Source organism: Sesamum indicum, linkage group LG5 (assembly GCF_026168435.1).
Source record: "Sesamum indicum cultivar Baizhima isolate 11 linkage group LG5, ASM2616843v1, whole genome shotgun sequence".
In the NCBI taxonomy this organism is placed as follows: Eukaryota; Viridiplantae; Streptophyta; class Magnoliopsida; order Lamiales; family Pedaliaceae; genus Sesamum; species Sesamum indicum.
This window is the reverse complement of record NC_142661.1, coordinates 17,735,144-17,878,335: the sequence shown is the minus strand read 5'-3', so window position 1 is coordinate 17,878,335 and position 143,192 is coordinate 17,735,144. Positions and strand designations below refer to the sequence as shown.

Genomic DNA, 143,192 nt, shown 5'->3' with positions numbered 1-143,192 from the left:
AAATAAATATTTTATATTAAATAATATAAAGTAATAATTAAAATTTTACTTATTAATTAGTTCGATATTAAATTTTTTACGTTGCTATTAACTAATTTTGTATGTATATATGTGCAATGGATTTGATGGCGGGGACAAGCTGTGGACAACTTTGTTCCGCCGAAATTATTGAGTGCTAGTGACAATCTTAGAGCCACTCATGCAATCAGCAAACAGATGTTCTTGTCCTAATAATTTATTTTCTTTAAATTATTTTAAGGGTAAATTACATTTTGTAATATGAACTATGATTTTGTTTTTACACTTTGGTATATAATTATTTTTTATGTATCAACTCAATTACCATCCTAACTTTACGAAATTTTAAACTTTGTACTTTGCTATTTGTATTTATTTTTTAACCAAATTTTCTATAGAAAAAATCATTCAGTGCACATGTGAAATTTCTCAACATGGACCCGGCAAGTCAATCTTGGCTGCAACCTACTCCCTACCTCTTCATGCAAAACTTGGAGAGAAATGTAGGGCAAAAATACTATGATCAAAACTCAATCAAATTTGATCCGAACTAGAAACTTTTATTGTTTGACGTTGAATTGATGAGTGGTGTGTTACACTAGAAATAGAAATTATGTGAGGTCAACTTTCCAAATTAGGCACCACTTTCCAAAATCGAATTTTTTCTTCTTCCATTTCTATTTTTATTTTTTTCAAAAAGACCAAATTCCGATTCTCAATTGACATTGGGAACATGTGAAACTGGCCATTTGCGGACAACCCAGTTGCTCATATGCCTTACTTTTGCTGCTTTTTAATTAATATATAAAAAAAAAAGTGAAATGGTTATAATATATTTCCATTTTTTTTATTGGATCATTGGATTTTCTTTAATTTTGTTTTCACTTTCAATTTTCAGTCAGAAACGACATGTTTTCAAACTTAATTTATATATATTTTTATGTAAAAATAAAAATATATAATTGAATTAATTGATAATATTTTGATGATATATATATATATATATATATACATAGTTGAATGATGAAGTAGTGGGAATAGAATATATGAATAGGTGAGAGTGAGAGACTGAGAAGGGAGGTGGAATGGAATGGTCAAAGCATGAAAATGATGGGAGAGAGTGTTTGTGTGTGTGTGTGTGTTTTTCTTTTATTATTATTATTTGTTTCTTTGGAATTATATAGCAAGAATGATTGGCCTCTGGGGAGTTGAGAAGCCAAAAAATGCATGGTTCTATTAATACTGCCCTTTGTCCCATAAATTTTCTTCAAAATTATACTGCCGTTCGTTTCGAGAATTCTCTATTTATAATTATTTATTTTATTAGAATATGGATAAAAAATATCTTAGCAAAATATATATACATATAAACTTCTAATTTTATGCTTCGATTCAAATTTTATATAAATTATTGATTATACCACTAGTTTTTTCATTCGTCAAAGGCTATCTTTTATCCCGTATGACAATAACTCAGAAATAATATTTTATTGCAGTTACACCATTTTAACTTTATATATTACGTTAACCTCCTTATATGTATAAATATTATAAGGATATCTTTATCAATAAATTACACAAAATACTGAATTCTCGTAGGGTGTGTTAGTATCCCGTTCACACTCTAACGAAATGGGTTCAATTTTATTGGAGAATTTTCACAAAAAATACAAGTATAATTCTATTTTTTTTTAAATAAAAATAAAATTTTATATTTTTAAAAAGAACCCGTCTATAATTAATCCATTTATCAATATATACATGAGTTACTGTTGTTCATTTTCACATTTTATGGTGGTGATAAACTTGGATTCAATTATTCTTTAAATATTTGTACAAATATTTTGGGTGGTACCCGATTGAACAAGTTATGCCTGTTTAGGAGTAAGGGATAGTTATATTTACATTTCATATCTGTGTTCTACTTATATAAATTATTCATATTTTTTGAATAATTATAAATATATTCATTAAAAATATCAACATCATTTATATAAATTATACCTATTTTTTTAAAAAATTATACATACGCCCCTAAAAAATATCAATATAATTACACAAATTATTCCTACCTTTTAACTGTAAGGGGTGATTTATATAATTAGGCAAAAGTAGAGATAATTTGTATAAACAAACTATAAATTAGGAATTGATGGAGGGAGGTAAATTACATCATTTTTCAAAACACAAGAGGTTTTCTTGCAGTTTATTTTTTCACGGGGGGTAAATTATATTTAACCTGGAATGTAAATGTAATTAATTCTTTTTTTTATTTTTAAGCAAGAGTGATGAACTATCTGATCAATAATATTGACACTTACTATTATAATAGACACAACTCACCTATTATTTAATAGACACAATATCCCATGCATAAGGTGGGATTTGAACACATGACCTTAGCAGCTTCGCCAATTAAACTAAGCGTCATTCGCATAAATGAAATTATTTCATGTATTGACCTATTTCTCTACCGGTCCATCTTGTTATGGGCTTAAATTTTTAGTTTAATTCGTACTAAAAAGGGTTCGAATTTTCAAATTAAGAGGGTGTGTGGCTAAATTCTTTTACAACATTTTAGGAGCTCCTATATATTATAAGATATTTTAGGATCTTACAAGTGTTGTATCTTATTTTAAAAATAAACTTTTAAAGTGTTTGGATAAAATAAGATGTTAAAGCTTATAAGATGTTAGAGTGGTTGGCATAATAAGGTCTTTTATTGGTAAAATAACTGAAATATACATAATATCATTAGAATCAAATAAGTTGTTATTTCTTGATATATTTTGTTCTAAAAAAATGCTTTTATAAATAGTACACATTAGTTTAATTTTTTTTTACAATAAAAAAAATGAACTATTACCTAAATTTTTTAATAAAAATAATATATATATCATTAATGTTAGTCGAATATTAATATAAATATATAATTGATATTTTCTTTATTAATGCAGTATTATTTCTAGTCGTATAATTTATAATAACTTGAATAAATTTTTCAGTATATATAATATTGATGCGTGCGATTTTAGTACGGGTTCAATGTTCTTGGATCTTGATAATGGATTTGGACTGATTGAGCAAAAGAACTTGAGAATTAAAACATGCAAAATAATACATTAGCACTCCTACGTTCAAGTTAGTTTCAATTTAAAAATAAATAAATGTAGAAATAAATCGTAATGAGAAATTGAGATATAAATAACAATTGCATAGGCAAAATAGGGTTTGGAGCACGATTTGAGAGCTGCAGCAAAATAGCAAGACAATTTCCAGATTCTTGGAGGTGTCCCTGTTGAGGATGCTGCTTATATTTATAGAGAAGGTGTCGCTCTTTGTGGGGACTTTGTACATTACCTGTATCTCCAAGAAAATGGGTGAGAAAAATGTGAATAAGACACAATTTCATCTTATCTCTAACTTGATCAGCACGTTTTTTGTTGGAAGATAGACTCCTATTCTGCAAGGAATCCTTTTAGGTCAAGGAGTCCAGAATCTCGGGAACACCTACCTTTTTTTGGACTAGGCTTGGAAGGCAGGCCTGTGGTGTAAGCTATGTACTGGGCCCATTGAGGTGGAAACTAAACATTTGCTAGAGAGATAGCTGTCCACACATTGATAAGGGATGTATGGATTATAGAGAAGAGAGGAGCCGTGGTGGTCCCCCCTCGGACTGCCCGAATCCCACAAGTGAATCGAAAGTTGGATCTACATTGGATCTCACACGAATCGTCCCATCTATCCTCCTGAGGAGAGGTTTGGTTTTAAACCCCGGTTCGAACAGGAGGAGTACACCATTGATCTCTGGATTGATCAGAAAATCCTTTCAGTTGGCTAGAATCCCTCTTTTTTACTATTCAGTTCCTCCACCACCGCAAATCCCAATTAGATTCAGGCATGCTACACTTTTTAGTTATTGGGAGAACCCAAGTACTCTAGGCTTTCCTCTTGGGCCGAGCTTGGAAATCTTTCGGCGTGCCGTCCTCATCATGGGATGGTGGGCTTAATTTGGATTGTAAGTCTCTTCTTTGGCCATACACATTAAATATCAATACCAATTTTATTTTTATTTAACTATATAATTTGTTATTAAATATTGAAGGATTTTTTTTTCGAATATTATAAAAATTAAATAATATTTTTAAAATTTTAGATAGAGACAATGTGTGTCTGTGAGAGTGTGTGTGTATGTGAGAGAGAGAGAGAGAGAGAGAGAGAGAGAGAGAGAGAGAGAGTATGAATGGGGATATTATTGTTTTATAACATATTAATCTTATATAATTTATAAGATGTTATAGAAAAACTTATAAGATCTTAAATAATATACGATGCTTTGAATTTTATAAGATCTTTGAAAAAATTAAAGTTTTCATAACTTTTTTATAACATCTTATACGCTATATGTAATTAATAACTCATAAGACAAAAATGACCTTATTAATTTGCTATATTCAAATTCTGCCCTTGACATAATTCACACTTTTTTTAACAACAAAAGATTCTCTCTCTCTATCTCTATATGTTATATGTAACTATACATAATTCACGTTTATGTAATTAATAATTAATTTTTAATTATTAATAATGACAATCTTGTAATCAATATAATAAAAAATTGAATGAATTTGTTAAAATCTTTAAAATAAATTGCGAATTCACTTTTTTTTTTTTTTTTGTAGAAGGATAAGCTCCTAATATTTATTTTTTGATTTTATAAGCTCATTATCGAAAAATTTTGCCAAACATATTTATAAAATTTGAAAGACTCAAATATTTTATAAGATATTTTTAGAAGGTCATAAACTCACTCAAAAACCCACTTATCTTAAAAATCTTAATAAGTTAGTTCAATTTCTCTAAATTAATGATAAATTTTTAAACTAATTATAATTAATTTATGATTATTAACATATTAAAAGCTCCATTTCAATAGCATCTTGAAATAAGATTTTAGACTACATTTAGATTTGATGTTAATTATATAGGGATTTTAAATTGAGTTTTGTTTGGATAATTCTAAATTTAAAAGATTTTAGATCCTACAGTTTTCATTATGCGCTATAAAACATTCATAAATTTCATATATTTTGATAGGGAAAAGTATTATTTTAGTCCGCTAAGTATGTCTAATTTTAATTTTAGTCCGATAACTATGTCCATTTTTGTTTAGGTTCAGTAACTTATAAAATTGTTTTTTTTAGTTCTCTGGCAGATTTTCGGACAATTTTACCCCTACGAGTGCATATGGACTAAAACTGCCTTTCAAAAGTTGCATATGGGTAAAATTATCCAAAAATCTGCCAGAGGACTAAAAGAAGCAATTTCGTAAGTTACTGGACCTAAATAAAAATGGACATAGTTATCAGACTAAAATTAAAATTAAGCATACACTTCGTGGACTAAAATAATACTTTTCCCTATTTTGATATGAAGGTCATTTAAAATCTTTTTTTCAAATTCGTCCTTCAAATCTGATTGTAGCTTAACATCTTTTAAAATCTTATAAATAAACTTAGCAAAACACCTTCTAAGTCGTCAGGAAACATCAACTTGAAATCGATCTTAGTGCATTGAGTCGATGACTCGTCTTCGTAATATCGAACAGCCTCTAACGACAATGATGGAGAAGTTCTAATAGAGTGTGGCATGAGAAGAAGAGAGGAGATGATAGCCAAAAATAACTTGCCTCGCTAGCTTGCGGGTGATATGGATGTGCATGGACTGATGATGTTGATGGTATGCAGTATGCAGGCAAGTCATTCTTGGCTGCTATCCACACTCTCCACCCCTTCATGCAAACCTCTAATTAGACCTACACTGATTGATGTGCAGATTAGTTGTGATAATTAATGGCATGAATCCCGTGTCATATATATATATATAAATGTATAATTAATGATGATGCAGTTGAGAATATATGCAGCCCTATCCCACATTCAAAAGTAGCTATCAACTTGGCATTTCAAATGGTTTTGTCTCTTAATTAATTCATTAATTAGGGGTTAATTGATGATGTTCTTGATATAATTAATCTCGTTGATCGAGGTGTACTTAAACCTATCAACCCGTTCAAATCATGTTGGTTTCAACCATATTGCCACTACTAATTTTGGGTTTAAATGTATTTTTTTGTCCCGTAATTTAGGTCGTTTAACATTTTTATTTTTTTAAATTTTTAGGGTAGTGTTTTGGTCCTACATCATTTTAATTTTGCAATTTTGATCATTTTTTTTTCCACTGGATTTCAGCTTTCTTGCTAAAAAAATGCATGTGTTTCTCACGTGATCTTTACAAATTAGGGCTATTATTCCTGTTGACTCATTTTTGCTAGCACTTTTGCTCTTTATCTTTTTAGAGTAGTATTTTGACTCTACATCTTTTTTTTTTTTTTTGCGATTTCAGACTCTTTTTATTTTTTGCTAGAGTTACCCTTCTCGCTAGTACAAGTGAACCTCATGCAGAAAAGGACTAAAATTGCAAAAAAATTAAAAAAAAAATACAGGAGTAAAACACTACCCTAAAAAATTAAAGGATAAAAACATCAAATAACACAAATTAGGGGATAAAAAATGTATTAATCCACTAATCTCATATACCATTAAGATACCTATAACTAAACTATTTTTATCAAGAATTGTCAACACAAGTTTAGCTCACCAAATGCTTAAATTAACTTGAGACCCCACAATATTCTGCGTATAACAATATTCTACTTCAATTATTAGAATCCAACGAGTGGTGGTGCACGAGACTTCAGCCTCTTTATGTCTTCCCAGCAATTCAAAAATCAAATTCGAGTTGAAATTCAACTCGAGTTTTGCAAGAATCTGTCACATAACGATCATTGGGTGCCATCATGAAGCATGAAAACATGCTAAATATGGAAAGGACCAGACGTGTCAAGTAGAGAAACTACATTATAAGTTTGGAAGCTCAAACAATGTTCTAAAGGGTTGAAATCTGAGGAGACGTAATGGGAATCGAATATGTGAAGAAAATGTCGGAATATAACAATGGATTTTGGTTGAAATTAATGTTGATGTAATGGTTGGGACTTTTCAGGAGTTGAAAAGGGACATTAATATTCTGTCCCCATGCGCTTCTTCCCTTCCCCGTCTCTGTGTGCATCACCTTCCCCTTGCTTTTATTCTGTGCTTTTTCAATTGCTTTGTTCTCCCTACGCCACAATTTGCATCAAAGTAGTTAATTTACTTTAATTTTTTTTAGTTCGTATTCTACATAATTTCATGTCGAATCAATACTATCTATCACGATTAAATAAAATATGTCACAAAAACACTTAAGTTTTGACGATAATTAATCAATAATTGTCGTGTTTGGTTATAGCTAATGTTTTGACCTCGCTTTCAAAAAATAATGACTAATAGTTGTTGAGTCACCAAGATTAATTAGTATAGTCATGATTTTTTATTTTTAAATATAGTAATTAACCGTAATAAATTAAAAGTCATATTTCTTTTATTTAAAGATATAAATTTCGTCACTGGCATGTATGGATATATTATGGATTAGCAATTGCTAACAATTGGTTTATTGTATAAAACTTAATTTTTCGTATGCTTGTCATGAGGTACAACGATGAAATTAGGTAATATTTGGATGAGTTCGGGGGAGGGGGCAAATATATTTTGTGATGCCTAAATTTCTTTAATTGGGATATATATCCACAATGGTTACAATCTAAATTAATTTTTTATTCATAAAAAAATGTTGGGTCAAGGCCATTGTCCAAAATTTATTTGAAGTTAAAAGATAAATAGATATCGAATCAAATCATAACATGACAAACATGTTATACTTGTTATATGATTGATAATTTTTTTTGAATTGTATACTAATTATATATATACTTATCATATAATTGATTTTGGTCTAGCCAAATCTAATTTGAGTTATAATTTCCCGTAATATGAGTTTGTACCGTAGCCAAGTTCTATACCCAACCACACATTATTACTTTACTTTTGCTGATTCTTTTTATAAAATAAAAAGAGTATTTAAAAAATATATAAAATTTCTTGAGGGTTGGCAAAATAAATAATCCATAGGAAATACTAGTCCATAAAAATATTTTAAATTTTTTTTATATAATTTATAATTTAAAATGATTTTTCAGTTCACAATAAAAATTGGACGAAAACCTAACAAGACTAACAGAATGGACTTGTTGTGAGATGAACATTGAATTCAAAGAGGTATTTATAATTTTCAAATCATAAAAAAGTATTTTTTATTATGTCGACTCAGGAGAGACTGTAATTTACCCTAAATTATGAGTTAATTGTATTTTAGCCTATGTAAGAATAACACTTAAAAGGGTGATTTCTGGCAAGTTCTTGTGTTGCACTCTTTTGTATTAAAGAAAAGAAAAGAAGATTGATCCATACATTACAATTTGTTGATGAATCAAGTCCTGAATTTCCAATCTTGATGCTCCTCTTTTCATCATCCTCCTTACATTAAAAACTTGTTTGTAATATATACGAAGTCTAAGTCCTCAATCATTGTTTGTAATACATACACTTAAATAAGCACTAGCTAGTCTATGACATATTTTGATAAACCTCCTCTGAAAGTAGTTCCAAAGTGCCCATTTCTGATGCAGCATTCCCTTCTGAAGCTTTCGCAGCATCCGACGTGCATTTTCTTGGAGGCTACACAAGCCTTATGGACAGCTTTGCATTCTTCACTGTTCTTACAGCCTAACATGTTAGCGACACAACTTCTTTGTTTACCGTATTCAGAGGCATGCTCTCCACATCCTGACCGACCTTCTTGTTTTCTTGGAGTGTGGCTGCAACACTTCCCCTCCCGTTTGCCTGATGTCATTCGGCTGAGATCATGATTGTTAGACGTAGGCTGCTCATTGGACACTGTTGATTGTGGAGAATTATTGCAGCTTGTACTATGGTTATGATCCTCACATTGTTCTGTTTCGTGCCTTAGAACTGATCTTTCACAATCATTGTTCTCACTGCAGCTTACATTTTCAGAGCATCCGTGGACGTGCACTTGCTGTGATTCAAGGTCCTGATGGACTTTGTGACAGCACTGATGATCCTTGTCAGTTATCTTGTTGCGTGAATGAGAATGTGCATTGTGACAGTGCTCTTTGGCAGAGCTCGAGTGTTTCTCATCCCCACAAGGCCCTGAGCTTGAATCAGAAGAACCACATTTGGAGCCACAATTTTTGGACGAGCATGATTGAAGCTCGCACTTGTTTGGAGATTCAGCACTAGAACAAGCTGATTTCTGTTTGTGGATATGTGAGTGAGCTGTAGACAGGCAACAACCTTTTCCCCGTCCACTCGTTCCTTTCAGGAGCAGCATGCTGTTTAAGATCACTAATAAGCATGTTCCAACGTCAGCGAGCAGTGCAGCCCAGACAAGCGGATGACCAGATACGGCTAATACTAAAATTGCAGTCTTGGTTGAAATAGACACCATCACATTTTGAATAATTTTCCACCTAACTTCCTTTGCAATACGGAGAGCTTTTGGTATTCTCTGCATGTCGTTTGACATGAGAACGATGTCCCCGGATTCTGTTGCAAGTGCTGAACCTGATACACCCATGGAGATCCCAATGTCTGCTGTGGCTAATGCAGGAGCATCGTTGAGGCCATCACCAATCATGGCAGTACGTCCCTCTTTCTGGAGCTCTTTAATGATGCTTGCTTTGTCTTCTGGTAGAAGCTCGGCATGAACAACCTCCAAAGCTCCTCCTAACTGATGGAAAGGATAAGCTCCATTAAGACATGGTAAATTCTGAAGCTAGTTTTCTATTATACTATACTAGTAGATGGCAGTCCAGTTTACATTGGAAGGAACGGATTTGAAAGCCTAGATCGGTATTTTAACCTGTTCTTGTGCACGCTTGGCAGCTCCATGACAATCTCCAGTTAGCATTACGGTTTTGATGCCTACTGACTTCAGCTCTTCAATTGCTTCCTTTGCTCCTGTTCGGCACATATCAGAGAGATAAAAGATGCCGGCAGGAGATGACCCCAAGAAAACGTAGCCGACAGACTTTCCTTCTGTGTCATAACCTTCTAAGTTGGGAACTGGATGTCAAAACGGAGGTGTCATTGCTAAAGAAGTCGAAGAAGGGGAAAAGAATTAAAAACAAAGAGCTGAGCGATTCTGTAACGTTTGAGGGTAGAGGTTGAACCTGCAGTAGACCCTGCTCTTGAAGCGATTTTCCTGTTTCCGATGTATATTTCGTTATCTTCAATCTTCCCACAAATCCCTTCACCAGGAAAATTTTGAAACTTCTCAACTCTGTCAGGCTTCGGCGCCACTGCATGTGCTCTAGCAAACTCAACTAGAGCAGCCGCCATTGGATGACTTGACTTGCATTCTACACTCGAAATCCTGGAAATGTATACGTGGAGATAATCAACTTCACATTCTGGAAACAAGATACTGTTGTTTCAGCACAGAAAGGGTAAACTGAAATGAGGACTAGTACCAATAGAGCAGCGTATTCAAGCTGATATCATCACGGAGAGATTTGAAATCCACCACCAGGAATTCTCCCCTTGTTATCGTCCCCGTTTTGTCAAAGGCCATGATCTTTATCTGAGCAAGATTTTCAAGATGCTCGGCTCCTTTAAACAGAACACCTAGCGTAGCTGCTTTTGTTAGTGCACAGAACATGGCAACCGGTGTGGAAAGCAGAAGTGCACAAGGGCATCCACTCACTAAAACGACAAGAGCCAAGTGGTACCATTCCTTCTTATTTCGAACATGGACTGCCAGAGGGACGATGGCCAGCGCAGCAGATATCGCCACTATGGCTGCAAGAAGTTCAAAGAATAAGCATATAGTTTCCTTATGGTCTTCATTTGTAACTTAATTACCAACAAGGTTACCTTTCTAGCAAATTAACACTAAAATTCTATGATCCATAGTTCCGTACATAGCTATCCTTGTAATTTTTCAGGCAAAAAGTTGAAAATTTTAAGAACCTGGTGTGTAGTACTTGGCGCACTTGTCCATAAACCTTTGAGTTCTGGACTTTTTGTTTTGAGCCTCTTCGACAATCTTTGCCATTCTAGCCACCACACAGTCCTCCGCCACAGCCGTGGTTTTAATGCTTATGTAGCCTAAATACGGTCCGATCAAAACAAACTTCAACTGTATATATTCTACTACTAAAAAAAGCACAAGGATCAAAGTTCTACCATTGAGATTGATTGTGCTAGCCCAAACAGTGGAGTCTTTCTGCTTTGCCACAGGAAACGATTCTCCGGTCATAGTTTTCTCATCCACTTCGCACGTCCCTTCTACAACTACTCCATCTATAGGTATAACTTCACCGGCCTTCACAGCTAGAACAGTATTCAACTTGACTTCATCTGCATCAACCTCTTCCCCGGTGTCAGCTAGAACGGCTCTTTGGGGTACTACACTAACTAACGATGACATAACAGCAGTGGCCTGCATGATCATGACAAATCCATTATTAGAATGTGCTGATCACTAGACCATATACATAACTTTAAATGCAAACTTTACATAGATGAGCACTGCTTTTGTAGTTGGAATAGCTACAACGAATTTAACCCGACCTAATAAAAAAATGAGTGCTACACTAAGTTCATTTGCTTTGGGGGGGGGGGGGGTTCGAAGACATCGCCATTAGCCATGACCTTATGACTTGCCCTTGACTCGAGCCACTCTGATATCGTAAACAAGAACACGATAGTGCCAGCTTCCCAGTAGTCACGCAGGGCGATTGATCCGGCAACTGCACAACGTTATATGATTTGTTAGAACAACTTAGAAACTATGAAAGTTTTCAATCCAAGGTGACAATATTCTGAGATTGGCCATAATTCTGTATGTTAAGATAGTACTAAGATGTTTTTGGTCCTTTGACAATGTTGTGTCATCCTGAACTTGCAAGAAGATAATGAGTTTACACAAACAATCATATAGCAAGAAAAAAGTTGTGTATTAAATCACGCTGGATAATTAGTCTTAACATATGAACAAGCCAACCTCAAAAACCATAATTACCACTTCATTTGTATTGTTAATACGGATGCATTATTAATTATCATAAGCACAAAATTTTTGTACTAATAACGAAAAATCAAAAAATATTGTTACATTCAATACATAATATCTTGAGTGATAATAACTTATCACTATTTTTTTTTTTTTAGTATATTTACACAGTTACTATTTTCCTACTTAATTAAGATCATCAACAGAAATAAACAAGATTTATCAATCGATTCACATTGCAATGGTACTAACACACTCTATTAGGTAGGAAAACTTGGGATAGACCAAACCATGACATATATCTTGTCTTATTTATTTATTATTATTTTTATTTAAATTGACTACAATTTTATTATGATATCAATCACTTGACAAAAATCAATACATACTAATCATAAATATAAAATATTAATACTACTATTAAAATAGAAAGATAATCACTAGTAAAGTAGAAGAATAACACACACGTAAGTGAATATCTTATAGTCGTGGCACCTCAATTTCGCCAATTAATTTAAATTTTACTATTATGTATTATAAATTTATAATATATTTGATAGAATCTTAAGTATCTTAATAATATATGTTACGATTTGATTAATCATTTTTCCTTTTTTTTTTTAAGGGAAAAAACGCTTGGGACGGACCAAACCGTAGCATTGAGACCACCATGACTAATAATTCAGACAAAGTGCGACCCCGCCACAGATATATTATGTGATCTTGGCGTCCCTATCAAAAGCTAAAATACGTACCAATTAAGGCTTTTTGAAAAGGAATGTCAGAAAGTAAACAATTCGAACCCGTAATCAGGACGAGGATGTTGATGTCCAGCCTGAAGTTGCGAACCGCCGCAACAGCCTTTAGTACAACCGGAGGGATCCCGACAGCGATTGCTCCGACGGCCAGCCACCGCATCGGGCTGTACACATACTTGAGAAACGACAGCAATAGCAATGTACCACTGGCAACTGCGTAGGGGCTCGGCCATTTGTTCTTGTAGCTTTCCCCGCCGCCGTATACTGACCTAACATTTGCCTCCAGCCTCGCCTGATTCAGTGCCTTTACTGCAATAAAAACAACTTTTATCGAGAGATCGAGAGAGATCGAGAGAGAGAGAGAGAGGATTAACCTATTTGAAGCTGGGAAATGAGGAGAGAATCATGGACAACAATGAGGGTCTTGGTAGGGAGTACAACTGAGAAATCTTTGATTCCGTCAAGTGATGCAAGAATTTTTTCAATTATCGGAATTTCAGAAGAACAGCAAAGGCCCAATACATCGAAGTAGCTCTTCTGGAATTTTTGCCGCACAATCTTGTCATCAATGCTTTCCATTTCTGCTTTTCTTGATTGATTTCCTCTGCCAAAACCAACCAACTGCAAAGAATCAGACTTCAACCAGCACTCTTCCAACTATATATCTATATACACACACACACAGAGTAATTAAAGCTAAGTAGTTGTCAAATTACATATATTCCCTATTAAGACAGCAACCAAGAAAACATTAACCCATTATCTGTAATAACTAGGTTTTCATAACCATAGGCCTAAACAATTAATACATAACTTCAAACACACACACAGCCCAACACATACATATATGTGCATGCAGCATATACATATATCTCTTAATTTGCATGTGATGTTAGTGTGTACATGATGAATTCTTGAAGGGTGTTGATGCAAAAACGGAGAAAGTGTGACGAGACAGATAAACAAGCAAGGAGGAGGTGAGATGGGCGCATTCACAAAAAGGAGAACGCAGAGGGAACGCAACCTATTTGTCTGCTAATGAAAGAAACGATATTCCTCCACGCTTCTGTCCTCAGACTCAGACATATATAGTTATGTAAGAATCGGTTGCAAAGAAAGAAGAAAAAAAAAAAGAGTTGGAATCCACATGTAAAATGCACTATCTCTCATCACCACCACTACCACCAGCTTCAGCTTGTTTTTATATATAATTAAGTACACATATATGTATATATATATATATATATATTTGTCGGAATTGGATTTTCTCTAGCAAATCCGACATATTTCACCTTCTACTCTATTCAATATATACATTATATATAAAAAAATTTTTTAAATAAAATACATAATATCATCTTTATAACGTGTGTATATTAAATAGAGTAGAATATAAAATACAGCTTGCAATCGAAAATTCAATTCATTTTATGTGTGTGTGTGTGTGCATGCTTTGTTGTATAAGAGAGGGTGAGGGTCTGGCATGAGATTTGTGCTGCTACAATCTCAACTTATTAGGCTAATAAAGCAATGTTTCTTGCTTTGGTTAATGCGCAAAACTCCATTTGATTTGCGGGTGTTAGATGGATTCCACCAAATCCCCTCATGATATGATTCATTTCTTACAATATTAATATTAATGCTCTAATTAATTAAGGTTAATTAATCCTAGGTTTTTATATATAACATTAATAGCGGTGCTGAAATATAATTAAAATGTTATTGTTAAAGAATCGTATCCGGGGACGTGTTTATCTGTATTAGAATCTTGGATTCCCCACCTCCCATATAATGTTGTACGTTTTTTTTTATATGTTTCATCTTTTATTTTAATAATGTATCAATCATAAAAGATTAAGTGTCTAATATATATATATATGTATTTAAGTAAAATGAAATGATATATATATATATATATATGTATGTATTCTCTTCGTTCACCAGATTCATTATTGCATGTAGGTCCACGAGTTCTTCTTGATTTAAATAATTAGCCCATTATAATAATCAAGGTGTAAATGCATATTCAAGAAAATTTCATTTATGCAATATATTCTCGGCTGTGTGCAAATTAACAAAATATATCCTTGCATAAAATAGATAGCCTAAATTTCATAACACACATAATATATATATATATATATATATATATGAGTGTGTTAAATCAAGTATGAATCTAGAACTGAAATTATACTTATGTATTGAGTTTCACATAGTCATATTTTTCAGGAGGCATTAAATTAATTAAAGGGTCAATATATATATAAAAAAATAAAATTTATGTATAATTAATCTTCAAAAAATTACAAACACCCCCAACCTCACTATTCGTCACTGGGTTAAATGAGATCTATAAAATATAATAAAATTTAAAATAAAAAATTCAATTTGCAACAATAGTGGCCTTACTAATAAATAAATTATTTAATTAAAAATTTTCATCTCAATGTAGTGCCAGATATTAGCAATATTACTGGGGCCTTATTCAGGATTAATCCCACCACAAAATATAGTATAACATTATATTTTAATTCATCAAACTTTAAATATTACATTTAAATCCTTTTAAAAGAAATGCTCCGTTTCATAAACTCAACTCAACTAGTGAAGAAATTCTTATTTTACTCTTGATTTTAAATACTAGATAATAAATTAATCTTATACAATATACTACAAAAAAAAAAAAAAATGACTCCAAGTTATAAAAACAATTTTGATGCTAAAATCAACGTAGAATTAATTAGCAAGAATTTTTGTTGCTAATTTTACATGATTTGATTCAAAAAAATTTCTAATTACTAATGGATTTAATAAATTCATTAGCAAGTAAATTTCTTATATTAAATATAAAATGCAAGTTAGTAACGAATTTAATAAAAAAAAATTATCTATTAGCTCGACGTTAAATTTAACATTAAAATTTTTATACCTATTGAATCATTGTTTTGTAGTGATAGTCATAGAAATTAATTAAGCTGTCCATAATTAATATATAATTTGCCGTATATGGGCACGTTTGATCCCTGCCTAGCTGATTACGTCGTTATCCAATTAAAGCAAAATAAAAAATAAAAAAAAGAATCGGAAGATTACATAAAATAATATTGCTTTATGTGCAGTGTGGAAGTTTTGTCAATCAAATCTTCTAATTAGAAAAAGAGATATGCTAGAATTTGTTTATATGTATGCGCATATGGTTAAATCTTAGTTCAAATATTTCTATTTAAATATAAAGGTAAATTATATTGACATTTCCTCGTATTAGGTCTAAATACATAAATACCTTTTAGCTTTTGTAAAATTATGACCAGTGTTAATATAATATACCTCAGGAAGCGCTTGCATCAACTTTTGCTACTGAATGGGGAGTATATTTGTATGGAAAAAATACAAGCAACCCCCTTGTGATATCTCAAATGAGCAAATTATCCCCTTATGAAAAAAACAAATAGTGATTTACTTTTCTGTATTTTTTAAAATACAACAATTTACCCCATATGTTTTTTAAAATAAAGCAATTTAACTCCCTGTGTAAGGAGGTAAATTGCTTCATTTCAAAAAATACAGGGGGTTAAATACTATATTTTTTTTTTCATATAGGGGTAATGTGCTCATTTTCAATATCACATAGGGATAAATTGTTATTCACGCATATTTGTAAATACACACCTATAGTTTTAAGGAGTGTAAATATAATTTTATAAAAAAAAATAGAATTAATTTGTGTATTTAGATGGTGTAAATATATAATTTACTCTAAATATAATTATAACTTTGTGCATAAACGATAACAAAGCCATCCATCTACCAAGGAATATAATTAATTAGTGCTTTTACTGATTCCTCATCTGTGGTTCTGACCCGGACGCAACCTATTCCTTTCCTGCTTTTTGTGCAGTTACACTTGCTTTTCGGGCATGCTTCTCTTTTTTAATATTGTCGGGGTTGGATTCCGCATTGTAAGAAACAGTCGACGAAGATGTCGTTGAATCTCTTTTGACATGAAATATTTGTAGTGTTCAGATTGATTAGGTAAAGTAGATCCCGTAGTTTAATTAAAAAGATTAGTTATATTAGTTAACGTGCGAAGAAAATTGTATTTTTTTCAAAAAGATCGACAGGCGAACGCTTAATATGTCGTTGAATCTCTTTAGAAATGAAATATTGAGTCTGCACAACCATTTTTTGCTATGTCAAGTTACATCGATTGTGTGATAAGAAAAATCGCATTATTTAAGGGGTTACAAGATAATAAATTTCAACAATGACTACGCAAATAAACAAAAAATTACAGGTTATGGCTTCCAACATGTGAAAAGTAGAAGAATATGTAGTGTCTAGGACAAGATTGTAGTACCTCAAAACACATAACCAAGTCTCTATTGGATACTAATTAATCAGCACATTATGTGTCAATCATGGTTTGGTAGATGAGATACGTTTGTTTCTGGGATTAATGTGGTAAGAACAATGCTATGTTTTTATTGTAATAGAGTAATTATTGTCGTCAAAACAGGCCATTGTTGTAATGAAATTCGTGGATCTGGCTCTGACATAATTATTTATATTTGATCATAAAGGTCTATTATTAATATATAATAAAATTATTATTTACACAGTTTAATTCTTTTTTAAATATCAAATATAATTGATTCTTCTCCACTTTATAAAATTACAAGGCCTAGTGCATGAGAAAGTGGAAATCAAGAACCATCAACAATTCTTTTTAATAAAAATATTAAATACATAATTATTTTAAGGAACAATTGTATTTAGTATAATTACACATAAATCTCATCTGATTTAAAAAATTATATTTAGTATATTTTTCGTTCGTTTTTCTCTAACAAATATATCATTTTATTACTTAAAATTCACTAAATTTACTGATATTAAAAAGAATGAATAAAAATTTATATCTATCCCCGACTAACTTATTACAGATCAAGTAAATTTTTTTTTCTGATCAAAATATCTTTATACATTTTTACATACTAATACATGTGCGGAATGATATTATTTTTCTCAAAAGAATAGATAAGTTGAAAAAAAATCTAAAAGAATAAAGAAACTCTTCCCATGCACCAAATCTTAAACCTTTTTTATGTGGTGGTGGTGGTGATGGCTGTCCTACTACGGAACCATTGGTGCCATGCTGATTCAGTTTCCAATCTGTCCAATCTTAGGACTTTTTTTTTTTTTTTTCAAAAACCTCGTTTTTTTTTTATTTAAAGTTACATGAGGATGTATCCAACGTTTATTGGCTCAATTGTTAATAATAAATTAATTGCTCCCCATTATAAGATTATGAGTTTTTCTCTTTTAATTAGTACGAAAACTACATCGATAGATAATTTATAAAAATATTTATAAACGACTTACCCATGATTCTAAAAACCCGTGATCGATGATAACTAGATTTGAAATTTATGATTTTAAACGGATAGTCATTGCAATATTAAAAATAATTCCTAATTTGAACTGTTTAAATTAATTTGATTAAATTAACTTCAATTTCTGTAGTCTTTTAATAAAATTATAAATATTAATTATTTTTTCAAACACTTCAACTCCAAAAATCCAATTTATTTTCGTTTTTATTATTTGTTTTTAAATATTTTTAATTTTTACTACTGCTTAACATATAATTTTTTCGACAACTTATGTTCCCCCAAAAAAAAAAAACTATTACAAACGCAGGGTTTAAATCACATTTTGACCGAGGTACATCCAAGACGAGGCAGACTATTAGTCAAAGTACTATTCCTTCTGTGTCCCGGTACGGTACAGTGGTGGATGGTAAGAAGAGACTGAAAAAGAAGCGAGAGCACGAAGATTTGGGCATCCGAATGGGCCCTTCCGAAGGCCCACTCTACGGCCCGTTTACGTGATTGCGTACGCCACAACTACAACATACATTACTGACACAAAATATACGTATTTTCAGACAATCGTCAAATACTTCAGTACCATTTTGCTTTTCAAAAATCTGAAACCAAATTCCTTTTTATTTTTTATTTCTTCTTTCCATTTTTTGGTTTTAAAAAAGTATTTTCACGACGACTTCTGTAATTATAGTACACTTTCCATGTCAAATTGTATTACTTTTTAGGATTAATTATATTGACACTCTTCGTATTAAGTCTAATTATTAAAACACTCGTTATCATTATTTTTTTAATGTAATTTTCTCTCTATGATATTGTAATGAGCATATTACCCCTGCAAAAAGCAATAGCAATTTACCCCAATGTGTTAATTAAAATGGAATGCTTCTGTTTAGATAGATAAATTACTTCATTTTAAAAAATATTGTGAAATAAATTAAAAAATATAAAGAAGTAAATTGCTAATTCTTTTTATATTAGTATAGATTTATTTTTTACTTGACTTTAAATTATAAAATTATCATTTAAATTATTGCATGATCATAAAACTTATTATGACCCGAATAATGCTTCTTGAATCAACAGTTTCGGAAGGGGGCGAAGTTGCTTTATATACGATGGACTTGCGAGAATTATGTAAGTAAATATATATATATATATATATATATACTAATAAAAAAAATGAAATATGAGTAATTAGTTTAACGTTTAAATTTTTAATGGGTTTACCACTAATAAAAAAATGGATCACAAATAGAAAGTAGTTAAAAAAGAAAAAATCCACTTTCTTTTTCCGTATATTCCAATTCCAAGGGCATTTTTGTTATTGTGAGGTTACTTCAGGGACAATCTTGCTAATACCAGTTGCCGATGCAAGTCGGGTGGACTTTACGTGGGTCCGGGTTAACCCTTTTTGCTTTATGGCCGACTTTCTTTTCTTTTTTTTTTTTCCTCTCTCTTTAGGAATACACCTCCATTAAGCTATTCTCTCCTATTCTTAATTAAATTCTCCATCTTTCGTTTTCAAAATTTTAATTCCATTTAATACCAATTTAAATCAAAATTCAAAGAATTATTATATTGTCAAATTCTAAAAACTTTGCAATCCATATATTTTATATATATATATATATATGTGTGTTTTAAATGTAATAGAATAATCTCTAAAAATATAGTTTCTCCTTTTCTAAAATATACTTATTTATAAATAATTATTTAAGTAATAAGACCTTATTCAAATAGTAAGGTAATATGTTGCAGTTAAAATATTATTTATTCGAATCCTATGTGGATACATGTCTATCTTATTATTATTATTATAGTGGTGGATGATGAAGAAAGACTTGCTCGAACTAAGACCTCTCTTTTACTAAGAAAAAAAAAGAGGTGTCAATTCAATCATATAATTGTTGATAGTGTATGTCTGTATTGATAGTAGTTTGTTAATTTATTTATAATTTTTTTAAATAAAATTTACTATTGGAATTAGAATTATCTATATTGAATTATATTTATAAAAATTGATTAGCCCAAAAAGGCCGAGAGGCTTAAAAGAAAGAAAAAAATCACAAGAACTCCAAGAAAATCCAAGGTCCAAGAGGCCTTAGAAGGGTCGGGGTCCGGGAAGCCAGTTCAAGTCAAGCAAAGAGTGTCTCTAAGGAGTCAAGCAAAATGTGCCCTCGAGGGGGGGGGGGGGGCAAGTGGCGAATCCACGTATGATTAATCATACCACGTCACCTAGAGATTTAATGGATCAGATAAGTTCCAACTCCCAAAATTAGGACATATGACAATAGGATGGGACATCCTTGTCCCTAAGGTAATCGTTTGCCTACAAGTAAATGAGCCCTTTGCAACTAGGGGTGGCAGGCGAGTCGAGCCGGCTCGACTTTGAGCTCGACTCGAGCTCGAAAAATTCGAGCTTGAGCTGGGTTTCTGTTGTTCACCAGCTCGCGAGCTGGCTCGCGAGCTGTGAATATATATATATTTTTTTTATTTTTTTTTGAATTTTTTATATATTTAGTTTTATATTTTATATTTGATCAATTTTATAATATAAATTGACCATATATTATAATTATTAATCAAGATCATACATTTTATTTTGGATAATAATAAATTATGGCACTTTTATTTATACATTTAATCTTTATACAAAAATAAATTTAATCAACAACTTAGTATATTATAATATCTTTTATAATTAAAATTATTATTTAATATGATATATAGAACTTTAGTCTTTATGTTTTATTAATATATATTTGTATTACGTTAATATCTTTTAAATTGACAAGTAATTCACTTATAATTTTTTATTTTTTATAAATTTATGTCAAAATTTAGTAATTCCTATGAATTAATCTTATCTAAAAATTATAATAATAATAATAATAATAATAATAATAATAATAATAATAATAATAATGATGATGATGGTTGAAAAATTTTAATTATTATTTTATTATATAAATAATGAGATTAAAAAGTTTAATCAATAATTACGATATCTTAAAATTTGGGCACCTGATTCATACGAAATTTAAAAATATACAAGATTGTGCACATTAGATCATATCAGACGGTATGATTTAAAATCACATGGCCTGATTGAACGATACACCGTATTGAATGATTACTCTTATGTTTCGAGTACGATATCTCGACATCCGTATATCCAATAAGTCTAAAACTTTACCAAACGTATTTTTTTATAAGTTTTATCATATCTAACGGTCTGATCTGAATTTTGATGGTTCGATTAACCTATTTTGTTCAATAATGTAACATGATAGTTACATCAATGTCATATTAACATTTATAAATATATAAATTTTGCAGATTGTGAACATATATTAATTTCAATTATATCTATGTAAAAATTTTATGATACGATCTTATGATTTAAAATAATAATAATAATAATAGTAGTAGTAGTAATAATAATAATAATAATAAATGTAAATAATTTACTTTTATTTAAATGGTTTATTGACAAATTTAATCTTTATATATTGTGGTTTCTATTTGGTATTATGAATTTGGTTGGCTTGTTTGTTTTTTTAAATGATTAGTCGATTAAAAGTAAATTATTCTGCAAATGTGTTCAAACTCATAATTCAACAGGATAAATCAAGATCGAGCTCGAGCTGGGGAGCACGAGTTGAAATCTGCTCGAGCTCGAGCTCGAGAAACCGAGCTCGAGTTTGAGCTTGAGCTCGAGCTCGAGAATTCATTGGCAAGCTCGAGCTCGAAGTTCCAGAGTCGAGCTCGACAAAAATGGTCGAGCTCGACTCATTGACAGCCCTATTTGCAACCAACTGAATCCCAAAAGATGGGGGTTTCTGCTATCATGTGGACTGAATATACGGATAAGTTATAACTGCCAAACGCAAGACATGTGGTGGCAGGAGGACACGAGTTGCAATGTGTCACTATAAGTCACGAATTTTGGATATAGATTAAAGTTAATTAAAAGATGACTATTCCAATTGACCATGAGAATATTGATTAATAAACAAAAAAAAAAAAGAAAAAAATATTGATGCATGTATAAGAATCAAATTCTTTAAATATTTGTACTAATTATAATATCTAAAAGTAGAGTGCCGGCCATGAGCATTGTGTTTTTAATTATCCATGATTCTTTGATTTATTAATAATTTGGGAAATAATATACTGTAAATGTGCACTAATTAAATTATATCGATTGATAATATATGAAACTCAGTTGAAATAAATAAAAAGTGTTCTATTTTTCTTCACAAGATCGATTAATATTTTTACCTAATTTATTTTTATTGAAAATATCTTAAAATTCTTGATATGTTCACATTGACAAATAATAGGAGCATAATTGGTAACAAAAAGAGAAAAATATAATCATGTGCTTATTAATGCATGACTAGTAAAAAGGTGCACAATGAATACGAACGTGTGAGGGCATATCCGAAATATAGTAGAAGAACAAGGGCAATATCCTGGTTACGTCGTGTTATGCTTTTCCTTTATTTCGCTTTATTTCTTTGTTTTTTTCCTTTCTTTTTCTCCCTTTAAACATATTTTTTGACCGTTGCTTTTCTTCTCGACCAACGTCTCTCTCTCTCTCTCTCTCTCTCTCTCTCTCTCTTCCCGCACACAACTGCGAAGTCTGTGATCAAGCAGCCAACAACAACTTGTGCACTGAGGTACGAATGTCCGCTCATTCCATTCTCATTTCAGAGATTTTCGCTCCTGCTTCTCTCTGTTCAGTTTGTTAGTTACGCGTAAAGGTTTTATATGTGTGTCGGAATTGAGGGAGTTTTTGGACACTTGTCATTTCTTGAAAGGTTTTGTTTCATGGTTGTCCTGCTCCTTACTGCATTCATAATTCTGTTTTCTTGGTGATTTGCGTGATTGAGTTGTGAAACGTACATGGGTTTTTGTTATTTTGTTAGAAGCTAATGCGTTTTTGATGAATTTCACGCATTTCCGTGGCTGAATTCTTGGAATTTTTTCTTTCTCAAGAGGGTTTTCTGTTTATGTTAAGATCTTTATTGCATTTAGAGTGTTTCATTAGTTCTTGTGTCTGTTTCTTGAACTGGAATTCAGTGTTTTTCATATGGTTTTTCTCCGTCTGGTTCTCAAATTTAGTGAAACATTGATGTTGATCCTTTGTTCTTCGTGTTGATTGGCGACTCGGCTCAGGAAATCCAGACATTAATTTTTGTTTCTTTGTATTGTACTTTCTTATTTTTAAGGGTGTTTGGATCCCATGTTTGAGTCACTTTCTGCACAGTCAAGGTGATGTCTGAGGAAGGAGTTCTGCTTTTAAAACATTTTCTCTGATAAATTTCGTTTTCGACTTTTACTCAGTTCAGGTGGGCATCAATGTCTGGTTTTTGATGGATTTAAAGAGCATGTCTTTAGGACTTTATTCAGCTTTCTGATAAAGATTGTCACCTGGAGATTGGCAATTCCATGTGCTTTTGTAGTTCCATTCAGTATTCCCTCTTTTTATGAGCCACTTGTCTTTCACTTTACTTTGCTTTCCATCCTATCAAGGTAACTAAAACTTGATTAGTTTTCCAGACTTGTCCCTCTAGTCTTGGTAGGTTCCAGCTTCTAATGTTTGCACTATTGAAAATCTTGGGACTACTTCGAAATAACTAATCCGAGCACATTGACGATATATTCTCACACAAATTATGTTTGCTGTAGTCGAAGGTTTGAGATTTCGTGTCTTTGGATGATGAAAATTGGTGTTTTCTTTATTGCTTTTAAGCTGTGTTCGAGCATTTTTTTGTATCTTCAGATCGAAGTAAAGAACTTTGTCATGTCATCCAATGTTATTTGCATTCTTTGCCGTTTCTGCATCTTTTAGTTTGTCTCTAACTTGACTTGCTTCTTAGACTTCTGCTGATTATTTTCTTCTTTGCAGAGAGAGGGTTTCCTTATGAATCTGGTGGGGACAACAAGAGAACTGCTTCTTTGTGATTTCCATTTCGATTCAAGCCTGAAAAATTCTTAGAGGTCAAAAGTTTGCCATAGGAAAAAGTTGAAGAAAAAGATGGGATGTTCTACATCGAAGTTGGATGATGAAGAAGCTGTCCAGCTTTGTAAAGATAGGAAGAAGTTCATTAGACAAGCTGTTGAGCATAGAGCGAAGTTCGCCTCCGGTCATATTGCTTATATACAAGCCATGAAAAGAGTTTCTTCTGCGCTTCGAGAATATATTGATGGAGACGAGCCCCGGGAGTTTCTGTTAGATTCGTTTACGACACCGGCGTTCACCCCTATAAAGAAAACAAGCCCTGGTTTCATCTCAATATCACCTGACTCCTTCTCAGTAACACCATTTAAATCTGAAACCAACTCATCTTACAAGATAAATTACTTCAAGTCTGGTGGAAATTCTTCTGTTTCTGTTGAGGAGAGACTGCCTCAGTCACCAGAAACTTACAGAGTCCAAGCTTACTCTCCCATCCGTCATTTCGGTATGGACAGCATGTTCGCAATGCAATCATCTCCAATGAACGCTTCATTCTTCCAGTACTCTCCCAATAATAGACCAAATTATCCTCCACCTTCTCCTCAAACATCTCAATGGGATTTCTTCTGGAACCCTTTTTCTTCGTTAGATTACTATGGCTATCCCACCAGAAGCAGCGTTGATCAAGGGATGCTGGACGATGAGAATGCTGAGCTACAACAAGTTCGAGAAGAGGAAGGCATACCCGAGTTAGAAGAGGAAACGGAACATGAAGATATTGATGATAGGATGACTAATAAAGAGGAGAGTGGTAAATTTAACGTGAACATTGAGAGAGAGGAAGTTGTCGTGGAAGATGTTGACGACAGCGATGACAGTGACAGCGATTGTGAAACAGATGGAGGACATGAACTGGAGAAACATGTCCAAGAATTACCGTCCCAGGAAAAAGAAAGCATAGAAGTAGCAAAAGCTCAAAATGTAGGTCAAATAAGTAAAAAAGAAACAGCAGTTGCTGATTGTGAATCAAAAGAGGAAACACCTGGCTTCACCGTTTATGTAAACAGAAGGCCAACAAGTATGGCAGAAGTTATTAAGGATCTTGAAGATCAATTCGTGGCTGCTTGTAATGCGGCTGGTGAGATGTCCTCCATCTTGGAGGCCAGCAGGGCACGGTACTCGTCATCTTCAAATGATCTATCAGGTCCGACAACGATCTTTGATTACATTTTAATGTTCCATTAAATGCTATATTTTCTTGCCATTTGTATATGAATGCTATTTCTGGAAGCATAATTAAAACAAAATAATACATGTTGAATTTAAAATCCATTAAAATGTTGAATTTGATTTTGGAAAATGAGGCTAACATCCATAGAAGATTAGGTTCAGCAATTTCATTGTGGAAAGAATTTCTATGTAAAGATTATATCCTTTTATATAATCTTTCATATCCTTCTTTGTTTTGAATGCTTAAATCCTTCATGATTGCATCTTTTTTTTTTCAACCGAGGATAGGGAAGAAGTCGGTTTCAGTTGAAAAAGTACCCGAAATGGTTAGTGATGCAGGTTGCACAATCGGGGTCGGGTCGTGGGACCTGGATACCCTGAGGTCGGTTCGCATAACCATCTTCGAACTTCCTGACAATGGATCCTGAGAACAGAACACACGTTAGGCTTGCTGGGTGGCCCCCAGCTAAGGCCCTCCGATGCTTAAGTTAGAAAGAGTGGGGTCGAATTATATCTCAGTAGAGCTTGTAAGACTGAGAATATAATAAATGCACTTATAAACGTTCATATTTACCGGTATTTCTAGTGTACGGGACTGTATGAGAAGGCTCCACGTGGCATCATCTGTGTGTGTCAGATGATCAAACGACTGACAATCCGGGTCTTCTCATATGGATCGGGTCAGGCGGGTCGGGTCGGGGCGAGTTTACACGTGGGTCCACTTCTTTTGTGTAAATCTCATAAGAATTTAGGGGCAATCTGGTCCTTTTTACCTTGCTGATGTAATTAATTACCCTCATCAGTTAGCTTAAATGCTTGTTGTCTGCTGTGTTAATTTCTCATGGTCTCATGGTTTCAGCAATGAAGATGTTGAATCCAGTAGCATTATTTAGGTCGGCTTCATCTCGATCATCATCAGCAAGATTTTTGGTCACTGCTTCAACTTCAAGAGAGGAAAGCTATGAAAGCAGCAGCGATTTATCCGAGGAGTCCTGCATATGGAGTCACCAATCGACATTGGACAGATTATATGCTTGGGAAAAGAAACTTTACCAGGAAGTTAGGGTATGCCTCTGAACCTAATTACAGTCGGATCTATAGTTACACGTCATAGGCAGCTTTAAAAACTAGTTTAGTTACTTAAACAGCTCCAAGAACCTTAGTAGGATACAAGAATACACATTAAATGCAGCATGAAGCAAGTATTAGACTTGTAGCATAGAAACAACGCTGCATGTTGGTAAATTATCTTTGTCCTTTTAACAGGCTGGTGAGCGTGTTCGGATACAATATGAAAAGAAATGTGCACAACTTAGAAATCAAGATGTGAAAGGCGACGACCCTTCTTTTGTCGATAAAACAAGGGCTGCCATGAGAGACCTGGATACTCAGATAAAAGTTTCTATACACTCTGTTGAAGCTATCTCAAAGAGGATTGAAACTTTACGGGATGAAGAATTGGAGCCGCAGCTCCTAGAATTGGTGCATGGGTATGTTTTAAACCCCTTTTCTTGTTCCTAAGCTCATCTAGCAAACAGTACCTCCTGTATCATCATATCTATGGATGTATTACTTTCTGTTCAATTATCCTCAGGTTATCAAGAATGTGGAAGGTGATGGCAGAGTGCCATCAAATGCAAAAGCGTACTCTAGATGAAGCCAAGATTTTGCTTGCTGGAACACCTTCAAAACTTTCTGGAACAAAGAAATACACAATAATGTCGCCATCCGAGCCACACAGGCTCGCTCGTTCAGCTTCTAACCTGGAGACAGAGCTTAGGAACTGGAGAGCCTGCTTTGATACCTGGATTGTTTCTCAACGATCCTACATCCATGCACTTAGTGGATGGCTCTTGCGTTGTGTTCGTCCAGATCCCAGCACAAAGTTACCATACTCTCCTCGCCGGTCCTTAGGCGCCCCACCAATATTTAACATTTGCATTCAATGGTCAAGGTTCTTGGACGCCATCCAAGAAGCCCCAGTACTCGACGGGATGGACTTTTTCGTGGCAGGTGTCGGCTCATTGTATGCACAACAATTACGGGAAGATTCTCGCCGGCAATCAGGTGGTTCAAAGAGGTTCGGACCGGAAATTGCCGGGAACATGGAGGTGGTGGAGGCGGGCCGATTTGAAGATGAAGTCATGACCGCAGAAAAAATGGCTGAGGTCGCCATAAGAGTGTTGTGCGCTGGAATGTCGGTTGCTGTCAGTGCGCTTACCGAGTTCGCTGTTAGTTCAGCGGATGGATACGCGGATTTGATCAAGCAATTGGAGAATGGGAAGCAAAGTTTACATGGAACAGAGAAGTAGGTTGTGTTTCCTGTGGGTAGTATAGCTGGAAATCAGTGTAAATTAGAACAAATTTAACTTATTTTGTAGCAAATACGTAAGTAGTTGGTTGCTCTGTGCCTCTTCCATTCAATTCAAATTTGATTCTGTTCTAGAGATGACAAAAGAGAAGTAAAAATATAAGAGAACAGTGGGTGCATGGTCTTTTGTAATTGACCAAGAGGGCTGTAAAGTTTAAAGATATGCATGGGCATAATTCAATGTAGCAACTTTTTCATGCTTAACTAACTTCGTTTCACAAAAATTGTAAAATTTATTACTTTATATGAGCGTATTATCAGTTGACAGTGGTCGGTCTATGATGTTCGATCCAATAGAGATATCTCCTAATTTATCGTATGTTTACAAAATCATCTCAATCTTTTGCATAATTATAGAAATCATTCCTGACAGTAGAAAAATAGGGACAGTTTGTGTAATAATGTTGATGTTCTTGGGGGTATATGTTTAATTTTTTAAAAAATAGAGGTGGTTTTTTGTCTAAATAGTGTTGACGGTTTTGTTGATTGTATATGTAATTTAATAAAAAGCAAGGTGATTTGTGTAAATAAACCATAGATTAGGAGTGTAGATGTAATTATCCGTAATTTAATTAATGCATTGGTGGAAATGCAACGACCAAGTTTAACACCACCTCAGATAATTTTTAGTGAAAATAACATGTTGGGGCAGTACAAGATTTAACTTTGATTTAATATTTGATATGTAATAAGTGAATAAATAAACTTATGTCCCTCTCAAAGCAAGTTCCACGAAATTTCCCATATATGACTCAACTTTGTGTTAAGTATTCTGCACTAAGATTCCTATGAAAGAATATAAGAGTCAGCTTTAAAGCTAGTACATAACTGGTGCAGGCCAAAATTTGTGTTGTAAATGTTTTCTGAATTCAAAAATTTTCCTTTCAACTATTTTAGTATGTTATAATATCAAAGTTATGAAACTATATGCAAGTATAAGTACGTATTAATATAATTAATTTATCCGATTTCATTATAAAATGCGCAAATGTAGGAAGTACAACCAAAAATTGAAAATTCTTGCCCAAATCAGGTTTGACCAAATCGAACCAATCATGAAGCAAGTGTGTCGTACTTGTTATGCGATTGGTCACTTTCCTAAACTGTACACCAATCACATGATAAGTGTATTACACTTGCCATATAATTGGTTTAAATCTAACCGAATCGAGTCCAGACTAAAATTTTCAAAATAATTTGTGGGTAAATTTTCACCAATTTTCTGATATTCAATACAATTTGGGGTTTATAAGTCGAAAACTTGTTAGCTTATACAAGTGTTGTATTAATTATACGCGATTAACAAAATAAATACAGTACAACAATAATATTGTAAGTATCGTAGTGTACATAGTAGTCTTCCATTGCATCAGATTTAAATCCAACCAATTGTTTAAGTAGAGATTGAATGTTTACTATTTTTACTTAAAGCCAAAACAATTTACAGAAAGTTGAATAAATAAGAAGGAAAGATATTGTTTGTTAATAATTTTCTTAATAGATATTCAATTGTTGAAAACGAACAACATCATATTACTGTAATATTTTGAAAAAAATATTATTGCAATATGATGCTCAACTTCTTATATGTAATTCTGAAAATGTTTAAATTTATCGAATAGGTTACATCAATTTCAATAAATGGAGCTTTAAATATAGTTGCGTGCATAATTGGATTCAAGTTCTCATAATGCATACGAATGAACCATCAAATTCTCCGAATAAGTTAATGTTTAATTGTAGTGAAAATAAAAAAAAGGTATTAGGCTCACTGAAGCACGAAAAATGGACAATGTTTCACTGAATTTGGCATATAAAGACGAAGTGATAGAATGAGAATTGCTAACAGAAATCCTGATTTTCCATATGGTATAGAAAAAGCTATGTCTTAATTCATTTAAACACAAACTCGTCGCCAACACAATTAATGTTCTAGGACACTTATTGATTGAAAACCATCGTGGTTATGAACATTGTTACATTGCAGATGTATTGCTTATTCATTTTATTAAATATTTTTTTCTTTTAACAAGTCAAGTCAAATATTTATTTTATACAATCCTTTTGCTTTATTTGTAAGTTCTGGCTATCTTTCAAGTAATTGTTCAAAATTAATTGGATATTTTGTTTTTAAGGGAGCTCCAATTTACTTTTATATATTATCACTGCAATATGGTAACTTTGACTCTACAATTACAAAATTTAATATGTTAAATTTAGTCAAATTTTGACTCAATATATTACATGAATTTTGGTATATGGTTAGTATGAGAATATTCAAAATTTGCTTGAGTGACGTAAGCTTATTAGTGCCTAATACTTGTAATCGATGACCAAAATTCTTTGGATAAGTTCGAATGATCTTCTTGATATTTAGGCATGTTGACCAATATTCATAATTTTTTTGAACCGATTTTTTGAAAGATTATGAAAATGTTGTTCATCAAATATGTACCTTTTAGTTTGTAGATCTCTATGATTAACTTTGTATTATCATAGGCAAGCAAGACATCTCACAGGGGATAGGAACAATATGTAACATGAATTGCCGTGATATTATTAGTATTCATTATTTGATTTTAGAATAAGGGATTTCTCCTATCCAATATACATTGTCGGATGCCACGAATATAAAAAATTGCCCACTATAATATGTAATAAAATTCCCATATGAAGGCATTTCATTTATAGAAGCTAAGATATATTTCCTTCCATATTCGAATATTAATCGCACATGATTAGCATGAATCATCCACAAAATTTCAAGTATTCACTGAAAAAATGTTAAGTTGCGCAATGACGAAATTATATTTTCAAGTTAAATGGAAAGTCAATTTGATTTTCAAAAATTAAATGGTTTGTTTCTCAATGTATTTAGGAGATCATAATGCGATTACGACATTCGATTTTGCAATATATTTTAATTCGCATAATTTGATTCTACAATAAAGTGATTTTCTCTATCTATTACTCGTTGACGCTTCTTCTCACTTGTATAAATACGTGCCCATTGTAGCGTACCAGAGCCGCAGAACATTTCCGCATCTTCTTTTCGTCTTCTGTAAGACAGTTCTTCAAAGAATTAGGCTCATTCATAGAATAGCACAAAGAAGACTAAAGGTTAGCTAGTGACACCGACAACATTTGGCGATATTCCTAGAACCCTAGTAATATCTTGCCCTTCTAACACGGTCCTGATAAATAATTAGTCATCACGACCAATTTGTTATTGCATGGGCGTGGCCATTCCAGAAGACGAAAACAGTGGTGGAGGAGGAAGAGGTAATAATTGCACTTGTTGTTGCTCATTGTTAAGCTCATTATCCCTCTTTTTTCGGAGGCTTTTGAGCATTCTATCTATATTTGAATCTAAACAATTCAATTGGTACAAATAGAGTTGATTGAGATGCTTATCTTGTTGCAACTCACCCAATAACTGTTGAAACTCTTTCGCTTCAGTTCTCTTTATAGATTTCAAGAATACTCTGTATCCATACTTATCATTTCCTACAGATATTTCTCATGTACCACCATCTTTTTTGCTCTTTCCAAATTTGAAAAATTTCCAAAAATTTATGCAGCTTTTGCCCAAAGATTTCAGGGGATGGCCACAAGATTGCATTGTTTTCTCCTCCTTATGTGTGGTTTACTATGCCAATGTCAACTCCACAAAGGATTGAGAGCTCATTTGCTTTCTTGAGCAAACTTTCTGCCTTCCTCTCAAATATGATACTTCTAAAATTCTCGTTGGATATTTTCTCATGTTTGATTCCTTTTCTTGTCATTTTGTTTGATGGTTATTCTGAGTCGTTTACTTTTATATGTAATTTGCATTTTGTTGGGTGTATTTATACAAGAGAAATACTATAAGTTTTTTAGTAAGAGTTTTATATTATTTAACGTGGTCAAGAATTGACTATTAATTTCAAAAATTTCAAGGTGATAGCATAAACCTTTTTATGTTTTAAACGTGTGATTTATTTATTTTGATAAGGTTATTTCTTTAGGTAAAATGAAAAATATATCATCATACCGGACCAAATCAACCAATAATGATAGTTAACAATTTACATATGGTGTTAATTATTTCATTCTATGGTATTGAGATAGGGATTTACGTAATAATTGAAAAAAAGAATTAAATTTTTAGGTATGTATTAAATATGTCTAATTTGTTCCCCAATTTTTTGGTATTTAGTATATATAGTTGCACTTTTATAAGTTAAGAGTTTTTATGAGATAACTCTCACTTATAAAAGTGCAGCTATATATACTAAATACCAAAACATTGGTGAATCAATTAGATATGTTTAATACATACCCAAAAATTTATAATTTTTTTCGTTATTGACTTGGATCCCCATCTCAATTTCATAAAATAAAGATAAACGCCATAAGCAAATTGTTAATTATCGTGTTGGTTGATTTTTTTTGGTATAATGATATATTTCACCATCTCGCCTAAAAAAAATAATCCTACCAAAATTGACGGTAAATTGTTAGTCACATGTTTAAAGTATAGAAAGATTTACGCTATCACCTTGAAATTCGTGAAATTAATAGTTAATTCTTGACTGCATTAAACACTATAAAAACTCTTACTAAGAAAAATAGTATTTCACTTGTATAAATACACCCAATAAAATACAAAAATACATATGAAAGTAAACAATTCAAAATAACTATCAAACAAGATGCCAAGAAAAAAAAATCAAACATGAGCAAATATCCAATGAGAGCACTAGAAATGTCATATTTGGGAGAAGGGCAAAAGATTTGCTCAAGAAAGAAAATGAGCTTTGGATCCTCTGTGAAATTGACATTGGCATAGTAATCCACAAACAATGAGAAAACAATACAATCTTGTGGTTGTCCCCTAAAATTTTTGGGTAGAGGCTGCATAAATTTTTGGAATTTTCAAATACGGAAAGAGTCAAAAAGATGGGCGTACATGAGAAATATTTGGAGTAAATGATAAGTAGGGGTATAGCGCATTTCTTGAAATCCACAAAAGAGTACTGAAGCGAAAGATTCTCAACAGTTATTGAGTTGAGTTGCTACAAGGTAAACATCTCAATTGACTTGATTTGTACCAATTAAATTGCTTAGACTCAACAAAAGATAGAATGCTCAAAATCCTCCAGAAGAGGAATAATGAGCTAATAACGAGCAACAACAAGCATAATTGTTGCCTCTTACTCCTCCACCTCTATTTCCTTGTTCTGGAATGGCTGAGCCCATGCAACAACAGATTGGTGGTAATGACAGTTATTCATGGGGACCATGTCAGAAGAGTACGGTATTACTATGATTAAGGAGTATCGTCAAATGCTGGCGATGTCACTAATTTTGTTGGTGGAGAGAACGATGGAGGTGTTCAAAAACTAATGCTCAAGCCCTGGAACAATCATTCAAGTTGAACCCAAGACGTTTTCTACTGTACATATTCTTAATTTGTCGATGTAATGTATATATATTTTGTTGGAATTTTCATTGGATTTTCATATTAAATTATCTTTAAGTAATGTATATATATTTTGTTGGAATTTTCATTGGATTTTCATATTAAATTATTTTTAAGATTTAATTATATTTAGACCCCATCTAAAATACAAAATTATAATTTTCCTAAAGACATTTGTGAAATTATACTTATACCCCTTTTGAAAATTATTTGTTGACACCTAGCCCTTTCTGTTAGGATTTGAATGAAAAATAGTGATGTTAGCAAAAAAAAAAAATACAGAAATTTTTAATTTTGATCCTTATTCAACATTTCTATGTATATTTCTGTACCTATAAAGGGATAAACATATTATAAATATATAGGTGAAGTTAACATCATTATAAGTACAAAATTATTATATAAGAATATTAAATGAGGGGTAAAACTAAAAAATTTTATAATTATTTTGCTACTGTCAGCATTTTTTGTCCGAACCCTGATGAAATAGGATCATCTATAAATAATGAATTTTTAAAGGGGGTGTAAGTGTAATTAACCCTTTTTTTTTTCTTTTAAAGAAAAACTTAGACGATTGTATACTCTGTGAAAGGTCTTGTTTGCCTATGATAATAGAAGTGAGATCATTACACATAGATTCTACAAACTAAAAGATACATATATATATATATATGTATAATGAACAATCTCTTCATAATCTTCGAAAATCGATTAAATACAGTTATGAATATTGGTCAACATGCAAAAAAATCAAGAAGATCATTTAAATTTTACATAAGGAATTTGGTTATCTATTTACAAGTATTAGGTACTAATAAGTTTACTCCACTCATATATATTGAATATTGTTTTCATACTAACAATATACCAAAATTCATGCCATATATTGATTTAAAATTTGACTAAATTCAACATATAAATTCGTAATGTAGAGTCAAAGTCAAACTTGAATCCAATTACAATATTAACGAAAAGTATAGTCTTGATTATATGTCTTTCATATCAATAAATTGTAGGTACCATAAAGTATATTGAAAATAATTTTCATATTTCTAATAAATAAAAATTAATACAATCTATTTGGTGAATTTCTAACAATTTTAAGAACACATATATAAAGCTGAAAATCATATTGCAGCTATGTTGACAGCTCCATTTACTGAAATTGATATGACCTATTCCATAAATTCAACAAGTTGAGAATAATATTCCAATAATATTTTTCAATTAATATGGCAATAACATCTTGTTGTTCATTTTCAAAAATTGAATATCTATTAAGAAAATTATTAACAAAAAATATTTTTGCTTCTTATTTATTCGACTTTCTGGAAATTATTATGGCTTTAAGTAAGAAGTGGCAAGTGAGACCTGAAGTTGTATTAAATAATGAATTAGACATGTTTAAAATTTACACACAAATTAGTTGTTTTTTTATTAATTAATTATAAAAAATCTCAATATGAATTCAATAAAACAAATATTAACACCATAAATAAATTGTAAATTTTCGTTATTCATTGATTATTTTTGTATGGCGATGCATTTTATCATTTTAGATAAAGAAATAGGATATTATTTAAAATACACATGTTGAAAAGAGAGGATTACACAATCCCCTTTAAATTGTTGAAATATTTAACAGTCAATTCTTGACCATAGTACAGAATACGAAACCTCTTACTAAAAAATAACTGTGTGTCTCTTGTATAAATACACCCAACAATGTAAAATTATATGTAAAGTAAATAATTGAAAAGTCAAACGACATGGCAAAAAGAAGAATCAAACACGAGCAAATAGCCAACGCGAGCAAGAGAAATGCCATTTTTGGGAGAAGGGCGAACAGCTTGCTCAAGAAAGCAAACGAGCTCTCGTTGCTTTGTGGAGTCGACATTGGGGTAATAATCCACAAACAAGGAGCAGAGAATGATTCAATCTTGTGGCCGTCCCCTGACGCCTTTGAGCAGAGACTATATAAATTTTTGGACTTTTCTAATTTCGAAAGAGCCAAAAAGATGGTCTTACACGAGCAATATTTAGAGAAAATGATAAGTATGGAGTCGGAATATTTCCTGAAATCCATGAAGAGGACTGAATTCAAAGAGTCCCAACAATTACTGAGTGAGGTGCAACAAGGTAAGCATCTCTGTCAACTTGATTTGTACCAGCTCAATTGTTTAAACTCAACTATAGATGAAATGCTCAAAAACCTTCAAAAGAAGGATAATGAGCTCAACAATGAGCAGCAGCAACAACAAGCACAGTTGTTCTCCCTTCCTCCTCCGCCGCTACTGCTTCCTTCTCCTGGAATGGCAGCGGCCATGCAACAAGAGATTGGTGGTAATGACCAATTGTTCACGGGGCCGATGTCCGAAGAGTGAGATATTACCACGTTTCTAGGAGTGCGCCAAATGTTGGTGAATGTTAATCATGATCTCGCTTCTTAAATTGTGATCATACCATCTAAATTTATTTTCTTGTATTCTTTTATTTTCTTATATCGAATAATGTCAACTTTCGAATTATTCTTCTTTTATTATGTTTCCAGTGAAAAAAACTACAACAAAAATGTCATATGTTTTAACTATGAAAAGTTTCATTACTTGTCTGAAAACAATCTACACAAACTCAATCACAAGAGAGAAACACAAAAATAGAAATAAAAACAAATCAAAATAAGGCAAAATAATAAAAAACAAAACAATCAAAAAAACATGCAGAAATTTGTATTTGTTCTACATTAAGCATTTTGATTTTTCCTAAGAGTAGTATTAGACTGACCTTTCGTCTTAATTCATGCTATTCTAATTCAAGATTTTTAAGCCTATTATGAATTAAATGAATTCATTACAGAACCATAAGAAGCACAGAAGACTAAAATAAATGGCGGAATTGTTCCGCAGTTTGATTGGTACGTCAGAATGACCACGTATTTATAAAAGTGAAAAGAAGCGTCAATGAGTATTAAATTGAAAAAAACGCTTTATTGTAAATTGTATTATGACCTTCTAAATACATTAAGACACAAACCATTTAATTTCTAAAAACCAAATTAACTTTCCAAGGCATAATTGATTCATTTCTGAACAAATATTTGTGGATGAGTCATGCTAATCATGTTCTATAAATATTTGAATAAGAAAAGAAATATATTTTAGCTTCCAAAAAATAAATATTTTCATGCGATGATTTTATTTCATATTACGGTGAGTACTTAATAACAATGTATTCATCATGCATTTGATCAATAATATTGGATAGGTGAAATCACTTATTGCAAAAGCAATAAATCTCATATATTGTCCTTATCCTTGTGATTTATATCAAAATAATCCAACTTACTTTATTCTTCCCATACAATTAACATAGCATGTGAATCCAATTATTTGGGCAAACACATAACTAAAAATTAAGAAAATGTTATCATAAAAAGTGGAAATAATATCGATGAAACGAGAAAAATATTCTTTATTTACCTGTGATATGAGAAATAAATAACCAACCCCTTGTGGAAAATAAAATACCAATCTAACCCCTCAATGTTTAAAAAAGGTGCAAAGCATCCCCTCCACTCGAGTATGGTGTTGTGAACGCGTGAATTTTCCGCTTGTTTTTTATGTTTGTATTTTTATCTGTATTTCACAACCGTTAAATCTGATCTAATATAAAATTGATGGTTCATATTTTTATCTTTAGTTCTACAGTCGAGATCAAATGTTACTTAAATTTATAGTCGATACTTTCTTTCTAAATCAATGATTAAAATTAATTTTTACATATATAATTTATATATAAATTTATAAAATATAAAATATAAAATGCACCATCATGCCCTATTCTTCTCCCCCACCTCTGTCGCTTCCCCCTTTCATATTATTCTTCTTTTAGTATATTTTGTTGAAAAATAGTGAATGATAAATTAAAAAATAAATTTATTTCACGGTCATCCCCCTAGCACCGCTGGAGGCGCCAGTTCTGCGCCACCGTGGCCTAGAATCAGTCACCCAGTTGTGCGTTGGGGACTCCCACTGCCGGGGCGGAGAGGCTGGAAGGGAGTTTGGAAGGGTGGAGGATTTTTTTTATATTAATTATATAATAATTTTATTTTATAATTATGTATGTTTACATGCATTAAGCTATGTCGGAATCCTAGTATACAAAAATGCCACAAACGCACCCATGATTAGCGTTGACGACCACTTAAGCAATTAAGTGACACATCAAGAATTTTCCTTCATTTTATCTCAAAAATTGCTCCAAAACCCTAAATTGATTTTATCTCAAAAACTGCTCCAAAACCCTAAATTGATTTTATCTCAAAAACTGCTCCAAAACCCTAAACTGGATGAAATTGACGTATTTTTGCAATATATTGTATAAAATTGACAACAATCATAATTAGTGGATTAAAATTGGACGGCCAAAGTTAATAGACTAAAAAAGAGTTCCCTATTTGATTGATATGATTTATTTTTGGTGTTTCTGTATAGTAACCTTAGTAATTACTTAACCTTAATTTACTCCCTTTATGTTCTCCACATTATGCTTATACCTCCACTCCACCTATATGCCGTTATCAACAAATAGATAGGCAAATCAATGGCAAAAAGAGTTGTTTTACTACTTAAAAACATATAGAACTAATAAGTATCAACTCCAGATTCAAAGCAACAGTCAGTTTATTCATTAATCCTTTGCTGATGAGCAAAATTGCTGTAGCCCATCCATTGCTGCTCACAGCTGATAAAACAATTTCAGCTAAAATGTGACAAGAACTCTCCCAGTTGGTCCAAAAATGGCTCGCGTACTTCACTCGTGTTGTCAGTCAGTTCAGAGGGAAAAACAATGACTTGTATACATGCAGATTTTCCAAACCCCAGATGAGTGAAACTAGATAAGATCACAAAGTAATCGTTAAGCCTGGACATCGATGTGGGTGGGTAATTCTAGTCATAATTTAAACCATCGTCATCATCTCCAAGCTCCACTTCAGCGTCACTAGATCCGCCAAGGAGGGAGAGGAAAATCAAAATGGCAACAAGTTGAGTAGCTAGAAAGTATTTAGCTCTTCTTCTGAACTTCTTCTCTTCCTCCGTCTTCTCCCTCTTAGCTTTGCTTCTTGGTTTTGAACCTAAATTTGTTGGAAAATGACACTGATTTTACAATACCATGTAAATGAAACACCAATACTGGAAACATGAGGCAATAAAATCGGATTCAACAGGAAGGAGCGGAGTCACAATGATGGAAGCAGGAGCACAAGCAAGTGTAAATGTTAACTATAAATTAAACTTAAGTACTGTATGGTATTATTTAGCTCTTCTTCTGAACTTTATGATAATTTCATGAGGAACAGCCCAAGGTGGTATTATTCACATGACAACCCCAAATTAAATTGGTTTAGTTGATTGGACAAATAATAAAAGCTGTTGCCTACCAAAACAAACTCCTACTGTATCAGTTAGCAGCGAACTCTTTGTTTTCAGGGACGAAGTTCCAGTATAACAAAATGGCTCCCTTATTTTGTCATGTTTAGCGATTCATTCTTCATCAGAACTGAGCAATTCTGTAAATGCTTCTCTGGTTATGAGCCTATGTGGATCCTTCTTTTTTTTGTGTGTGTGTGAGTGTGCAAGCTCCATTACAGTAAAACCAATTTCCATTTAAACATGTAACCAGCAAAAATATGGTTAAGCCAATGAATGCAAGACTAGATAACATGAAAACTGAAAATAAAGCAAGTGTTGCACTGCAGACACTACTCCATTACCTAGGTGTTTGGTTAAGGTATTAATGGTGATACTTTCGTCATTGACATGATCAAAACTCTTCACTGATATGGTCAAACCTAAAACAGTTTATTGACATCTTAAAAATAAGTTACAAACTCTCCTTTTTCTTTAGAGTAGCTTATAAGATCTAACATCTTATTTTTAGAGATTACAAGCATTTCTACTCAAATTAAAACTTTCAAACATCTTACAAAATTAAGAAGCTCATAAACTCACCCACACCATTCCTTTCAGTCACTAGCTTTAATGTGACAGAAATGCTCCGATTTCCATGAATAATTAACGAAAATCACTCTGGGTGAGTTACAAATTACCAAGTCTTGAGGTGCAATGGCTAAAGAAGAAAACTTGAATTGCCAACCTCCTGTGGGTTTGCCACCTGACCAAATTTCAATTGATTTAAGGCCAGATCTTTATTTGTCTAAACACATTTCCTATTTCACTACACAGGTTTTTGTTGAATGTTATTCTTCATTTGGTTAGGAATGTTCTACATATCCTTAAGAAGTTCTCCACAAGTGAACTGGTGCTTCATTTAGTTGTTTGCAAAGTAGAGCCAATGAAGCAAGTAGAAATGATTTAGCAACAAGTATAGGTTCATCAACAGAGCCATAATTGGTAAACACCATATGAATAGCAATATAGCCAGAAGTGACTCACTCCAATGTGAAGGGCCTCGCTTTGAAGCCGATGAAGAGGGATCAGACTGGGGGACTGATGAAGACGACAAATTGGCATCTACATACTCCATTTTGAGATTTTCAGCATAACTTACAAGATTAGAATGACTCAGGAGCTTGCTTCTCAGAACCGATGTCTCCTATTAGATAAGAACAGGTAAAAGATATACCACATTGAGCTCTTCACAAATATAAGATATTTAATGAAAAGTTAAACTTGATGATTCAGTCCTGTAATGCATTAACTATGCAACAAATACCAAGTTGACTGAAAATGGATATACCAATTAAGCACTCATAAATAGTAAAGAAGCATGGAATTCCAAACACCAGTTCGTCCGGTCGAAGCATGTCATATATCTCGAAAATTCTCTTTATCTGTCTGGATGTGTGTATGGGGGTTGCGGTTGGCGGAGTCATAAGTCATAACAAAAATCATTGAAGTTGTTTTCTCTGAATTGCCAATCCATTTTTTAAGAAAAAATAAGAGACTTAATAATCAAACATGATTAGTTGAACTGATGAAAAGAAATCACCATTATGCCTTCATGAATGGCAAGACAAATTATGACCATAGGTCCATAGCTATGGTTTATTAATGCCTCTAATGCACCATGTACCTGATCCTCCACCTCAGTTTGTTCTTTCTTAGTGAGCATATAGGGGGTTGTAAGTCTTGTGACTGGGGGTGGTCATAACAAAAATCATGCAGTTGTTTCTCAGAATTACCCAACCCATTTTTCAAGAAAAATTAACAGACTTAAAAGGTCAGATATAATTAGTTCAACTGATGAAAATAAGTCACTGATCTGTTCATGTATGGCAAGACAAATTATTAACCATATCTATGGTTTATCAGCGCCTATTATGCACCGTGGTACCTAAAACGGTTAATGATATGATAAAAGCAAGCAATTGTGACAGTGGAAGATGACTCAGCGGTTTTTAGCTTCTTAAAAGTGTGACGCAAAATATCCATATTAACTGCACCCAACGAACTTCCATTTTTCTAACTGTATGACTATCAAGTTTATACTCCCATGACCTAGAAATAGCCTAGGTCCATCATTCTGTAATTTGTAAGTCCATCCTTCCATATTTTAATTTTCATAGTCATAAAAACCAAAATGTTGTCTAATATTTCAGTGCACAATCAACATGCTTCTAGATGAATTAAAAGGCTGCGTCTGTAAATTCGCATAACCTTGAACAAACAGACAGAATCAGTTGGGTAAACTTAAACACACAAGTTGAACAGGCCTTGGTCGACATATAGATTATGCTTGTAAACCACAAGAGTCAAGCCAAAAATTACACCTTATTTGAAATTTCTTAAATTTTCATTTTACTTTATACTCCTAACTTTTTTTCTTTTGGAAGAAATAGGAAATTGGGAAGATCTTATTGATCCAACCAATTACATATCCTGCCAACCAACTGAGAAAAGTTGCAAGCAAATGTCTAATGTTTGGATTATGAGAAGTTATGCACATGACATGTCCACAATATAGAGTTCTAGAGTCAGATAGAGTAGTAAACCTCACCTCGGATAAAATGCCAATTACATCAATAAATGGAAAAACCATTAGAAGTACTCACAGGTAAAGCATGAAGGACAAACAGAACATGCCCAAGAAAAGCTGCATCCAAACTTGTCGGCCTACATTGAACACAATGCTTTATGCAGTGTGTTACAAAATGCAAAACAAGAAAATTTTCTCTGAAGATGGCAATTGTTCAAGTGTATGTAGGGAAGCACCTGTTGTCAAAGAAAAAGGACTGCTCCCCTAACCTAGATGACAAAGCACCATAAGCCAAGGCCGCTCTACTGTATATCTGTGGAAAACCAACATCACAATCTTAACTTCACATTTTTGGCAGCAAATGTATAGCAAACTACACAGACATATATGTGTATGTGTAAACATTGATTTAATCCTGGGTTGTCATCTAGCAATATGTACATGACCATGTGATGTAGCAAAAATAAAAATAAAAATAATAAGTAATGCACGTCAGGTGGGAGAGTGATCTTAAATCAATTATCTTTTGACCAGACAAATAAGAAACCTAAGCTGGTGAGAAACAAATGTAAACAGAAGTTACCTCTTCTTCTCTTCTTTCTGCGTTGTCCGACGTTATCCCAAGTAGTTGTTTCACAACAAGAACTTGCTTGAAGTACAAAATTTTTCCTATTGGCCAAGGGAGATCAGAGTAATAAATCTTCTGCGCTGACTTACCATCACACCCCACCCAAAGTTCATACATGACTGCATCAGCAAGCCAGGACTCGACCATCGCCTTTATTGATACCCACTCGGGTATACCACTGACCTCCGAGTCCAAATCAACAATGCCGTCCTCCTTCAAGTTCGGAATGACTCCACCCTTCTCATTATTATAGGCCACATAATCACCAGATTCAACAAAAGGTATTTGATCTGGAAGAAATATAATGAGTTTCCACCTAATCAAATTTCAGATATTAAAACTACTTAATCAGGTAATCTGAGGAAACATTATAACACTATTATAGTTTTAACGCATCAATAGACAAACCAAATATCACGTGTGATACTAGCAATAGCAGGGTTGAGAGCCTAAAAGGAAAGTCACTGGCACCATGAAAGAAAAGAAGCCCTTTGACCAAAAGAAGGTTTAAGAAGAATGGGAGTTCATCACTTTTCTATTATCTCCCCTGGTCTAGGATGAGGAAACAAATGATAGAAGAATGAAGCACTCTAACTGAACAAGTTAAAGCTTGAGTAGTCTCCAAATAGGTATCACATATCAAAGGAAGGAAAACACTTGAGGTGTAAGTTTAGCATCACAGACCACACAACTTAAGTTTAACCTGCAAGGTAGCAAAATCAGATACCTAGATATGCACTTTGCCTAAGAGGGATCTAAATATACATTATTGAACCACCTAAAACCAATTGGAAATTCTACAAAAGCAGGACAAACCCAAATAGTAACTCTCACCATTCAGCCACAAGACCAGACCAATTCTCTAGTTACTATTGACATTAAAACTAAAAAATATTTTCTTATGCCACCATATTTGAAATTTTGATCAAACATTGTAATGTGAATTGCAGGGATAAAGACCATAAAAATCCAGTATGTCACCTACAAGAACCCAATACGGAACAGAAAGTCTAACACTGAATTTCCATTCGTCCAAAATTCAAGAGACTTACCATTTTCTAAATGTTTTAATAATAAGCAAGAAAATTGCCTCAAGGATAAAAAGTTATATATAATCTCAAGGAACTTCAAAACAACCAATAGCATTATGTCAATCAAACAAAGTGGAAGGAAGATCCTGAAAATGTCATCAGTTTGGTGCTCAAAAGATTATGTTAACTCCAATGGTAGTTCATCGGTTAGGTCATCGAAATGATCATACTAAACTATATCACTCTCGATAAACCGTAATGAACAACTATTGCTTAGTTAATCAGTAACAATGAACCCACTCAGGTAATAAACCACATTCATATACAAATAACAAAAACTCAAAGTTTTAGCAAATCCTTTTACGAGGATTTTCCAAAATAAGATGGAATTAAAGACTTGAAATTTTAATGGCGTCAAGGACTAATTACCGATATCTTTTCAAATGCTCTGAACAGACCTGGCCATGTATGGACTATACGTACAAGCACTTTTATGATATCATAACCCATAACAACAGGAGTAGAAGCCTTTTGGCCATAAGTTTTAATCTCACTGAATCACCAACTTATATGATTTTATCTATTACGTCATATCCCGTGAGCCCAACAATCTTTTCATCTAAAACAGATATTCTATAGCACTACAAAGGACAACCTTTACACGCATGCTACATGTTCCTGGTCTACGGATCCTGACTGTTGCTTCATGGGAGTAGCAACATTAGCAGGCACAAGTTTTTAATCACTCAGTGTGAAGATTCAAAATCAGGTAATATATTTGACCAAGTGATTACTCAGGTAACATATTTGAACCAAAGATTACGAATTGCAGCATATTCTAACAATTGAAAATGCAATAGCATAAGTCCATAAATTCATATAATCCCAAAGTAACCATGAGCAGATGCCCAGCATCTTGTACCAATTTTTATCTACTCTACATAACCAAAGACATATACCAGAATCCCGTAACAAAAACCCAGTTACTAATTAAGAGTTTTTCCCAGGAGAAATTAAAACCTTGGAGCCTCTAATAATTCTTATTCCCTACAAGAATAGAAAGCCCAGTTGCTTCAAAGAAAACGTCAAGCATTCGGAGAGCGCTCAAGTTTACACTTTGCAGCATTAGTAGAAATCACAAATTAATTTAAACATATAAAGAAGAATCACAATATAATGACACCAGAGAGCATCACAACCAAATAAACATAATTACTTAACAACTAAAAAAAGTCGGCAAGAAAATACACAGCGAAAATTAAAAAGGAAAAAACAAAAATGGCAGTATGCAAAGTACCAGAATCAGGGTGGATGAGATTGAATTCCAAACTAAATGGAATCTTGGAAAATCTAAGATAAATGTAAACGGGCAGAGATTTAGGGCAAGCGGTAGGCAGCCCGAAACAAGGCTTTCTTGCCACAAGTGTCAGCCTTTCTCTTTCCCCTCCGCCATCTTCCATAGCTTCCCACAGGCTGTACTGTATAAAGAAGAGGAATTTATCAGAAAGTTAATTTACTTGTGGAGTCCGATTGAATTTTGTTGAATAGAGAAAGGGTGAATTTGAGGGTTAAACCCTAATCAGGTTTTGGGTTTTCCCAGTTTCGCTGTCCTTGTTTTTATTTTATTTTAGGGAGAATTACACACATAATTTCCTTATATATTTTAAAAAATTATGTCTACTATTTAAGAGGTTTGATTCAGTCCAATAAACAAATTCTTTCATTAGTTCAAATTTACTTAATTAGTTGATATCAATAAAATAATTGAAATAAAAATGATATTTACACCGATTTACTTATAACTATACACATCCTCACATGTATTAATATGTAAAAATGTATAAAAATAATTTGATTATAAAAAAATTTATTTGACATGCACTAACTTAATAGTAAATCAATTAAGGGTAAATATTATTTTATTCAATTTTTTTGTTAATACTGTCAAATTCAATAAATTTTGACTAATTGAGTAATTTATTTGTTAGATAAAAACAAATCTCAAAAGCATGAGACGTAATTTTTCTAACTATAAGAAGTTTAGATGTAATTACATTAAATTTTGAAATATGGGAGTGTAATTATTCCTTTATTTTAATATTATCTTATGGTATTTTCGATAAGTTTGTGTCATTTTTTAAATACTAGTAACATGGAATACCCGCTACAGTTTATGAATATGCATATTTTTTTAATATATAAAATCAAATATTGAATCAATTATTTTATAATAGTAACATTTTTATTTTATGAGTGTATTTTAATTTATAATAAATTGCAAAGTAATTATTACTTAAAAATAAAATATAAAAAAACAAGTAAAGGGAAAATGCAAACTGAAACAGTATAATATAAACTATAGGAAGAATAAAATAGTGGGATTAACAAGAATGATGGTTGACGGACAAAGGTCTTTTTGGTAATTTGGCTCTCAACCATCTCGTTCATTGAAAAGAGAGTACCTTCTATGTCAGCACTGTACACTTGTCTATTCTTCCCATTTACGGCAGCATTGGTCCTCAATCCCAGACAACACTTGTACGCTACAGTTGCTCATAATTCTTTCTACACATGTACACAGTCGGTCCGTCTGCCTCAATCCACACCCACTGGAGGTAGCACTTTTTGGCTTTCTATAGCAAAAACCTGAATTTGTTCTGTCTGCTACCTGCCTTAAACTAGTCAAGAACAAGCCCCACATCGCCTTATTCTTATAAAATAACCTACACCACCTCCCCACCCCACCAAGCATCTAACACTTTTTTTCTTTATGTTGTCCACTGCTTGTGAAAGAGAATCAGGACTGCTATGTAGCAACTAGCAGAGGAGTATCTGTGTAAGATTGTTTTTGGAATTTCTTTGACTGTTGGTGGTGATAAAATGAACAAGACATGTTGTTTGTTCTCCATTTTTCTTGTTATTTTGATCTGATGTTTTGAATACATGTAGTATTTGTTTTCTGTTGCTGAGAATTGCACGAAAGGTTGAAGCTTTTTGGAGGTTTGCCCTGTTGTTTGCTGCTGGTTTAGAACTAGTCAACAGTTGACTTTGTTTACAGTGTTCTTTTATCAATTCCTTGTTGGTTAGTTGCGTAGTTTTAGTGGTTTTTTGCCTCTGTTGAAGTGGGGTTGTTTGCTGCAAGTTTCTAATTGAGAGGGATTTGATATTAGTTTTGTGTGTTTGATGATTAATTGAAATTTTTGGAGATGAATGTAGTAAGTGTAAAGATGGATTTATTTCCACTTGGGTGGGCGGAGTTATTTTCTTTATACATTATCTGCATTGAAAGATGAATAATGAATTGGTCTTCTTTTGCTACTAAGTGACTAATAGATGGACGGAGACGTGTCGAAAGATATGAGATTTAGTTGTGGATTTCAAATTATGCAGGGTGGTTATCTTGTTATTAGTGGTGTGGGCAGGAGCGAACACTTTCTGGGGAACGGGTCCATACATAATCTTTTCGGATGTACCTTGTTATGTCTACCTTAGGTTAATAATGCTTATGTGATTGAAAATTGGGCTTATAAGAGCCTTAACAAGATCCAGGCTTCAATTGAAAACTTATGCATATTACTCAATTATATCGAGAATTGCTTGCTGAGTTCTCTTTTCTCTAAGTGCTCCTGGATTCAAGTGTGCTTGTGTGTTCATTGAGGGGATGGTCTTTATTACACTAGAACACGGCATGATAGGAGGCATTGCAATCTTTGACTTTCTTAATATATTTGATGCTCTTCCAATGGTATTTACTCCATATGGAAGTTTTTGTACATAGCTGTTGATTAAAGGAGAGCTAAGTCTTGGGAATTGCCTAAGGTATTAAGGGTGAAGCAAAAGACCAAATGAGTTTTTGATGCATATGTGTTTTTGTTACTGTTAGCAGTCTGCTTTGATAACATTTAGACTTAATTAAGAGACAGAAAAGTGCTTCCCTCGACCTGATAAGCTGTGAATTTATGAACTTATGCATACATTAGAAAGTGGTTTCTCAGCTACGCCAGAAATCAATTCATTGGAGATACCTCATTGAGAAGAAATTTTTTGTAGATTTTCATTAACATTTGGATACTCAGCCTGAACAAATACCATTTACAGCATCCTATAAATAATTTAAGAAAATGTAATCTGAGCCTCCCAACAATTTCCCATTTTGATTTCACTTAATAACCAAATAAATATACTTTCAGCTCATTTTATTTTTCATGAACATTATTTAAACACCCATTTTTCTTGACTCATTAGTTAAATATGGATGAAACTTATTACTCCATGGTTCTCAGGAGAATACTTGTGTGCTTGTGAGCATAAAAAGAGGTAAGAATCTAAACTATGATGGCAACAGAAAGCCCCATTAGGATATTGGAAGGGACAGAAAAATGGTCGCACCTTAAGCAGTCTACAACATATGGGCCATCGTCTTCCAAGATCAGCTTTGAAGATCTGGGTTTGTTTGTCAAAGATCAAAGGTTGGAAAGCCTTGAGAAGGATGTGATGCCAAGCCGGAGTGGAAGTGCACCCCCAAGCATGGAAGGTTCTGTCGAAGCAGTTGACCACATAGTTTCCCAGAGGAAATCCACTTTGAGTCCTAGCTTGCTATATCCAAACATCTCTGCTAGTAATCGTGAGACTGAGCTGCAATTTCTTGCTGATCCATCATCATCGTCATACCATGGATCCAATATATTTTCGGACCGAAGGCTTGGTGGGCCTCACAAATCAATGGAGAATTTGCCTCTATTTCTGCCTAGTGGTAGTACTGGCAGTGATTGGAAAATAACTCCTTATGCTAAATTTGTGGATGCCACTGTGCAATTGCCTTGGAATAGTCTTCCAGCTCATGAGGAAGAGTCTGAGGAGGATGGATCATCTGAACAGAGTGCGTCTTTGTCTTTTGATAAAGCTGCTTTGCCGGTTTACTATGGTGGTTTATTGGACTCAATGCAGGTAAAATATGTGTGCTGTAAAGAAGGTAACTTGTTTTACATATGAGTTTAGTTTCATTTTTATAGTAATATATTCCTGCATGTGTTGACATCCTCTCTATTGGAAGGATGTCAAGTCAGTGTCCAGCCTTTTCCTTCAGTATTTCTACCATAGGTTAAAATAACCTAGCTCCGGCCTGTTCTTGCTTCTCTGAAGATTTAAGTTGGATTCTTCCAAGATTTTATAATTTTTTGATGTGCCGCCGCTAGTGTTTGCTGTATTTTGATTCCCTAACAGCATATCAAAACTATATGTTTGTTACGCAATATTTGCTGTAAACTAAAAGCATTATGTTGCAGGAAACTTCCCAACTTGCTTCATCACCTACATATGATCGGAGTCACTCCTTGGGCTATAAACCTGGGGAAGAGACAGTAGTTTCTGATGTTGAACCTCATAGCCTGGATAATATCTCTATTAGCATATCAACTGCTCGTACTAATGCTCCCACCTCAGATTGTATTAAGAAAGCCTCAGCACTTGATGGCCCCAGGGATACAGTAGTTAGGTCAGCTGTACACGAAAGAGACTTCAATGCTATAAATGCCAATGCGCAGGATAATATCCCGACTGCAGGATCCCATGTTGAAGCTGGAAGGAGTGTTAATGGAACTCGTCCTTCTAATTCCAATACTAATAAATTTCACAAGAAAGAGCAACTTTCCCCTCAAAATAACATGCCGCAACAGCAAACACCTCGACATGAAAGCAACCCTTATCGAGTTCAGGTCTCTTACTCACAAACGATAAATCCAGAACTGAGTCATTTGTACAGTAGCTCGAACCAATTTCCTTATAGATCTTTAAGTGTTTCAAGGGCAGAGGTTCAACCAATTCTCCAGTCATCTGGATTCTCACCTCCACTTTATGCCACAGAATCTGCTTTTGTGACTTCACCGTCTCCATTTTATCCATATCTGCAGCCACCGGGCTTCTTCGCTCCACAATATAGCATGGATGGATATGCATACAACTCTGCGTTTCTGCCTTCCTATCTGCCTGGGTTTCCCTCTCAAGGTGCTGGTGCTATGGCATTTGACAGTGCCTCCTTTCCCATTTCTGGAGTTTCAGATGGAGGAAATCTACATGCATATAATATGCAAAATCTACAGAAATTTTGTGGTCAAGTGGGAGTCCCTGTGCAACCTTCATTCTCCGATTTATTGCATATGCAGTTTTTCCGGCCAGCTGTACAAGATCTTTATGGTACCTGTGGTCATTTTAGTCATCAGATACGAGGAGATGGTGCTGTTTTGAACCAAGTGAATTCTCACGCCTCACAGAAAGGGGCAAACCTCGTTGGTCTGTCGAATGACCATAAACCTCAACATTCAGCTGCTGCAGGTTGCAACACTTATGATCCCCAAACAGGTAATATATCAAGTCACTATTCTTTTGGAAGCCCAACCAGTGTTGGTCCTTCAGTGCAATTTCCTCCTGCATCTGCTGCTAATCGAATAGTGCAAGCAAAACCTGTGGGGGGAACCAATTCTCCCAGAGGGAGATATAATATCGGTCATTCTCACTCTAGTGGTAACCCTAGCAAAGCTTATAGACACCAAAGTCAGAACTGGAGTAATATGAATCCGTATTCTTTTCTTGAAGAGTTGAAATTGGGTAAAGGTCAAAGATTAGAGCTATCCGATATAGCCGGACATATTTGTGAATTCAGGCAAGTTTGTTGACCCTTTCTCTTTTCTTTCTTCAATATTATTCCATGGGAACAGTGATTATTTTCTAAATTCGACTTCAGCGCGGACCAACATGGAAGTAGATTCATTCAGCAGAAGTTGGAAACTTGTAGCGTCGAAGAGAAAGCTTCTGTTTTTAAGGAAGTTATTCCGAATGCTTCCAAACTAATGACTGATGTTTTTGGTAACTATGTCATTCAGAAGGTGCTCTCAAATTTTTTTTCCTTTTAGTTAATGCTTCTTGTTTACCAATTCACCAATTTATATAATTTCATATTTTTCTTTATTTCATGTCATGAATATGGCTCAGCTTTTTGAGTATGGTAGCTCAGAGGAACGGGAGGAGCTTGCAAATCAACTGGAAGGTCAAATTTTGCCATTGAGTTTGCAGATGTACGGGTGCCGTGTAGTCCAAAAGGTCAATATCTAGCCTTGAGTGTAATTGCTCTCCATTATGTAGTTGCAATTGTATGTGTTGAGAGCTTCAAAGCATTGTTGCTTTCATATTTCCAGTATCGGTGCTTCATTCTCATATTCTATTTTTCTGGCATTCTTTTGTCTAACTCTCTTCCCCTTGATCACGTTGTAGTGCTGCTAACCCACACAGGTTTTTTTTTTCTTGCTTTTCTTTTTTGTCCCTGGTGGGGGTTGGTGGGTTTCCAGGGGTTCTTGGAGCTCCAAAGTAATGAACCTGCATATGTTGGTACAAGGATGAAAACTATTCATGGAAATAGGATCCAAAATTTATATTGGCTTCATGCTTCATGTAGTGAGTAGACCTTCGGCTCCATCCTTTTTGAAGCAGTAACTCTGAATTTCAAATGTTTGATTAGTTATTATTGCTATGATGAGCTAAGTTCTACACTGGCCATGCTTCCTGTAGAGAACATGCGTATAAAGTCTTCAAATTGCAGTGTGACATAGGACTGGGGAGAGGTCACAGACCCCTTCATACATATAATAATAAGATTGAGGAAGGAGACAGATTTCGCCCTCTGATCCCTTGCATGAACAAACCCCATTTGGAGAAACAAAAAAAGGAAACTTTCTCATGCTCATGTGGTTGTATCAGCGTCCAGGTTAAGAAAAGTACTCTATGATTAGAAACTTCCAGTGAACAAGAGTTGGAAATATTCATGCCATGCTATGATCTGCATATATGATGAAAAATGGCTGGCTCTTGTTAACAAGAAAAAGAAAATGAAAGGGGAAAAAAAGAGCTGGCTGGAGTCCATTGTAAAATCAAAACAAATCAAAAATTGAGTGGGTTAGAAAGGGGTTTTTGTCATTTCAGGCCAATTCTCCCCCAACACAAAAGTTTCGTCAACACTCCCAATGCTTGATGCTGAGTGAAGCCTTAGGATATTCTATTATAAGTAGATTCTTTCTCTATGTTATTTCTCCTTTCTTGTAATTTGCCCCACATAATCTTTCTTTTGCTATATACCAACACGAAAAAAGTATTTCTTACCTCTCATTTTTTTAAATTTCTTCTATAGGCTGTTGAAGTTATTGATATAGAACAAAAAGCAAGGCTTGTCAGGGAGCTGGACGGACATGTAATGAGATGTGTCCGTGATCAAAATGGAAATCACGTTATACAAAAATGCATTGAGAGTATCCCCACAGACAAAATTCATTTCATAATTTCTTCTTTTCGTGGTCAAGTAGCAACACTTTCAACGCATCCTTATGGTTGTCGTGTCATACAGGTATTCACGTCTAAAGTAGGAGATAAGATCTTTATTTTTCCATGATTTGGTTTCAGTTCCTTTGTTTCTGTTATGCTTGAAATATTCTTTTGTTTGGGGTGTCTTGAAGAGGGCCCTGGAGCATTGCAAAGATAAATCACAGACGCAGTTCATAGTGGATGAGATTTTGGATTCAGTTTACTCCCTTTCTCAGGACCAGTATGGTAACTATGTCGCACAGGTAAGTTTCTTTTTTCTTCTTTTAGTTTTTGTTTTATGCTGTCTCTCCATTTCCATTTTCGGCTTCATCCTTTCTTTCTTTATCCAACCCTTTTATACTATTGGTTCTTTATTTCTTATTATCTACTATAAGGACTGATTTTAACTATGTAGCGGTACATGGAGAAGCAAAAGTGCTTTAAATGTGTGGTTGTTGCAAGGTAATTCTTGGATGCTAATCCTCATTTCGACAATTGGCAGCATGTATTAGAGATGGGTAAGCCCGGCGAAAGGAGTGAAATCATTGAGAAATTATCTGGATCTATAGCAGAACTGTGCTTGCACAAGTTTGCATCAAATGTTGTCGAAAGGTGTCTGGAGTATAGTGATTCTACTTCAAGAACCATACTGATAAAGGAGATTATCGGTCATGGTGATAACGATGATAATTTATTGGTACGTCCCCTGAAGTTCAAAACTATTCATTAATATCTTAAGTGGGTGTTTATTTGCTACTTTTACTCTATTCATCTGATATCTCTCTGCTGATGTTCACTTTAGATTATGATGAAAGACCAATACGCCAATTATGTCATACAGAAGATTTTACAAGTATGTAGCAGCGATCAGCAGGACATGTTGCTTGGTCTAATAAGAAACCATCTTACTGTGTTAAAGAAGTACACATACGGGAAGCACATCGTTGCTCGATTCGAAGAGCTATACGGTGAAGGTCAGCTCTTGTTTTTCATACATGTTTAAGATTTTTCTTTTCCCCCTCCCCAACAAAGTTATATGCAGTTCTTGGATACGATTCCTCTTCTTCATGAAGCCATTTCAATGCTGTCCAGAAATTCAAACGTCAGAATCGTAGGGCCGGGATGTCGACAGTGAAGCAGCTGGTATTGCTGTGACTTCACAAAAGGGCATTGAATTCCTGAAAGCTATTCAGCAAAAGTATTTAATACCAAACGATTGGGGCCCAATTTATATGATCAGAATTCGACTTCCAGAACTTCTATTGTAGATTACTTGCGCATGTAAAGCTTAGGCAATGTACTAGGTAGAACGTTCTTCTGTACCATCTGTACATATAAGGCTGTCGGATCCACCTGGACGTTGTTGACGCTTCTATGCATACACTTCTTTGCTTTGGTTTTACTATTATTCACTCAGCATGGGGCTAAGGTTGCGTTGGAACGATGATTCGAATTTGTCTAAGGATTTGAAATGAATAGACTCCATATTTATTTGATTTTAAATCCACACATTGGAAATTTTTTATTTGGATTTATAAGGGTATCGTTCAAGAATTTCAAATTCATTTGGCTGACATTCTTGAGTGGAGTTTAATTCTAATTATGGATTTTAAGTGCATCATAATTAGACTTAAAATCTAATGAATTTGACGAAGAATTTAAAATTTATTAATTTATTTATAACTCAAACGAATCCCTAATTTTAAAAAGGTCGAAACTCAAAATATTATGTTTGTCCGAAGAATCCAACGCTAGTAACTCTCAAAGAGCTGATGACACCGCGATTGGATTGTGTAGAACAAAAATGGTGTCTGAAATTAAATCATAAAATAAATGTAGTAATCTTGGTACGCGATTGATCATTTTTTTTAATGATATGCAAATTATATAATAAATATATTATTTTTATTATATAATAAAATTAGAACGGATCAGATTTAATTTGAATTAGAATTTACAGTTAAATCAGGAGTAAAATTTTTGTTTACAAAATCCAACATGTACTACTCTCTGACAACGAGAAAGAATATGATTGGCTAATGAAAGGGTGAAGGACATCAAGAGCCGCATCTCTTGGGGGGCCTTCTCCACCTGTCTGAAAATGAAATTGTCAGACTTTTTGTTCCTGTAGTTGTCGACATTTAAAACGTGGTAATATTTGTGTTCATATTTGCTCAGGATAGAAAGACAAAAGGAAAAAAGAAAGCATAAAACTGGACCATTCTATATGAGTTGGATTAGACATTCTCAGTCTCTACGTATATTCAGCTACTTTTATGTCTGGTGCCCTTTAATTTGGTACGTTCTCCTACCCTAAGTCACAGAGATGTCGTCTCAATAATGGTCTTTACATCCATCCAATATTTTAAGACTCAAACCATTATCTAATCGAAAAATTAATTGAATTATGGGTTATTGATTTGACTGTTGGGTCAATTTTGATCGGATCAATAATGTCATATTTAATATTTTAAAAATAATATTAAATAATATTAATATACTTTAAGAATTTTTTTTAATAAAAAATCACTATTTTTTTTTATTACTAGTTCAATAGGATATAGAATATAATAAAACAAATTTTAAAAAACTTATAAAAGATCAAGTACGAGAAATAATACTATATATTTTTAAATTTAACAAAAAATCACATACAATAAATTATCAGAAATAATCTAACAGAAATAGCAAAATTGGACTGAGAAGATAAATCAGGATTTATACTTGGAAATAATATAAAATTATTAAATTTAACAGAAATTATCCCAATTTTAATAGAAATAATGCACATTTTAAAAAATAATCTATTATCCTTCAAAAAAATAACATAAAATTAAGGTACTTAATAATACAAATTCTAAAAGAGAACTTAAAGATTTTATCATGTATCTACACTTAATTGTTAATGCGATTGGTTTAATAAACCCAATATCGGGTTACACGGTTCACTGATTAAACCACTGGATCAAACAATTTTCATAAAAAAACAAAAGTTTTTTATATCCTTCAATATTTGTATTTCAATCGACCCGTTTTGTGGCCTAATTGACAATTCGAAAAGTCCGATCATCCAAGCCGAGTTGGGTTTTAAAATCTTGCATTCACGAAACTTGAACTAGACGAGGACGCGAAACTAATTTCTAGCTTACCAGCTTTATATGATATGTGAAGGACATTTTGATGCACATGAATTATAAAAAGTAGAAGTCGGTAATTAATACGAAGGCTTAGATCCTTAAGGAAAATTTTTGTTCGAACCAGGTTTGGTATGACCAAATCAATCTTATTATGTGATTTATTATTTTTTTAAACTATATATCAATCACAAGATAAATATATATATTTCACTTGCTATATTATTGTTTAAGTTCGATCGAATCACGTCTGAACTAAAATTTCCCCAAATGTAAATCTAAAGTCTGGACCATTATCAATAGGGTGCAATTCACGTGATAATTGAATTTCTACCATAAATCAATATCTTATCTTATATACTCATTCGAGATGTATAAAATCACACGTGTAACCACAGAAATTGCTCTCGCTGTAAATAAAACACGCCACCAGGCCCTGAAATGTTATTAGATCATTTCATTTTGAGAACTTGGTTTGCAGTTCTTGAACACTTAGTATAAAGATATATATGCACATCAGCATCCAGCACCTGAAGAATGATCCTTCTTCTGCTGGCAGCAGTAATCTTGCCTGTGGCAATTCTCTTCTTCTCCAACAGGCTTAGAAGACATCAAAAATCTCCATATCCGCCAGGCCCTCCAGCTCTCCCCTTCATTGGAAACCTGCACCAGTTCGACACTTCAACTCCTCATATATATCTATGGCGACTGTCAAAGAAATACGGCCCCGTCATGTTCATGAAGATTGGCTCAAAGCCGGTGCTCGTCGTTTCTTCACCAAGAATCGCCAAAGAAGCACTGAAAACTCACGACCTCATGTTTAGCAGCAGGCCGAGGGTTCTTGGGCTGTACACGTTATCATACAACTCCTCCGATGTTGCCTTCGCGCCTTACAGCGACTCCTGGAGGGAACTGAGAAAGATATGTGTTCTTCACCTCCTGAGCAGCAAACAGGTCCAGTCGTTCCGGCCTGTCCGTGAAGATGAAGTGATTCGCATGATCAGGAACCTGTCTGTCAGAGCGAGTTCAGGTGAAGTTGCTAATTTGAGTTTGATAGTGGTGACTCTGACAAGCACCTTGATCTGTAGAACTGCTTTTGGCAAGACGCGTGATGAAGGATCGGGATCAGAACGGAGGTTTGATGAGCTTATGATTGAGGCTCAGGCCATGCAGGGCGGATTCTTTCTGTCTGATTACATACCGTCACTTGGTTGGGTGGATAAACTGACAGGAATGATTTCCAGGCTCGAAAAGACTTATAAAGACTTGGATGAATTCTACCAAGAACTCATCGACGAGCACCTGGATTCGAACAGGCCAAAACCAGCGAATCCAGATATCCTGGATTTGTTAATCCGGCTAAAAGAAGAAAACTTGTGTTCCATCGAGCTCACCTGGAATCATATAAAAGCAATACTCATGGTCAGTAATCATCTTCAGTCTTTCATATCAGCACTGCTATCAGCATAATTTCTAACTCGTATCATCGGTTCTTGATTTTTTCCGTTTTTCGTGTTCTTTTAAGTACAGAATATATTCATTGCCGGAACAGACACTGGAGCAGCAGCGATAATCTGGGCCATGACGGCTCTAATCAAGAATCCGACAACAATGAAGAAGGTGCAAAGAGAAATCAGAGAAGCGATCGGGGAAAAAGGTAAAGTAACCGAAGACGATTTGCCTAAACTTTCATATCTAAATGCAGTGATCAAGGAGACATTGAGACTGTACCCGCCAACTCCACTCCTCCTGCCTAGAGAAACACTGGAGAAGTGCAACATAGAGGGTTACATCATCCCACCTAAAACTTTAGTCTACATAAATGCATGGGCTATTGCAAGAGACCCCGAGTACTGGGACTGTCCGGACGAGTTTGTGCCTGAGAGGTTCTTGAATACCAAAGTTGACATCATAGGACAAGATTTTCAGGTGATTCCATTCGGAGCTGGCCGGAGGGGTTGCCCTGGAATCTGGATGGGGCTTGCAACGGTGGAGCTAGCGCTCGCCAATCTTCTCTACACATTCGACTGGGAGTTGCCTGCTGGGATGAAGAGGGAGGATATTGATACTGCAGTGTTGCCTGGACTCACCATGCACAAGAAAAATCCACTTTGCCTTGTGCCTAAGCAGATTAAAGGCACAAGTACATAATTGTCAAAGTTACAGGACCGAATGTATTTTTTATCACATATACTGCGTTTGACTGCGTCTGATATGTGTATTGTAATAGAATGGACTTGTTTTAGGGGCTGGAGTTACTGGTGTTTGAGTTCGTGTTTGGCATCTTGTGGTACATGAATCAAATCCGATGTCATTAGTTGAAGAATTTCATCCAGTCAGGTACTAGATTAAGTGATTATATTGATACGTATTGAATTTATTTGCTTGAATAATTCTACAATTATTGTAATAAAAACTTGAATTGTGAAAGTACATATTCATAGTAACAAGCCCGAACAGAGTAAATAATTTCAAATACTACTTTTTCTTATTTCAGTTTTTAAATATTCAGATTTGGAAAAAGACATAAAAGTAAGAAGGGTAATTATCTTATAGTATTACATTTTCTTTTTCTATTTTATTTTGATTAGGCTAATCAAATAATATAAGGTCTAGAAAATATGAAAAACGATAAATGATCTATAAAAGGAAAAGAAAGACAACACAGTTCATTTTCATGCTTAATGCAGCTGTTCAGTAGCTAAGCAAACGAAGAATGTGTCCAAGAATTTTGAGGTTGGTTTTTGGAGTATGCTCGTAGAGTTGTTATCTGTATTTTCTCGATGTTTTCGTTCAATTGGTAAATGTTGTTTAAGGCATGGAATTAAGACTTTATCTGATCAAATTTTAAATCAAGTAACTATAATTAGGGCAGAGTACTAGTAAATTATAAACAAATAACCTAGAGTTTTGAACCAGCATTGCAGCGAAGTACAATAACCTGGATTGCAAGTGCAGCTTCAAATGCTAATACAATTCAAATTTCACTAGAATTCTCACATGAAAGCAACATTCGAATTGATAAGCACTCAAGTTAATGTTTTCAACACTCAAACATTAATTATATATCTAAACCTTGGAACTGCACCTGCTGCTCACAAGAACAATACAAGGTTTCACTAATCAATTGAGTTACAAGCACCATCCCAGTAAGTGTCCAAGCTCATAAGGGACGCACAAGCAAGTATAGCATTATGATTGTCAGGAAAACTCGAGCAATAGAGATTGTCAGACCCCATTACCAAATGAATAGTATACAAGCTTAACCTCAAATAATGCACATTTCTTGAGCTGTTGCTCAAGGTTTGGTTTTTAAACTAAAAACTAGAGTGCCCCACTCGTACAAATTACAGTGCATCACTATTAGCAATGGTATTATCATATCTAACTGACCCAAATTATATATCAATTCATACAAGAACTTATCCATGTTATAGATATTGCAATTCTGATCCTAAAAATCTCAATCAAACCTACAGTAGTCACAAATACTACTTTTTGTATCCTATTGTAACATAATCCAAAGTAGACGCTCCCAGTTATATGTCCAACTCCACAAACATGGAGTCGCAGTTCTCATAAGAGCAAGCCTAACTCCAGAAAAAGATCAAAAGCCCATGTGAATTTTGAACATCAATATTGCAGTCATTATGCAGCACACTCGGAGGCAATTCATGGGAACTGTAAACTCAAAACCCGAACTTCAATAATATCAAAACTTTAGTTTTACCAACGTATCAACATTGGGAGCCGAACAACAATAATAGTATATAACTCGTAAATGATGAACCTAATCAAAGAGTGAGAATCCCATGTCATCATCACTCTCCTCCTTCTCTTCCTTCTTCTCCTCAGCTGGAGGTGCTTCCGCAGCTGCACCACCACCAGAAGCCGCAGGTGCAGCGGCTCCACCTCCAACAAAAGCACCACCACCGCCACCACCACCAATAATCACCTGCATTGGTTCACAATTAAAAAGTTAATAATGAAACTACACCACTACAGCTGAATATAAGAAAATCTTCAACCTATTCCCGCACCATACAGTATTAGAATGACAAAAACAAATAATCAATCACGAAAACATATACTAACTCAAACGCAACATTGTCCCCTTTTCCTCACACAAGCTAAAATAGAATATTTAAACATTTTCACGTAACTACAGAAGGAAAACATACAAACAAAATCACAAATCGCAGACATTAATGAGACCTATAACAACCAATTCATGAAATTCACCAAAACTTTACAACAAAGAAAAAAACATAGTGAAAAATAAATTTCAACAACAACATAGATCAAACTAAATAAAGTCCAAATAAGGAAAACAAAAAACCTGAAAAACCGCAGATGAAGGAGTGACATAGGCGAAGGAAGACTGAACGGCGCCAGAGGAGTCGGCTGAGAGAGCAGCTTGAACGAGCTTGCGCTGGAGTTCGAAAGTGGAGTCGGCTGAAGCCTCTAGATCTCCGTTTAGCTGCTTGGCTGACCAGTCGTCGCCGGATCCTCTACACACAAACGTAAATACTCCCATTTCGATTGGTTGGCGTTAATCACTTGAGAGGGAGGGAGCTGCTCTGGAGAAATACAAGGGCCAGAACCAAGCCCTAGGATTTAGGGTTTTTACACTATGCACCGGAGGCCCCAAAAGACATGTCTGCCCTTATAATTTCCATGCATTTATAATTGAGGGATAATTACACTTTTCTTCCTGATTTAGTGTAATTACATATAAACTTCTATAATTTAAAAAATTATATCTAGTATTTTTAATACTTACTACTGTCTAATAAATAGGTCCATTCGTTAGTTAATATTCACTAAATTTGGTAATATTAATAAAAAAATTGAATAAAAATTGATATTTAGTCTCGATTGACTTATTACTGACTTATTGCAGATCAAATAATTTTTTTCAACTAAATTACCCTTAATCCCTCAAATTCATTAATGCATGAAGACTTATGAGGGTAATTTGGTCATAAAAAATTTATTTGACTTGCAATAAATTAGTACTAAGTCAATCAGAGATAAATAAAAAAAATTCTAATTTTTTTTATTAATATTAATAAATTCAGTAAATTTCAACTAATAAAAGAACTTATTTATTAGACGAAAGCAAACATCAACAATGTTAGATATAACATTTCAAATTATAAAAATTTATGTGTAATTGCATAAAATCTAAGAAGAGGGATTAATTATTCCAAAAATTTATTTGGAGTTGTTATAAAAAAGTATAACTCGGATTGATTCAATTTTATCATATTAAATTGATTAATGTTACAACTATTAATATATATATATATATATATATATATACTTATTATGCTATTGACTTTTTCTTTTTTCTTTTTTTGTATAAAATGTAAATTAATTGATGGCCATTATAATTGATACCCCTAAAAACCAAATGGTCCAGGAAAAAGATGGAGAAGGCGCGACCCAAGACTCCTAACAATATTTGGGGTCCAAGTACGGTTGGGCCCAAGTTCATAAGCCTCAAGAGGTGATCAGGCGACACCCATACCAGGCCCAACTCAGAATATTCTTATCCAAACTCAAACCACATTACTCATAAAATAAGAATAATACACTTGTCATGTGATTGGTCATTTTTTTGTAAACAGTACACCATTTACATTATAAATGTATCTCACTTGGTGTATAATTAGTTTAAGTCCAACCAAATTTGATTTAGATTAGAATTTCTGAACTAACCTTGGGGTAAAATTTTTGTTCACTAAATCCAATATGTACTGCTATAGCATATGTTGAACTGATAATGACTGGACACTCCAATAATTTGAGGTCCAATCATTGACAGTGCGCGTGAGTGGGTGAAAAGAAAAAAGAAAACGAAGAAGAGGTGAAAAATGAAAAGGAAAAGTCATTTTCAAGTACGAGATGATTAGCAAATGAAGAGTCGGTGGTGACATTTGTACATGTTTTTTTTTTCTTTTTTCATGTGCAGATGTTTGAAAATGAAATTGTCAGAACTTTTGTTTAATAGGAAGTAATATTTGTGATTCATATTTGTTCAGGACAGAAAGATAGAAAGAAAAAAGAAAGCATCAAACTGAGTCATTCTATATGAGTTAGATTAGACATTCTCAGGCTCTACGCATATTCAGCTACTCGTACAAAAACAGTACAAATGTAGGATGCATTTTAAATATTTTGGCCAGCCTCGCAAATACCACGACCAACGACTGTTGCATTGTCATGATCAATCACTATTTGATACGACTATTTTGTTTGTAATTATAGCAATTAATTATGGTTAAATTGTATTTTTTATATAGTGATGGGATGCATTACAAATGATATTTGAATTTTCTACCATAAATCAATATCTTATCTGATATAACGCTTGAGATGTACAAATCACGTGTAACTACAGAAATTGCTCTCACTAGTCACTATAAATAAAACACACCACCAGCACCAGGCCCTCAAATGTTATTATAACCTTTCATCCTGTGAATTTTGTTTCCAGTTCTTTGAAACCTAGCATAAGCATATGCACATCAGCATCCACCACCTCAACAACACAAGAATGATCCTTCTACTCCTGGCAGTAGTAATCTTGCCTGTGGCAATTCTCTTCTTCTCCAACAGGCGAAGAAGACTGCGAAAATCTCCATATCCGCCAGGCCCTCCACCTCTCCCCTTCATTGGGAACCTGCACCAGTTCGACATTTCAACTCCTCATATATATCTATGGCGACTGTCAAAGAGATATGGCCCCATCATGTCCATGAAGATCGGCTCTAAGCCAGTACTCGTCGTTTCTTCACCAAGAATCGCCAAAGAAGTACTGAAAACTCACGACCTAGTGTTTAGCAGCAGGCCGAGGGTTCTCGGGCAGTACACGTTATCATACAACTGCTCCGATGTTGCCTTCGCGCCTTACAGCGACTCCTGGAGGGAACTGAGAAAGATATGTGTTCTTCACCTCCTGAGCAGCAAACAGGTCCAGTCGTTCCGGCCTGTCCGTGAAGATGAAGTGTTTCGCATGATCAGGAACCTGTCTGTCAGGGCGAGTTCAGGTGAAGTTGCTAATTTGAGTTTGATAATGGTGACTCTGACAAGCACCTTGATCTGTAGGACTGCTTTTGGCAAGACAAGGGATGAAGGATCGGGATCACAACGGAGGTTTGATGAGCTTATGATTGAGTCTCAGGCCATGCAGGGCGGATTCTTTCTATCTGATTACATACCGTCACTCGGTTGGGTGGATAAACTGAGAGGAATGATTTCCAGGCTCGAAAAGATTTACAAAGACTTGGATGAATTCTACCAAGAACTCATCGACGAGCACCTAAACCCGAACAGGCCAAAACCAGCGAATCCAGATATACTGGATTTGTTAATCCAACTAAAAGAAGAGAACTTGTGTTCGATCAAGCTCACCTGGAATCATATAAAAGCAATACTCATGGTCAGTAATCATCTTCAATCTTTCATATCAGCACTGCTATCAGCATAATTTCTTAACTTGTATCATCGATTCTTGATTTTATTCATTTTTCGTGTTCGTTTAAGTACAGGATATATTCGTTGCTGGAACAGACACTGGCGCAGCAGCGATAATCTGGGCCATGACAGCCCTAATCAAGAATCCGACAACAATGAAGAAGCTGCAAAGAGAAATCAGAGAAGCGATCGGGGAAAAAGGTAAAGTAACCGAAGACGATCTGCCTAAACTTTCATATCTAAACGCAGTGATCAAGGAGACATTGAGACTGTACCCTCCAGCCCCACTCCTCCTGCCTAGAGAAACACTGGAGAAGTGCAACCTAGAGGGGTACATCATCCCACCTAAAACTGTAGTCTACATAAATGCATGGGCTATTGCAAGAGACCCCGAGTACTGGGATCGTCCGGACGAGTTTGTGCCTGAGAGGTTCTTGAATACCAAAGTTGACATCATAGGACAAGATTTTCAGGTGATTCCATTCGGAGCTGGCCGGAGGGGGTGCCCTGGGATCTCTATGGGGCTTGCAACGGTGGAGCTAGCGCTCGCCAATCTTCTCTACACGTTCGACTGGGAGTTGCCTGCCGGGATGAAGAGGGAGGATATTGATACTGCAGTGTTGCCTGGAATTACCATGCACAAGAAAAATCCACTTTGCCTTGTCCCTAAGCAGATTATACGTATTTGATCACGTATACTGCTTTTGACTCCATCCCATTTGTGTAATAAAATGGACTTGTTTTAGGGTCCCAAGTTACTGATGTTTTAGCCAGTTTCTGGCATCTTATGTTAGATGAATCAAATTTGATCTATCATTGGTTCCTTGTTGTCTGTTCAAGAATTTTCACCTAGTCTGGTACTAAATTAAGTGGTTATACCGATACGGATTAAATCTTCTATTTCAAATTGCGTTTCATCTTTTATTTTAACTAATATGTACACATCACACATCTACAGAAAATACGTTATTTATTTTATTAAGAAAAATTATGTATACGTTAAATAAAATAAAAAATATAATAAAATTTAAAATAAAAGAATTCAATTCAAAAATGATGACTGTGTACAAAGATATTTCTTGAGAGCTCAAAATGACAGACTGGGCTGTGAATGTTCAATGATGTTATTGTGAGTTTATATCAAATCTTGTCAATGAACAGTGTCTTGATAAAAATAGATGTTAATTTGTGGTATTTATAGAGGGTTGATAGTATCAGTGTATGGTGAAGTATATGTATTCATAATGGAATTTGACTTTTATATCCTTGTGAGTATTTTAATATTACTGTTATATGCATCCTTCATTAATTAATATTTCAATTAATAATAGTGGTGATTTTTGTGATTAGTGTCCCCACTGAAAAAGCAAACTCAGACAAGTATGTTTGGCAGTTTCTTGGTGCAAAGGAGTGGTCGACACTCCACTCTTACATTAGATAGTAACTCTTTGGATCCAAATCAATCTCCCTTTTGGAGTGAAAAATCAGAATGGATCTAAAAATGTAGATTTACTTGAGATTTTCTTATGGCAATTATTAGTTTCTTATCCAGGACGTCATTTCTAATCAACTGTGTTACATGTACTGCTGAGAGAGTGTTTGCAACGGTCTAAAGCGACAGATTTAATATATATATATATAGAGAGTGATTTAATATTATTATACTTTTTATGAGTATAAAATAATTATATAAAAATATTGAATAATGGGTAAATTTTAAAAATGTATGTTTTTTTTTTTTTTCTGCTCATTTTTCGTCTAAATCATCACTAAGGGGTAAGTGTAATCAACGAATTTTTTTAAAGATGTAAGTGTAATTTCAAAACTTATTTGAAGAAAAGTATAATTTCACATTTTCAGATGGGACTAAAATTTCAAGGGAGATAAGTACAAATAAATAACTTATAAGTTGTAATTTTCAAAAAATAGATATATTCGTTATTAAGAGACTGAGACATTTGTTATTCGTAAATTTCAACCCATCCCTCATTGTCATAGTAATAGTTATAAAATTTATTATATCATTATATGTATTTAATTTGCAACAATTGTCATAGTAATTTAAATTTTTTATGAATTTAAATATTTTTATTTATCAAATTAATTAATTAGTTTTGATAAGGGTAAGTTAAGTTGGTGGCTTCGCCACTATTGACGTGGCACTTGTGCAGGGACATACAGTTTTCAAGCGCGGCATCGTCTGGACTCTTCCTTTGATTTTGCGGAAGACGCGTGGATATCTCTATCCCCAGCCAATCCAAAAGCGGTCTTTATCCTTCGCAGGCCTCCCCTTGTAGAAAGCCGTCTCACTCCCAGAGAAGACTTGCATACAAGCAATTTGAGCACTCAGTCTCGGAGCGCTAATCATCTTTTTTGTAAATATCCATTCTAAAATTTGCATAATCGAGGCCCAAAATTCTCGAGCTGGACCTTATGAAATGGGTACGAACTAAAATTTATTTTTTTTAAAGAAAATTAATTGCCTTCTCTTATTGTGATGGGCTGGATTCAAAAGTAAATTGGCCCGGATACAATTGAGACACCAATATGAATTGGTGAGAAATTGGACCATTACAAGATTAGATGGGAAATAAAGAACACATTTGTACATGGCCCTCTTTTGTTTCCCCCCTTCTTTAAGCTATTTTCTGGACTAAATGTTGTTGGTGTCACATGAAACAAGAAATCAGTTTTGAATTTTTAAAAATGTATTTTTTTTTAAATTATGTTTTAGTGAATATAAGTCTAAAGTTTAAAGACTAACAAACATGAAAATGTTGTACATAATATCACGAATTTAAAAAGGTGTACATATAATTAGAATAATACTGAAGAAAAGGGGAGGCTGAAATTGTTCCTGAAAAAGGCAAGTGGCAGTTTGATGGTCAAAAAGTGTAATTGTGAAGTCAAGTTTGGGTATCAAATGGGATCAAAATCACCAAATCCAAAGGGAATAAACAAAGGGTGAAGAGAGTCCAAGTCCAGGTCCAGCCACATATGCCCATATATTATTTGGCTATATCCACTTCAAAAGTCAGAATTCAACTTCATTCCTTCCTTCTCTTTATACATAATAATATGGATTCTATTCCCATTATAGACAACTTCACCATTCTTTGGAACCAATCACAAATCTCTTTTATGTAATAATGCAGTCATGCTGATGCTACTACACCCGATCCGGGTTGGATGGATGGCTAACATATAAATTAATTTTTAAAATTAACGTATATGTGTTATTCATTCATACACTTAATACACAAAGCACTGAATGTAGCATACATTTAATTGTAACCACTAATACAAAAATTAAATAGAGAACATTTTACATCAATAGTTGGACCTATATTATAATAATAAACAAAATCTCTATTATTTGACATTTTTATATCCAATTCATGTAAGGACAATCCACGTGTGCATGGGAATGCCATGGGCGTGCCCTTCCTCTCAATCGAGTATGAACGGGAGCTCTCTTTCTTTCTTTTTCTCTCTTTTGGTGCAAGAATGCAAGATCTATACATGATTTCTTTTGTATTGAAATATCACCGAATTCAATCATTATACTTCATGTTATTTTAAGCTATATATGTGTGTGTGTGTGTGTGTGTGTTTGTCTATTGTTCTTCACCAATTTTTTCTTTATCCCTCTGTCAGTATAAAATCCTATTTGTCCACACTATATTTTTCTTGTAGTTTGTCCTCCACTCTGCCCTCATTTGGATTAATAACATTATAGGAATGGAAAAAGAAATAGCATCAACTTTCAATAGGTAACGCATACCTCAATCTGGAATCAAGCAACTGAGTAAGAGAGAATGACATAAGAGATAGATTCAAAAACACCCACAAATGTGAAACAGAATTTCCTTTTGTTCACGTGATGAAACAGAGAATATCTTCTCAACTCGCATACATTACCCTCAGTCCCCACCATTGTAGTTGCAAACTTTTGAAACCTAATTTTCTGTAATTGTCCCTTTCTTTAACTATTCTTCGCAGCTCTATATATGTAGTCCTGGTGTAACTTGCACAATCATTCACAAGAAAATGCTCATGTTTAATCATGTGAGAGTCTTTGCATGAAGAGGCAGAGAGTGGAATGTAGCCAGGGATGATTTGCCGGCAAGGGTGTCAAAAACCTTGCATTATCACATATTGCTTTCGGCAAATCATCCTTGGCTATATTTGACTCGCTCCTTCGCATGCAAGGCCCTGTAGATACATGTATTACTACACTAGAGGTGAGATGAACTTAGAACTGCTTCATACTCTTAAGATTGAAACTAAAAGGGTTCTGGAGGCAACACTTCAAGATCAAGCAGAGAAAGTATCTGTACAATGACTCCATGTAGTTTCTTCTTTTGGTGTTCTGTTGGCTGTTTTTTAGTATTTCCATGAGCACTAACCTATTAATTGAATGGCTAACGAATACCCATATACTCTAATCACAATCAATGTCTATAGTCACTTTAAAGGAAAGAAATAGATATCATTAGCAGCTACAAATTTAAGATCTTTTAGCATTACATATAAACAAGGTATGTAAATTTTACTTTTGGACAACGAAAAGGAATTATATCTAGAGGAATATCGCAGATATGGTATCATCACTAATAACCAGGCAAACTAAAGTGAATTCTACTACTCCATAATGAAAGTTGAAGACTGACACAATTGTATTGGACTAACATTTGAACTATTAACTTAAATAAGCTGTGTATATGTGATTCTTACAGATTCCCTGTAACAACTTAAATTTGTAAGGAATATATGCTTCTTTAGCAAAATATTTCTAAACAAGTTAGAAGCCGCACCTCAATATTGTACATATTTTCCAAGTTGAAAGTTCAAGTCTGCTAAGAAGTTATAAGGAAACACCTTTCTGGAACACTCCAGAAGGGAGGGAAATAAGCTCAGATTAAGTCTTTCGGGATTCTGTTGGTGAGATGTAAGCCAGGGATTCTGAAACTCGTTCCATTTTCCCTTGAATCATAGTTGTGGTACATAAGATCTCCAAGCTAAGGTTGACATGCAGCTTTTCACATTGATATGTAGTTGATTCCCTTCTAGTGCTACGCTCCGTCAACTTATGCAGCTTGGAAAAGTTTCTAAGCAAAGACAAAGACACCTTTCTCTGAGTCCACCATCCTTTTGGCAGCAGTCGAACCAACTATTCTTTCAAGCTACATATCAGAAAACAAGACTTGGTTAATACTAGGTTCGTTGAATTAAGTCATGAAAATCACCCAAGACAGAGACTTTGAATTAGAAAAGCATGCAATAGCATGGCAGAACCAAAAGAAAAAGGTAGGAAAAATGTTGATCTAAAGGCAAGTTGAAAAAGATATCTAGGGCCTCAAATATCTTAATTTGGTGATGTAGTAATCCTAACATCCAACTGCATTGTGCTCTGCCGAAATTTATGCAAGAGTCGCTTACATTGCAATATGACAAATCTCAGTTACGGCTATTCTAACACAAGCACTTCGTCATTAACACAACTAGTTGGTTGCAATATCTAAATTTTCGGCAATACTACCACAGTTTTCCGATGTAAAATGAGCATTTGCCTATCACCCTCACAATTGTGACTGGATCATCCCATGCGTCATTTACTGGCATTTCTAGGTAAATTTTGAATATAGAAATGATGAACAGGTTGTGGCAATATGGATCTTACAGATGGTCTTCTCACCTTTCTAAACTGAAGCAAAGGTTTGATAAACCGGAAAGAATCTAAATATAGAAAGAACAAGGAAGATATCGCTCTGTCTCTAAAACTTGTTGATTTCAAAGATTATTGGTCTGCCACACATGTTTATAAGTATTGAGAGGGAGGCTGATACCCGAAGATGATCCAAACGAGAAAATAAGACCGTGCAATTCATGCTGCCAGACTCTTCTAGCAAGTTAACAATCTGCATAATAAGTAAAAGAAAAAGAAGACAGCTATTAATTGTTAGAGAAAAAATGAAATAAATAAATAATCTATAAAAGATGCTTTACCTCTGGATAAAATTCTTTTCTCTCTGGCAGGGAATAGATTATTAAATTCTTTACACCACGAATCTATTCGAAAAGGGGAGAAAAGGAGTAAGAAAACAAATCAAGTATGAAGACGAGAAAAGATTTTAGGTCAGTACATTCACTTTCTCAAAGACCTAGTCAGTGTTTGATGGATGGACATTTAGTAAAACGCTATCTAAAAAACATATATTATCCTAATGCACATATATTAACATCTCAAACCAAGTAATCAACCTGATTAATAGTCTGAATTGTAATAACTGAATATCCAAATACATGGATGCTCATCTGAAGGCTCAATAGTAGTTTCAATATTTAACTATGACAACAAAAAAAGAATCAATGTCTCAGGGCAAACTACTAAATAAAATCCATGCATCTTAAATTAAGCAAAGTCCCACGGTCAGAGCCAAATCTGTCCAAAAAGACTGAATCCTTACTAGTTTCCAGAATATTATATGTGCAAATTTACAATTTGAACTAAATATACTGATTTGAGGTAAAAACACTTCAACTGTTTTCTTTTCAAAACATCAATAACCATGAACTCAAGAAAAAGGGCGAGAGATCCAGTGTCATGCAAGAAATTGCTTAGTGTGAATAGATTGTGATGCGCAGAGTATGAAGCTTCCAGAAAGATATGATGATAACCAGACCCCTCAAAACTAACACTTTTATACAGGTTTTCTCTTCTCTCATTAGCCGTAGCCTCACAAGATCATAGGATATGATATGGTTGCTAAAGAGGCTTCTCAGAAGGATTTTATATAAATGTGCAGCACAGCTGGAAATTGTCCACCATTCATTTAAATTCACAAACTTTAACGCATGTACAGAAAAACTTGTGAAATCTTTAAATATGAGGAAAAAATGAGTGATGAAAGTAATACAGAAACCTACTAATAAAAAAGTTAAGAGTAAACAGGAAAATGAGAACCTTGTATCTGTAGTAGAAATGGGCTCGCTCAGTGTAAAGCATAATTTTCTTTTCTCCTCTGAAAAACTGACCCCGCACATGAGATATATCATTTCGCTTTATATACCTAATTCAAAGATAAAAAATGAATAATTTTTCAAGAATGCCAGCAGATAATAATCGAAACACTGATTGGAGAAAAAACACAAAACAATTTAGCAAAAGCTGCAAAAGAAATAAAAAATAGAAATGATATTTCTTACTCTCCAAACAAGCAGAAGGAGGCAGCTTGTGACTTCAAATAGTTCCTAACTCGTACAAACTCAAAGTAAGAACTAATAAATATCATTACCCCATTCTGCGCAGGAAAGAGTAACATAGAAAGAGTCACTGCATTGTGGATGATTAATTGCAGCACAAGAAAATTTATGCATTCAGCCCCATATTACCTGGATGGAATCTTTTATCTTGGGGAATACCTGCAAAATAATATCTTATCAAAATTTGGCCATCCATTAAAATGATGTTGAGTAAGAGGATGTACAGCACAAAATATACGCAGCAACTGAAGTTGCTACACCATACTACTTATCCTAGTTTGAAGATTCTCAAGCATAATCATGAAACCTTAAGTTGATGAACACAACAAAAGCCTTTATTAAATAAATGAACCACGAAAAATCTCAGAATCAACAACCACTTCTGTCCATGTGTTACGAAGTCAACTAAATATCAAAATAACCAAAAAAAAAACCCCTATGAGTTGAAATGTTGGACTCTATTCCTGAAATAGTGAGCCTTCTAACTTTAGCTATATACAGATAATTATGAGAGTGCTTTGCCACTCTTTCAGAAAATGTTTGGTTCAAGTGTTTCTGCTCTTCGTTTATCCTCCATTTTGCTATTTGTAACTGCAGTTTCCTGCCTATTCTTACCTGATATCAATCAAGATTTACTTCATTTTCTCCTCTTTAACAATGCTAATAATATTCATTTCTCTCGACAAGTCAACAAAATTGATCAAAAAGATAATAATCCATTTAGCAGTAATATTGACAAATATCACAAAAAGCCAACAGTATGCCTCGGTTTCACTTCTTTTGATTGATATAATCAGAACATCATACCAACGTGTTCGCTCATTCAAGCACAAGCATCTTACTGTTTGATTATCACTTAAATTGTTCAGGTAATACTATTCTTTGAAAATAAAGCCACAAAAGAAACTAATTTTATCAATTCCAAAACATACTAAAATCATTTAGGTCAATTGCCCAAAACACTAGTGCTGAAAGTCATCAGACTTGGTTCCATTAATTTATCAGGAATATCTTTTATATTCAACAGTACATGACTGAACCATAAAATTAATATCTTGACAAACCTTTTTGCAAAAGTAATTAAGACGAGCATCATCAGCTTCTGCTATTGATTCCGTATCAAAGCGCTCATAAATCTGCAGGTTAATAATGTGAACTGTAAGAACAGGAATTAATTAACTGGAAGGCCTTGTTTTACCATTTTAAAGTTAAGAGATTTCTAGTAATATTATGTATGCACATGCACATAAACACACATAGGCATGCATACATGCATATATGTAATCTCAGATAATGTCAATTTGAAAGGACATAAATAGAACTTGCAAGCTCAGCCCGACACAAACAGTAAACTTAATCAAAGATAATCATGATTTTTGTCTGGTAATCTGAAGAAAAGAAACTATGAATATTAATCTTCGCTCACATGAAATCCGGTCAAGAAACTTAAATAGTGAATACAAGAAATTCCTGATTGATATACGTGAACCCAGAGATGAGGTCATTTGCCTCGGAGATTTCACTTATTGCAAGATCCCAACTTCTTACAGTATCTAATAGCAATGGCCATGGACTACACTCACCTGTCTTGCTTGAATTAATATTTTTGGAAGAACACCTTTATACTTGCACTCCAATTTGACCTGCAAAACAGAACTTCGTGATAATGGATTCTATTATCAAACAAAGAGATGGAAAGAGTTTGTAATAATTGCTTCTATTACCAAAACCTTGTTCGCACAAGGGTAAGTATTGTCAATATAACAAACTCCATTTACATGCGGAACAAGTTTCTGTTGACGCCAGAAATTTAACTCTAGAGTTCCAACTAGTAGAAAAATACCTAGAAAAATCCCGTGTAGGCAAATCAAGCAATAAGCCTCGCATACACCCAAGGGAAACCCACACCCCAACTTTGGCCTTCAAAGGTTCCTTGAGAGGGTTTCCATTTCACATTGAAACTAATAACCAGTAAGCTAAACTCCCAATGTGGTCAACCAAATATGGGTATCACAGGAGGGATACTGGATATCCAATCCAAAGATAATCCAACCCCAGCAAGGGGAACAAAGAGCATATAAACAATGTTCAGACAAATTTAGGAGCATGCAGCATGCTTTGAACTAGTATATCCAGGACATGACAAACCTTTCCACGATAATTGAGGCAATGCTGATTAAACAAGGCATTGATTTCTGCAAAACCGGAAAGTGGATGTTAACAAAGATGCCAGACCTGACATTACATCATGTAAAAGGAGCAAATCAAAGAGGCATATCGACAGAGCTACCACTCATGTTAAAATTAAAATATGCCCAAGGCTAACTGTTCAAAGAGGAATGACGGGAAAAGTAGATGAGAAAAAGAAAGATAACAGCAAGATACAAATCAGAATGCTACTGGTTATTATTGAATTAAGAAACCAGCTGGGCTAAACAATCATGCTTCTATCTTCCTATGCCATTTAACTCACAGTTGCACCCATCTTTGTAACATCACTACTTGCAAAGAATAAAATAAGTACTCTAAATTTTATTACCTGGACTTATATGAGAACCTAAAATTATTGTTTGCCGATAGAAACGCGCTTGTCCATCTAGGTACCTGAAAATGAAGATGTTTAATTTTTGCAAAAATTCTAATTATTGCCACCGAAGGAAGAATCAAACAACTTGACATGCTAAACAACTTATCGTAATTCATCTTTTATCACCTCTAGTTTTGGCAAGATATCATTGCATCAAATGCATTAAAGTGGGTCTAATCAATTAATGCGTTAGATAACACAGGGTACTAATGATATTTGAATTCAGTAAAGAATGATGGAGGATACCCAAAATTATACTTCTCTTCTAAGATATGTTGTTTGAAACATGAAGAAATTGCAGCCACGGAAAAACATATGACCAGAGGAGCAGCACAGAAACATACCATGGCCTGATGCGCATAATATCAGTTCCATGTTGCTTAGATGGTAATCTATTCAACTGCTCAACAACAGTATTCACATGGGACCAATTCTGGAGGATTTCACAGGAAGAAATAGAGCAAATATAGAATTATCAGTGATACAAAAACAATATGATTAAAGACCTCACTCGCACAGAAACTTACAAACCTGCATTAGCATGATATCGGCGTGGTCAATGATTAAGACCTGTTACACAAATTTTTCTAGCTAATTAGTATATGATAAGATCGAAATTATTAACAACATCATACTAGCATCCGGGATAACTCAAATTGATATGCTCACTTCTATGGAAGAAAGATAATCAACATCTTTTTCTTTTTCAACTTCCGCCTCCCCAATTTTCTGCAGTGGAATATTAGAGAAGCTCAGATCAATCATGCCTATTGCTGCTATATTGCAGGAAAAAATATTCAATAAAGAAATGCAGAAAGACAAGTAAAAAGCAGTATATAATTAATGTACGAAACAAGAAGATATGAGATAATTTTCGCCAACTTCTCACAGAAACAAACATGATTAAGCATCTACAACATATAACATGCATGAACTATTTTGCAACAAAATCTAAAGCACAGCTCTAAATGAATTTAAAAAGTAACCATCTACAGTGAAAAGTTCATGGTAGAGAAAGGTTTACAGTGATCAAGCCCAGAGGAGAAGCAACAATCATGTCCGACGTATAGAAATCCCCGTACAACTTTATACCCCTGCAAAGAGATAAGAAATTCAGAGGTAATAGATACTACCTCAGCTCCTAAATATCCACTTACTGTTGTTAAAAGTCAATTGTATTAACTTCTCAATGCAGTAGTGAACAATTTAGTCAGATTATTGAAAATGTATTTCAGTAGTATTAAACAAAAGACGAAACATAAAGATTTAAAAGTCATACAATATCAAAATTGTCAAAGAATCAGTGTAATAGGTCAAAGATTAGTTTGGGTACTACAGTATCAATTATCCATTCATTTGTTGACTGAGGAACAACATATGCAATAAAATATGACAATAGGAATTGATGCAGGGCACATCAACAACTCACTTTCAGTAAACAGCAGTCCATTCCCAAATATTACCTTTATGAGATAGAAACCCAGTTTGTGGATAGTAACAAGAGTAGACATAGATGTATACCACTTCAAGTTGCTCAAAGCACCGAAATCATGTTTGGATTGAAAATTTTGAACATAAAGAAAGTATTTGAAGTTAAAATCTTCATATTACTCCAACATTGAATGGATTTTGCTCCCCTAATAATGATTAGAAAAAGAGCTGAAAGTAGCTACCAAAGGATTTGACCTAGCAGACATGTGCACATTATTTGTTACCATAAACATCAGTTGAAGGGCACAAATAATTTCAGTGCTGTTATTCAAAACTTTCTGCAGATTATGTAATTCAAGAAAGACTGCAAATTACACAGTGCCTTCTCACAATAAATATTAGTAAATGGATGACCATCTCATTCAAAAGCTTACGCTAATAGAGAGTAAAAACATTTATTAACTAATGTCATCAACAAGTGCCCTCATGTACTGGTAAAGTCTTATTTGCTCCAAGAAAAGCCCATGGAACTTTCTTAAGAGATGGTCACAGTCGAACCATGTCTATCGGGTCAACCTGGCTCACATACATATTCAATGCCAACATTACCTAAAAGCTTTACCTATTAGAGACAAAAAAATCTTTGACATTTTTCTTCCAACAGAAGTAGTGAAGCTTTACCACGCAATAAACTTAAGATATTTATCATCACATGGAGCATGTATGTTAAGCTTCTGCAATGACCAACCATGTACGATGCTAAATTCCTTAGGCTTCCAAGGAAAGAAGTATATGAATCTTTGTCTGTGAGGATCATTGCAGACTTCTATAACTACAGGCCAGGGCGTATTATGATATAAAGAATCAACTAAAAGACACTACAAGAAAGTTCATTTCATTGAGCTATATTAATGCCAGGTGTCTTACTTATTGGTGAACTTTACGCCTATCACAAAGTGATCATTATCATTATCCCTACCAAGCAATGCTTGGAAATCGGGAGGTTTTGCAGACTTCTTGGGTTTAGGGATTTCTGAGTCATCGTCTTCATCTCTGCTCTCAGTTCTTCCAGAACCAAACTCTTCATAGAAGCGCTCCAAATTTTCCACATTAGCCTGTTTAAAACAAAGAGATATCTATAAGGAGGAAAAATTATACTATCATCCAGCGCATTACAGTCAAACAGATATATTTGCAAGAAAAGAGCAAAAGTAATCCTCAAGCAATAAAGTCTTATAGAGTGAAAAGTGAGCACATTCTCGTGCACCATAATTTGAGTATAATAGCGTGACAGACTGTATATTTGAGGAAGAAGAAATTATGGGGGTAAACAGACAAGAAAATGCAGGTGCAGAAAGGCCATCTTATAAAGAGGAGTGCATAATTTGAATCAGAAATACCGTTAAATATAATTACATTATGTATCATCACCATACGAATTCCAACATTACTTTTGACTCCTAGTGCTCTGAGTCTTATAAACACATTAAGTAATCAAAGAAGCCTAAATTGTTTAACAGTAGCTTCAACTAAGTCCCATTATGTTCTATAGGATACGCAATACTGTACAATATAATAAGGCAAAAAAAGGCTCAAGATTTAAAACTTCTCAGTCACCAAATATCTCAAATTCGATGTGTGTTCAGATAAATACCCACAAAACATTTTTCTGGTCCAAGTATAAGCTGAACATCATATTAATGGTTTTACAGCTGATTATATATCATTCCTAGCTTTTGGACACAAACCTACTATTTTTTTTTTAATTTTCTTCACTTGATTTCTAGCAAAAAAGATCTTTCACATGAAAGTTTAAGGTTAGCGGGAGAGTTCTGTGGCATTTTATGCCTCCTTAGCTACTCAAAGCATAATATAAGAGAATTATAGTTACCTTATGCTTGGAAGGAGTCAACTGGATTAATCTCTTGACAACCCTACGTGCAATGCCTGCTAGTGGCAAAAGGATCAGAACCTGAACAAAAGCAAGAAATCAGCAAGGTGAATCCAATGCCACAATGATACCGGACATGCACATGTCACATAGAGAAGAGTATCGGGAAGACCACAAAAGTAATGGAATGGATGGGAGACATGGCCAGACAAGCAGCAGATAGGCATGAGCACACATCACAGGGTTGGCCATGTGCAACACATTGTAAAAGGATGTATGTACGATATCCAATAGGTCTTTGTTTTTTCCCGCTTTTAGTTGATATTTGTGTTTATGTATTGTGTCTAGATGATGTACGCATTAACTATTCTTCTACCTGTCATTCAAGCAGTATCAGTCTGAATGACGCAAAATGCGGCTTAAAACTTTAGAGAAGGTTAGTACTCTCCATTTGTATCACGTGTTTTGGAGAACTCATCAAAAGTCCAGCATTAGAGGAATGTTCCAAAAAGATCAGCAAAGTTGATTATTCAGAACTTATATGCAACAATTCTTTTTATTTCTGACAAGATCCCTAAAGTAATCATAGTCATCCATACTTCTAAACAAATTTATCTCATAAGCTATTACCTGTGTTAATAGAAGGCCTATACCTTAACATCTCCCGGTGGAAATGCGTTACTGGTAATAAAAATGGTTATAATAATATAATAGAATTTTATCCTCATCATATACAACTCAACTAAACTTTTTCTTACCAAGTACACATAAAGAAACTCATCATCTCTTATTCCTAGTCCCTCCCCCCCCCCCCCCCAACCCTAAAAAGACAAACAAACAAACAAACACATATTGTGGCAACATACAAGCAAGCAAAATATCGCCACTGGAGACCAATGAGAGCTCCATAGTATCTGAAACACCATTATTAAACCAAGTTATTGACATCTATTTCCATGTATAAAGATGTATATCGTGAGAAAGATGTATAAAGACTTTATCACAAGAAACAATTCAACAAATCCGGTATACAGTTAAAGGATTGTTACATATTATCTTTTTCAACATGCAAAATTGCATCAACTTAGAAGAGCTGCTGCTATAGACCAAGCCCAAACACATTACAACAAAGTCGATGAGAAATTTTATCTCCCAAGTAAATCATTTTCTACAAGTAATCATGCAGCGAAACCCCCAAATAAGCTTTCTGCCATGACATCACAGTGATCCATAAATACAACAAAATCAAATAGAGCATGTCGATTCGAGAATGATGTATGCAAACTGTTTATATCTTCCGTAGAGCAAAGGCAGAGGGACCCAATTCCTATAATGATCAAGCAAGAGGAAAATCACCTAGCAATTAGGCTCTGCATTTTCAGGATACCAATTAGTTAATGACTGGTCTGCTCAGTCATAGACAGCAGATCAAAGTAGAATTATAAAAAAATGTAATAAAGCTGATTTACACAGCTATTCAAAGGATACTTATATTTTATAACTACACCGTTAAAGCCAGTGAAAGAACAAGAACGTACCTTGGGACGGGTGAATCCACGATCAAGATAGGCATCACCTTCAACACTTATTCCCTCCACACTCTCTTGATCTTTAGCCAATTTCCTTTCATTTTTTCCAATAAGATCTCTACTTCTGAAGATATGATTTAACTGCAGAAAATAATCACCTCATTTAATTCATACAAGCTGATGGCAGCTCAGAAATTTATAGCTACAAGGCGAACTAAACAATGCCCATTAGGTGATGATTATATATCTGCTGGTTGAAAACTTGCACATACTCATAAAAACTAAAGGGTCATGTACATACGGAATGCATGAGGTAAGAATCCATGATACTTGAATCTTCTTCCGTTCCTTTGAGGTAAAACGGCTTCTTGTTATGGTGCATTACATCATAATAGCTGTTGCCTAAAAAGGTAAACCACGAATCAGTTTGGCATTAAAATCCATCCACAGTTACCACATAAATCAATATTCCTAAGAACAGAAAGTAAACAATCAAATACAAGTATATATGCAAGGATCGTCAAAGGAATTTTTCAGCCTCTCAAAGCTACTCTCTTCCTGCCCAAACCCAGTAACAAATAAAACAATGGTTAAAAAGATGAAAAGCAACAATGCGAGAAATATTCAGACCAACAGTACATCTTCAGAAACAATAAAGCAGTACTGCTGTGTGGTAATCTGAAACACAAAAAGCAAATCAACACATCAGGTGACAACTTCTCACATTAAAATGGAAGACTTTTCATAAGACATTTCAGAACATCAAATATATCTGGGACTAAATATTTACAAAATACAGCTCCATAACTACTGGTAGTGCTTTATTCAAGCACCAAAACAGACATTGAGATAGCTTATAAATTTGACTGGGGAGTTATGCTCTTTTTTTCTTTTCCTTTACTTTCTCCAAATATTAGAAGGATTCACCATCTAAACATTCTACTGGAATGTAAAGTAAAGGAGGGGCAGATGTGGTACAATTTGGCACTTAAGTTCTCAGCCAATTGCAATGGTGCTAAACCTGTTCTGGGCTAAATGGCATAATCAACCCAGTTAAAGAGTGCTTGTAATCTGAAACTTATGCACGTCTTTCAAGCAGCTCAAGATGACCACAATGGAAACAGTAAACTCCTGACACAGGGCATATGTAATATACCATACAGTTCAGTGAATCAGTAACCACTACTAGTTCTCCATAAGTATCGTGTGCCATAGCAAGCAGAAGACATCTTCAATACAAGACATGAAAGTTATGTAGGAAGACATATGTCTGCTCAATGACAGCTTATTTAATTTACTTACAAATAGAGAAAAACAATCTCTGTGTAGATTGATGAAATTCACTGCCTGCAGTAGCCTTGTAGCTTTCCAACCAATGCTTGTATAACCTTGGCTTTAGGCCATAATTAGAATCCATGTCTGAATCCTACATGTAAAAACTCTTTGTTATGGCAGGTATACAGTGGCTTTAAAGACAATACAAGATGGGGCATATAATTCAATCCCAAACTTAGTGCCTCAGATCCTCTAAAATTTCGACAAAAACAATCAACAATATTATGAAGTCGTGGAAAATGAGAAAAATGAGTGCTACGATCAAATTTCAGGTGGCTGATAAACATCAATGCCCAAGAAACAAGCTACAGATGGGAATTCTGTCTGAAGTCACTACTTCATTAGAGATTACTTAAACAATTTAACCAAGGTTGTGCAATGTATAAAGGCAACGGAAGCTGATGGGGTCATTGAGCTCCTCCACCAGCCTTGTCAACATATCTTTTGTCATTCTCATAACTTCCCGGCCCTGCACCCAGCTTCTACCAACAGGTATGTAATCATCTGCAAGAGGGCTACCCATGTAATACCTCATCAAAATATTATGTTTAATCAACTATTTTTAATTCCTCTTCAGATCCCTGTTTAATAAGAGTTAGGTGGTGATCATTACCCATATATGAGCTCATTCACCCCCCAAATGATAAACTTTAGAGAAGATATCTGAGACCTTGTGCATGATTTTTATGACACTGAAACTGACAACTCAACTGAATATGATTTTCTTTCTCTTTGCAACTAATCCATCTAACAGAACTTACACTTGTCGCTTGGATTCAAAATTTCATGTCTTTCAAGTTGTAACCCCTTTCAAATAATTCAACAATATGTTGTAGATACAATTTCATTAATACTAACTTAGGAGAGGAATTTGATACACGATATCTTAATATTTTGACCGAACAATATTAGCTAAATAAGTTGATTATAAATAGGGTTAATTACACTTAGATCCCCTCTCAAAATGCAAAATTATACTTTCCAAAAGTTCTGAAGTTACACTTAGGCCCCCTCCAAAAATTCACCAATTCACTATTTACACCTCAACCCCAGTCAGTCATTAAGGTTGGATGAAAAATACTAATGTTAGTAAAAAAAAGAATTCTTAAAATTTCAAGTTTACCCTCATTAAACATTCTCATGTAATAATGTTATACTTATAAGGGAAAAATTGTAATGTTGTTATCATCACTCCACATATATATATATATTACATTTATCCCTTTATAAGTACAAAAATATACATGAAAATCTTAAATGAGAGGCAAAATTAATTTCTGTAATTTTTTTTGTTAGCGCTAGCATATTTCATCCATACCCTAGTGGCAGGGTGTCAGGGGTAAAGGAAGAATTTGCGGAGGGGCGTAAATGCAATTTCAAAACTTATGTGGGGGAAAGTGTAATTTCGCATTTTCAAAGGGGGCCTAAGTGTAATTAACCCTAACATATACAACAAGAAAAGCTAGTACTGCAACAAGAACATCCACGGAACAGCATCAACAACCATTTGAATGGCACTTTTTCATTGCTGATTCCAGCAAAAGAAAGGCGTACGAGTTCAATGTGCAACTTTAGTGGTAGCCTACAGACACAGCATAGAACAGTTGATGCCTCAATGGTATCGAAATAAATAACTATGATGATAAAATTTCAATCAAACAACTATAGAATTGAGAATGTGCAATTACAGATGATTAAATGATCACATGAGAAAGCAAGGTGAAAAGAAAGTGAACATGAGAAGAAACCTTGATAAAGCATGCTCCTGTTCCTCTCCAACTGCAATTCGACTTGAGAGCAGGCATCTTCCATGTGTACTTACATTTCCTTTTCATAATATCGTCAACCTCTTCAGATGCTAGTTTGTGACTCAAATGATTGTGAAAGGTACTGCAACGAAGAAACCCACAAGTAAAGTTTTTCATCAGTTGAAACAAAGGAATGATACCGATTAAATCAGTATATATTCGTTTCAATAAGTTACTCAGGCCAACCAAGCACACTTAGAAGACTAGTGAACTTCCTTTGCATAGACTACACTTAACACTAAAAATGTATAAATTAACACTCATAATACTGATCTATAACAAAACAAGGCCCTGTACTTCGCCAATCACCCCATAGACCTTATAAGGCAACTCTATACACTACTTATTAGGAGGGTTCATTAAACCTGGACATCCTCTGAAGTAGTGTAATTACACTTTACCCCCTCAAACTTCAAAAATTACGCCTGGATTGGATCCTTTTCAAAAATGCTCCATTTACAATTATATTCTTGTCAATAGAACTCACATGGATAATGTTGGCATCAACTTTCAATTTTGTCCTCACCCAAGGGTCCCTATAAATTACTAAATAAAATACCGTTCAGTATTTGAAAACTTGTAAAATTGTAAACGTGATGTATTATAATTAGAAGGCACAAAATACTATTATGGAATTATAGGAATTAGAGATGAAAAACATAGCCGTTTGTGTGGTTTTTTATCATTCTATAGATATAGAGTAAGGTTATAACCATTTTTGCACTACGACATAAAACTATTTAGGTCAAGCACTTCTTCTAATGTTGTAAAATAGAAATATAAAAAAGAAAAGTATCTAAAGAAAACAATATGGAAAAAGAAAACAATTGTGATCGTTCTAGGACAACAAAGAATCCCAAAAATTGGTTTTTACAACTGTTGTATAAATTATTGGTATAAACCTAATAATTTTGGTAACTTTCATGCTATTTCTGACCTGTGAGATTGTTTTCCAAGTAATGTACTTAATATGGCGATCAAAACAAGAACTAATTCTTGGTTACCTCATAACTTTTTATATAAAAAATGTTACACATTTTTTAAATATATAAATATTACAAAGCTGTCACCATTTTGAAATATCAACACACCCTATATTAACTTTACAAAGACACTTCTTAGCATTACATAGGCAAATCACATTATAATTAATGTAACATACACCAACAAGAACATATCTATACTAATATATATATATATATAAAGGCTCTGTATACTCACAAACGGCGGTCAGTGACACACTGCACCAATTTTTAAATATGACAATTATACCCCTAAAACAAATATGACAAGCCGGTTACTATTTTTTGTTTGCTTCTTTTTCGTGATTTGTTAGTTTATATATTTTATTCTTATTTATAGTATATTTTAATACATGAAAGATTATTTAATATATGCAAGATGGCATCCAACCAACAGTTAGTATAATAATTATGTGAATGCTAATAACATGAACATAATCAAAGAAAGAAAAGACATAGCTTCTTAAAAATGTAGAGTTTTTCCTAATTAGTCCACCAAGTTTTGTCTCAAAACATTGAAGAACCCACCAAAAAACAATTCTCACCTTCAACTATATAAACATAAGTATTCCTCCCAATTACAAACATTATAAATACATCCACGGGTAGAATGGTCATTTAATTTTTAATAAAATAGGCTATATTTCCAAGTAAATACTTATTAGTTACCAAATTTCCAAGTGCTAGTTCATGCAACCTTTTCCAAGAGAAACCTTTCGCACCATCTAATAATATATATTCAATCTTCCACAGAATGGCATATCACAAACAAAGTATGAACTACTAACAAGTCAACATGAGAAGACCTTATGATGACAGATGGCTGACCATTCACTCTCGGGTCACTTTCTTCATCTGTGTCAGACAGTTCTTCATCATCATCTGATTCAACATGTTCACTCTGTTCCGCACCAGTTTTTGGGCCATTTCCAACAGCGTAACTGCTAGGAGACAGACTTACATTTCCTAAATTCAGGGAAAAAGCAATGAACATTAGAACAATAAAATTATCCTCATCCTCGACTTAAAAATATATGGATCTAAAGAGCAGCTAAGGTAATTTCAACTTCAGAGTTCCAAGACTTTTAAACAGAAAAGAAATGAGTATTGTTCTCTTCACAAGTGTGATGATTGAAGCAATTCATGAGATAGCATCTTAGAGTACTGGATGGCATACGATAACACATTAGTACTTCCTAAAGACTAGTTACAAACTCTTTCACGATATGTTCAGACTATTCTTAGTCATTGCTTCGGCATGGCCTTGTCTGATAGGCTATTGAGGAGACGGTGTACATTTGTGGTTAATTAAACTATTGTACAAATTCTGTCATGCGTATACTCATTGACAACTTCATAACTTCTCTTGAACATCCTTTACTTAGGCGTATACAACAACTAGTGACTTACCAAACGTAGCCTTTCTACTAAATACCGATTTAACAATGGGTGATTTACATGCCTAGTCTCTTCCAATTGCAAACTCAGAAAATGTCTGCCATGATGCAACATGTAGCAACCTAGCCAAATCCGCATATTGTCCATAAGTACATTATGGCTGGTACTATGAAGATGCCAGTCGTGGAAGTCCCAGAAGTGAATGTGTATGAAACATATAAAACCTAAGCAATTTCAATTCAAGTTCAGTATCCAGATTCATGATGCTAACAAAAAGTTGGGACTCCTCTGGGCAGCAAGAGCGAGAGAGAGAATGAAGAAGCTTGGCTCACCAAATCACTATTCCACTATATACTGTTAATAGTTTTCCACACATGAGTACATTATTTGATCTTTTAGATACCGTCTATGGGATGACTATTTATTTTCCACCTTAAAATTGGAAATCCTTTAAAGCTAATGCAATAATTGTAGATTGAAGTGAACTTTGCATTCTAGAATGGCGCAACTTTTAAATTCAACCTGACAAGATCATATTGCCAAATTCCTCATAGTCAATGCAATCAAGAATCATCACTTTTAACCCAAAGAGCATCTAAGAACAAGCCACTGTATTTACAGGGTGAAGTCATCAACTAGGATTTTTTCAAGTTATAGTCATAGACTGCTCTAGTTCTGTTTACCATAGACATGGATATAGTCAGATTAATGTCTCTTCTAGATTAATAAAAAACCTCAAATTTTTTAGCTCCAAACCCAGAGCATAACAAGGAGTTTGGCTTGTGCGTGCATTATAATAGAGAAGTCTGAAGTTTTTGGTCTATTATTACCATTCTCACCGTCATCCTCTTCCTCCGACTCACTAAGAGATTCTGCATCACTATCTTCATCTTCATCTTCATCTGAGTCGCTTTCCCCTTGTTCTTCTCTTTGCCTACTCAGAACAGAATCATCAAATAAAAATATATAATAACTAAAAGGATCCAAAATATTTACTAAATGAAGAAAAACGAAATTTCATGTCATAACACCATTAGTTACTTAAAAATTCTAATGTGACTCATTTTTCATTGGACTCCAGTATCATTACAAAGGCATTATTGCTTTTGGTCTGTTTGTTTTCAAAAGAATTTTGAGGAGCATAAACTTCATAATACAATAATGAGAGAAATAATTAGAAAACAGTGAAATTAGTTTTCCAAAAAAACCCTTCTCTTTGCCCAAACAACAGCAGTGACATACAAAAACAGATGTTAGAACATAAACACCGAAACCCAAATTCCAGCATGTAGTCCTCATCACAAGTTCCTAACCAATTTAATTCAAATAGATAGCGACTGAAATAAGAAAACCTTCAACCAGAGAGTTGAGTTTTACCTTCTCCTCAAAGCATTTGCAACAGATACATTGCGCGACCCCAGCTTCTTCAACAAATCATCATACATTGTAGGCTCTCTATATGAAAGTTTTCCCGCTTCTTCCAACTCAGAATCTCCATCCACCTGCTCCTCAGACAACTCCTCTGTATCCATAAAGAGTAACCGTCACAGTTCAATGGAAACAACAACAAAATACTACATCAATTAAAAAAAAAGAAAAAAATTACTCTCCACTTAAAAAACACTTGAACTCTCAACTTGCCTGAGTCGTCAATCTCCGCCGGAAAGTCCTCCTCATATCTGACAGGCTTCTTTTCTGCACTTTTCCTTGCTTTACTCGGTCTACTATACCCTACTCCATAAATTCAGAAACCAAACAGTTTATAGACAACAACAAACGCAAAGGGGAGAAAAGTAGCTAAAAAAAAAAGCTTCAACATTATGCAATACACATGGTGTCTATACACACCGCCTCTCTTTATCTTCCTCAACTTTGCGCGTGGGATATCCTCCTTGGACCTCCGAGAACTGTGTCGCTTTAGGGTTCTCATGGTGTGAAAGAAGAATGGCGACGGAGCAGGAGTTGGGTTTGGCGGCAACCAGTGCAAAAGGTTTTAAAAGCCGGCCGGTGGTCTTGGTTAGACCGGTTGAGAAGGGAACCGGCTCTTAAACCCCACGCCGTCCGCTGAGAATCTTGTTCAATGCTCAATTGCTGACAGAGCGCAAAAGTAAATTAGGGCTGAAATTAATTAATAATTTTTTTACTTTATGTCAAATTTAAATTGACCAAATTCATCTAATTCTAATATAATATAAAGCGATTATTTGAATTTAATCGAAATAAAGAAAATATCTTTTAGTAGCTGATATTGATGTATTGATAATTTCTTGTCAAATAAATGTATTATTGAAAGTCAACGAATATACAATTCATTATGCAAAATATTATTACGTCTCCTAATATCAAAATGTTTTTCATAATGTACCGCATTTCTCTATATTTTCATCCACACATACCGATTGCATTGAATGCTCTGATACAGTGCCTTTCCAACTAAATTCAATCCATCTATCTCTCTCCCTCCTCTATTACAAAGTGGCTGAGTTGATGTTTTGTTTTTCTCCATTGCCAAAATTGTCAAAATGCATTGTAATCCTTCATACCAAAATTGCTTGTAAACATGTTACCATAGAAATAACTAAAGATCTTGAAAATTGTAAGTAAACATGTTACTGCGAATCAATTCCCAATTAATTGAGACAATTGACTGGTTAGATATTACTTTTCTCTCCGCACCATCTTTAAGAACTTGACGAGCAAGATAATTTAACACGAAATTACAAAAATATGGTCCGTTGGCTGGTGCCATTCTGATTTTATTTTTTTTTATTGGGGGGGGGGGGGGAGATTGAATTATTAACTATAGAATTGTAGATTCAAACGTACTCCCTTGACTTATTTTCATAAATTATGGAAGTCACCCTTTTGCTCATCCTTTATTGACATTCCAGATAAAGGATTTCAAGTTGAATGGAGACCAGACCTTTATGAGGCCTCACTTCAGTGCCTGCGCTTCTTAGTTATCACTGGAGCGCTAATGCCAATCCAACAAGAAGTAAATGACAGTTTGTGTGATTCTGATCTTCCACAAGGATCTTCACCTATATTGTAAACACATTATAAAAGCACCGAGCTTAATTAGAAGGAAAAGCAGAAGGGAACCAACTAACAGTAAATTGCGAGGCCCTCAAATAGGGGTACAAGTGACACCAAATCCTTATCAGGAAATGCTTATGACAAAATTCACGATTTACGTGGAGTGATACCCCCTTCGCAAAGTTTCCATTAGAGTTTCTACAAAAATTCTGAATGCCATTTGCGTCAAAAGAAGGAACCAGGAAACATGGATCAGACTGAATGCACCACTCCTAAAACTTGAGCCCAGAATGGATAGCTACTACTCCTCCCACAAGGTTTTCATACTCAACCTTCTGAAACCCTGCCTCCGCAATCATTGCAGCAAATTTCTCCTGCAGTTCCAGATGAACTCATAAAACATAAAAGTGAAAGGCAAAAGTACTCAAACTCACAAGGCTTTTTCTACTAAATAATCAAGTCGCGGAGGTTCAAAGGCTAGTTACACAATGATATGAGGAGCTGCGGCTTTATTATATCATAAGAATGACAAACTATCGAAGCACGGTATTCACATTGAAGTACTCACCAAAGTTATATAAGAAGCTCTGAACCAGTCAAATGAGTAAATGCTAAATGCTTAAAGCAGAACAAAACAACCACCCTCCTATCCTAGAGACCAACCTAAGTTAAAGCAATACAGTTTTGCTAAGCCAAGCACAATAAGCTATATTGATTTTGTGGAGACAGACCAAAGGTATAATGAGATAGAAGGGGAAACACAGAAAGAACCACACTGTTCCCAACTCACAGTACCGACAACTCAAGTTTCAAGAACAATATGGCATACTGCTACAAGACACAAATGTTACAAATCACCAAACATATACAATCTAAAGAGGGGACATGTACAAAAATATTTCAAATCCATGATTTAACAAATGATTTCCAACTAGACTTTCTGGATAATTCATGATATCACACAATCATTATTTCTTATTAATCCATTAATATTCGAGACAACAATTTATGCAATGAGAAAGTTTCATCAAGCAGAGAATTTCAATTCCTCAAATGAATTTCCAACCTGACTTTCTGGATAATTCGTGATATCTTTGCATCATTATTTCTTATTAATCCATTAATATTCGGGAAAACAATTTATGCAATGAGAAAGTTTCATCAAGCAAAGAATTTCAGTTCCTTATGATCGAGATGGCTGCAATACAAATGCCTGTTAGAATACTCCCTTGGAATGCAAAGACGTTTCTAGCAAGATATAGCACATATCAAGCATGTAGTTATAACACAAGAAATGAACTGCTTCACCTTGCTAATTAATGTTATCAGTTGTATTGGAGTACAACCCTTCTAACAAACACCCACTTGAGAAACATGAATTGACACCAAAATAAGTGCGTGCAAAGAAAATCTCAATAGATGATTTATGCATTTCATTCATTTTCTCCAAAAAGTAGGCAAACTTGCAGGACAGTCGAACTGCCAGAGGATATTCAAAATTCTTTTCATAAATCTGAACAAAAATTATGGCCAAGATGCACTGTACCTGTGAGGGAAAACGGCGAATACTCTCAACCAGATACTGGTAAGATTCACGATCACCAGCAACCAGCTCCCCTAATGCTGGAATGATCGAGAATGAGTAGTAATCATACCTGAACAATGAAATTGACATATTACAGATATCAAAGGATAATAAAAGATGCACCAAAACCAGAGAACAATGGAATATCTGGGGCCACAACATAAAAAAAATAGTGAAACAGCAATACCAACATATCTTATATGTCATTCATTCTTCAGTCTCTTCCTACCTCTCTCCACTAGTAAATGCAGAAGTAAAGGCAACAGAAAATGAAATTGGCATAACGTAATAAATATAATTGACCAGAAGACAATCTGTCTACATAATCAACCAATGTAAATCTAGCTTTAACAATACTGATATCAGCAATGATTCCCTTAACCATCAAACTCTTGCAGAAACATGACAATAGATAAGATTGAGCATTCAAGTCAACTAACTGCAACCTGGACAACATGGAATATGTCCATGGATAAGACTCTATACTCTTGCCCCACATAAAAACGTAATCATGAATGACAAGCCAAAATGCTGGATGAATTTAAATGTTGAATTATGTACTCATTAAGTATAAATTTGCAACTGCGGAAATTTTCAGGATAACTGCCCACTTATGACGATATAAGATAACATGCTAAAATGGTGTCTTTAGCTATGGAAGAATCTTATGATAATGTATTTTGGCAATACTTACAACTGTTTAAAGATTGGATTTTCCACATGGCTCAGTTCAAGGCAAAGAAATCTTCCTCCCCGTTTAAGTACCCTTCCAAATACAACGGAGAAAGGTTAGATTACAATGGCATCATTCCCCACAGAGAGAGAGAGAGAGAGGAGAAGCCACAGGATGTAAGAGGGACAATTAAAGAGGCAAACCATATATAAAGAAGACTTAATGGTTAGTCACAGAACAACCAATAATAAGAAAACAGGAAGATGCACTTGCTATTACTTAAAAATTGCTATTAGCCTGGACTTTATCCCCAAAACCGAATATCAAAAGTCAACAAAACCAGCAAAATAAACCCACTCTTATCAATAAATTCCTAGAAGTATCACTATGACACTCTGAGAATACCAAATCATGAAGCAAAGAAAAGAACCCAGACATAGAATCAGAAGGTCACCTATGAGCTTCTGCAAGAGCTTTTTCTATATGTGTAACATTCCTAATCCCGAATGCAATCGTATAACCATCCATTGAATCATCTTCAAATTTTAGTGCTTCCGCATCTCCTTCAACCCAAACGAGAGATTTATTGTCTCCAAGACCTGAATGGATTCAAGAGCAATGCTCCATTAAGAAATAAACTTGCTTCAGCTTTGGAGAAATATTGCCAGAGAAATTAGGTTAGATTTTCTATAAGTTGAGTACAATGAACAGAGAATTGACTGACCTCTCTCTTGGGCTCTCTTTTTGCCCACATTTAACATATTAGGGTTAATATCACAGACAAAAATTTTAGTCTCTTCCAGTAGATTATCATCCTCAGTATCTCGCATTGCTCTATGTCCAACACTATTAATATGTTCGAGGATTCTGAAAGCCACATCCCCTGTAAAATGAGAAAAGCTCTTTACCCAAGTGCATAATATGACAACAAAACAGGGTTAACATTCATGATTAGATCTACATCGCGAGAAACTAGTTTTCTCCTCCCTAAAAAACAAAGCATGATAAGAGAAAACATTTCACCTCTATTATAAGAAAGCGGATACTTAATAGCTCAACAGGTTATTGGATATTAAACACAAAGATAAACCTTGCTCAACATCTATTACGTCCAGAATGAAAATGACTATGCATCTCGCAACACAAGTTGCACTGGAGTACTCTTGAGCTAAATACATATAGTTAGCATGCCATCCATCCTGGATTCATTTACAACTCGCAAGGAAAATGAAAAATTTTCATAGTCCCTCTTCTAGGACCCTAAAGACACTGCAATAGACCTAGAGATATATTTAGCAGAGAAATCCCTTCTTTTCCAACAAGCAGAGTTAACTTAGAAAATTAGAAATTTAGAATAGAAAACAATGTCAATCCAATATTGTCTCGCACTAATAGCTTGAACTCTTAACAATTTCATATTCATGTGCAAATAATCTAGCTAAAATCATACATACTCATCAACAAAGTTATTACCATACGTATAGCTCACCCGTTCCACCAGCCACATCAAGATGCTTCATTCCTGGAAATGGATTCAACTCGGAGACCAATCTACAAATATTGCGGCAGAAAAACGAAATTAACTGAAATTCAGCATCAGAAGCATTTTAACAAAAAGATAATAACTTAGCTCATCATCCAATATCCAAATCTTAATCAAACAAGAAAATCAAACCTTTCTTTCCATAATCTATGCAGACCACCACTCATCAAATCATTCATTACATCATAACTCGAGGCGACACTCGTGAAAACATTGCCAACCAGTTGACTCTTTTCCTCCTCCCTGACTTCCTTAAATCCTGTAAACAAAAATAAATAAATTAGTAAAAAAAGGCCTCACATAATCAAACATCTAACTGGAAAAAAAAAAAAAAAAAAAACCCTACAAAATTAACATCTCACATAATACGCAACAAAAACAGTAAACCAAAGAAAAACGATGACTAACCGAAACTGGTGGCATGGGAGTGTAAATGCGCGCACGAATTACATAGCGGCGACAGAAAATTACTCTTCCTCAAGCCACGATAAATCGACCTCAACGCCATGAAAATGCCAAGAGGTGATCGCTCAGCTCAATCCGAAAATATTTTAACAAAATAAAATAAAATAAATCTAAATACAGGGACTCTCTGAAACGATGAGAGTGTTTGGTGCGAAGATTAAAAAACAATTTCTTCTTCTTCTCCTCTTTTTGCTTATTCCCTTTTATTTACTTCATTATTCCCATAAATGCATTTTTGTTCGTCAGATATAATAATTAATACGATTTTGGTCTTTATATTAAAATTTTAACTTTTTATTTTTGTCCTTCCGTTAACTTTTTCTTTAATAACAAAATTTTCATTAAAAGTTGAAAAGAATTGCTATTTTTCTCTCATTTTGTGGTGTTTTTTAATAATCCAAAATAAATTTCTTAATTTTATTGTCAATATTTTGTTAAGATTATTTAAAAAATTATTGCTTAAATTTATTTTGATTTCTTTCCTTTGAAGTTTGCAAAAATAAATAAAAAAATTGGTGCATTAAATTATAATTTAAAAAATACCATAAAATAAGAGAAAATAACAATTTTCCCACTCCGTGTTCTTACAATTTATTTTTGTGACAGAAACTTGAGTATGAAATTAAATGTATCGATTTTTTTTTTTAATTTTAGATTCCTTTTAAAAAGTTTGCAAAATAAAAAATTAAATATATTGAGGTTTTTTTTGTTTTAATTATTTTTAAAAAATCGTAAAGTTTACGATTAAAGGAGTTAAACCACTATGGGACAAAAAAGGGTAATTTTGTCATTTAATTATTTCTTGGGCCACAGGTCCAAAAGAGCCCATTTAAGAAAATTGTTTGACATCCAGGGTCCAAGATATTCCCATTTCCCAATTTCTACGTCCATTAATTTTGTATATGGAGCCCCATGTGTTTGGACTTGGGTTTGGGTCTTGCCAAATAATTATTTGGGTTTAATTTGATCTAGCAGTGGCAAATGGGCCGGCTTTTTTGAATTTGGGTTGGGTCTCAATAAGTCGGGTTTAAAATGGGTTGGATTCAAAATGAATCTAAATAAATGAATTGCAAATAAGTTGGGTTGGGTTAATATAAACCACTTTATTAATTTGAATATAAAAATTTTAAAATTTCACACAATTAAAAGAAAAAAAATGATAATATTTGAACTATTAAAAAATATAATTACTACTTGTAATGTAATACGACTAATGTTGTATTACATGTCATTTTTGTGTAATGACCATATATATTAAGATTCATTTGCTAAACCATAAAGTAAAAAGATTTACTAAATATCCAATAAAATACTATATTTTATCAAAATAATTTATAACATTTTGAATGCTCATCTCCAATTAACACCAATCGTGCAACCAAATTTTCTATAGAGTGACAACTTTCATATGTGTGTGTAAGAGAAAAAAGGGTAGTGTGTGTGTGTGTGTGTGTGTGTGTGAGAGAGAGAGATGTGAGAGTGTATATATGAAGAAAGATGAGTTGTGAGAGTATTTTCTTTTTCTTTTTTGTTTGTGTGTGTTGTGTGTGTGTCTATGTGTCTGTGCATGTGTGTGTGGAGAAAGAGGGTTGTGTGTTTGAGAGAAATGTGAGAGTGTGTGTATATGAAGTAAAAGGAGTTGTGGGTGTATTTGTGTGTGTGAGAGAGGGAGAGAAATGTGAGAGTATGTGTATATGAGGAAAGTGAAAATGGTGTATTCTTTTAGTTTTTTTTATTATTTTAATTTTTTGATTGAACCCATTAAGACCCATATTAATCCTTTATCAACCCATTATCGATCCATATTCAATCGTTAAAAAATATAATTTTATTTAACTCAAACTAATATCAATCTGTATTAAAATATAACCAACCCAACCTAAAATTAGTTGGATTGGGTTGAACCCTTTGGTCTTAACCCATTTTACCATTTGATCTAGTGTGGATTTGCCCCGCTGATCGTGAGGGTCTTGCTGAGAAGTGAGAAAAAATTATTGGTAACGTATACATATACCAAGTTCATTTGAAATTAATTTATGTAAGTGTTAGCTTTCTCAAATAATGGTTTTGTGAGTTTAAGTGTTGAAGGATTTTGAAATGTGTATCGAGAAATCTAACGAGTATTGTTTTTAAAGAAGTTTTATATTATTTTTCGGGAGAGTGAGATTGGACTTATCTCGAATCAAGATGATATGACAATATGTCTTGTCATATCCTCATTCGTAGCTAAAGACAAAAAAAAAATAATATACATAATTTTTTTATGGACTAAGTGGATAATTTTTTTATAAATTTAAAAAATTTTCATCTATTTGATTTTTTTTATAAGTTTTTAATTTAATCAGGGATTACATAATCTTATCAAATATCAGGAAAGTATTTATAATTTTTCAAACAATGAGAAGTATTCATAATTATCCTAAATTTGAGAAGAAGTGGTTGTAATTTAGTCTTAAACATGATCACTTATTTGAACAACATCTATCACTGTCGTTTTCTTGGTCTCTATCGTAATTAACCAAACCACCACCCTCTCAATGATTCTCAACTTAAATTCACAACTACTTGCTTGTGCCAACCACCTTAATCACCACCATAATCATATCTTGAGGTGATATGTTTTAATATAGCGATATATATATAGTTACACTCTATTTCCACGACGTTAATTTGGTGTAATTATGTTAGTCAAGATTCATTGAATTTATCGATATAAACAAAAAAAAAAATGGATGAAATTTGATATTTACTCTTGATTGACTTAATATTGATTTATTGCAAATCAAATAATTTTTTTTTGGTTAACTCACCCTTTTAATGCTGAAGATATAACTCCTCATATGTATTAATGTGTGAAAATGTACAAGGGTACTTTGACATAATTTTTTTTTACATGCAATAAATCAATAATAAGTCAATCGCCGACAAACATGAATTTATTTTGTTAATACCAGTAACTTAGGTGAATTTGACTAACAGAGGAAGACGAAAGTAAACCTCAGAGATACTAAATATAATTTTTCAAATCACATTAGATTTAAGTGTAATTATACCAAATTTTACAGAAATTGAGTATAATTATCCCTTTAATATATGATATTAATACATTATTGATTCAAATTCATGGATTATTGATTTAGTTGCAGTCCAAAATTGTTAGTAAAAGTACATATTAATTAATAATAACTTTAAGTTTTAGGCCAAACACCTTCATTAGTTATTCAGTTAAAAGTAAAAATAAATGTATAAAAGAAAATTTGGTATTTAGTTAGAGAGAATAGTCGGAGGGAAGTAAAAATTGTATGTAAAAGAAACACCTCCAAACTCCAATTTCGTTTCCGTCCAATTTAAAGTATAAGGCCAGAAATAAAAAAGTACATATTTTATTTTTATTTACTCCATTATCCATAATATAATTTACCTTCAATTCTTTTTTCCTCCCGTTGATGACAAGGCTACATAACTTTTTAAAAAAGATAACCAAATTGCCGAAAAAAACTACTACGGCGTTGATCATTGGTGTAATGTTTATTTTATTTAAATCAAATAATTTAAAATAAATGTACAATATTCATTTGATGAATATTTTTATTAATAAAAATATTTTGGTTCTTGTTTGATGAATATTTTCACTAATAAGATTTTAAAATTTTTTATATATTAAAGTTTATTTTCATATAATATTAATTTATTTATTTTATAATATAAAATAAAGAGAAAGGGTTAATTAGTAGAATTATAAAAATCAATCTTTTCATCTCTAATCTATTTTTCTCATACAAAACAAGGAGAAATATTTGAGATTTACTCGCATTTCAATTATACCAAATAATTTAAAAAAAATAATTCTTATTTCCCTCCCCTTTACCTTTTTGCTTTCCCTCTCCGTTTTATTTCTCATTTTCTTTCACTTGAAACAATCGAAATCTTAGTCCCTAATTTCTTAAATGCAGTGTAATATTCTCTTGTTTATTTTTTAATTTTTTAATTTTACAACTATTCTATAGCGTTATTGAAATATTTATTAATTTTAAAAATGTGTTGGAAACGAAATTTTAATCCCTGATGGTTATTTGAAAGGAAAAGGAAAAAGTTTTAGGCATGATATTTTGTGTATAATTAATTGAGGACGCATTTGGTTGAGAGATCGCTCTCACGCTTCTATACACGTGTGTGAGTTGTAATGAATATGTAAAAGCGTCTTGCCTTTTAGGGACGGGAAAACATGATTGATCTTACCCAACTGCATCCCCACCCTTTCTTTATTATTATTATTATTGAATTTCATGCAATTTTATTTTAAATAATATTATAAATTAATAAATTATTTTTTATAAAAAATAGCAATTTGTCCTTTTATATTTTTTAAAATAAAATAATTCACTGTATAGGAGTTGCTTGCATGCCTTATTATTATTATTAATATTTTTATTTTCACTTTTCAATAGAAAATTATAATATTTTTCATTTTGTATAATTTTTTTTGTGAAATTGAGAATATATTTGTATTATTTATATTGAATCGTGATGACAAATTAATATATTTCAGTATAAAAGTACGTATAAATAAATATATTTTTAATTTATTTATTATTTTGAAAATTAAAAATGAAAACACGAACAAATAAGATCATTGCCAATAATTATATATATAAATCAAGTATCAAATAAATGGTACGTCTCGCCCCTACTTTGCACACGCATTTGAGAGTGTCGTCTTGGCCGCTAGTCTTAGTTATCGTATCATTAAAATTTATTATGCATATATACATACGACACATTTGATTAAAAAGAATATTTTTCAAGACTTCAATTGTAAACAATTTGAAACAACGACGTATTAATTGCTCATAAGATATATGAAAAAACATCCAAGACACAAATCATGCACTTTTACCGCAGTGCAGGAATCTTTTACCAACACACACACACATACGTATATTGATGTAATAAAACATAAGGTAAGAAATGCAAAGGATCATGTTCTTCTACTACCATCTCTAACAACTCCATCATTTCCAGCCAAGATCAAGTACTTATCCTTCCTCGTGAGCTTTGTGCATGTGAAACCTAACGCCTTGCCTATCTCACTCTGCACCAAATCGGCCGCCTCGAACCTTGAACCCCCGGCACGATGAATGACACCTAGGAAACGAGCCGAATAGCTAGGCCATGGATTCATGAGGAAGAAGAAAGGATCCAGGAACTTCAACCCTCTCGCAGTCGTACCATAAAACATGCTAATATGACAATTCACGGCGACAGGGAAAACCTCGTTGCTTATTTCTGAGAACAAAGGGCTGAACCTGAGCAGATACGATTCCCTACAAGTGGTGCCCTCAGGGCACACAACTAGGTCGTTTTGACTCAACAACTTGTGCATTAGCTCAGCATCTTGATCTCTGTGCCTTGTCAAACGTACAGTTTTTATAGGCGAAATGATCTCTGACATTCTGCTCAGACTGTAAGTGACTGCAGTTAAGGTTGTATTTCTCGTAGCATAAGAGACAACTATCGGATCCAATAAGGTCTTGTGGTTAGAGACATATAACCTTCTCTTGGCTTCACCATGTTTTCTGTTTGAGAAGCTATGGGGCTTAGAAACCCTGATTCTTATGCCGATGAAATGCATTAAAGGGATGGCAATCTCAAATGGAAGTGTTAAAGCAATGAGAGTTCTGATTATTGCAAGAGTGAAACCGAGAGGGAGCCACATGAACATGGCTAGTGCAGCCAAGAAAGATGGCTGGAAAGCCAGTCTTCCATCATGGAAAATGAGGGGCTTCGGGTATGAATTCCTTGGGAGTTGATGCCAATTCCTTCTTTCTTGTTCATTCACCAAGTAAATCTCCTGTTTCATCACATTCATAACATCACTACCAAGAAGATAAACAAGTACACATATATCTTCTGGCGATTACATTTGATTGAAGTAAGTTGAACTGAACTTCACCTTGCAATGAGCAAACCATGGACAATCAAAGTCCTTCTTGCATCCACTGATTCCGATGGCATTGTGAAGGACATTATCTGGTACAATTAGTTTCCTTCTTTCTTCCATAAGTCCCACAAAATATCCACAAAAGACCTTCAAATCTTTCCCAACAACATAATCTATGTCCAGATGATCTCTCAAGAAGCTCTCCACCATCACATGAGGCAAATTGCTCACACCCACAGTCTTTTTCCCTCTTCTCAATACCTCAAAGCTCTCCCTCCCAACATTCTCCAGGAAAAACTTGGGCAGAACAGCTCTCCCTTCTCTAAACCTGTCTTTACTTATCCCGAAAAAGCAAATCATTACCATGAGTTTTAAGGCGAGGCCGTCCCGACAGACGGTAATAAAGGGGTACAGAATCAAGAAGATGAAGGCCCTTATTGGGCTTCCAGCTTCAAACGCCACCAGCAAGAAGTAAGGAAAAAGTGATGAGGATCTCAACAGCGATGTTTCCACGTTGAAGATCAAGAACTGGTCCTCCAGGTCTTGTCTCTGTCCAAGAACCTGAAATTTGTGATACTCAACGCTGTCAGCAGTGTAGAAATTCCCCTGATGAGTAGTTCGTTTTGGGTTTCTGAAATGTTTGAGGATCAAAATAGAGAACAAGAGGGGAAGTTTTTGGACAGAAAGAGGTTTCATGAGAGCCATAATCTGTCTTTTTGCATGCTCTGGGACTTCTGCTGGGGTTTGTGTCTCCTTTCTCTCTCTCTATATATATATATTTTACGTGGGTAATCATCCTATGCCTGAACGGTCGTATCAAAATGTAAATTATGAATTATAATTAAAAATAATAACATCCACACACATATATATATAAATAAAAATTCTACCATCAAAATTGAATGAATTAATTAATGCCAAACTATTCATATGACTAATGTAAACTTGTACGGTCCAAATTAAATATAATAAATTAAACTTACCTTACACATCATTAAAATGATCGCATTCTAATTAGATTAATGTTTTATATATATTATAGGCATATATGATTACGAGTTAATTAAAAGCAAAATCATGAATGAATGAAAGAAATTGGTTTTAAGATTGGAATCTCATTTAAGACATGAAGTAAGTAGGTAGGAGCACTCAATCTCAACTGTCACCTACAAAACATGCAAATGTGGCATCTCTTGCTTCATACACAAATTCTGACCACATTCGTCGCTGTCATCCAAAATTATCTCTCCACTTCTTCATCCTTCCTCCAAAAATTATAATTTTAGTCCTTTAATTTTAAAAAGTGATATTTTTAATTTTATATAAATTAATTTTTGTAATTTAGTTCTATAATTTTATAATTTGGTCAAATTTAGTCTTTTTCCAGCCAATTTGACCGGAAATTGCAATTTACTTACAAATTTAGTCCTATAAATAAATTTATGAAGGACCAAAAATGATAACTCTCCCAAGTTATAGGACTAATAATGCCAACATTCCCTAAATTATAGGACAAAAATTATAATTTAATTGGGTCACGTACAAGTCATATACAATTGTTCAGCCAAATTGACCGTAAAAAGGATAAAATTAAAATTGTCAAATTCTTAAAGATATAAAACTAAATTGCAAAAATCAATTTGCGCAGGACCAAAATTACCATCCCCTTGGATTACAGGACTAAAATTACAATTTTTTCCTCCTTCCTCATTTAATTAATATACATATCTATTTATATATATATATATATGAAGGGGTTCTTTTGACCAAATTCTTAAATTTTGACCAAATAGTGAATTCTTAGAATTTATTTATTCCAAGAATTTTGACCAAATCCTTAAATTTTGACCAGATAGAAAGCAAATGGTAACAAAAATGGAAAATTTTGCTGTTTGCCCTATCCATTCTGCTTCTCCAAACTACGCGTCTCCCGGACCCTATGATACTATCAAAAGGATGTGTGAATTCCGACAAACCATATATAGGGAAAAAAGTATTTGTGATCAGTAAAAAAAAATAATTATTGTTATATTATAAACTATCATAGTTAATAAATTTATATTATTAATCATGATTAAATAAAATTAAAATTAAAATTAAAATTTTTATTACGATTAATTAATATTCATCATAGTTAATTTTTAACTATGATCAAAATATTTTTCATGATTTTAGCTATTGTCAAAGTCATAATTAATTTATATTTGTCATAATTTTTTTATTATAATAATTAATTATAACAAAAAATCATATTTTTTCTAATAGATTCAGTATATACTAATAAATGGGTTCAGAGCAGCCATTATTAATTGGAATACGATGTGGTCTAGCAAAAACACAATGCTCCATTTTCTCACTTATTTCCATTGGACCCAAATTCACATGACTACTTGGGAGTGTTAAATGGGCCCCAATTGGATTTGTTTAAAATAGGTTGAGTTTACAAAGTATTTATGTTGATGGATTACAAACGGATCGGATTGTGTCAGGAAGTATTTGCAAAAAACTTCTACTTTCATAAGAGTGACTGTGGTAGAAAAAATTGAAAGTTATAACAGAATAAACGTGGGTCGTAAGTGTTAAAAAACTAAAAAATTGATAAAAATTAAATTAGATAATATTTTGAAGAAAAAATTATTTTTAAAATAAACTTAATTGATTGAAAATCATTTTGTCCCTATGTATTAAAAAGATACTATTTTTTACATATTATTTCACTTATTTTTTGTCAATAATAATTATTTTTCCATAAAATATAATAAACTGCATTTTGAGTAGCATATTTCATAAAAGTAGTATAAAAATGTTTAATCAAATAATAATATGTGGACGAAATAATATAACTAAATGTTATAGCAAATAAAATATAAAAATTTTAAAATAAAATAAAAACGACAAAATTGAATAAAAAATTATTATAATAAGAGTAAAGCAGTCGAAATAAAATTAAATTTATCTACCAAAATGTCAAGCACCTTTGGCTAAAAACGCTTTTATGAGCCGTTTCAAAAGCATAAGCTACATTGACCCAAATACTTCAAAAGCGCTTTTTGAGAGCCAAATCTGAAAAACATTTCTCTAAGGCACTCCCTTACAGCTGAAGCATGAGCAACAAACCAGATGCTTGTACAAGATTCTCATTCTGAGGAGCCATCACCAGAAGCCTTCAGCTTAAAGCAAATGCCAACTGACATCCCTAGCAACAATTCCCATACGACATACTTCGGAATTACTTAGAACTACGCCACACAACTGAGAAGGGGGAGCGCCTACAAGCCAAAATCTAACTACACGTAATTACAAGATTGCCAAACCAATCACGGTTGTTTACCGGTACCAAACAATTGGAGTTGTCGTGTTGTGGGGCGGCTGTGGAATCAGGCAGTGCTGCTGCTGCTGCTGCCATTGATGGAAGCCTTCACTTACATTTATTCCACCAGCATCATTGACATTCCTTTGGTCGACATTACCATCTTCAATATCCATCCTCGATGCTTCCACCTCTTGAGCATCCATCATTTCAGGACTATCAATTTCAGGAGGCAATCCAGCTCCTGGTGCAGAAGGGAACTGTGATGGGACCCATGGAACAACAGCAAGACACCCGTTACTTGAACCAGATTTATTGTTCTCCACTGCCTCGTCATCGGCTAGTCTCCAAGAGTTTGATTGGCTTGACCACAGGAGTTGATCTACATAACATACACAGACTGTTACTTGGTTTTGAAACTTCAACTCAGTCCCACAGATCATAACCAGCCTATGCGAATTCTTAGACCAGAAAAGAAGCATAAGCATAAAACACCTATATTAGGAGCTCTCTTAAACCAGGGATGATAGGCAGAACAATAACCAACAAAATTTCCCAAATTTCGTTAGACAATCCTTTGGGTAAAACGAATCGCACAGTCAAATACATCCAGCATCCACTGATCACTAGCAGAGATAGTTGCTAAGGGGACATGTAAATCCAACTAAAATGAGTGAACAGCAAGGCCTCTCTCACATTGAGGAAGGAGAATAAAAGAAGTAGAATGCAAGCTTTTCACTGTTAATAAGTGTTTAGTTATTCATTCCAAGGTAAAGTCCTATCCTAGCAGATGCAATCCAAGTCCAAACTAATCATTTCCATATAAATCTCAACGGTTAGATAATCACGTCAACTCAACAAATACATCAATGCAACTTACTTTTGAACCCCGAAATGAGGTGAGGATTGACAGACACAGTGAAATTGGAGGGAGATTGCAGGAGCGGACTGGTGTTCATGGGCTTAAAAAGAACAATCGCCCTCTCTTCATTACTCGGCTCCGGCGGTAGTTCCTCAATCTTCAGACCGCCTGGTGAATTGCTACCAAATCCCTGCTCTTGGGGCATGGAGTGCTCAAACGGAATCTCACATTCCTCCTCCTCTATTATAGGCGGCAACTCAGCATCCTAATGTTTACACAAGGCAAAAACACTCTAAATTACAAACACCCACTTAATCGTACACTATCATTTATAAACATTCTATACGCAAAACCTAAAAGTTCACATCATGATAGCTGCGTGTAAGCAACTGGGATTGAATTCAAGAACCCTAATCCCAATAATCAGAACTGCAACAGCCAGAACGATCAAAACAAATGAGAAAAGAAAACTTGAGAAGAAACAGCGAGAATCTTACCAGCCGTCGGATTTTTCTGGCCGGAGAGGAGAGGGAAAAATCGGAGAAATCATCATTGACGTCTTCCAGGTCCTTCCTCTTCAACTTCAACGGCAAATACCCCTCCATCACTCCTTGTTTCTTTCAAAAAAAAAAAAATCTTCACCAAACCCCTATAGCCGGCTGCAATACTGGTAAGAAAAGGGGCAAAAATTCAAACAAACAAGAACCCGCAGCTACTGTAATAATCAGAGATTGAAGTGGGGAAATTATGGTGAGAAGAAGGATGGATAAAGAGATGGAGAATTCTGGGAAGTTACTTTAATAAAAAAGGCACACAGTGGAGGGTGTGAGTGTGGATTCTTGCATTGTCTTTCGAGATGTCTCCAGAATCTGGCAGAGACACCAATTTACGTAATTATGTGCAAAACTTACACATAATCCCCACTTCTCCAAATAATCATTTTTAAACTAATTGAGGTTTCCTTTCCTATAGGTTTTCTGTTTTGCCTCCCAAAAATTTATTGTGAAAAATAGTTCTATATTTTAAATGATTTTGTTTTAAATAGATTTATAATTTACTATAATTAGTTAGTACCAACACACGAGTATTGTATTATTTAAAAGAATAAGAATTTAATAATTTACTTTTAAAGTAAAATAAATATATGACAAATAATTTAAAACTAAAGTAATTAATAAGTATAATGATACAAAAGTATGTTGAATACAATAAAGAATTTAAATTGATTTACTAACCATTTACCTTGAAAATGAGTCATCTTTTGGATGAAATTTTACAATGATATATTGATTTAAATTTAGATGTAAGTAGATGATACTCGTTCAAGCCGTAAATTAAAGTTTAAAGAGGCTATAGCTATAATGTACGAACACTTACAAAAATGATCTAATTTAGTGTTGAAGTATAATATCTACGTATCCAAAAAAAAGAAAAATGATGTCGAAGACGCCCAAATGCATGTCCAACATGTTTTAGGATACATTTGAGATTTTTGTATAATTTTAAGGAAAAAAAAAATTCTAAGATTAAGGGGAAGAAATAAGAAGAATAGTTCACTTCTCTGTCAGACTTACCTGTTATGTGAAAAAACGTTATCTTGATATTTTTTATATTTTTTATATTTATGAAAAATTGAAAATACTATAATAAAAATATATATCATATGTTATCGTGTTAGTATTGTATTGTATCCTAATTTTTTAAAATTTGTCTTATTACTATATTTGTGTAGTGTCGTGTCATGTTCGTGTTACCATTCGTGTCCATGTAGTATAGGACTATAGACATAGTAACCAAAATAAAGTAAGTCGGATTATGTGTTTAAACAATAAATAGATACAAAATATAAGTAATTCAAGTTTTTAAAATAAAATGAGTGATTGATAAATAATTCAAATTTTAATATCAAACTAATCAATAAATATAAAAATATAGCTTGTTATTTAATATCCAAATGAATTTTAAAATGAATAATAACCAACCAATCTAACAAATTTTGCGATTCTTTTTTTTGAATAAAGAAAAATAATTTTATACTTATGGGTAAATTATAATCATTAGAATATAGATGTCACAAAATCCATTATTCATAAAGATAAATTATAATAAACTCTCTAGAAATTTAATAAAATACAAATATGACTTATTATTTAGAAAATTATTTTTTTCCGCACGTTGTTTCTGCATGCATATAAAAATCATGCTTTAAAATATATTATAAATAAGAAAAAAATATACAAATCAATATATTATATTAAAAAAACAAAAGAAAGAAAACTAATTTATTAGTTAATGTATAATTTAAAAAAATGAATATATTAGTTATCTATTAGTTGAACGGCTTTTTTAACTTCACAAAAAATTGATAGGATGGTGTCATTAACCACCATTTGTGAATATGGAGCTAGTTTTGATTTCAAATCCAAAACATTTGGACATACAGAAATCGTCAGCCCTATTTTATTACACAGAGCCCTAAAATTCTACTTGTAAATTCTTATGGGCCGAACTATATATAAAACATGGGCCACTGAGACCCCTATCTTCTAACCATAACATATGAAGCACTTAAGAAGCCAAGAGGGAAAATAAAACACAATCATTTTGCTGGATTAATCCAACAAAACATGTAATTTATATTGAGGCCACAAAAATTCTAGTGGGCTGCCCCAAGAAAATATAACCTGGCGACAACTCAAATTCACAACTTCATCTTATGTAGCAATCACTAGTTAACTGACAGAGTAAGTAATTCTGCTGTAAAATATTGGATTATTTCTTGAATTATTAATGGACACAACTTAAAAAGTATAATTAAATAAAATTAATGTGAAAAACGGTAAGTTTTGAGCAAAGTGTGTTTTTTTTTTTGGGGGGGAGGGGGGGAAGGTCTTAGAGTATTTATTGTGGGTCTTAAATATGATTAAATTTTTTTTATGAATTTTAGTTATAATTAGTATTTTAGGTTATATTTACGAAAACAATGCATTGTTGTGGTTAATTACTGTTGACCAAAAGTTTTCACTTTTTTCGGAGATAAAGTGAGATGAAAATGGGAGAGAAAATAAATTAAAGGGGGTGAAAGGTAATATGTTATTAATTGGGGAGGAAATTGATAAACAGAGATAAGTAAAGGGGGGAAAGTGAAAGAAAAATAGGGGTAGGGGGACAGCGGGTATGGTTAACAGTTACGGGGTACGATGAAGGATAATAAATAAATAACTGCCGAAGTCATTCGGATGAGAGAGAGAAAAGTGTTTGTATGTGAAATGCGTTTGTGATTTGATCTTTGAAAATCGCGTCGGTCCGGATTTCGTGTTCCGTATCTGCTGTCCTCGATTCCCACGTCCTTCCACTTTCTCCCTCTTCAGTCTTCCCCACGCTCACACTCACATGTTCTTCTTAACTCTATTCCCATTTTTACCCCCACCCCACCCCCTCCCCTCCACCCATTAAAAATATGTAAATAATTTGATTGTATTTTCATATTTCACCCGGTAAAGTTGAGCTGATGTCTCTAAGATCGTGGGTTCGAACCCCACTAATATATGAAGTAATTCTACGTTAATAGTATGTGTTGATTATATATAATTATATGATACCGATGCTATAACACGTGCAATAAAACGAAATATACAAAATTTCATATAATACTAATGCATTTAAAATAAAAAAGTGACAATTATTAAAACCAAACTTGTGGTGAAGTTGGCATCTAAGACAGAATAAATTACTACATTTTCGGATTCTCCAATTCAAATACAACCTTAATTTGTTGTAAAAAAGATCCAAAGTATCTCATAAATAATAGGAAAATGTCCCAATCATTCAAGAGGGAGTCATCATCACGCGCGTGCATGCCAATCGCTCACACATGAAAGCAAAAGCCTTTTCAATTGTAATTATGTACATAACCTTTTTCTTGTCCTTTGAAGAGCAATTAATTAATGCGAATTATTAAAGTAATTAAAAAGCTGATTAATTAATGGTAAATAATTAATTAGTGGACCACATCACATTCCTAATACAAATGGTGTACTTGTTTGTACGTACGTTGCTTTTTTCGTATCTGCCCAACTGCTCTAATTAAGAAATATGGGGTAAATTACACCAAATTTTCCTGAAATTTGATATAATTATGAATACTTATTTATTCTTTAAAAATTTATAAATACTCTTCAAATAAAACAATAATTATGCATTCTGACATTAAAACTTTACTATTATTCAATTTTTTTTTAAAAAAAAATAAAAAATATATTAAAAAATTGAGTGTGAGTAAAATAGATAATTTATAAAGAATATTAATCCATAAAATTATTTTTAAAAAATTAAAAAATTATAATTCATATTCAAAAAGGATATTTTGATTAGTTCATCATAAAAATTGAATAAAAATCTATTAGAGACTAACTGAATATGCTCGTTGTAATTAATACAAACGTCAAAATCAAGGAAGTATTTGTAATTTCTCAAACAATAAAGAGATATTTATAATTATCTGAAATCTCATCAAAGGTAGTTGTAATTTATCGCAAGAAAGAATTATACTGATCATTTTAAACCAGGTACGGATACTGCACGCATGTTATTATAAAAAATTAATTATTTTCTTTTTCTCGCTAATATTCAAGGGACGGAATAGCATCTAAAATATATCAGGACAGTAAATACTGCGATAAATATTTAATTAATCAGTTTTTGAACTGAAAATTATTTTTGATAGATAAAAATAAATATACATTAAAATTATAATATAACTCAATAATTTTAGAATAGTATATATTGCGGCCTAATTAGAGAATGAGTAGAGTAATAGGACATGAATAATTATATGAAATGTAGCCCCATCTTTATTATTACGTGTCTATAAATCTTGTACGACTGTTTGCATGCCTTCAAGAATAGATTCTTTTCATTATTTTTTTTTAATTAGATTGAAAGGTAAATTACAATGGTTTTTTTTATTTCTGAAATTTGATATGATTAAAATATTATTTATTATTTAAAAAAAAACTCTTATGGAGTGCAAATTATAATTTTATGTATTTTTTAAACTTTTTTATGGACTGAGTAGATAATTATTTTTATAAATTTTCATCTATCCCATCTGAGTTTTTTTTTTAAAAAAAAAACAACAAAGACAATTTAATTTGATAATTTCAGGACTCCAACCAAATAAATAGTTATCAATAATTTTTTCAGAAAATGAGATATATTCATAATTATGTCAAATTTTAGGACATTTTATCCTAGAAGAAATAAAAAATAAAGTTTAATTATGCACAACAAAGGGGGAAATTAATAAATTAATTAATTACTAGAAGAAAAAAAAAGCATCGGAAAAGATAAAAATTAAAAAGGGAAATAAAAGAAAGAGGTATTTGGGGAAGCCACACAAAATGACAATATTTTACAGAGAGATTCGGTTGAGATCACTATTTTACAACAATTGTTGAAGTCCATACACAAGACGACGGCAATTAGCTAAGAGAATATTTCTGATTATTTCATCCCAAAATTACATGAATAATAATTTTTTTCTTCTTCTCAAAAAAAAAAAAGAAAAAGAAAACTTAATTTGACAAGGACAGGACGCGTGTAAATTTGAACAAATTGTGTCCATTAAATAGAGAAAACAAAGAACCCACGTGTGTTTTTGTGGAAAATATGTCCTATCAATTGAGAATTCTACGATTATAGGAACATTGAATGTAGGTGTGATTTTTTGATTTTTTCAAGATATAGTGAAATTATGATTGGACTGTGAAAAATAGTTTAGATCATCAAAGAAGAAATTGCAAATATTTATGTATAAGTGATTGCAAAAGTGATATTTATAATATTATCTGTTCTTCTGTATGTTATTTTAATGTTTTTTTATTAACAACGCACATGCACGTTACTTATACAAAAATAAAATTTATATTAATTGTACATTTAAAAAAATAAAACACAATCTTTCTTTTTTTATAAGATTCAATCAAAACAATAATACTTTTGAACTAATTTTATCATATTAAAAAGAAATAAATAATATATTTATATTTATGGGACTAGAAACGTAAGAAATTACATAAAATCATTACTTGTCTTTGCCAACAAATTAATCCAGTCAAAAGAATTGAAATATATATAACCAAATTATAGTAGAAAGAAGAATCTAATCCAGATGCTGATAATTAATAAAGATCCAATCCAACTAACAAAATAAACACAACTGCAAATCATCATCATACTATAAAAAGATTCAACTGTCAATATTTTTCATTTCAATGCCAGACAGAATTTCCAAACACATTCATCAAGAATCAAAAACCCTCAATGCACATCTTCTTCATCATTAATAAACCCAATTCAAAAACACAATGGGGATCTCAAAACCCTTGAGAAAAAACAAAGGGGACAAAGAGATTCAAGCATCTCATTGATCAGTGGTCGGCAGACCGCCATTAAAACGCTGGCCTCGGAGGTGGAATGAAAAACCCTCATCCCATGTTGAGGAATGAGGGTAGAACTGGACCACATTGTATAGTCCGCAAACCCTAAAATTAAAGCTAAATAAAAGCAACTAGCCTACCCTAGAAAGAGAAGAGTCGTTCATGTTCCGCCATTGTTAGGGTTTCAATTTCAGACCCTTGTTTTTTGCAGCAATGGAGATGTGAAGGCATGGCAAGAAGCCGATGAGGACGATTCTTTACACGACGACTGCTCGAAACACTCCAAACCCACTTCAGAAACCATCTTCAAGAACTCATCCAGCCCGAGCCCCCCGAATTTCTCCTCGTCTTCCTCGAGGAGCTGGAGTATGTTTATGAAGAATCCGGTGTCGCACGGCAGAGCCAGGCCGCCGGTTGTCTGGAATCCGAACTCCTCTTCGGCCTCGTCGAGGAGCGCTAAGAAGACAGGGAGGTTGAGGAACCGGGTGGGAATGACGAAGCGTCGGCGTTCTGGGCCGACGTAGACGGCGACGGAGCCGGAGGGGGTGCGGCGACTGGAGCCGGCCGGTTCGTCGGGGTCCGAGGAGCAGGAGGAGTAACAGAGTACGGTGCGGCGCCGGAGGCTCTTGGATTTCCAGCGCCTCACAACTTGCCTCAGCCGTACGATTTGGGTGATCATGTTTACTTTCTTGATGGCTGAGGCCATTCTTGAGAGAGAGACAGAGATAGAATTGAGCAGTGTGAAGAATTGAGGAGGAGAGAAGGTGGAAGAAGAATACCAAATTTAATTGAGTTGCGTTTAGTCTCAAATGACTAAATTAGCCTCCTGATTATATTTACTATATAGCCCTTGGGGGTTTCCTTTTCTTCCTTTTAGGTTAAATTTGAATGAGATGATATATCCGATACATAAATCTTCAAGTTGTGGGTCCACTCATAAGTAATTTAAACTTATCATAATAAATATTCTTGTTAATGAGTCTGTTTTTAAATTTATTTTCGTTCTTTTTTAAAATAAGATTAATTTCATCTCTAATATAAATTGAGGATAACTACAACGAGAAAAAAAAGTCGACATATAGTATATGACTAAATCAAATTAAATTTATTATATAAACACATAAAATATTATATTAGTCAAATTCACTGAAATATTGTCCAATTTGAGTTCCAAGACCATATTAATTTTCATTGATTAAATATCATAAGTCATCTATTGTCAACCCTTAAAAAAATATCCTAAAGTGAGAACTTCATGCATTCAATAAAATTTAAACTCATAAAATTAAATAAAAACATATAACAATGTAATGACAATATTATCATATTGAATTAACCATGTTGTTATATAAATTTAAATTTTGAAGATGCCGTATCCCATGTTAGGGATTAAATTTATGTTGTCGGGGACGAGAGTGAATGATGGTCGTCATCCATTTTATAATCTTGAAATCATGGAGAAAAAAACTATTTAATGATCGAAATTTCTCTTTATTTGGATAAAATTTTGTCAAATTTAATCAATTACATTATAATTATTATTTTTTGTTTATTGATTGAATAATAAATTTAATTTCAATACATTAATTTGATACACTAATCATATAGATAAAATCACGTGCGTATTTGGGTATAGTTTTGCAAACGTTGGATCAGTATGCCAAACTTATTCCACTAAGTCATGAATAGTATTTTGATAATATACTATTTATATATTATATTATTTAATATATTTAAGTTAAAAAATTAATTCAATATATTAGTAATTTAAATTAATTAAAAAATACATTCAAATAAAATAAAAAATAACAAAATATTTTAATAAATTTATAAAATTCAAAAACCCACGATATTTATAGTTTTTATTATAAAATTTAAATCAAATGGTATTCTGGACCATTAATGCACCACCTCTTTTTCTAGATTTTTCACAAGTTTCCTTTCTTGTTTTTATGTTCTTTTCGCAGACTTCCTTTTGTTTTACGAGGAATTTTTGTCTCGTTCTTTCAGGATACGGATTTATTGGTTTGTTGTTGCTAATATTTCAGTTGGAATCAAATTTGATTATATTTAAATTATTTATTTTATAATATATTGTATAATTAATATATAGTTAAAAAAAATAATCGATTATATAGTAAATATAATTATACTTATGCGATTAGTTTTATTTGTTGTGTCGAGACTTGAGTACGTACATGTTTGATTGGGGAAATAATTTTCTCATTTAATACGCCTTGCAATTTGATCGATACTATATTTCGTAAGATATTGTCTGTTTTGATTTCACAAAAACAAAAACGTCACAAGTTTGTTTTGAAGAGATGCTTTACTAGAAAAAAGAGACCTTAGAGTTTATAAGCCACTTAAGCTCATTGTTTGCGACAAATGTGTGACATTATCATCATTTAAAAAAATACATATATACATTTCACTGCTTTCAAGAAAAGTATATTGTATCCTATCATCGACTATAATTATTATATTTTTTTATTCAATACCTTTTATACGTCACATTAATTATCACTGTTATATTTTTATTTCACAACCACATATTGAAAAATAAATTTAACGGATAATTACACTTTCCTCTGGATGTGATGTAATTACATGTAGACAACCATCGTTTGAGAAATTACATATAGCACTCATTAGGTTTGGTTTCATCTAACAAATAAGTCCATTCGCTAATTAAAATTCACCGAATTTTGCTTATATTAACACAAAGATCGGAGAAAAATTTATATTTAACCCGATTGACTAATTACCGACTTATTGCAGGTCAAATAAATCTTTTTGTGGCCAATTACCCTCGTACGTCTTCACACGTTAATGCATGTGAGGAGGTATAACTTCACTGTTAGAAGGGTAGTTTAGTATGAAAAAATTTATTTGATTAAGTCAGTAATAAGTCAATCGAGAGTAAATATCAATTTTCATTCAATTTTTTTGTTTGTTAATACCTGCAAATTTAGTGAATTTTGACTAATGGATGGACTTATTTGTTAAATATAAACAAATATCAAGGATGCTAAATATAATTTCCCAAACCATAAAAAATCTACGTATAATTACATCACCCTTCAAACAAGTGTAATTATCTCTGAATTTAATATGAATCAAACCCATTTCACCTCAGCTTTTCTTGGCAGGGGAAGTGAATGAATAAAGCTGTATTATTTATTGGTAACATCCAAAATTAAAGTTATTATTGTAAATTATTATTGTTTAAATAAAACCAGAAAATGCAGGTAAAAAATGATGTGCACTTGGCCCGGACGAGTGACGACTCTGCGCTAATGGACAGCCCCTCCACATGCATAAGATCACAATCAACTCGGGATTATGTTTCTGATTAGTTGTACAAGTAATCTACTTTCGTCAATCGCGTGATTTGCAATTGATGTTCCTATTTTGGCATCTATATATTATATTTCATGCCTTGATTTACCATCGGTAAGAATCACAAATATTTAGCTTAGAGAGGAAAATATATTATTAACTTGGCTTATCGTGCACTCATTGTTGCTTGCATTTACTACATTTAAAGGGAACGAAATTTGAGACGCTTTGAGCATACGGAGCGACCACCTAACATCATAATCACCATCATTGTGGAAGATATTAGACATAGGATTATCAGTATCAATTTATCTCGTTTTGTTAGTTCATATGCGTTGTTATAGATTATGACGTATCCCTTGGCCTGTTGAGGGAGAAACCACCAGTTGAGCATTGTTGTACTGTACGATCTTATTTTATTAATGAAACTTACATTTACTAAAAAAAAATTTAGCTTAGGGCTTAATTTATTTTCTCTCCAGTCAAAATACACTAATCCTAAAAATGTTGGACATTAATTAATTTGAAAATTATAAATAAAATAAATACAATGACGTGTTTGGTAATTTTTATTTTTTTGGGTGGAACAAAATTTGCTGCAGATGTCAAATAATACATAACAGTAAGCTATTTAATGTATTATGTGCAGATAATGTAATAGTTGAATAATTATTTTCAATATATTTGTTTTGGGTAATGTTTGGGGATTCCCAAAAGTTTAATGAATTTGGTCCAAACCCATATAAATCAATATAACAGCCCAACTACAATCCCGACCAAACCAAACCATTTTATTACGTGCTCTAAATTATTCATAGTTTAAAAATTAAATATACAAATGTTACGGATGATATTTTCACAAAAATAAATAATAATTATTCAAATTGTTCAGTGATAAATACACTCTCCTTCTCTTGAGGTTTGGTGTGATTACATATAGACTTCCTGTGATTTGAAAAATTACATTTAGTATCCCTGAATTTTATTTTCGTCTAAGAAATAAGTCCATTTGTTAGTCAAAATTTATCAAATTTATTGATATTAACCAGAAAAAAAAACTATATAAAAATTGATATTTACTCTCGATTAACTTATTACTGACTCATTGCAGGTCAAATAATTTTTTTCCTACTAAACTACCCTTATAACGGTAAAGATATACCACCTCATATTCATTAACGCGTGAAATATGATGGTAATTTGATCACAAAAATATTTATTTTGACTTTCAATAAATCAGTAATAAGTCATTCGGAGGTAATTATAGTTTTTTTTTTTGTTAATACCACCAAATTCAGTGAATTTTGACTAATGGAAGGACTTATTTATTGGACAGAAGCACACTTTATGGGTATTAGATGTAATTTTTCTAACTACAGAAAATTTACGTGTAATTACACCAAATTTTAGGGAAGGAGAGTGTAATTATCCCAATTGTTAATATACAAAACTAGATATATGTAGTGGTAATTAGAATATACTTTAAGTAAACGGGCCCATGATCATCTGGACTTCTGCCGCTTTCCATTCTCCCAATCCCATATTGCCAGGCAATTCGGCCCGATCCTAAACCCATTAAAGAAAAAAAAACCCATTAATTTAGGTAAGTGTTCTTGAAGTGGATATGTGGGATTAAAATAGGAATTTCTTTGGATGTGATAATTTTATCCTTTATTTATTTAAGATGATAAAATTTGCGTCTAAAAATTTATGAAATAATTACAATTTAGGTGATTGTTTAAAGCTTTTAATATCGAAATCCTCAAAACTAAGACGAGAATGTTTTTGCACATGACCAATGGACACAATTGGGGCTAGGAGTGTTTTTATTCCTTGCACATCGGGTCGATGAATTATAATCCAACCTATTTTGAGCTGAATTATAATTCGTCCATTATCTTGATTTTGAGGTTTCTTTGTTTGCGATCTACCAATAGAAAAGTAAACAAAAAATTGTGAGAAATTAGGCTGAACATTCGACTCAATCCTAAGAAGTAAACAGGGCCTCGACGTCGTATTTCTTTAAAAGAAATGGAATTATCAAATTTTCAATTAAAAAAAATAAGAGCTTTATAAATCAAATTTCTGACAATTATCAGCCCCTACTTTATTTACACGTATTCCACATTCCAACATCCTCAAATATAAAGAAAATAAAAATTATTCTAAGATGTGGAGTCAAGAGAAGAAACTGAGTGATGGCTTAGTTTCTTAATTGGTCAACAACATACATGTAACCTTCGACACGTGGCCAACAATTTGTCCTCAAAATTCTCAATCCTCAATAATTGGATTAGAAAATTGGAGTAGTCATTACGAGCATGCCACTTCTTGTTGCCCACTATGGGACTGATTGCTGGAAATTAATTATTTTTTCAATTTTATAATTACAACCATATGTATATTTTTAATTTAAAAAGATCAAGTTAAATAAGCTTAATTGCCATTTTGTGCTATAAGACATGTTGCAAAAAAAAATATTTTGGACACGGATTCGACACGGGACAACGGTTTTGGTTTAAATTTCTGTTTCCACGTGATTTGAGAAATTACATTCAGTATTCATGAGGTTTGCTTTCGCTTAATAAATAAGTTCTTTCATTAGTCAAAATTCACTTAATTTATTGATATTAATAAAAAAAAATTAGAAAAAACTCTATATGTACCCCTGATTGACTACGACTAACTTATAGATGGTCAAATGAATCGTTTTATGATCAAATTACCCTTATACGTCTTCACGGGTTAATGCATGTGAGGATGTATATTTTCATTGTTATAAGGGTAGTTTAGTCCGAAAAAATTTGTTTGACCTGCAATAAGTTAGTTTTCAGTCACTTAAGAGTAAATATCTATTTTCATCAAGTTTTTATTTTTTTGTTCATATTAGCAAATTTAGTGAATTTGGAGTAACGGAGTGACTTATTTGTTAGACGAAACCAAACCTTAAGAGTGGTAGAAGTAAATTCCTAAACAACAGGGGATCAATGTGTAATTATATCAAACCTCAAGGGAGGAGAGTGTAATTATCCCATATTTTTATGGAGCAATGTGCCATACAGATTATTTAATTTACTCATATTTAGATTTTTTTCCACATTTATCAAAGGTTTTTCTGAAAAAAAAATAAATTAGCAAGGATGAATTAACGATTTCAACCTCATCGTTTAGCGGTACATAATTATTTTCTATTTTAATGGGGGTATTTATAATTTTTAAATAAATAAGTGATACTCGTAATTATATACCAAATATAAAAAAAAAGTAGTTGTAATTTATTATTTTATTAAAGATAAGTGGGGTAGGTTTTTGATCCAACCAAACCAGCCCAATGATCACCGTAATTGTAGTTTCTATTGGCAAAATAACACTTTTTATCCCGTAATTTAGAGTTCTTTCACTTTTAGTTCCATTGATTACTTGACTTTTACTTTGATCCTACAATTTCTAAACAGTAGTACTTTGGTCCCGTGGTACATTTTTCATATATTTTAACAAAAAATAGTACGTGACTGTTATCGCCTTTACACTTTTGGTCCCATATGTTACGAGATTCTCACTTCTATTCCCATAAATTTTCAAAAGGTAGCATTTTTGGTCCCATGCACTTAATGGCCGTGTGTCCTTTCCTTTAAACATCTAGCTAGGTGCCATGGGACCAAAATTGTTACTTTTTTAAAGTTATAGGACCAAAACTCAGAATCCGATAACCAATAAGATCAAACGTTACAGGATGAAAAATATTGTTTCCCCATTTCTATTAAAAATGAAACTTGTAGGCGGTATTATTAGTATCCATTATGAATTTTGGATTAATATTTTAAGAGAATGAAAGAAATAATTTGGTTGACTTGCATAATTCTGAATTATTGCACGTACCATGTTGTTGTTACTTTTGCTTGTCATATGTAAAATCAATTATTGCTCTTTTATATACCCGGAAACAAACACCCTTAATCTAGGATTAGTTGGTCGTTGATATGTTAATTATTTAAAAGAAATTCATTAATAGTCACCCGATAGCTATTTTATTAATGTAAACACTATAAAAATAATTTATAAGTCAAAATTATATTCTCGTTGACAACTTTTTAGCGCCAATCAATCACAAATATAAAAATAATATATACATATATATAATATATTTATAATACCATTCGGTATTTTTAAATTCCAGCATTAATTCAATTTAACGAATATATTCAAACTAGATAAAAAAATAGTAAATTATTATAAAAATAAATAAACGCACATTTCACATCTGTAGAACTCAAACTCACAATTTATTTAATTATGAGCTCATAAACCTTATCAATAGCTGAATCTCACAAGACCTTACTGATTGATAATATAAAAATGACATTGGTCGTGGCTAAGGTTGTTTGATTTTGTACCATAAGACCACTCCTTTGTTGTCGAAGTACGGTCGGCAAGCATAATACGGACCAATTAAATTAAATTATTGCTCACATTATTCCTTCTTTAATTACAAAGTCCAAAATCATAATTATGATATTCTCATTAAAATATTGTTAGACACGGCTTCAACACGGATTTTACTTTATCTCTTTATTAAATTTTAGGGTAAACTACAACGATCTTTCCTGATATTTGACATAGTTACGAATATTTTTTTATTATTTAAAAAATTACGAATATTTTCCTAATTTTAACATTCGTCTAAGAATTAGCCCAATTATGTTAGTTTCTGTTAAGTTTTCATCTATTTTTTTGTGATGAACTGACCAAGTATTTTTGTGAACTAAAAGCTATAATTTTATTTAATTTTTATTTTTTTATGGATTAAGTGAATATTTTTTTATAGTTTTTCAAAAATTTCCATATACCGCATTCGATTTTTTCTTTTATTTTTTATTTTATAAATATACAGTAAGGACAAAATTAATAATTTCATACATCCGTTCAAAAATTATATAATTTCATCAAACATGACGAGATATTTTCAATTATATCAAGTCTCAAAAAGATCATTGTAATTTTCACTTTTTACTAAAAAATTAAAAAGAGTTTCAATTAAATATTACCAATTATTTCTACAGCTAAAAACAGTGGTAATATTTTGACAATAGGTAAGACCATATCGAATATTGATTAGTTGTGGTCAACACGTGAGTTTTCATATCGATCTTGTCTGACCATAGTAGATAATATTGATTTACTACGGTATTTAAATTATAGTAATATTAATGTAAAAAATAATTAATTCTTATTGTAGTGATGAAAATAAGTCGTGTTCTCGCTCGTGGATATTTCTTTATAATCTTATTTCGTTGGTACTTCTATTAAAGTATCTATATATTGTTTGGATTTGTATCTTGAGTGTTTTGTTTTATGTTTTGGAGATAGAGAGGAAAAAATAGAGATAAATAAGTGTGTGTTGAAAATAAATAGTACGTTTAGATTTGTGTTTTGAGGTAATTTAAAATATTCTAAAATAAGTGGTGTAGGTTTGATGTTGGGGTTTGGGAAATAAAAATCAATTTTCATTGTCAAATGATATATATTATATATATATATTTATATATAAATATGTATATATATGAATATTGTATGTATAATGTTGTATTTTTGTGCGATAAAAATCACTCTTAATTGTCAACTCATGTCTCTTTTATTATTATATATACACCAGTGTATATATATATATATTATATATAGAAAGTTAAAAAATAAAAAAAAAACACACAAATAAGATATAAAAGCTAAAAAATAAATATTAAACGTATTTTATCTTATCTCGAAAAATAAAACCAAACATATTGCTAATATTTCAACTGTTTTTTATGTTTTCCCTTATCAAATTAATGGAAAATAAGCATATACACTCTGCACGTGGTGGGTCCCATCAATTCCACGAGTTCTGATTAATTAGTTAATTAATTTGGGCAGAACTGTCATATTCGTACATGACACAGGGTTAGATTGTCAAATGGACATAATTATTCTAATTTACAAGTCAAAAAGAACAAAAAAGTAAATAATAAAATTCGAATTCAGTAGTTAAAATGACTTACTTACGCCTAAAACAGGTCAACCCTAAAATAACTAAATGGATTAGTCACATGAAAGGTCAATAATAGCCCTTTAGTACTGAGGCGCCCACAAATTTAAAATATTTTCAATTATGCATTAACCAAAAATTTATTTCAATTTTCTCAATTTGAAAGGGATTATGACATGCCATTAATGTCTTAATTTGGTGGTTAAAGTCCCATCAATACGTTCGAAATCATAAATTTGATTCTATCAAAATATTTATATCACTTTATATGAATTCATTGCAGTTTGTTTCATCCCTACTACTCATCATATTTTGGTTTGGTATTCCATAATGCACATAAATACTGATGAGGGGCAGGAAAAGACTGGTATACCCTTCGAACGAGGGACAGAAGTAATATGAGGCATAGAAAAGGGTTTGACCTAGTATTAATATTGTTGAGCTTAATAGACAGTTAAGGGCAGTATTAATGCCGTAAAGAGCGGGCCACGATGGCAGAACGAGTAGTCATGGGAGCAGGCATAAAGATCGTGCAGAAGACACGTCAGCGTAGGGAGATGACCAGTATAAAGAGAAGAGGAAAGAGAGGTAATGGGGTTAGTCTTTTTTTGGGAGAATTACTTCATAAGACTGAGGAGAAAATATTTTTTAAAGATAATTCTTGACACTGACTTGAGCGTCGGAGCATCTGCGCTGGGACCCTCCCCGGCTAGGTGACTTTTGTTTCCATTGTCAGGTTATTAAGAATCAGGAGCTGGGGGCGAAGGACGACCTAAGGTGCGACCCGCGATCTCAGCCTGATCAAATACGAAAGTCATGATGATATTACTGATAAATATTTTTATAAAAAAAAATTATTTAATCTCCTTTTCAAGTAAATCAATTGCGAAATGTTTAATAAATAGTAATTACGACAAATTAATAAGATTCCTAGAAATTTAAGGAAACGAAGAAAAGAGTACACGATTATCATGTTCGTGGCAAATATTTTTTTTTTAATTCGATAAAAAAGAGAGTTCGTATTTTCTCAAAAAATTATTAGGGACTTCCTAAATTTTAAGTTTTGAGATGATTACCATCTTAGCAATATAAATTTGATGCAACTCGCATTCGAACGGCTTGACATTATATAAATTTCATGATTATCTTGAAAAGATACATTATTAAGAAGAGAAGATTTTAAGGCTTATAAGCCTCTCAATCTGATCGTTTGCCTATATAAAAAGTTATGCATAAATCTTATACAAATAAAAAACTGTAAATTCTCAAAAATCGAGATTTCAGAACTTACTATAAATAAACTTAAGGTGCATAGGTAGTCATTTTTTAAAGCCACTTATGTTCTTCGTTTCGATATAATATTTTTAGGTCGTTAATAAATTATGAATTCAATACCTCGACTATAAAATGTTGGATTTTGGAGCATAAAGAGAAGGCAAATTATGTTGGTTGACTTGCCTAATTCTTGTAAGCATCATCTTACATTTGTTTGTTGTCATGGAAAATCAATTATTGCCCTTTTATATATTCATCCAATCATACAAAATGCAGTGTATTGGATGAATATTTTAGATAAAATAGATAATAATCAAGAACTATGTGCACAGAATTTCAACTATCTATCATTTCATTTATATATATATATATATATAGATGCCCTAACATCATTATTTTTCTGAAGAATTTTAATAATAAGAAGCAATAATTAAGAATATGTGGGAAAATGATATATGATATTTATCCAGACTTGGCCTGCGTCCCAAGACAACAAATGAACTCACTTTTAGACAAATCCAAAGGGTGAAATAACGATATTGTCTTGATTTGAGATAATGTCTATCTATCCGGCATCGTTATTTTTGAGATTTAGTGTAATTATACATAATTTTTTTGTAATTTAAGAAATTATATTTTACTATCATAATGTTTTTTTTAACTGATTGCAAACACCCGTTAAATTATTTTAGAAGATAATCGCCCTTCCATGAATCCAATTCAAATACCAAATTCAGATTGAAAAAGCAGAAAATTAGAAAATTATGATTGGTGATCTCCAGTAATTGGAATTTGGAGGAGACATAATTCTAAAATTTTTGTGAATATTTTAAATTTTGAGGAATAAATTAAGAACAGACCCATTGGTTTGGTACAACTTGATATACACTTGGTACAACCTCTCAATCAACTTATTTATTTAATTTTTATCCAACTACCCAAATTTATTCCCAATTATGAGCTTGTAAATTAATTATGACTTTACATCCCTACCGTTGAAATTGAGTTTGAATCAACATATTACTTATCATGACGTGCAACATAAATATAAATATATATATGAATGTATATAAACTCTACTCGTGTCACTCAACGCCACTTGGTGCACCTTAATTTTGTTGCATTATTGAACTTAATTATTTCATTAATCCAAAATTATCGTTTTTATTTTATTTATATATATTAAGACAACTTATGTAATTGGTAATTTAAATATTTTTGGGTGGCTAAGTCGTCGTCAAGGGGTTTGCAACTATCAACTTAGTAATTTTTGAAAACGTGCTCCCAAAATTATTATTATTATTATTATTAATGGAATAATAATGTATTTATCAACTATTGGAGTATGCTCGACTCATATATATATATATATATATGGCGTCGAAATGCGAAAGTGAAATATATTTTTTTTAATTGAGAAATTATTGTATTAATATACTTGTAAATTAACTTTGACCAGTCTAGAAAGGTTGCTTTGTAATAAAACTAAGGAAACTATTCTTATAATTATGTTTTCTTTAATTATTATTACAGTATTAATGATTTCATTGCAAATGCTATAGTAGTTTAATTGCTGTTGGGAAAAAAATCCAAAAAAGTAAAAATTATAAGTTTGGAGTCTAAAAAATATGTATCCACTATTTATGTAGCACAATAAATAAAAAATGACCAATTCCGATTTGGACAATATTATAGCAAACTAGCACTAAAATTACTCAAGCACTTTTGTCATGATATTCAACATAAACCTAAGTGATTTTCCAATCCTGGCTTTAATTTTTATAGACTAGACTTTATTTATGATTTCACCAGCTAGTCCTGAATCAAGTCGTACCAACATGCTCAGTTTTTCATCTATAAATCAGATGAAAAACACCCGATTTCTTAATATTCAGCATTACATTGATACATCAGGTGAAAAATACATTTGATCTATTCAAGAATTTAATTTTTCGAATTAATATTCAGTAATAGTATTCAAGAATTTTGTTCAAAAATATTCCTGACGTTTCAACAAAGCAGATACTTATTTACGCACGTTTTAATAAGTAGTTAATGGACATACTAGTAACAAGACAACAAATTATTAATCATGTTTTAAAATATCTTGATTCAAGGATTGGAATATCACTAAATAGACAGGAATTTTCACCAAAAAGATTGCTAGTTTTGTCAAATCTCATGAATGAAGCTTGCTTCTTAAGCTACTTTCAGGTTCCATCATACACTAGTTATGGGGTATCCTACTGATTGGGTCAGCTTCTTGAAGAATTTTAGTTCATATCTGATCTGATTACATCCAAACAAAAATAAAATAGACAACATAGGTCGAAAGAACAACCAAAATCCAACCAGGTAGTTTGGTGGGGAAAAAAAGAAGAAAAAAAAGGAATAACTTTGTGTGATTCAAAGAAACAAGGAAAAGGATTTCCAGCATCCAGCATTGTAGGAATCCTTAGCTAAAACATATCAGGGCATCAAAGAAAATTAACTAGATTTCCCACTATCAACAATGCTGCACTCTGTTCTTTCTTTTATTTACAAAAAATAGAATATATATATATATATTTATATAGTATAAAAATCAATTTCTAAATTCTATTGACAAAATAGAGGCCAAAAATGGCTGACAAAAGGTATAGAAATTAGTGTTATATTAAGTACCTTGTGACAGATTATGTGCTTTTTTGCTGGATTTCTATCAATGTTGTCCATCAGGAACAGTTTTAGACCTTTGTGGGGATTATTCTCCTGCAAAGTCGATGTATTAAAAAGACATCCAAATTAAGCTATACCACACTGACATGTTTGTGTGGAAATCTTAAAACTGCAACCCAGGATATTAGCCAAAGAAACTAGCAATATAGATTTTACATATCAGTCATTATGTTAATTCATCAAAGACTGATAAACTAACTAAATAGATGATTAGTGCGTGGGGTAGGGGGTGGGATGGGGTGGGGGGCCGATGTGAGGAGGGGGTGTTAGTCAGCCGCAACATCATCCATGTGTTTACCCACATGTCACTTGCCGTTTGGCCAGGGTCCAGACATTAGATTATAGGTGGCCATTCATGGCTGTACCGACCATTCAGGATGGTGCCAAGAATTTGTTATTGATTTCTTCTCAAACAGTTAGATTTTTAAATTTGCTCAGAAGTGATTTGCCAAAAAGGGCCTTAGTCCTTAGCAACATAGGAAAAAAAAAATAGTAAGACATCACCACACCCCTATATATACACGACTCCCATCCATGCTTCTTTGCAAACAAAAATATATAGTAAATACTCTCTCCTGAAAAAAACCAAAAAAGATGAATAAGTTTGCTTGTTACGGTAAGAAATTGCAACATCTTTGTAGTTGCTCTTGGCAACTTACTAGGTTCTTCATCTATTGTTGCTACCGTGATCTTCTCTTTACAATTAACCCATTCTTGACATATATTCTCTACTTCATCTCTCTTTCCTCAGTGGGTTTTGGGGTTCTTAAGGCTTTGAAGCCAAGAACCTCGTTTACACCGAGGAACATAGATTTGTTTTTCACTTCAGTTTCATCCGCCACTGTCTCAAGCATGTCCACAGTGGAAATGGAGGTCTTCTCCAACGCACAACTTATAGTTATGACCGTACTGATGTTTGTAGGGGGTGAGGTATTCACTTCCATGGTTGGACTTCACTTAAAGAGGTTCAAGATTATTAGAACATGGAAGAGCCAAGTAAAAGTTGAGTCTGTGGAAAGTGATCCTAGATCACCACCACCCATTGATCCTTCTGATCAAATGGAGTTGAATGTTGTGACGGTACCTGAACGGGGACTAGCCCGGTTTGAGTCACAACAGGACGTTTTTTCTTCATACAATCCATTTCTCAAGTGTGATTCTATTAAATTCTTGGGTTTTCTAGTTTTAGGCTATCTCGTAGTAATTCACATTCTTGGTGTTACATCTATTCTAGTCTATCTAGCCCTGGTTTCAAGTGCAAATGACGTAGTGAAAAACAAGGGTATCAAAACCTTTACATTCGCCATTTTCACAATAGTTTCAACCTTTGCTAGCTGTGGTTTTGTTCCGACAAATGAAAACATGATAGTGTTTGGCAAGAATTCAGGTCTGCTATGGATACTCATCCCGCAAGTGCTGTTTGGGAACACATTGTTCCCTTCCTGTTTGAGGCTCCTAATATGGGTGGTCGGGAAGAATATAAAGAAGGTAGAGGCCAATTATTTGCTCAACCATACAACAGAAGCAGGATACATGCACTTGCTCCCTCGCCTGCATTCTGTGTTACTGGCAGCTACAGTCTTGGGATTTATTTTGCTTGGGTTCATTATATTCTGCTCTCTGGAATGGAATTCAGCAGCCTTAAGTGGACTGAATACCTACCAGAAAGTCGTCGGCATCCTTTTCCAGTGTGTGAATGCTAGGCATACCGGTGAAACTATAGTCGATATCTCAACAATTGCCCCAGCCATATTGGTATTCTTCGTGGTCATGATGTTAGTCTCTCTCTCTCTCTCTCTCACACACACATACATGAATTTTGTACTACAGGGTGTTAAATATTTGATCACAAGTAATCATGCATAAACCTCACTGAAATTAGATTATAAACAGGATTAAAAATATGAGACCAAACGAAAAATTATTGTTGCGGATATGCATGCACCTTGGAAATCGGCAATTTCCTAGAAGTTCAACAATAGATTAATAAAGGGATTGTGGCTTTAAAATGTCAACCTGGGAAGAAATTGCAAGACTACCAATCCTAGTAGTTAACCATAAAGAGACCAAGACGGCAAGACTATAAAATTGTCTGATGTATGCTTGACCTGATGTTTTTATTAAAAACATTTCTACACACAAATCTACATCACTGTTCCCACTGAGCCCAATTTTCCATGCTTCAACACATACCCAAAAAACCAGGAATAAAAGATTATTTTACTACAGTTCCAATTACAATCTGTGACGAAACATGAGTTCCAGACAGCTCTCTCTCTCTAAGAGGAACACAGAGAAAAAAAAGGGAATCATCTCATTCACAGACACAAATACTAAGGTATTAGAGGACATGTTCAAGAGCACAAGAATGGTCTTAAATAGGTCCAGACGGAGGCTTTGGCTAAAACAAACCCCAGTTGAGATCTGTCCTAGAAGAGCTCTGGCCATTTATGGTCTAGAAATGTATGGTAGCATACACATTATTTATTAATATAATGTTGAAAATTCTAAATCGTACTATAAATGGTTTAAGAATACGCTGTCTAACGTTTGATTTATAATTTTATATTTGCATTATTGCTTCATGATTGTCATTTTATACATAGGAAACTTCACAATCATATGATTCCGAGTATTATTTAATTCTTATACCAAAATTCTCATTCTCAATCATTCATAATTTTAAGGTGACATGGCTTTTTAGCACACTGTTTTCTGCTATAATGATACCTTAAAAACATAAGACCCGCAAAAAATAATTTTTGTAACGTTACATTGTTAAGGTTGCATCTGGTATACACTTAAATCATGATGTACTTAACATGTATTTAATAATCTTTGATCAACTTTGACAGGTACCTTCCTCCATATACCTCATTTCTACCTATCAAGAGGGATGAACAAAGCCAACTAGAGTCTGAAGGAAAGAAGAAACGGAGAACGTTCGCAGATAACCTCATATTTTCACAGCTTTCTTATCTTGCAATCTTCGTTATTCTAATATGCATCACCGAGAGGAAACGCATGAAAGAAGATCCTATCAACTTCAGCGTGTTGAATATCATAGTCGAAGTTGTAAGGTAACCAAAATATTACTTTTGTTTATCATCATTTTGAACATAACATATTTATCACGAGGGGCTTGTTCCCATCACAAAAACGATCAATCATACTCAAGCGAGAGAGGAATGCGAGTCGAATTTGCTTTGAATAAGCGAAATACCTCTCAACTATTTGGTATGATAAGTGAAGAAAATTTTCAAATACTTCCTCTTATCTAAATACAATAGAAATAAAGTAAGATGGAAAGATTAATCTTTTTTTTTTTTTTTCTTTTTTCCAGTTTTTACCAGTTTTTTAAAATTTTAAATTACTCATAATGAACTTTAAAATTAACAGTATAAAAAATAATTCAAAGACATTGTTTTAGCAAGAGAAGGGATATAGAAAAGTGGGAAGATAAATGAAATAAAAAAGAGTTAAAGCAAAATAGTACTTATAGATAATATGGTTAATTAATTTCAACATAATAATTCTTTTCTTGTTTTTGAGTCTTATATTTCTATTTTTCCATCCACTTCTTGGTAGAAACAAAATCATACTTCGGATGAGCTTCACCTATATCTTGTTTTGCATCAACTTCACTTATTTTTTAAAATAAATACTATTTTTTTTTCTTATAACCCATTTATACTCCTATTTTCCTTATGTATTCCCTTTTCAACCCAACTAATCGAACTCTACAAAATCTTAAAGAAGCTCATATCTGCAAGAGACCCTTAGCATCAACTCTTGGTTAGCTTTTTGCAAAAATTACCAACGTAGGTGTCCATTATAACACAGAATGCACTAATAAGTTCCATAAGAAAACTCACATTACAAGAAATTGATGCTTTTCCATTTCTTAGGGAGCATTTGCATTGTTTCTCAAATCTCAATACACATCATGCTCTATCTTTCTCAGTACATATTTGAATTTCTGACATTTGACCAAAACTAACCTTGTAGAAAAACTTATAGAGTACGGATACATGATACGGAATTAAGATATGCATGTATGTTTTTATTAATTCCTATGTTGTAATAATTGCAGCGCATATGGAAATGTGGGTTTCACAACTGGCTACAGTTGTGAGCGTCAGCTAAGGCCAGATCCGAATTGTGTTAACAAATGGTATGGATTTTCTGGAAAATGGAGTGATGAGGGCAAAGTAATCCTCATCATCGTCATGTTTTTTGGTAGGCTCAAGAAGTTCAACATGAATGGAGGTCGAGCATGGAAGCTCTTGTAAGCAAAATATGATATCCGCCTATCCTCCAATAACAAGGCCTGCAGTCATATAATTTGTAGTGATTAGTGTACAAAGCCACCTTTAAATTTCGCTTCACTCTTTCTCCCTCTAATGGAGATGTCTCAGAAGTGTCTGCTACTAGTAAATAGTTCAATATGAATCACAATGTTAAGTACCTAAACGCCTGAATTTTCAACCTAGCAGGATGGTTTATAACTCTAGATACCTGGCGATATAGGAATACAACACTCATATTTCAATCTTGAAGCAGATAATATCTTGAACAGTGTTCAATAAAGAAATACACTCAGGCTGAAATGGTTCTTGACAGCAATATTAAAGCACAAACAAGATCCTGTACTTATTTTTCATTTAGGAAACCTGACAAGGAGCACCATATTAAACCACCATGATTACTGTTTGGCGCAGTAACAAGATTCTCACACATTTATTTTTATATGTTTACTTCATGATTTGATGTGAATCAGTATCGGAGTTATTGGAAGGTTAAATTGTATCTCTTCCTTGTTATGCTATAACAAACAAAGAAAATACAAAATCAGAAGACTACTCTGCAAATTAACCCCTTGTGAGGGAGAAAAGAATCTCCGCAGGCTACATCCAGAAGAACAAGAGGAGTCACTCCTTGTAAGATAAAAATATCCAGACAGTCGATCAAAGTGTGTTTTCTGTACTTTGTGTAGACCAGCAGTAATTTGAAAATCTTGAAGCAGTTCTTAAGATGTGAAGATTATCAAACAACAAGAATTGTCAGAATCTAATCTTGTGCACCAAAGCTAAGGGATAACAGTACACAACACAATATTCTGTGTTTGAGTCTTTCTAAAGGGTTTATAAAGAATAGAAGTGTAATGGTGCCATAGCATGGTATTATTCAACAAAAATTACCCTCTTCTCCTTGGACGCTGTCATACATATCTTACGCAACTTCAGAAAGATTCTACTTAAGGTGATAATCCTTCGTTGCCATGTTTTGTCTAAACAGAACCAGTTGCAAAAATGTAACAGTATAAAATTAACTTAACCATCCAATATAAAAATTGAGAAACTGTTGAAAAGGATCAGAACGTTCGGGATTCTTGAAGCTCTCATGTTTAGTTGATTAATCAACTTAATTCAAACAAGTCATCTCAACTGCCCACTAACCTTGTCAAATTCAACCTAGGAAAACAAGTAAAAGAGAAAAGGATTCATGCAACCAAGAGGATTCTAGTACTTTCACCAAGGAATAGAAACTCCAACAAGAGCCAAAACATGATAACCTTTTGAATTCGCAAAACTAATGATCAATGCTAATAGTCCTCATCAACAACTCAATAATGACGAGACTAAGTGCATTGTCAGCTTAAAATTCATCACAATTCCCAGTAACAATATCTAATTCCACTGCTTAATTGACATCTGACACTTATTATCCATCTCATGATGGAGTAGTGCTCTATACCATAAACCAATTTCATAACCCAACAATCAGCCCATGATGCCTAAAACATTCAGTAGTTTGCAAACATAGTAAACTATATTTAATCTTCCCAAATACAACCAACCATATTCCCATTTTTCAACTACTTGTCTCAAATGATTATGGAAACAGCTCCTCGTTATTGTATTTTTATGTACACGTACATGCATTTGTTTATAATTATTTAACTTATTACATTAATATAAAAATACATATGTATATCTTTTAATCGTCACACTAACATATACAACAACAGATATAATACAAATGTTTGGTACGAACTTCTAACTGATAAAAAATGAATGAAAACACACACCTAATTCCCATCATCATTTCTCCAGAACTCTTTCCCAAACGCATTTCCTGAACTCCCCAAAAACATATACAAACAAAGCCATACAGGAATCATCACCACGAATAACAATTTGAAGAACTGAAAATTAGTTGCGGTAAGGCAGAAAATTCTACTCGGTATGACTGTACCTCATATATGCAGATCGCTGTCCTTAAATTAATCATAATCAAGACCTAGGAGCAGCCCCAATTGTAGGGGAAAAAAGGCTGAGCACGCTAGTCTACTGAGTGGTGAGAATTTGAGAAACACAGCATGATGAAGTTCTTGAAACTGAGAGAAATCCCAAAAAGGAATTGATTGCGCGCAAATAATTTTCGTAGCAATGCAGTTCGCGTAAACGTGTTAATTGGTTGCTTTGGGAAAAGATAGTGAGGTGTGTGTAGTCCACGGAATGTGGATTGCAACTCATCTTTTGATTGGATCCCACTTTTCAAATCACTCCAACAACATGATTTTGGGTATGAAGATGGTCGAAACTTTGACGAACCAGTTTGAGTTGATGAATTCTCATAAGATATATGGTGAAAAAATTATACTTTTAACCTTATAAGATAAGATATTCTATTTTTCGTCTTATAATTTATGGATTTAATATATTTAATTTCATTAAAATAAAAATTATAACTGAATGTACTAAATTCATAAATTGTGAAATCAACAGTACAACACACTTTATCATACGGGACAAAAAGTGTAATTTTCCCTATGGATATGAGATCATTGCAATTCCTTTGATGTTTTATGTTATATTATATACTCGATTGTAATTATAGTCATTTAACAAATATCTTTTACAAATATATTGTTATAAGAAAGTATTTGTTAGACTATCATTAATTTTAAAAAGGTATTTTTAATTTTTTAAATAATGAGAAAATATTTATAATTAAAACAATGGAAATGAAAAGGAAAAAAAATTATGAAGACTTACATAGCTAATAAATTTCTCATAATATATATATATATATATGAAAAAGATATAGGACTAAGGGGAAAAAAATCTGATTTAAAAGCTAAAACAAATTTTTTTAAATATTCTAAAAAATGACATTATTATTCTAAAATTGACATTATTTATTATGTACTATAATCTTCTTTAATTGAAAAAACCCCACTAATGTCAAAGCACATAATATAATCTTTCATAAATGATGATTAATTTTAAAAATTTCAAATTGATTTATCTTCAAATATATTTTTATATGATACTTTCCTTGTGGACTCCATATAAGACACTCACATGTAATGGAAGTAATTGAACAAAATTAATTGTCTGCCCCTCTGTATTCAATTTTTTTATTTCAAATCATATTGCATCTTAATATATATATATATTATGTATATAAAAAAAATTAAATAAAAAATAGTGCTATCTTTTTAAATATAACGTGTATGTGTTAAACAAAACTTAAAAAAAAGATAGAATAAATTATAATGGGCTCCCTTAGATATCACAATTACTTTTTTATTATTTGAAAAATGATAAATACTTTGAAAAATTAATAGTTGTTTAATAAATGCCCGTTCATGGCAGTTCATTATAGGGGGTAATTTGTTAAACGATCATATATTTCAAGAAAATATTTATAATTTTTCAAACAATCGAAAGTATTTATAATTATGATAAATTAAAAAAAATAATAATAGTTGTTTAATAAATGCCCTTTCATGGTAGTTTTCTTCCCCCTTTTTTCCATGTATTTTTTTATTTCTCCATATTTATTTATTATCTTTGTTTGTCAATATTTTTCTATAAATCAAAATATTCATATTAACTTGTTATCTTAATATATATTTTTAGGTACTTTTTACTCTATAAACATTAATCATACAATTTATTGAAATATTTTATTTTAATTTATTTTAAAAAATCATGCACATATATAAAATAAGTGACACTTACTAAGTAACTAGTGAGACTGTTTGAGATGTTTGTATTTTAGGATACTGTCTTGCTATGTTTGGGAAACATAATTATTTAAAATAATTGTACATATATTTCTTCTCAAATAATTTTTCTAAAAAATAAGGAACTTTCTCAATTGCATTTTAGATCAATTTAGAAACTCAATAAAATAAAAAGGCTCAATAATCTTTGTTTAATAATCGGTAAAAATAATAATAATATCATTATATCAAAATATTAATTAATAATCAAATTTTCAATAATTATCAAATAAATAATAACAAGTCATATAAAATGAGACAAATACTCAAATATTTATTAAAATGACCCCTATATACATTTAAGACTGTACTCGCAATCCAACCCAATTAACTATTTACTACCAAACAAGCCTGAATTTTTCCGTGAGACGATGTCCATGGGCTGTCGATGTCTTACTCGAGCGGTAAGGTTGAGTCCTCATAATTAAAATATTGTGAGTCCACAAATATATATGTGTATATATATTTTCATAATAATTTTTATTTTTTTATTTTATTTGAATGTATTGATTGATTTGAAATTATCAATATATCTAATTATTCGTTTTAATTTGAATATATTAAATAAAATAATCAACCACATTCTATCAAAAAGGAAAAGGAAAAGGAAAAAGAAATTATAGGAAAGGCCAAAATTGGGCCGCCATGTTCGACGAAACTGGACTGGGCCCAATAATAGTTCATGAGATTGGGCTATTCCTTGACAAGCCCATGAAAACACACTTTCCCACATTTAAATAATTTCTCAACATTTTTATTCTTCCAAGAAAAAAAAATAATAATAACATAAAAGTGCTGTTTGTTCCTCATTTCTAATAATAGTCTTTTTCTTTTTCTTCTTATATTGTTGACCACTAAATTAGTATAGTAAAATTCAAATATTAATTAAATATATTTGATAGGTATACATATATCCTCCCTACAAAAAGACTGAAACGCCCTTCATTAAGGGCATTATGGTCATTTCCGCGATCAGGATCCGCGTGTTTTGTAGCGGGCGGGTCGCAGAGGACCCAACCCGGATCGCATAGACTAACGGAAGACCCGGACAGTGACGACCGTTCGATCAGAATGTGAATAAGCAAGATAAGGCCACGTGGCCCAGTACTTGCCGTACAACTGTGTACTATAAATAGACCCCGATACGCCATAAATGAGATAATTGTTATGCATTAATTGAGATCGAACTTTGAGATCGCATACATTTCACTCGATCAACCTAACTTGAGTGTCGGAGGGTCATTGTCGGGGACGTGCCCGACGAGCTCACGGTTCGTGTTTTATTCTCATGGGACCAAAATCTGTTCCGGAAGAGTTAGTCGACCAGCAGTGAGATTGTCTCAAGAGATCGAATAATTCGACCCGGATCAGTTGGCGCCGTATGTGGGAACATTGAGAATTCTTTATCATTATGGAAGGTTCATCGAGGAGAAATGCTGCGGAAGAGGAGACACCCAGGAAGGGAACAGGTGCCACCATTCAAATCACTCCGGACGAGTTGCAAAGAATGATAGAGGAGGCAAGCCGAAAAGCAATTGTGGAATACGAAAGGAGAACAGCGACCCCCCTGGTCAAGGAAACTGCTAGAAGGCAGTTATTTGAAAATGTGGAACCAATAAGAGAGTCAAGGGTGCAAGGGGAACAAGAACATTGCAGCAAGCGACCGGCGTCGTCCGATGCAGGTTCTAGCAGCCACGGACGCGCGAAAAGAAGGGAGCCGGTGATATCCAAGGCCGAAGTAGAAAGTGTGGGCAAACAGATACACAGCTTGAATAAGCAGATCGACGAGTTGAAGAAGCGAGGGGAGATCGTCTCGCAGAACAAAAATTCCCCTTTCTGTAACGACATCCTCATTCAGACAGTCGAGCCAGGGTTCAGGGTCCCCGACCTGAGGAGATATGATGGGATGAGAGACCCGCAGGAGCATGTGGCCGCCTTTGAAATGGTAATGAACCTTTACGGACAATCAGCCCCAATAATGGCAAAACTATTTGCAACCACACTCACGGGAAAAACTCAAGAGTGGTTCACGAACCTGCCTCGAGGAAGCATTGAATCCTACGAGCAGCTCGTGCAAAAGTTCAACTTCCATTTTGCGAGCAAAAAGAAGCAGAAGAGGTCCGCCACACATCTCTTCAACATCCGACAGAGAGAGGATGAAACGTTGAAAAATTTCATGGGTCGGTTCAACTATGAAACTCTGGAGGTGCAAGAGTTAAGGATTGATATGCTCGTGAGCATCCTCATTCACGGACTCAGGAAGAGCTCTTTCGCATCCGCCCTCGCACGAGATCCGCCCGTCGATGTCGAGCAATTGATGGCGCTAGCACAGAAATATATCGACGAAGAGGAGATGAACGCGATGAAAGACTCAGAACGAAGGGAGCGAGAGTACATCCCTAGGCAACCTCAAGAGGGCAGGGGAGGAGGAAATGACAAGCCTAAAACAGAGAAACGGAAGGAACCCAAGTATGTGCCGAAGTACCATAATTACACTCCTTTAGCCATGTCTCGGGAGAAGGCCCTGATGATGGTAGAGAATGCCGATGCGCTGAAGTGGCCAAGACATACGAGATACACCCCCTCCAAGAAAACTTCTAACAAATATTGCCGTTTCCACCGGGAGAGGGGACACAATACAGAGGAGTGCTATCAGCTGAAGGATGAGATCGAAAGGCTTGTTAGGCAGGGGCATTTTCGAGATTGCATGCCCCCAAATTGTAAAATCGGTGGGGAAGGAAGGAGGAGCAGATCGAAAAGCCGTGATCGCGACAGAAACCCGGGCCCATCAAAATCCGACAGGGCCCCGACAGGCGGGAACAACGCTCCCACCAAGGGCGTTATATACACGATTGCGGGAGGACCGACCGCGGGAGATTTGAGCCGAACACGAAAGAGATGCGCTCGAACGGCCAGATCAGCCCGAGAAAAGGAATTCGTGCTGAAGGTGGAGGACGAAGAGGCTATCTCATTCAACAGTTCGGACAGATTAGAGGAGGGTGGAGAACAGAACGACCCCATGGTCGTCAAGCTAGATATTGTGAACTTCACCGTTCACAAAGTGTTGATTGATAATGGGAGCTCAGCGGACATCATCTTCAAAAATGTGGTAGATCGGATGGGGCTGGAGAACGCGAGGCTCGAACCCGTAAAAACCCCGTTAGTCGGCTCCGGGGGAAGTGAAGTGGCCTCACTAGGGACGATTGAGCTGCCAGTGTCCATGGGAGAGGAGCCAAAAAGAAAAACTTTGATGGTCAAATTCTTGGTGGTAGATACTCCTTTCACATACAATGTCATACTGGGTCGGCCGGGACTGAACTCATTCCGGGCGGTCATCTCCACGTACCATATGAAGATAAAATTCTCCACTGAATATGGAATCGGGGAAGTGTCATGCGACCAAAAGGAGGCTCGAAAATGCTACAACTTGTCGATAAAAGGAGAGCCGAGGTCGAAGAAGCAGAAAGTCAGGGAGGACGCGGAGCCCCGACCGTACGAAGCTGAACACTTGAAGCCCAGTGAGGAATACAAGGCTATACAGCTCGCAACAGAGGATCCCAGCAAAACGACTCGGATAGGGTCCAGCATGAACGAGGGAGAGATGTCCATGATTGACTTCCTGCGGAAGAACGCGGACATGTTCGCATGGAGTCCATCGGATTTCACCGGAATTGACCCGGAGGTCATTGTACACCGATTGAATGTGGACCCGATGGCTTGACCTGTGCAGCAAAGGAAGAGGACTTTTAGTAGCGATAAGAACGAAGCTATCAGGCAAGAGGTCGTGAAGCTGCTGAAAGCCGGATATGTATCGGAAGTCCAGTACACGAATTGGCTTTTCAATGTAGTACTTGTCCCGAAATCTTCAGGAAAATGGCGAATGTGTGTAGATTTCACGGACCTGAACAAGGCCTGCCCGAAAGACCCGTACCCGCTACCTCGGATCGATACCATGGTGGATTCGACCGCGGGATTCGAGCTCTTCTCAATGACGGATGCATACCAAGGATATCACCAGATCCAAATGGCAGAGGAGGATAGAGACAAAACTTCCTTCGTCACAGATAAGGGGATTTATTGCTACAACATGATGTCGTTCGGACTGAAAAACGCGGGTGCGACCTACCAACGATTGGTTAATAAGATGTTCGGCGATCTGCTCGGGAAAACCATGGAGGTATATGTCGATGACATGCTGGTCAAGAGTAAGAGGTCACAGGACCACATCAAAAATCTCTCTCAGGCGTTCAGCATAATGAGGTCGCATGGAATGAAGCTCAACCCGGACAAGTGTACCTTTGGAGTGACAGGGGGGAAGTTTTTAGGGTACATGATCAGCGAACGAGGAATAGAGGCGAACCCAGAAAAAATTGAAGCTATAATGGGTCTGAGATCGCCCAATTCGATCAAGGAGGTGCAGAAGCTTACGGGAAAGATCGCATCCTTAAGCAGATTTATATCTCGATCGGCGGACAGGAGCTTACCGTTTTTTAAGGTCTTGAGGAAACCTAAAAACTTCATGTGGACACCAGAATGCGATCAGGCTCTGCAGGAGTTGAAGGAATACCTCACAAAGCCTCCACTGCTCGCGAGCCCGAAGGAAGGGGAGACTTTATTCTTATACCTAGGGGTGTCCGAAAACGCGGTCAGCTCGGTGTTTGTAAGGGAAGAGGCCAACAATCAAAATTCGGTGTATTATGTCAGCAAAATGCTTCAGGGGGCCGAATCACGATATTCGGAGATGGAAAAACTCGCCCTCGCCTTAGTTGTAACAGCTCGAAAATTGCGACCATATTTCCAATCGCACAAAGTGGTGGTATTGACGAACCACCCTCTCAAACATGTGATGTCACGACCCTAAGCTTCCGGGAGACTAATTAAGTGGGCGGTAGAATTGGGACAGCACGACATTGAGTATCAGCCCAGAATGGCCCAGAAAGCGCAGGTGCTAGCGGATTTCGTGACAGAATTAATCGGCGATCAAAAAAGGCCCGGAACGGTCGAACAACCTTGTTCGAAATGGATGCTGCATGTCGATGGGTCCTCCAACGCGAATAATGGAGGAGCAGGCATATTGATCCAAGGACCCGAGGGAGTTGAGATAGAAGTGGCTGCCCGCCTCTCATTCCCAGTAACAAACAATGAGGCGGAATACGAGGCATTGGTATTAGGACTGGAGCTCACATATGAGGCAGGTGCTCGGGATCTGGAGGTTTTTACCGACTCACAGCTAATCGCTATGCAGATCAAAGGAGCATACGAGACGAGAGAGAGAACAATGACACGGTATAAAGAAATCGTGCAGCGATTGATGGGAAAGTTTGGTAGGTGTTCCGTCTCGCAAGTTCCCCGAGCAGAAAACGACAAAGCGGATGCTCTGTCAAAATTTGGAGCGGCGATGGATGGAATTCGGGATCGCAAAATCACAGCCTTAGTACGCGAGCAGTCGGCCCTCGCGAGTAGAACAGAAGTCCAGGTCGTCTCAGCGGCGGGGTCTTGGATGAGCAAAATCGTAGGGTATCTTGAGGACGGTACCTTGCCTAGCGACCCGGTGGCAGCAAAAAGAGTCAAATTTCGGGCTGCTCGATTCACACTGTTGGAGGGCCAGCTATACAAAAGGACGGTGGATGGCCCTCTCTTGAAATGCTTGGATGAAGAGAGGGCCATGTACGTGATGCGTGAAATACATGAAGGAAGCTGTGGCAATCATTCGGGAGCGAGATCGCTGGCTCAGAAAGTGATGCGACAGGGGTATTTCTGGCCCACCCTAGTTGAAAATTCAAAGAACTTGGTGAGAAAATGTGAAAGCTGCTAGAAGTATGCTTCCTTAATACATCAACCCGCGACCCCAATGGAACCGATCAAGATAGCATGCCCGTTTGACCAGTGGGGAATTGACATCGTAGGACCCTTTCCACCCGCGCAAGCTCAGAAGAAGTTCATCATCGTGGCGGTCGAATATTTCTCCAAGTGGGTCGAAGCGGAAGCGGTAGCCAAAATATCTGAGAAGGAAGTTATCAACTTCATCTGGAAGAACATCACATGCAGATTTGGTATACCCCGGATACTGATATCTGATAATGGTACGCAATTCCAGGGCAGGAAGATCAAGGAATGGTGCAAGGAGCTAAAGATCGCACAACACTTCACGGCAGTCGCGAACCCTCAGGCGAACGGACAGACCGAGGTGACGAATCGGAAAATCTTGCAACACTTGAAGACGCGCCTCGACAACAAGGGATCGTGGGTTGACGAGCTGCTCGGGGTCTTGTGGGCTTACCGAACAATGCCGCGAACCGCTACGGGCGAGACCCCTTTCTGCCTAGTGTACGGGACCGAAGCCATCATTCCGGCGGAGATCAGGGAGGAATCGCAAAGAGTCGGGCATTATGAACCCGAGACGAATCGAATCGAACGAAATTTCGACCTCACCGTCATCGAAGAGAAGAGGGAGGCTGCATACGCTTGAATTTTACACCACAAGGGCCTAATGATGAAGAGCCACAATCGCAGAATTTGATCACGCCAATTGCAGGTGGGAGACCTCGTGCTGAAGAAAGTGGAGGTCTCAAAACACGTGGGAAAGTTGGAGCCGCCCTGGGAGGGCCCTTACAAAGTGATTGAGATCAGAAAGAAGGGCACGTATAGATTGCAAGACATGCAAGGTCGCGAATTACCACGCCCTTGGAACATACAGAACTTGAAGAAGTTCTATGCCTGAAACTAGGAGCCTGTGAAAGGCCATCAACTGACGGATCGAACAAGGAGCCTGCGAAAGGCCATCAACTGACGGATCGAACAAGGAGCCTGTGAAAGGCCATCAACGAGAAGATCGAACAAGGATCCTGTGAGAGGACATCAAACGAACAAGGTGAACAACGAAAGACCCACCAGCAGAGAAACTGTACGCGAAGAGTTCTAGCAGATTACCAATTGTATATTTCTAAGGTTAGGAAGATTGTATCCAGGTAAAACATTGCGTTGTTAAGCATTTGTACCCACTGCAATTTACCCAAAGAGATTCATAAAACCGTATTTGTTTTCGTGTGTATATCCGTGTATGTATTTACCTCTTTATTATCGCTCGTTACTTGAATCTTCTAAGTACAAAGCGCGAACTGAAAAAGACGCGTCCAAAATGCGATCTGAAAAAGACGCACTCAAGTAAAACGCGAACTGAAAAAGACGCGTCCAAAATGCGAACTGAAAAAGACGCACTCAAGCAAAAGCAAAACGCGAACTGAAAAAGATGCGTCCAAAATGCGAACTGAAAAAGACGCACTCAAGTAAAACGCGAACTGAAAAAGACGCGTCCAAAATGCGAACTGAAAAAGACGCATTGATGTCACTAGTGAACTAAAAGAACGGTTGAAAAGAAGCAAGCTTCATATGATCAGAAAGACATGCAAGGGGCAAATAAAGAAGCAAAATACGTGAGCTGCCAAAAGTTGTATTAATAAAGTGTCATGTACAGGGGTCGTCAAAATTCTCACCCCGACGTCATGTTTACAAAAAATGAGGTTTCTAAGAATCTCTAGGATTTACATTTTGATCAGTCAGCTCAAATCCTATTACAAAAATAGATCGGGATAGATCAGGCATCAGCTTCCGCCTCCAGCTCGTCCCTCAGGACCATAAATTCATCATCTTTCAGTTCAGGATCCGGGGGAAGGGGTTGGAGGTCGCCATCAAGCGAGATGTCTAACTTGCTGCGGTCAAAAGACTCACTAAATCCGCCAAGCTTTTCGACCTAAGACAAGCAGGTCTCATAGCCTTTGGCGAACGAATCCGCAGACTTGATCTCGAGTGCGGTCGTGAAAGTATCGGTCTTCAGAAAGTCACGAACCGTGGACATCCTAGAGCCGGCCAAGATGCGTTGATGTTCTTCGATCGGAATGCGGCCGGCTTGGCCCTCCTCCACCCCGCGTTTGCTGCCCTCCTCGAGTCCAGCTTCACGTCCGGCCTCGAATGCCTCTTTCTTGGCCTCCGATAGAGCCACTTCGTGCTCAGAACGGAGGATCTCTTTATCCTTCTTGGAAGCATCGAGCTCGGCTCGCAACTTTTGGACCTCGTCACTCAGCGCCAGCAGATTATCCTCCTGTTTACGCTCTTCCTCGTCTCGCTCGGCCAACTGAGCCTTAAGATTCTGCACCTTTTGGTCAGATTGAATGAAACTCCTCCGGTAATGGGTGCATTTAAGACTCAGGCTCCGGACGAAGGTCATGACCTGCAAGGTCGAAGACAGCGGATAAGAAGATCGAACTGACGGAAAACAGAGATTGATCAGCTGAGGTGTACCTGGACCAAGGAGTGAGCCGCGAACTCCTCGAGCCGAATGGGGCTGTTCGTCACCAGCGCCCCTTGATCGCGAACGGAAACAAAGGAGTTATATACAGCAAAAGTATCGTTTCCTGCTTCGCCATAAAGGGACGAGCTCGACATGTCATCCCATTCCGGGGGCGGCACGTTACCGCGAAGAGCCGCCCGGCTCTCTTCCCAGCATGAGGCGAGCTGCGCCACTCGCAAAAACTTATCCCGATCTTCTTCAGCTCCCGTCTTGTCTGCAGCTTCCTTAGCCATCCTGCTTAGCACACGCGGGCCTTGCAATTTGGGAGGAGGGGGGTGAGAAGGCTCTGCAGGCTCCTTGCCTTTGCCTTTGCCGCTAGGTCCTAACTTGGATTTAGAACCATGCCCCTTCTTCGGGGATGATCGTTTCCTCTTCTTGGATCCTTCCTCGGAAGGAGGACCTTGGTTCCCCTGGTCGACCCCCTGGTCACCACTAGCCTCGTCCAAATTCAATTCTAGCTCTGAGGAGTTGTAGCCAAGGTGACCATGGGCTGAAGGCGTCTCCTCGCTGTCAACCGGAATAGGCTGCTGAACAGCCGGGACCACAACCGCCAAGGCCTTCGAGGGAACTGGGGCAGGCAGGTTAGGATCCGAAGAGCCTGCCACCCCTTTTCCTTTCTTCGTTGCATCCGAAGGGCCTGCGATCTCCCCCCCTTTCTCGTCTTATTCTGAGATGCGGTCCTCCGCAAAGCCGTGCACGAGCTCATGATTATACTATCTGCAAAAAGAGAAGTGAGTACGCGCAAGCATAACAGCAGCCGCAACAATAGAACCGAAAGGAGAATCACCTAGAGACTCTTCGATATGAAGGGAGGCTGGAGAGAGCCCAGATAATTGCAAATCCTTCTCAGTGAGAAGCTTCTTGGGATCGTACTTATAGAACGTTAAGCTCCTTATCTGATCGCCCTCTAGCCCCCCTCCACTTATTTTCGGGGCAGGTTTATACTTGGTCCACTCATTTCTAAAGGGCCAGACACCTCTAGGAGGTCGAACAAAAATGTAGCGATCTAACCAAGCTCTTACGTTCGACTTCAGGGCGCTCAAATACCCGCAATCGGGCTTGGCCGAGAGATAGAAAAAACCTCGACTACCAGACCGCTTCGAAGTGGTGAAAGAATACAAACTCCAAAAATTGTCAAAACTGGGTTCTAAGCCTAGAAATTGCATCATCACCACAAAAAGAACGATGTGAGTGACAGAGTTAGGAGAGAGCTGCATAGGGCATAGCCCCAACTTCTTCAAAATTGCGGCTACCGGAGGAGCCAAAGAAAATCGTAACCCGGCATCAAGGTGTTTGATAGAAAAGGCGCTAAAACCTTCGGGAGGGCGATGCATGCGATCGAAAGTAGCAGGGATGACAACATCAAAATCGGAGGGTATATGGTATTTCTCCCTAATCTTGTGGACAGGAGTTCTAACTTTGCTAACTACAGCCTCCCAAGGGTTCTTGGCAAGTCGGTCTAGGAATTTTGCAAGGACAGAAGGGCCAGCTTGTTCGTCATTGAGTTTTTCAGCAGGAAACTTCTTATTTCTTTTGGGGGAGGCAGAATATGACCCGTGAGAAGACCCAAACACCGACCCAGACCCTGACCCCGACGACGAGCCAGACCCAGACCTAGAAGACGACCCAGACCTAGAGGACTCAGACCCAGACTCGGAGCCGGTCGAAGAGGACTCAGAGCCAGGTCGTGACTTAGAATTCGAGCTAGAGCGAGGAGGCATCGTACCTTTAAGCAGGATCTGGAAGCAGCAGATCGAATGCGAACTTGAAATCAGGAGTCCTGGTCGCTCGAAGTTTATGCGTGCGGTAGGTTGGGTGTTCAAACGGATGGCGTATTTATAAGCAGACCACTCTGGGGAAACGCGCCTAAGATTGACCGAGGGGATTCTGCCACGTGTGGGCGATCAACGGACGCGACGGTTCGACTTCCTCAAAGGCAACGAACTTGCACTTTGAAAAAGTGGGGGAGTAATGATGGGTATACATATATCCTCCCTACAAAAAGACTGAAACGCCCTTCATTAAGGGCATTATGGTCATTTCCGCGACCAAGATCCGTGTGTTTTGTAGCGGGCGGGTCGCAGAGGACCCGACCCGGATCGCAGAGGACCCGACCCGGATCGCATAGACTAACGGAAGACCCGGACAATGACGACCGTTCGATCAGAATGTGAATCAGCAAGATAAGGCCACGTGGCCCAGTACTTGCCGTACAACTGTGTGCTATAAATAGACCCCGATACGCCATAAATGAGGTAACTGTTATGCATTAATTGAGATCGAACTTTGAGATCGCATACATTTCACTCGATCAACCTAACTTGAGCGTCGGAGGGTCATTGTCGGGGACATGCCCGACGAGCTCACGGTTCGTGTTTTATTCTCAGGGGACCAAAATCTGTTCCGGAAGAGTTAGTCGACCAGCAGTGAGATTGTCTCAGGAGATCGAATAATTCGACCCGGATCAATATTAGTATTTTTAAATTAATCAAAATATTTTAAAATAAATAAAGAAACAACACACTGATGGTAAAAATAAACTACTAATCTACATTCATAAAATTCGAACTCACAATTATTGGAACCCAAATGCCGCATTAAGAATTTAGGCAATAAAATTGTTTCATGGGCACAAAAAATATCATAATACTTGACGCTGCTCGTAAAGGATTTCTGGCACTTCAATTCCTTGTCCTGATTTATTTATTTATTTTTAGAAGAGTAGTTACGTAAGAACATAAATATTTTAATAAATCAAGTAATAGAGCAATACATCAGTTCAATTAATATAATAATATAACTTAAAATTATGAAATACATTACAACAAACACACATAAAGTGAAGCAAATATCTATACGACTGATGAGATCTGAATCCATGACCTTGAATTAGTTCGTAGGACGTTGTCCTGATTTAGTTACACATTCCAACTAATTATATGATAATTTTAAGGGTAAATTACAGCCACATCTCTTGAGATTTGACATAATTACAAGTACCTCCTTGTCATTTGAGAAATTTTAAATACCTGTTGATTTTAACGTCTGTTTAACAATGAGCCTATCTCGTTAGCTTCTGTTAGGTTTTCATTCAACTTTTGTGGTGAACTGACCAAAATGCTCCTTTTAGATTCTGAATTATAATTTTATATATTTTTTAGAATTTTATGGACTGCCTATTTTTTTATATATTTTCTAATTTCTTTTAAAAAAAATTCAGTAAGAGTAAAATAGTGATGTTTATCCTATTATCTATGAGCTATATAATTATTTCTATTTAAACGGGTATTTGTAATTTTTCAAATAACGAGAAATATTTATAATTATATCAAATTTCAGAGGAGGTAGTCGTAATTTACCCTGACTTTAATTATACAAATATTTATGATTGGTAATTATCTCAATGTTTGATTACTTCTTTAAAAATATGGAATGTACTTAGTTTTCAATTTGAAATTTACATTACGACTATAACATTAATCTCTTTTTTTCTATTTCTTTTTATACATAAATGTACCAAAAACTCAAATCTGGTCCATTGTATCCTACCCTACGCCCGCTGCGTAGCATAGGATGATGGGATCGACAATCCTTGGAAATTGTTTATTGTGATTGCATGGCTTGTCACTATTTGCAAGTCATATGTCCACGTGTTATATTGCAAGACTTATTGTACATGTTTGGATATTATATTCAGCTTTTTTTGTAAAAGAAATTATTATATAATAAGTACGAATTGGAAATCAATACGAATTTATTTGGATTGATAAATTTAGATTCGAATGCATGAATTTAAATAACTGTACTTGAAAAAAATATGGAATTCATTAATTTTCAACCAAATATAATTTAAAATTTAAAAAAATTAAAATCCTTTAAATTTAAAACTATTTAAATGAATTTAAAGAATTTTCGTTGTTAAAAATTTAAATATTCATAATTTCAATTTATTTTATCCAAATGCAACCTAAGAAAAAGGCTAAATTACCTTTTTCGTTCCATAAATAAGAGATTTTTCCTTTTTCATTCCGTGCTTTACGGAATTTTCGTTTTGATCTTATTTTTTATAGAAAAATTGCTAAATTAATCCTAGACCATTTTCCGTTAGTTTTGATGGAAGAATGAAAAATTCGTTAACTGGCTATTAATGTTGGAAGAAAAAGTTACACATGTAATTCTCATGTGAGTTGTGAGTAGAATCCAGCCCCAAATCAAACGTATGCTCGTTTCTCCCCTTATGAACCCTAAAAATTTCTTCAGCCATTTTCTTGCAAATTGCTTGTGATGTAGGTCGCTCAAAATTAGGATTCCCGGATCGGGGTCGTGATCGCTGACTCCCTCTTTCAAGCTACCTGGAGCGGATCCTGAGAACACAGCAAACGTCAGACTAGCTGAGAAGCCCTCGGCGATGGCCCTCCGATGCTTAAGTCAGAAAGGATGGGATCGAAAATAGGATATTGGGATCGAGCTAGAACACAAATTGGTGGTAAAAGTAGGTAATCGAAACGTATTTAAAATACCATAAATGAGGGTATTTATACTGGTACGGTACCCTCTGCACGCGTTACACATGGCTCCAGTGAGGGCGCGCCACGTCACCCTCTGTCGGACCTGCAGCCGCCGCTGCTGCAACTGCACAGTGGGCCCGCCATGCGCAGTCATAGGTTCAGTCCTAAGCGCAGTCATAATTACAGTCTTGGGTGCAGTGCTTGTGCCAAAAGTAAGAGGGTATTCCGGTAATTGTGCAAGTTCCCTCATCATTACTCCCCCATTTCTCTAAGTGTCATTAATGACGCTAAGGGAAATGAACAGTCACATGTCCGTTGGGGGAAGCATCCTGGCCGTTCATCCCACGCCACGCGTCCCCGACTGATGGTGTGTGAAAAGGCGCGTCGCCACTGGTACTCCTCTATAAATAGCCCCGCATTTGAACCATTTTGACCGCTGTGCTTAGTCGCGTTCGATCTCTTCCTGCGATCTATCTCCGAATTCCAGGTATTTTTTCCTCCTCTCTCATTCCAGCTTTTGATATGTCGTCTAAGTCTAGGAGTGTATCCGTTCATGTGTCTGTTTCTGAGTCTGCGGCGAATTCGGAAACGGGTTCGTCGTCTGGGTCGTCCGCGACCTCCCCACGGGAGGCAGGGGGTACTTCCCGCGATCCTACTGCTTCCGTCTCTCAATCTTCTGCTCGTCCCGAAGAAGTAGGTGACTCTGATGATGTCCCTATTTTCCAAAAATATTCTGAAATGATGCAACAAAAGCCTTGGTTAGGGATAGCGAGCAACCTTAAAATGACCCCCGTTGCCATAAAAAGGAAATATTATATCCCTGCCGATTATGATATTAAAATTCCTCGTTCCTTTGATCGTATGCATCAACCTCCTGAGGGTTATTGCGCCCTGTCCATACTCTATTTAGATGCCGGACTTCGCTTTCCCTTGCCTCGAGAAGTGAACAATATTCTAGTCCGGCTAGGCCTTTGTCCTATGCAGTTGTCTCCCAACTCGATCAACCACATCCTCATGTTCATAATCGTCATGAAATATCTCGATTTACCTTCTTCGTTTGACAATTTCTGGTCCTTGTACAATATCACCTCTTCCAAGAGATCGGGCGAGACTGGATGGTATTATTTGACAGCACGCAAGGACTGTCGTTTTCTAGACGATTTGAGGTCTAACGTCGGTCCTTGGCGTGATAGGTATTTTTTTATCCGACCTCCACCCGGTCAATCTTGGGATTTTCACTTGGGTTGGCGTGAAACAAAACCTAACCCCGAAACCTTTGGGGAGGGGTTCGAGAGCGACCTCATCAATCATATTACACTGTTTTGGTACCTTCCGAAAGTACTATTACAGGAAAAGGTTTTGAAGCTCGCGGGCCTCTCCCCTGCTCCTATCCCGGTCAAAAGCTCCTTAGGTGATTCAATAACGAAGTGCTGGAGGTGCAGGATCTAAGAATCGACATGATGGTTAGTATTTTGATCCATGGTTTGCAGAAAGGTCCTTTTGCATCAGCGCTAGCCCGCGACCCGCCTACGGGAACGGAGCAATTGATGGAGATGGCCCAAAAATATATCGATGAAGAAGAAATGAACGCCATGAAGGATAATTATTGGTCTAGAGATCCTACCAGGATGAAGGGAGAAAGGTCGCGGGAAGGAAAACAACGAGCGGAAGGAGATCGCGAACGGAAGGGACCTTATGTGCCCCGATACCACAGGTACACCCCGCTGACGACCACCAGAGAAAAGGTGATGATGATGGTGGAAAACGAGGGCCTATTGCAGCGACCAGAGAAGATGCGTGATACCCGTACAAAAAGGAACTCAAATAAATACTGCAGGTTCCACAAGGATAGAGGGCATAACACAGAAGACTGCTATCAACTAAAGGACGAGATTGAACGGTTGATAAGACAAGGGTATTTCAAACATTTGATCGACAGGAGGGCGGAACCGCGAGATCGCAGTAGGTCGCGGAGCCGGGAAAGGCTCCAGAGGGATGAAGCGGGAGCGAGCGGAGCTCGAGAGAATGCTCCTAACAAGGGTGTCATTCACACTATCTCTGGGGGACCCACAAGTGGAGACTCAAGTAGAGCAAGGAAAAGGTACGCTCGAGAAAACAGGTGGAAGCGTGGTGAGCTGATGATGCATGTGGAAAAGCAGGAGAGCATCGTCTTCGGGGACGAGGACTTAAGTGCTGACATGGTGGAACAAAACGACCCTATGGTCATAAAGATGGACATTGCGAACTACCAGGTACATAAGGTATTAATTGATAATGGCAGTTCCGTTGACATTATTTTTAGTGATGTCCTCAGGAAAATGGATTTGGAAGATGTAAGACTAAAGGCTGTACGAACACCCTTAGTTGGGTTCGGAGGTAACGAGGTCATCCCAGAAGGTATAATCGAACTGCCTGTGTCGCTGGGCGAGGAGCCCAAGAGGAAGACGTGCATGGTCTCGTTCCTGGTCGTTGATAGCCCATTCGCGTATAATGTTGTGTTAGGACGACCAGGATTGAACAAGTTTCGAGCAGTGGTGTCCACCTTCCATCTGAAGATGAAGTTCCCGACGCCACAGGGAATCGGAGAAGTCAAATGCGACCAACGGACAGCAAGGCAGTGCTATAATCTTGCTGTGAAGCAGGGAGAGTCAAGGAAAGAAAAAAGGAAGGAGGAAACAAACCGAGAGGCGGCAAAGCGAGGAAAGATGGAAAGGATTGAACCATCGGGCGAGTATAAGGAGGTGGAGTTAATTTCTGGGAACTTCCAGAAAACGACCAGGATTGGATCGCAAATGACTGCAGAAATGGAGATGATGATGATCGACTTTCTACGGAGTAATAATGACCTGTTCGCATGGAGCCCATCAGATTTTCAAGGTATCAATCCCGAGATTATTGTTCATAGACTAAATATTGATCCACAG

The 143,192-nt window shown here is 34.4% G+C and overlaps 16 protein-coding genes and 1 long non-coding RNA gene across 27 annotated transcripts; 8 read left to right on the top strand and 9 right to left on the bottom strand.

The window, feature by feature from the left end:
• Positions 1-8,456: 8,456 nt before the first annotated feature.
• On the bottom strand, positions 8,457-13,991 carry LOC105161649 (putative inactive cadmium/zinc-transporting ATPase HMA3). Of its 5 annotated transcripts, none has more exons than XM_088880814.1 (10): positions 13,840-13,991; positions 13,190-13,419; positions 12,861-13,124; positions 11,697-11,794; positions 11,229-11,484; positions 11,013-11,150; positions 10,514-10,841; positions 10,214-10,416; positions 9,904-10,106; positions 8,457-9,771 (listed from the first exon to the last, which is right to left on the bottom strand). In XM_088880814.1, exons 2-10 carry the CDS (start codon positions 13,392-13,394, stop codon positions 8,581-8,583), a joined length of 2,886 nt encoding a protein of 961 aa, XP_088736940.1. In that variant the 5' UTR covers positions 13,395-13,419; positions 13,840-13,991; the 3' UTR covers positions 8,457-8,580. The 5 variants fall into 5 exon arrangements, with proteins under 5 accessions (XP_088736940.1, XP_088736939.1, XP_088736941.1 ...); XM_088880813.1 differs by having other exon boundaries at positions 13,719-13,877; XM_088880815.1 differs by having other exon boundaries at positions 13,659-13,861.
• An 8,770-nt stretch (positions 13,992-22,761) lies between these two features.
• LOC105161647 (uncharacterized) lies at positions 22,762-27,978 on the top strand. 3 transcript variants are annotated; one of them, XM_011079401.3, is made up of 5 exons: positions 22,762-22,890; positions 24,123-25,377; positions 26,263-26,468; positions 26,670-26,893; positions 26,998-27,978. In XM_011079401.3, the coding sequence occupies exons 2-5, from the start codon at positions 24,252-24,254 to the stop codon at positions 27,713-27,715; spliced, it is 2,274 nt and encodes a 757-aa protein (XP_011077703.1). In that variant the 5' UTR covers positions 22,762-22,890; positions 24,123-24,251; the 3' UTR covers positions 27,716-27,978. The 3 variants fall into 3 exon arrangements, with proteins under 3 accessions (XP_011077703.1, XP_020549729.1, XP_011077704.1); XM_020694070.2 differs by lacking the exon at positions 22,762-22,890 and adding an exon at positions 22,895-23,031; XM_011079402.3 differs by lacking the exon at positions 22,762-22,890 and adding an exon at positions 23,746-23,908.
• A 7,029-nt stretch (positions 27,979-35,007) lies between these two features.
• LOC105161788 (MADS-box transcription factor 23-like) lies at positions 35,008-35,622 on the top strand. The gene has a single exon (XM_011079602.1). The coding sequence runs from the start codon at positions 35,008-35,010 to the stop codon at positions 35,620-35,622; it is 615 nt and encodes a 204-aa protein (XP_011077904.1).
• A 2,219-nt stretch (positions 35,623-37,841) lies between these two features.
• Positions 37,842-44,526, bottom strand: LOC105161646 (metaxin-like protein). The gene is made up of 6 exons (XM_011079400.3): positions 44,193-44,526; positions 41,820-42,154; positions 41,473-41,549; positions 41,313-41,373; positions 39,694-39,853; positions 37,842-38,372 (listed from the first exon to the last, which is right to left on the bottom strand). Exons 1-6 carry the CDS (start codon positions 44,353-44,355, stop codon positions 38,188-38,190), a joined length of 981 nt encoding a protein of 326 aa, XP_011077702.1. The 5' UTR covers positions 44,356-44,526; the 3' UTR covers positions 37,842-38,187.
• Positions 44,527-45,364: 838 nt separating this feature from the next.
• On the top strand, positions 45,365-52,643 carry LOC105161644 (pumilio homolog 5). 4 transcript variants are annotated; one of them, XM_011079395.3, is made up of 10 exons: positions 45,365-45,510; positions 47,179-47,842; positions 48,181-49,553; positions 49,635-49,776; positions 49,883-49,990; positions 51,072-51,284; positions 51,394-51,504; positions 51,744-51,938; positions 52,044-52,215; positions 52,315-52,643. In XM_011079395.3, exons 2-10 carry the CDS (start codon positions 47,228-47,230, stop codon positions 52,374-52,376), a joined length of 2,991 nt encoding a protein of 996 aa, XP_011077697.1. In that variant the 5' UTR covers positions 45,365-45,510; positions 47,179-47,227; the 3' UTR covers positions 52,377-52,643. The 4 variants fall into 4 exon arrangements, with proteins under 4 accessions (XP_011077697.1, XP_011077696.1, XP_011077698.1 ...); XM_011079394.3 differs by having other exon boundaries at positions 45,384-45,731; XM_011079396.3 differs by having other exon boundaries at positions 45,385-45,731; positions 52,334-52,643.
• Positions 52,644-54,779: 2,136 nt separating this feature from the next.
• On the top strand, positions 54,780-56,701 carry LOC105161645 (6,7,8-trihydroxycoumarin synthase-like). Its single transcript, XM_011079399.3, has 2 exons — positions 54,780-55,797; positions 55,906-56,701. The coding sequence occupies exons 1-2, from the start codon at positions 54,913-54,915 to the stop codon at positions 56,524-56,526; spliced, it is 1,506 nt and encodes a 501-aa protein (XP_011077701.1). The 5' UTR covers positions 54,780-54,912; the 3' UTR covers positions 56,527-56,701.
• Positions 56,702-58,052: 1,351 nt separating this feature from the next.
• On the bottom strand, positions 58,053-59,005 carry LOC105161643 (60S acidic ribosomal protein family). The gene is made up of 2 exons (XM_011079393.3): positions 58,715-59,005; positions 58,053-58,330 (listed from the first exon to the last, which is right to left on the bottom strand). The coding sequence occupies exons 1-2, from the start codon at positions 58,910-58,912 to the stop codon at positions 58,166-58,168; spliced, it is 363 nt and encodes a 120-aa protein (XP_011077695.2). The 5' UTR covers positions 58,913-59,005; the 3' UTR covers positions 58,053-58,165.
• Positions 59,006-60,805: 1,800 nt separating this feature from the next.
• LOC105161642 (6,7,8-trihydroxycoumarin synthase) lies at positions 60,806-62,680 on the top strand. The gene is made up of 2 exons (XM_011079391.3): positions 60,806-61,822; positions 61,932-62,680. The coding sequence occupies exons 1-2, from the start codon at positions 60,902-60,904 to the stop codon at positions 62,544-62,546; spliced, it is 1,536 nt and encodes a 511-aa protein (XP_011077693.1). The 5' UTR covers positions 60,806-60,901; the 3' UTR covers positions 62,547-62,680.
• A 3,854-nt stretch (positions 62,681-66,534) lies between these two features.
• On the bottom strand, positions 66,535-85,188 carry NOF1 (U3 small nucleolar RNA-associated protein). Its single transcript, XM_020693905.2, has 26 exons — positions 85,048-85,188; positions 83,973-84,215; positions 83,766-83,855; positions 83,502-83,646; positions 82,955-83,058; positions 81,533-81,692; positions 79,645-79,786; positions 77,864-77,987; positions 76,863-76,963; positions 76,571-76,702; positions 75,033-75,113; positions 74,069-74,256; positions 72,735-72,804; positions 72,380-72,439; positions 72,242-72,280; positions 72,055-72,143; positions 71,663-71,727; positions 71,272-71,318; positions 70,707-70,766; positions 70,188-70,259; positions 69,253-69,282; positions 69,067-69,161; positions 68,825-68,930; positions 67,867-67,929; positions 67,707-67,778; positions 66,535-67,043 (listed from the first exon to the last, which is right to left on the bottom strand). Exons 2-26 carry the CDS (start codon positions 84,052-84,054, stop codon positions 66,969-66,971), a joined length of 2,292 nt encoding a protein of 763 aa, XP_020549564.1. The 5' UTR covers positions 84,055-84,215; positions 85,048-85,188; the 3' UTR covers positions 66,535-66,968.
• Positions 85,189-85,221: 33 nt separating this feature from the next.
• LOC105161641 (S-adenosyl-L-methionine-dependent methyltransferases superfamily protein) lies at positions 85,222-89,642 on the bottom strand. The gene is made up of 8 exons (XM_011079390.3): positions 89,370-89,642; positions 89,094-89,220; positions 88,908-88,969; positions 88,143-88,301; positions 87,873-88,017; positions 87,440-87,511; positions 86,707-86,815; positions 85,222-85,534 (listed from the first exon to the last, which is right to left on the bottom strand). The coding sequence occupies exons 1-8, from the start codon at positions 89,467-89,469 to the stop codon at positions 85,433-85,435; spliced, it is 876 nt and encodes a 291-aa protein (XP_011077692.1). The 5' UTR covers positions 89,470-89,642; the 3' UTR covers positions 85,222-85,432.
• Positions 89,643-94,264: 4,622 nt separating this feature from the next.
• LOC105161787 (putative glycerol-3-phosphate acyltransferase 3) lies at positions 94,265-96,124 on the bottom strand. The gene is made up of 2 exons (XM_011079601.3): positions 95,380-96,124; positions 94,265-95,277 (listed from the first exon to the last, which is right to left on the bottom strand). The coding sequence occupies exons 1-2, from the start codon at positions 96,070-96,072 to the stop codon at positions 94,405-94,407; spliced, it is 1,566 nt and encodes a 521-aa protein (XP_011077903.1). The 5' UTR covers positions 96,073-96,124; the 3' UTR covers positions 94,265-94,404.
• A 2,143-nt stretch (positions 96,125-98,267) lies between these two features.
• LOC105161639 (DBH-like monooxygenase) lies at positions 98,268-100,423 on the bottom strand. 2 transcript variants are annotated; one of them, XM_020693651.2, is made up of 3 exons: positions 100,037-100,423; positions 99,558-99,804; positions 98,268-99,077 (listed from the first exon to the last, which is right to left on the bottom strand). In XM_020693651.2, exons 1-3 carry the CDS (start codon positions 100,142-100,144, stop codon positions 98,695-98,697), a joined length of 738 nt encoding a protein of 245 aa, XP_020549310.1. In that variant the 5' UTR covers positions 100,145-100,423; the 3' UTR covers positions 98,268-98,694. The 2 variants fall into 2 exon arrangements, with proteins under 2 accessions (XP_020549310.1, XP_011077690.1); XM_011079388.3 differs by having other exon boundaries at positions 98,268-99,059; positions 100,037-100,418.
• A 5,352-nt stretch (positions 100,424-105,775) lies between these two features.
• LOC105161638 (protein SMALL AUXIN UP-REGULATED RNA 51) lies at positions 105,776-106,751 on the bottom strand. The gene has a single exon (XM_011079387.3). The coding sequence runs from the start codon at positions 106,683-106,685 to the stop codon at positions 106,170-106,172; it is 516 nt and encodes a 171-aa protein (XP_011077689.1). The 5' UTR covers positions 106,686-106,751; the 3' UTR covers positions 105,776-106,169.
• A 13,122-nt stretch (positions 106,752-119,873) lies between these two features.
• LOC105161786 (sodium transporter HKT1) lies at positions 119,874-123,809 on the top strand. Its single transcript, XM_011079599.3, has 3 exons — positions 119,874-121,111; positions 122,192-122,416; positions 123,430-123,809. The coding sequence occupies exons 1-3, from the start codon at positions 119,931-119,933 to the stop codon at positions 123,626-123,628; spliced, it is 1,605 nt and encodes a 534-aa protein (XP_011077901.1). The 5' UTR covers positions 119,874-119,930; the 3' UTR covers positions 123,629-123,809.
• A 1,422-nt stretch (positions 123,810-125,231) lies between these two features.
• On the bottom strand, positions 125,232-125,978 carry LOC110011976 (uncharacterized). The gene is made up of 2 exons (XR_016065410.1): positions 125,595-125,978; positions 125,232-125,474 (listed from the first exon to the last, which is right to left on the bottom strand). It is a non-coding gene; the product is annotated as an uncharacterized LOC110011976 (long non-coding RNA).
• A 2,846-nt stretch (positions 125,979-128,824) lies between these two features.
• Positions 128,825-132,274, top strand: LOC148788200 (uncharacterized). The gene is made up of 2 exons (XM_088880383.1): positions 128,825-131,095; positions 131,144-132,274. Exons 1-2 carry the CDS (start codon positions 128,825-128,827, stop codon positions 132,272-132,274), a joined length of 3,402 nt encoding a protein of 1,133 aa, XP_088736509.1.
• Positions 132,275-132,340: 66 nt separating this feature from the next.
• LOC148788199 (uncharacterized) lies at positions 132,341-133,228 on the top strand. Its single transcript, XM_088880382.1, has one exon. It carries the CDS (start codon positions 132,341-132,343, stop codon positions 133,226-133,228), a length of 888 nt encoding a protein of 295 aa, XP_088736508.1.
• The last annotated feature ends 9,964 nt before the right edge of the window (positions 133,229-143,192 follow it).

Bases quoted from the DNA above. Each gene is read 5' to 3' on its own strand.
- LOC105161649 (XM_088880813.1), bottom strand. From the start codon at position 13,807: ATGCGCCCATCTCACCTCCTCCTTGCTTGTTTATCTGTCTCGTCACAC. The intron at 11,795-12,860 runs GTTCGAATTGTT...AACGTTGTGCAG, and splicing joins CATCCTCGTCCTGATTACGG to TTGCCGGATCAATCGCCCTG. The intron at 11,151-11,228 runs GTAGAACTTTGA...GACCGTATTTAG, and splicing joins TAGCACAATCAATCTCAATG to GCTACATAAGCATTAAAACC.
- LOC105161647 (XM_011079401.3), top strand. From the start codon at position 24,252: ATGGGATGTTCTACATCGAAGTTGGATGATGAAGAAGCTGTCCAGCTT. The intron at 25,378-26,262 runs GTCCGACAACGA...TCATGGTTTCAG, and splicing joins ATCTTCAAATGATCTATCAG to CAATGAAGATGTTGAATCCA. The intron at 26,469-26,669 runs GTATGCCTCTGA...TCCTTTTAACAG, and splicing joins AACTTTACCAGGAAGTTAGG to GCTGGTGAGCGTGTTCGGAT.
- LOC105161788 (XM_011079602.1), top strand. From the start codon at position 35,008: ATGGCAAAAAGAAGAATCAAACACGAGCAAATAGCCAACGCGAGCAAG.
- LOC105161646 (XM_011079400.3), bottom strand. From the start codon at position 44,355: ATGGAAGATGGCGGAGGGGAAAGAGAAAGGCTGACACTTGTGGCAAGA. The intron at 42,155-44,192 runs GTACTTTGCATA...TATTTCTTCCAG, and splicing joins TCTCATCCACCCTGATTCTG to ATCAAATACCTTTTGTTGAA. The intron at 41,374-41,472 runs GTGCTTCCCTAC...TGTTCAATGTAG, and splicing joins TCCTTTTTCTTTGACAACAG to GCCGACAAGTTTGGATGCAG.
- LOC105161644 (XM_011079395.3), top strand. From the start codon at position 47,228: ATGATGGCAACAGAAAGCCCCATTAGGATATTGGAAGGGACAGAAAAA. The intron at 51,285-51,393 runs GTATTCACGTCT...GGTGTCTTGAAG, and splicing joins ATGGTTGTCGTGTCATACAG to AGGGCCCTGGAGCATTGCAA. The intron at 51,939-52,043 runs GTACGTCCCCTG...TGTTCACTTTAG, and splicing joins ATAACGATGATAATTTATTG to ATTATGATGAAAGACCAATA.
- LOC105161645 (XM_011079399.3), top strand. From the start codon at position 54,913: ATGATCCTTCTTCTGCTGGCAGCAGTAATCTTGCCTGTGGCAATTCTC. The intron at 55,798-55,905 runs GTCAGTAATCAT...TTTTAAGTACAG, and splicing joins ATATAAAAGCAATACTCATG to AATATATTCATTGCCGGAAC.
- LOC105161643 (XM_011079393.3), bottom strand. From the start codon at position 58,912: ATGGGAGTATTTACGTTTGTGTGTAGAGGATCCGGCGACGACTGGTCA. The intron at 58,331-58,714 runs GTTTTTTGTTTT...GAACCAATGCAG, and splicing joins CTTCATCTGCGGTTTTTCAG to GTGATTATTGGTGGTGGTGG.
- LOC105161642 (XM_011079391.3), top strand. From the start codon at position 60,902: ATGCACATCAGCATCCACCACCTCAACAACACAAGAATGATCCTTCTA. The intron at 61,823-61,931 runs GTCAGTAATCAT...GTTTAAGTACAG, and splicing joins ATATAAAAGCAATACTCATG to GATATATTCGTTGCTGGAAC.
- NOF1 (XM_020693905.2), bottom strand. From the start codon at position 84,054: ATGAGAACCCTAAAGCGACACAGTTCTCGGAGGTCCAAGGAGGATATC. The intron at 72,144-72,241 runs GTTTGTAAGTTT...GAAATCCTCCAG, and splicing joins CCGATATCATGCTAATGCAG to AATTGGTCCCATGTGAATAC. The intron at 69,283-70,187 runs GTTTGTCAAGAT...ATTATTTTGCAG, and splicing joins TTAATTACTTTTGCAAAAAG to GTATTCCCCAAGATAAAAGA.
- LOC105161641 (XM_011079390.3), bottom strand. From the start codon at position 89,469: ATGGCGTTGAGGTCGATTTATCGTGGCTTGAGGAAGAGTAATTTTCTG. The intron at 88,302-88,907 runs GTGAGCTATACG...CTCATTTTACAG, and splicing joins TGATGTGGCTGGTGGAACGG to GGGATGTGGCTTTCAGAATC. The intron at 87,512-87,872 runs GTGACCTTCTGA...TGTATTTGGAAG, and splicing joins GCTCTTGCAGAAGCTCATAG to GGTACTTAAACGGGGAGGAA.
- LOC105161787 (XM_011079601.3), bottom strand. From the start codon at position 96,072: ATGGCTCTCATGAAACCTCTTTCTGTCCAAAAACTTCCCCTCTTGTTC. The intron at 95,278-95,379 runs GTGAAGTTCAGT...GTGATGAAACAG, and splicing joins CATGGTTTGCTCATTGCAAG to GAGATTTACTTGGTGAATGA.
- LOC105161639 (XM_020693651.2), bottom strand. From the start codon at position 100,144: ATGGAGGGGTATTTGCCGTTGAAGTTGAAGAGGAAGGACCTGGAAGAC. The intron at 99,805-100,036 runs GTAAGATTCTCG...TGTAAACATTAG, and splicing joins CCAGAAAAATCCGACGGCTG to GATGCTGAGTTGCCGCCTAT. The intron at 99,078-99,557 runs GTAAGTTGCATT...ACCAAGTAACAG, and splicing joins CCTCATTTCGGGGTTCAAAA to TCTGTGTATGTTATGTAGAT.
- LOC105161638 (XM_011079387.3), bottom strand. From the start codon at position 106,685: ATGGCCTCAGCCATCAAGAAAGTAAACATGATCACCCAAATCGTACGG.
- LOC105161786 (XM_011079599.3), top strand. From the start codon at position 119,931: ATGAATAAGTTTGCTTGTTACGGTAAGAAATTGCAACATCTTTGTAGT. The intron at 121,112-122,191 runs GTTAGTCTCTCT...CAACTTTGACAG, and splicing joins GTATTCTTCGTGGTCATGAT to GTACCTTCCTCCATATACCT. The intron at 122,417-123,429 runs GTAACCAAAATA...TAATAATTGCAG, and splicing joins ATCATAGTCGAAGTTGTAAG to CGCATATGGAAATGTGGGTT.
- LOC148788200 (XM_088880383.1), top strand. From the start codon at position 128,825: ATGGAAGGTTCATCGAGGAGAAATGCTGCGGAAGAGGAGACACCCAGG. The intron at 131,096-131,143 runs GTCATTGTACAC...TGACCTGTGCAG, and splicing joins TCACCGGAATTGACCCGGAG to CAAAGGAAGAGGACTTTTAG.
- LOC148788199 (XM_088880382.1), top strand. From the start codon at position 132,341: ATGGCCCAGAAAGCGCAGGTGCTAGCGGATTTCGTGACAGAATTAATC.